The sequence below is a fragment of the Schistocerca nitens genome, chromosome 4 (genome assembly GCF_023898315.1).
Source record: "Schistocerca nitens isolate TAMUIC-IGC-003100 chromosome 4, iqSchNite1.1, whole genome shotgun sequence".
In the NCBI taxonomy this organism is placed as follows: domain Eukaryota; kingdom Metazoa; phylum Arthropoda; class Insecta; order Orthoptera; family Acrididae; genus Schistocerca; species Schistocerca nitens.
Genome location: NC_064617.1, coordinates 769,630,009 through 769,751,904, shown reverse-complemented (window position 1 = coordinate 769,751,904; position 121,896 = coordinate 769,630,009). Strand labels below are relative to the sequence as shown.

Sequence of the window (121,896 nt, the reverse complement as noted above, 5' to 3'; positions counted from 1 at the left end):
TCCGAATTAAACCATTTAGTCAATCACTATCACAACCATTAAAGTATTTTTCATATTAACATTAAGACAGTAGGAACAGTACACAAACAAGTTATACACTAACAATTAGTATCAGACATAAGATAACATGGCTCTCAGTGTAACATTTAAGTGAAACAGACAATAGATACACATTTGATCTACATAAGCACATTTGAAACATCACTACATTAGCTTACTTTGAAGTACAATTTCACGAGCTGTCATCAGAAGGGTACTGATACTATCTTAGTTGGGGTTTTTAAAATAACTTCTGTTTAACTCCAGCACACATAATACAGACATTTACAGCACTACAACATTTTTACTCAACATTTTTAAAAGGGTGAAGTTAAAGAACCTGAAGAGGTAATCAATTAATGGCCTTCCATCATTTGCCTCTTCTTTCATTTTTACAGTTAAATGAGAAGTATTCCTACTTGAAAAGTAATTTTGAAATTTGTTATTTCATTCACACCAAGCAGTGAACAAAAACTGACTGCCACTTGTGGCAAGTAAGAAAAATGTAGATTACACGATTAAAATACAAGAATAGGATGATTCCATCCGATGTAATGCCCAGATATCAAACTGCCTGTGACCAATTTACAGATACTTGTTCACACGTCCCTTAGTACTCAGTACTTTTGGACAATTACTATAGTGATTCAGCTTACATATGACTTATTTATAAAACATAATTTCAGTCAAAGAATAGTGAATCTCTTAAAACTTTATTGCACCATATCTACAACTTCTGTAATTACAAAAACGTGTTTAGAAAGAAAACAGTTTTTCTTTCTTATCAGAGAAAGGGGAAGGTTACTAAAATCAGTCAAATTCATTTCCAGTTGCTTAATAACTGTGTTATGTGCATATATCAGTGAAGGCAGATTTGTTCCCCACCAAAGATGGTGGTCCCCACATATTCCTCACAAATTTCAGTCACTTCCGTCAGAGACAGCCATTCCTTTCTAAAATTGTGCCAAACATTAGGACAAAATTTTTTGTTACAAAAATAATGGGTCTTCAAATTATGAATCACAATTTAATGTCACAATGAAATGGAAATAGCCCATAGCAGCAGACACTGATATCCATTGCTGAACTGCTGGTGTCTTCCACTGTTTCTTGTCTCTTGCAATCCTGTAACTATTTTGTCAAACTGTAACTTTTTACTGTTGCTGAACCATAATATTGACACTGCAATAATTAAAAAAGGTTGGGGATTTATTGAAGGTATGAAACTGTACGCTGCCTTCCCCTTCGATATATGCAATAAAAACAAATGAATATGAAAAACAGTCAATTTCAGTATTGTAAGGACTAGTACTTCAGGACCTGCTGAACACACTGCCATCTATGGGATCACATCCCATATCTCAGCAAGGAACGGTGGCAGCTTCTTGTTCTTCAGTTTGAGAGAGAAGCACATTTCTGAGTTCTGGTTTCCTAGAGTACGCAGTTCGGTAAGAACTGACAACAGCTTTGCAAAAATCGTTCCAGATTTGGGACGCCGCCTGTTGTCCACGTATGCTTTGAGAGCTTCCAGGTAAATTTCTTGTATCTTCTCTACTTTCCATCCTTCAACAAGTGATGGGCGCTCTGAAAACAGTTAAACTTAAGTTAACTGTGTGTCCAATAAATATGTCAGGCTACATAAAATAAAAAAAGGCTACTGCTAAAAGTAACTATCTACCTAAGTATTAAAATTTTTAACTATTACGTCAAAGTACAATGCACTATTACCCATTAGTAAACTCCTGGTTTGTCAAATTCTCCAATTATTACTATACCTGCCCTTTTTCTTCATCTCAGGAGACCTCATATGAGGAAAAGTTACAGTATACAGAATTCTGAATATTTTAGCCAAGCACCAGGTTCACTGTTGGATCAGCCATTTTTTTTATTTGTATATTTGTAAGAACTTTTGTTTCTATTATAGCAATATACCATTAAACACATAGCCAATTTAGAGGTGGATATCAGTTTTGAATGTATGAAATATTTAAGCAATTTTCTGCTATGTGTCTATTCCACAAGATGTAGGAACAGCCCCTTTCCCTGCTGGCAACACAACATGGCTGCAATGGAGTTTATCCCCTTTACATCAGCCCATTCCCCATAACACTCATAATGCTGGATGTGATACCAGTCAAAAGGTAGTAATCAAACACTGTGCAGGTACTAGAATAATGATACACATATTTTACTGAAATAATCACTTCATGACAATATAATGTGATTGGATAGACAAAAAAGTCCACTCACACCACTGCTTGGTGAGTAGATCATTTTATCTATCCAATCACATATTTTATATCTAAAAACAAAGATGATGTGACTTACCAAATGAAAGTGCTGGCAGGTCGACAGACACACAAACATACACACAGAATTCAAGCTTTCGCAACAAACTGTTTGTGTTTGTTTGTGTGTCTGTCGACCTAGAATGTTTCCCTCTATTATAACCAATCACATATTTTACTGAATATTAGACTAGCTATCAGTATTCTCAGGACACCATAATCAGTGATAAATACTGGTAAGCAAATTAATTTCATATAGCATGCTGCATAATATAATCCAACTTATTACTCATCCAGCTAGAAGAGAATAAGATGAAGCTGAATCACCTAGTACCATGAACTTGAAAGTAAAGTTGTCTTCAACTCAAAGGGTGGTATGGTTCTATTGGAGGTGGTATGTCCTTCCAAACTGACTTAACCAGACACTTAAAGAACCACCTTCAGTTTCACACGAACTCCGAACTAAAATGAACTTGGATTTTCATAGATCCACAAATAACTGGCAGAGGGGAAAAATTCTAGGACTGACAGTGGACTGAACCATGGACTCTTATGTTTGTAAATTAATACATAAGTCACTAAGCCACCGAGCTGTACCCCATTAACACAGTTCCTGCTAATGACATACCTGAAAATATAACTATTGCAGTCAGAAGGGCATATTCCGCATTATCAACCTTCATTGCATACATCTGTCTGCAGAACCGCAACATGTCTTCTATCGTTTCCCCCATACCAGCCAGGTTGTAAGAATCCTTGGTGTAAGGCTGATTGTTGGCAAAAAGTATAGAGTCTGAGTTTACATCATAGCGTCGTGCCATGCGAAACATCATTACTTCACTTGAACACGCCTACAAAGAAAAAGAAAAAGTTAATCAACAGAAGAAAAACACAAGTGTAAACAGAATCACAACTAACTGTAGATTTACACAAATCATCTTTCTTGAAAAAACCATATTCTCAGGAATGATGCAATGGCTCTTACCTTTAGTAGTGCTATCTGATCTTCCCTCAGCAGTTTATCGAATCCTGGTAACCGCTTGGCAAATTCAACAATTAGTTGAACAGTTAATATTGTGATCTCAGTGATGTGCCGAAACCTCACGTCACTCTGATCCTCTCCTTCCGTTGGCTGACTCTGCAGAACATGAAAATACAGTTTTAGAAACAGTCAGCTCTTGCAGATGATTCAATTAAAATAAGATAGAGAATGATTACAATTGTGGGTGGTTCACATCACTACTTTGAATTATCTGTAACTGAAATTGACAGAATCTGGCCTTTTTGGTAGAAACTTAGTAGATCATCCAGTTTCGGAATGTCCATTATACAACTGAACCAGACAGTCAGAAACCATTTTCTCAATAGTGAAAATACATAGTTTGGAACATTACATACAATACAACTGAAATGATCATAAAATTTGTAAAGTCACATGCAGATAGAATTCAATGGTAAAGTAAAATGCAAACATTCAGCAGTTAAAGTGATTCTCTCACAGTCAGACCTCCAATTATTTTCACAATAAATTCCATACTAAAAAATGTGACAGCTGTCTGATGGTTATGTCGCTAAGGGATCTCAACAAAGCAAGTGTCAGTTAAACTCCACCTTAGATTATCAAGGTATTTTCCAACCCAATTAATTAGCCAAATACAGAAATTATTAAAGAGTGATTACTGATGATTATCAATCAGCAACATCATGTAACTTTAGAATGACTTTGGTTGTAATATTACACGTAAAAAATTCTTGTGTGAAACACTGCTAAAGAGATCATAGTGAACGGTCAACAAATTTCAGCATAAAATACTTCCATACTATGAAGTACTACATAATATTTGCATAAATTTCTAATGTGACATTTACCGTCACTCGTCTCAAATCTTCCTCAGAAGGAGACTCATATTCATTCTGGAAGTACACAAGCCTGTGTATAAGCTCCTCCTGTTCAGGGCTCACAGGTTTTATTCCATTTGACAACGGTCTTTCTGGTTCCACCTGAAAATATAAATTGTAAAGAAAAATTATACATTTGTTCATCACCTGCATAAACAGTAAATTACAGTACAGTATTTGGTTTAAATCACAGAGGTTTCTATATAACCTTATTTTATACAGAAATGGCAGGAAACAGTACACATATCTGTGATGTAGTTTTTACTGTATCACATCCCACAATCATTGCATTAAACACTGCTACAGTGATTAATTATCAAATCTTACTTGCTTACCTTGGCATCTATGTCTTTCAACAGCATCACTTCTGGTGAACCATTCGTAGTAGAATTAGGTTTATCTTTATCTTTTTGTGCCTTTTTCTCTTTTCTTTTCACTGCACATTGGTATTCAGGTACTACACCTGTGACAAAAAAAGAAAGCAAAACTTATTAATTTGAGATCAAATGAATTTATTTTCTATTCCACTTAAACAATAATTATGTTCTTTATCTCATTAACGTTGCTTTGCATTTACTGTAATAACTTCAAAGCAAAAATCAACACGGCTTTCACTGCCATTTTACGACAAACTGCTCTGTAAGATATTCTGACTGGTTGTTTTGGATTAATCTACCCAATAAATGTAGATTCTTAAAAACAGTCTGTATCTCAATACTGCCTCAGTTATCATTTACAATTACCATCAAATAAGTGACATTATTTTTACAGGAATTGGAAATAAATACTGTCCTACAGTTATCTTCAGACTGATTGATGAACTACTGTACATTTGATTACTGGTGCAGCAACTAAGAATGGCTAACATCATTTTACATCCAACTGAAATCTCAAGCAAGTGTGTGATACATACACTCTGGCCTCATGCCCACGGTGAGGCACTTCTTCAGTCTGCACTCCTGGCACTTTCTCCTCATATACATGTCAATTTCACAGTTATTGCCATATTTACACTGGTACACGGCATTTTTTGTTATGCTCCTCCTGAAGAAGCCTGAAATCAAACATTAGAATATTACTATATCAGACATGGATAAGAGTAGGATTAAATTTTTTTGCCTTCTGATCAAGATCAGATGCTAACTAATTAGTTGAAAGTTCACAAAATACTAATGACACTTATGTCACAATGTCATTCTTAGCATAGTGATGGGAGAAGTTACCATTATCAAAGCCTCCAAAGTTATTCTTTGATTAGTTCTTATAGAAAAATGAAACAGAAACATTCACAGCAGTAAAGTGAAAATGAATCAGAGTATAAATGGAAAAATTTTATTTCATCAAAACTCCGAAACTTTTTTTTTGGGGGGGGGGGAGGGGGGGGTTACTTCTATTATATTAAAGAATACATTAACTTCAGATGAATACAACACTGATATTTTGTAGCAACCTTTAAAACTATCCTTTAAAATCTTAACCATAGACAACAACTTCATTTACCTATTTCATCCATTCAAACAACAAGCATGTACTACACTACATACAATTATTAGAGGACTATTTTGCCAAACATAATATTCCTAAGTTGCCACAGAACTATGTCATGCAACTCCCGCAACACCTGATTCTTACTACCACTTGCTATATTCAGGTGGAAATTGCTAGTGACTGCTTGGAAATAACAACAGTTATGAGAGACTAAAACAATACTAGAGACAAACATTCAGCCATAGTCAATACCCAAGACACCTGTTAGATTTAAACATTGAAATGGCAAACATATCCATGGCAAAAAAGAAGAATGAAAGCAGGAGTTGAAGCTCTTGGAACAGTTGCTAAACACAAATCAGTAAATACAGACGTACTTCAGGGAAATATATGTTGGCTCTACACTTTGAAACCATTAGACACATGAAGCAGGCTACCCAGTCATGGTAGAAAGTGAATGTCTGATGGCACAATGAGATGTTCTCAAGACAACATCATATGCACGGCCCTAGAATAGGAATACTAGATCTCTGCCAAACAGTACAAACAAACGCATACAGCATAAATAACTGTTAGGCCTAACACTATCTTTCTCAGCCAATAGATACATAGACTGAGTTATAAATTTGATATAAGAATACAATAAGTAGATAAAATTAATATCTGTCAACTGAATCAATTCGTTTGATGTCAACATTAATAATAATAAAACAGCTTCAAAGAAACTGAAGTCCAATGATCTTCACAGAGCTAAGTTGCCATTGGCAAGTGAAACTTTCATCATCCCAGTCACAGCTGGTGCCCTGGGATGAATGCAGTACAGTCCAGCAAATCTGTACCAGCCCTTCAACATGCAATGTTGTTCATAAACTGATTCTTCATGACCAGCCAATTACCCATCTAAAATATAGCCTAGGTATGGGACATCTCCTGGAAGTGGATTAGTTCAATTGTTTGCAATACCCTATACATAAAGAGACTTTCAGAAAAGTGGATGCTGAAATGTTTGTATGATGAATAAAAGAAGGCACAAACTGAGACACCTAGGGCTATTTTGAACTCATTTTAATACTATAAACGGCGATTTGGCTACATTAGTGACTTGAGATTGAAACGCCGGCCGCGGTGGTCTCGCGGTTCTAGGCGCGCAGTCCGGAGCCGTGCGACTGCTACGGTCGCAGGTTCGAATCCTGCCTCGGGCATGGATGTGTGTGATGTCCTTAGGTTAGTTAGGTTTAAGTAGTTCTAAGTTCTAGGGGACTGATAACCACAGCAGTTGAGTCCCATAGTGCTCAGAGCCATTTGAACCATTTTTGAGATTGAAACCTGGTTTCACAAATATTGTGCAGAAACGAATGTACAGTCAAAGGAATGGCAATGCTGCGACTGCCCACCACCAAAGATGTTAAACATCCAAAAATTGACCAAAAAAGTCATGGTGTCCATTTGCTGGAACAAACAGGGGTGTGGTATAACCAGAGAACATTGCACCAACTCCCTCGACTAGATGAGAGAGGTAGTTAAGATGAAACATAAATGGAAGTTCCTAAAAGGATGCTTTTGATGCAAGACAATGCACCTTCACACACAACCCATATTATAGACCACCACCTCCCTCTATCTACATCTACATCTACATTTATACTCCGCAAGCCACCCAACGGTGTTTGGCGGAGGGCACTTTACGTGCCACTGTCATTACCTCCATTTCCTGTTCCAGCCGCGTATGGTTTGCGGGAAGAACGACTGTCTGAAAGCCTCCGTGCGCGCTCTAATCTCTCTAATTTTACATTCGTGATCTCCTCGGGAGGTATAAGTAGGGGGGAGCAATATACTCGATACCTCATCCAGAAACGCACCCCCTCGAAACCTGGCGAGCAAGCTACACCGCGATGCAGAGCGCCTCTCTTCCAGAGTCTGCCACTTTAGTTTATTAAACACCTCCATAACGCTATCACGGTTACCAAATAACCCTGTGATGAAACACGCCACTCTTCTTTGGATCTTCTCTATCACCTCCGTCAACCCGATCTGGTACGGATCCCACACTGATGAGCAATACTCAAGTATAGGTCGAACGAGTGTTTTGTAAGCCACCTTCTTTGTTGATGGACTACATTTTCTAAGCACTCTCCCAATGAATCTCAACCTGGTACCCGCCTTACCAACAATTAATTTTATATGATCATTCCACTTCAAATCGTTCCGCACGCATACTCCCAGATATTTTACAGAAGTAACTGCTACCAGTGTTTGTTCCGCCATCATATAATCACACAATAAAGGATCCTTCTTTCTATGTATTCGCAATACATTACATTTGTCTATGTTAAGGGACAGTTGCCACTCCCTGCACCAAGTGCCTATCCGCTGCAGATCTTCCTGCATTTCGCTACAATTTTCTAATGCTGCAACTTCTCTGTATACTACAGCATCATCAGCGAAAAACCGCATGGAACTTCCGACACTATCTACTAGGTCATTTATATATATTGTGAAAAGCAATGGTCCCATAACACTCCCCTGTGGCACGCCAGAGGTTACCTTAACGTCTGTAGACGTCTCTCCATTGATAACAACATGCTGTGTTCTGTTTGCTAAAAACTCTTCAATCCAGCCACACAGCTGGTCTGATATTCCGTAGGCTCTTACTTTGTTTATCAGGCGACAGTGCGGAACTGTATCGAACGCCTCCCGGAAGTCAAGAAAAGCAGCATCTACCTGGGAGCCTGTATCTAATATTTTCTGGGTCTCATGAACAAATAAAGCGAGTTGGGTCTCACACGATCGCTGTTTCCGGAATCCATGTTGTTCCTACATAGTAGATTCTGGGTTTCCAAAAACGACATGATACTCGAGCAAAAAACATGTTCTAAAATTCTACAACAGATTGACGTCAGAGATATAGGTCTATAGTTTTGCGCATCTGATCGACGACCCTTCTTGAAGACTGGGACTACCTGTGCTCTTTTCCAATCATTTGGAACCCTCCGTTCCTCTAGAGACTTGCGGTACACGGCTGTTAGAAGGGGGGCAAGTTCTTTCGCGTACTCTGTGTAGAATCGAATTGGTATCCCGTCAGGTCCAGTGGACTTTCCTCTGTTGAGTGATTCCAGTTGCTTTTCTATTGCTTGGACACTTATTTCGATGTCAGCCATTTTTTCGTTTGTGCGAGGATTTAGAGAAGGAACTGCAGTGCGGTCTTCCTCTGTGAAACAGCTTTGGAAAAAGGTGTTTAGTATTTCAGCTTTACGCGTGTCATCCTCTGTTTCAATGCTATCAGCATCCCGGAGTGTCTGGATATGCTGTTTCGAGCCACTTACTGATTTAACGTAAGACCAGAACTTCCTAGGATTTTCTGTCAAGTCGGTACATAGAATTTTACTTTTGAATTCACTGAACGCTTCACGCATAGCCCTCCTTACGCTAACTTTGACATCGTTTAGCTTCTGTTTGTCGGAGAGGTTTTGGCTGCGTTTAAACTTGGAGTGAAGCTCTCTTTGCTTTCGTAGTAGTTTCCTAACTTTGTTGTTGTACCACGGTGAGTTTTTCCCGTCCCTCGCAGTTTTACTCGGCCCGTACCTGTCTAAAACGCATTTTACGATTGCCTTGAACTTTTTCCATAAACACTCAACATTATCAGTGTCGGAACAGAAATTTTCGTTTTGATCTGTTAGGTAGTCTGAAATCTGCCTTCTATTACTCTTGCTAAACAGATAAACCTTCCTCCCTTTTTTTTATATTCCTATTAACTTCCATATTCATGGATGCTGCAACGGCCTTATGATCACTGATTCCCTGTTCTGCACATACAGAGTCGAAAAGTTCGGGTCTGTTTGTTATCAGTAGGTCCAAGATGTTATCTCCACGAGTCGGTTCTCTGTTTAATTGCTCGAGGTAACTTTCGGATAGTGCACTCACTATAATGTCACTCGATGCCCTGTCCCTACCACCCGTCCTAAACATCTGAGTGTCCCAGTCTATATCTGGTAAATTGAAATCTCCACCTAAGACTATAACATGCTGAGAAAATTTATGTGAAATGTATTCCAAATTTTCTCTCAGTTGTTCTGCCACTAATGCTGCTGAGTCGGGAGGTCGGTAAAAGGAGCCAATTATTAACCTGGCTCGGTTGTTGAGTGTAACCTCCACCCATAATAATTCACAGGAACTATCCACTTCTACTTCACTACAGGATAAACTACTACTAACAGCGACGAACACTCCACCACCGGTTGCATGCAATCTATCCTTTCTAAATACCGTCTGTACCTTTGTAAAAATGTAGGCAGAATTTATCTCTGGCTTCAGCCAGCTTTCTGTACCTATAACGATTTCACCTTCGGTGCTTTCTATCAGCGCTTGAAGTTCCGGTACTTTACCAACGCAGCTTCGACAGTTTACAATTACAATAACGATTGCTGCTGCATGTCCTGACTTTGCCCCGCACCCGTTGAGGCTGTTGCCCTTTCTGTACTTGCCCAAGGCCATCTAACCTAAAAAACCGCCCAGCCCACGCCACACAACCCCTGCTACCCGTGTAGCCGCTTGTTGCGTGTAGTGGACTCCTGACCTATCCAGCGGAACCCGAAACCCCACCACCCTATGGCGCAAGTCGAGGAATCTGCAGCCCACACGGTCGCAGAACCGTCTCAGCCTCTGATTCAGACCCTCCACTCGGCTCTGTACCAAAGGTCCGCAGTCAGTCCTGTCGACGATGCTGCAGATGGTGAGCTCTGCTTTCATCCCGCTAGCGAGACTGGCAGTCTTCACCAAATCACCTGGACTGCCCTCTTTTGGACTACAATCTGTTTCCTAACACAAAGAAACACCTGAATCGTCATCACTGCAATGAAAGTGGAGATATGAAACACGCTGCTGAATGGACTAGAAAGGCTGCAACAACAACGTAAAATGTGCATTAACATGATTGAGTATGTTGAACAAATATTTACGGTCAGAACTCAATATTCTGCACAAAGTCTGGAACTTTTCAGCCCCTGTCCTGTATACAAGGTTATGAAATGTAATCATAACAATACAAATGGTTGATACTACCATACAATGAATTAGACAGACAGAAATTACTGACAGAAATGAAAGGTGCTACACTATGAACACATAACTGAACAGTAGCAAACTGACAGTCAAGTATTTCCTTGCCTGTGGGATACATTGATTAAAATTTCATCCTTATGAGAGCTTATTTTTTATTTTCAATACAGACAAACCCACTCCTGCAGATAAAAAAAGTGGGTACCTGACGGGTGTTGGGTGTATCTAACACTAGCGAAACTTTCCAGGTGAAGTTAACCTGCCTGTGCAACTTATCACCTTCTGTAGGACTTTCAGAAAGGCCGAATCTTTGGGATGTGGTACATGGGAGCATTATACTGTCAGATAATACACACAGTTGCCTGTAGTGCAATAGCTGCAAAACAAATGGTAACAAGATGGATTCAGGGTCCTTCCAAAAGGACTACATCACGAAAGGACTGTAGGTTGTTCGACTGGGTCCGATGAATACACACATGACTATAGCTGAAATCTGGACAAGGTTACAGATAGAATGTCACCACTAACCACTGGGAACAGGTTACCGGAAGCCGGATTGTGATCTCGAGTTGCCACGTGTAATTTATTGTAATCCACAAACAGGAGAGATACATTTGCTGTATGGCCAGAGTTACTTGGCATTCAGGTAGCATCCTACGGCATTCGGCGAGGTCGACGCCGTGTCCTCAGACGAGCTGGATAATGTTCACAGTAACCACAGTTCTCAAGAATCACTGCTATTATGTATGACAGCAGGGTTGATTTGACAATTATCGAAGGGAAGCTGAATGATCACCAGTAAATGCCAAGAATGGTAAATCCAGTTGTCAAACCCTTCCTGACCAGGGTAGCAAATAGCATACTCCGGCAGGATCGTGACAAATCCCACCACGGACGCCTCGGGCAGCCTGCCCCTCCCCAAGTCTGTCATACAGAGCGTGCCTGGGATGTAAGGGGAAGACATTCCAGTTTCCGGGCAGCAACCTACATTAACTGACATTCATTAACTGACGATGTGTGTGTTTTGGGTAAGGCAAGAAATTCCTTAAGGTTATATTTGGAGGCTGACTGCTTCCATGTTACAACAAATAAAGAGGTGTATTTGTGTCCACGGCGGTCACTACTCATCCTGATGTTTATGATGGATATCAGTTCCAAATGGAATGAAAATTTAATAACTTTATATCTATTAAGAGATGAACGTCTCCAACAAATTTTGACAAGTATGGGGCTGACGCTTCACGGTGTAACACTTTGCATTTCGATACGTGACTCCAGATGGTAGGTACCTTTACAGCCCTCGCAGGTGAGCGCGTTGTAGTGGTAGCCGGAGGCGCGGTCTCCGCACACGAGGCACAGCTCCTCCTGCTGGCGGGGCGCGGCGCCCTTCTTCTTCTTGGCGTCGCAGCTGTCCGCGCTGTAGCCGTTCAGACTGCTCAGAGGCGACAGGTCCTCCCGGCCTGCCAACACCAAAATCAGCCACGTTTCAATGCAAATGTCATCTGCGGTTTTTTATTGTTTTTGATAAAACACTGTCGATCTTCCAGCCACGTCACGTCGTTAAATATACAGGAGCTTTCGGAGGAGTGCTACTCCGGCGTCGACAATTGTGGCCGACAATGACCGAGATAGGAGAACTTTTCCGAAAGCTCGTAGATATTTAACCACTTCACGTGGCTGGTTATTTAGTTCATATCGGCTTGAGACCATGCGTTCGTACATATATGGTCGTTTGGATTGGGAAGCACAGTATGCCAATTAGCGCCCGTGTACAGTTCAGTACGATAGCACTGCAGAAAAAGTAATTCATTAATTCTAGAAGTAAAATCTGAGTTGCGATGGTAATAAAAATTTTGAAGGTACGATGTACATTGAAATCTTTATAAACCTGTACAAAAAATAAAGGAAATCATATCTCCTGCTATAACATCCAGCTTGCTTAATCCGTAAAACTATGGGAACGACTTCACAACGAAATTTAGCAAACTATCGTTGTCTAAAAAATACGACAAATCAACTGCGAAATTGTACATATAGACCCATGTTTTTACATACTTTATGTTGCGTAAAATTCTATTGCTTTTTTACCCTCCTTCAAATTTCCCCATAATGCTCCCTTTGAAAGATATCCGAATCTACTTTTACATACATACTCCAAAAACCACAGTATGGTGCATGACGGAGGATACCTCGTTAAATATGCGCGAGCTCTCACACGGAGAGGGAGAAAGAAACGAGTCTTTATATGCCTCTGTACGAGCCCTATCTTCTTTTATCCTATTTTCATATGTATGTCAGCAGCACTGGAACAGATTTGCAGTCAACAAACAAATGGCGGTTCTCTAAATTTTATCAATAGTGTTCAGCGAAAAGTATGCCGTCTTCCCTCCAGGGATTCCCAAGGAGTACACGAAGCATCTCTATAACACCCGTGTGATGATCAAATCTACGGTAACAAATCCAGCAGAAAGCTTCTGCTTCTGAATTGGTTCGATACCTTCATTTAATCCAACGGGGTGAGAGGAGGGGGCGGCAGGAGGGGAGTGGACCTCAAACAGTCAAGAATAAGTTGCAAAAATGTTCTCCTTTACGTATGAACCACACTTTCCCAAAATTCGCACAAAAAACCAAAGCTGAATATTCGCCTGCCCTACTACCATCCTTACTTGGTCGTTCCATTTCATGTAGCTTTGCAGTGGTGCATCTACATGTTTTATCGACATGACTGGGTCACGCAGTACACTGCTAATGCCGTATTCGAACATTACCGGACTGTTTCTCCTACTCATCTGCCAGATAATTTAAAGATGTGAAGTATCTTGATTTCTAAAAATGATGTTCTGGTGCAACAGAACGTAATTAATTGCACTTTGAGGCCGATTATGAAGGACGTGCTTCTTCTTCTTCTTCTTCTTCTTCTTCTTCTTCTTCACTTCCCAAGATTCGGGATTTCAGTTCTCGAAAGCAGTAATGATATTGTGTGACGTATTGTACTGCTATGATTATCCGTAGTGCTGTCGAGACAAAGTGGGGCAAACAGAAGACAGAGGCCCGAAGTTTTCCGACTAGTAGCGATTACGCTGATTCAGAACCACAAGTGCGTTGTTACATCAAAATCATCATCTACATTAATATCTTACGATGAATGACGCTTTCTCATCTGTCATACTAGACCGTATTTAGTCAACTGGCGAATGTTCTAGTAGCTCTACAGTGTATCTCATATTTGCAATGATTGACAGGAGTTGTTGGATGTCCTCCTGAGGGATATCGTGCCAAATTCTGTCCAATTGGCGCGTTAGCTCGTCAGAATCTCGAGCTGGGGAGAGGTACGACTAGCTTGGTGGCCGAGAGGTACCACTAGCCTGGTGGCCAAGGTGGAATTTGGCAAGCATAAAGACAAGCAGTACAAACTCTCTCTGTGTGCGGGCGGGCATTATCTCGCTGAAATGTAAGCCCAGGATGGCACAGAATATCTCCGACGTACAACTGTGTTGTAAGAGTCCCGCGGATGACAACCCAAGGGGGTCCTGCTACGAAATGAAATGGCATCATAGGCCACCACTCCTGGTTGTCGGGTGGGTGACAGTCCAGTTCGTATCCCTCTGCTGTCCGGGAGTCTCTAGACACTGTTTCGCTGGTCATCGGAGCTCAGTTCGAAGCGGAGCTCATCACTGAAGACAATTCTACTCTAGTCAATGGAATTCCAGGGCGAAGACGTGTCTGGATACGCCCCGGACAGCGGTGGAATACCAATATTATAATGTCGCTCGCCATACGGCCTCACAACCGAGAGTGAAGATCTGGGGAGCCATTTTTTGTAGCAGAACCCCCTTGGTTGTCATCTGCGTCACCCTCACAGCATAGCGGTACGTCGACGATATTCTACTCCTAGTTTTGTTGCCCTTCGTGACAAACCATCTAGGGCTTAAATTTCAGCAAAATAATGCCCGACCGCATATGGCGGGAGTTTCTACTGCTTGTCTCCGTGCTTGTCAAACCCTCCCTTGACCAACAAGGTCGTCGGATCTCTCCCCAACTGAAAACGTTTGAGCATTACGGTCAGGACCCCCATACCTGTTTGGGATGATCGAAAGTGCCTACTGGATAGAATTTGGCACTCAGGAGGGTGTCCAACAACTCTGTCAGTCAATGCATAAGGGCAGAGGTGGATCAACGAATTATTGACTTGCTCAGTTTATGAAGCTTTTTCTGTCGAATAAGCCAACCAATTTTTCTGAAATTTTAATCATTATTTTGTCTGTACCTGTACAGTACACGTACCGGTTTCTGTCCCATTCGAATAATTCCTTCGTGGTGGGTCGTCTTCTTTTTTTTTCTCGGACTGTATTCAATAACATTTTCGCGCCACTTATATTTACATAAAAGTATGGTCTCCAGCCCTAAGACAGCACACCGAAGAGCCCTCCAGCTGGAGTGGGAATCCACGCGTAAATAGGCAGTGTCGAATCAGGAGGCGCTTTACAAGCATTTCTCCTCTTCTCGCGTGCACTTGGACTAGAACTCACGCAAAACAATAAAAAGTATCCTCCGGTACACACAGTCTGTAATTTTTTAAATTCTGTACCACTTTCAAGACTCTTAGTTTGCATTCTACTTTTATAGCTAAAATTCTGAAAGCTGTAAAAATACAAGAGTGTTAACTAAAATGTGTTTTGTGGCCCATGAGTGCCCCCCTCCCCTGTCTCACTCTTCGTTATGTGCCTGGCTTTTGCCAAAGTCGACAGTGGAAACTTGGCAATCACGGCGGGAGTAGCACAGAACGGCTAAACTAAAGAGAGAGAGAGAGAGAGAGAGAGAGAGAGAGAGAGAGAGAGAGCAGTTAGGGCGACAGCAGGCAGCGCTCCTTCCGCCAGAGCAGCTTGGGTCGCGTCTCAGGCGTGGCTGGTCCGCAGCCTTGCCACAGCTGGTGGCAGATGCGGCGCCATCTGTCACTCGCAGGACAACGGCCCTATAGTTCACAGCCGCCACCGCCGGGGTTCGAACTGCGCCACGCCACGCCGCGCCGCATGCAACCCGACACTATGTAAAGCCTGTTCCTCGCACGGTGTTTGACTATAACAGGAGAAGGGGGTGCAAACTATCCGTGCGGACGCTTACTGTGCACCCTAGGCTGAATTAGCTCGTCAGTAGCAACTCCGTGACAGGAAACTGAAGACCGCTTATGCCGAAACTATCTGATTTACTTTTGTAAGACACTGATTTCCACCGCGCTTTCTTAGCTACTACGTCTTCGGCTCATGGGGTTGGCTAACTCTTGGCCAGTATTTAGTCAACTCAATGATTTAGTAGCTCTACAGTAAATTTCATATTTGCGGTGAGACAGCTGAAGGAACACCACTACAAAGATCCACTAGACTGATGGTCTGCCAAGATGGAAAAAAAGTATGCGGCACTGTATGCAGAAGTAAAGTTTTGGTGGTACTAAGAAGGAAATAGGTAGAGAAGCACACAGTATTGAGGATAAAATAGTACCACTAAAGCGTAAATTGTATGAGTGTGTGGGTGTGAGGAGGGAATCGAAAAGTCACCCAGCGTTGGCGGACAGTTGTAAATATTGAAGGAAAATATATTGCTCATGAGTAAAGTCTCTTATGTGCAAAAATACTCCATACACCCTGTTCTAGCCCCGCCCTATAAAGTATAGTATGGGCGCCCCTGCTCAGTGACATCCAAAACACTTAAAATATAATTTCAAATCTTCGCTAAACTTTTTCTCGCTTACATGCTTCACGTAAAATATTTAACACAATAACTCATTTATGAAGTAATGAGAGCACTGAAACTGTTTTCTACTTGAACGTTCGATTCTTTAAAGAATCAAATTAGTGCGGTGCTGAAAACACAGCACTCCATCATGTGAAATGCTGACGTTGAGATGCTTAGTACCTACACTAGCGCGCTTTTACTGTCGTCAATCAGGCTGGTCTTTAAGCCCCTTTTACACGACAGACTTTCTTCTCTGAATTAACTACTCACTTACTTGAAACTTCCTGGCAGATTAAAACTGTGTGCCGGACCGAGACTCGAACTCGGGACCTTTGCCTATCGCGGACAAGTGCTCTACCAACTGAGCTACCCAAGCACGACTCACGCCCCGTCCTCACAGCTTTACTTCTGCCAGTACCTCGTCTCCTACCTTCCAAACTTTACAGAAGCTCTCCTGCGAACCTTGCAGAACTAGCACTCCTGAAAGAAAGGATATTACGGAAACATGGCTTAGCCACAGCCTGGGGGATGTTTCTAAAATGAAATTTTCACTCTCCAGCGGAGTGTGCGCTGATATGAAACTTCCTGGCAGATTAAAACTGTGTGCCGGACCGAGACTCGAACTCGGGACCTTTGCAAAGTCCCCAGTTCGAGTCTCGGTCCAGCACACAGTTTTAATCTGCCAGGAAGTTTCATATCAGCGCACACTCCGCTGTAGAGTGAAAATTTCATTCTACTCACTTACTTGTCAAAGTCTGCTGCAGCGCCTCTGGCGTTTTATTCCTATACTGAGTTTCGTCTGGCTCGAGTGGTAATTTTCGTCTTCGTGTCATCACAAAAACTGAGTGTCTTGTGAAAGTTGTTTGCTGCGCAATTTGGCATCTTAACGATGAAAGTGGGGTTGCGAGGGGCTGTCTTTTTCTACGAAAAAATAGAAATATGACAGCAAAGTAACGGAACAAGCAATTAGAATAGAGTTTATCAATGTCTACAGCAGAATTCATAGTGGAAGTTCTTGTCAAAGGTCGTGTAGTAAAGTCTTTACACTCTTGAGAACTGAAAGGATAGGAAAACAGTTATCTAACCATTTCTACTGATACGCATTTATTTTCACTAGAAAATAAGTATTTGCATAGCGCAAAACACGTCAAACAATATACAGAACGCAGTACATAGCGTCCTTTTTTTTCTTCCTTCAAACCTTCTTTTCTTGCTAAGTGTCAAATAACATCGAAAATTATTTTTCTCGTCAAATAATTCTGATCTTTTCACGGTTGAAATAATTTATATTAAAAAATTGTATCTATTTTGCGTTCTTATTTCTGCTAGTGTAGCTTTTTCTCTGTAAAACGTAAACAGCTTTGCAGGTTTAAGATTTTTCGTGTATCTTGCAAGAGAATATTGGCGGGGAAAAATACCAGGAGCCTGCTTAACTTTTCAGTGTGTCACCAACACAAAGTAGACGACAGAATAAAGATTAAGGAGACACGAAACCACAAAACCCATTTCTGTAGCAGGAGTGAGCTCGACCAGAATACGCTAACTTTCCATTTTAGCAGACGCCAAGGAAGTCCCTTGTTAATGCGCACGCGCAATGTGCAGCACACTCCGAAATTTAAACTCTATACGCGGCACACACTACAGATCGTTGACGTCACAATTTAGAGGTCGCTGACGTCATTGATAGAATCGCGTTGTGGTTGGTTGCTGATTTACGCGGAGGGTGCACGCAGTCTGAGTAGTCGAATTTTGATTAGAAAGTCGCTCTTGTAAAACGGCCTTTAAAGGCGCCTGTGCTCCAGAAGCACGTGGCTGTTGTACGGCGCAGGTAGCAGGCGGCTGCGGCCGTGGCGGCGGCGGCGGCTGCGGCCAGGCCCGGCGTAGGGGGCAGTGTGCGGCCTTGACTCGTTCCGCGCTCGCCGCTCTCCTCGCTCAGGCGCGCAGCGCAGCGCCGGTTCGCACTGGCGAGTGGCGACAGCTCGGCTCGCACGCGGCTCGCCGTCGCGACAGTTCCGGCGCCCAGCCCGCAACAGCCTGGGCGCTCGTTTGCTCGGCCTCTACTGCTGACCACTGTTCGGTGGGTGCGCACTGCTGACGTGTACTTCACTTCCATTTGCAAATTCCGCATTTTCCAAAATTACCTATACGAGTTGCGGGTACTGAAAGCGCAGAGCACGATCGTGTCTACACCGGGCGCGGAGAACCTTCGGTGACCCGCGCGATTCACTTACTTTTAAGTTCGCGGGCAGCCACGTTACGTGGCGCTATAGCAGGGCTCCCGGCACATTAAGTAAAACTGTAGCGTCCGTGACAATGTTTATGGGGTAAGGCAACCATATGAATGGCATCCCATTCTCAACACACCACGCCACCAAATTGTGCCTGGAAACACGCATTTTTGAGAGTACTTTCGTTTTATGTTCATCCGATCTTCAAATGCTTACATTTACTTGAAGTTTTAAACATGGCTAGGTGTTCAGCGACCGTTTACAAAGCAAAATCAAGGCAACAGCCCTCGGTCGCAAAATTAGTCTGATGCTTAAGCCGTCGGCACACGGACCGTGCTGCCGAACGTTAACGTTGAGCGTGCCCAGTTCAACGTGCTGCTCAACGCTCAGGAACGATGCGACTTGTGCATACGGTACGTGGACCCCAACGTGGTATACGCGATCGCAACGCACTCAAGCGACAGTTGAGGGATGTTTCTAGTTCGTTAATCACACTGTTTACTCAACGTGCGCGCAAAATTCCCACGTTAGCTCTATTAAAATGCACATTTCTTCCATCGTCCACGAAAAGGAAAGCACCATGTCCAATCAATAAGGACACAGGCTTATAAAAGTTCGATTACAAGCAGTGCGTTACAAAATTGGAATACTTTCCGCATAAGATAAACATTATTTCATCATTCCCACATTTTAGTAAAATCCCAAGGTCAGTCTTACTTGATCACTGTTCGTACCCAGTAGCAGAATCTTTGCAACATGTCAATTACGAAGCGTAAAAGAAAAAGGAGAAAAAATACCTTTATACAAGTAGCGTAAGCTGTCCTTTAGATTAAGCCAATCGAACAAAGTCACCCCTCAAAAAAAGGTGAACTTGTATTTACATAAAATCAAACATTACAGTCTATACTTATATTAAACTAATAATAAAGTATCAGAACCTAATAAAAACGCGAATGTTAGGAAAAAAAATTGTCGTGTCAGGACGCGAACCACCGCCCCAACAAAAAAACCTCATTAGTATACAATGTTGCTATTCATTACGCTATACCAACATCACATCTGCTGTATCTAATGATAGTACCTTACCTCTTGCCAAAAACTTTAATCGTAGATATTTTACTAACTGAAATTTAATTATAACACATTGTACCAAGAAAAATGCGTTTTGGGTGGATCTTCAGTGTGTCGCTGCCTTCAAATAGCCTACTCTCATTATACGCAAGTTACAATAATTATTTTGCCGCGAATATGATGTTTCTCATTATTTTATTGGAACGAATCACACAGTTAACAATGAGTTTTGCAGTGATTCTCAATTTGCTGTTGCTCGGAACGGCATATATACGTATAGGCTTGAAATGAATGACAATATGGCGCGTCACAACTCTGTACTGAAGGGAGACGGCGTGCGTGTGACGTAGCTGGCGTTGTGCCATGTCATTGGTCAACGCTCAGACGCACGCTGAGAATATCTGACATGCCAGATATTGCTCTGCACGTTCGGAAAGACTCCCGAGCGTGCTATTCCATGCTGTGACGTCAGAAACTCGGCACGCTCAACGCTCAACGTTCGGATGCACGGTCCGTGTGCCGACGGCTTTACTGTGCCTTGACATGCGTGAGCAGCCCATAGTGGCTTGCCTTCCATGTATTTCTTTTTAAAATTTCGTGACTAAAGCTTTATCGCTTGATATTTATTTTGTACGTGACATGCCACTTTGAATCTTTTACTTCTGTTGAAGGCACTCATAGTAGAGCCGAAACCAGGCCAAAGGACTTCAAGTTTTGCGACCGAGGGCTGGTGTTGCTTTGATTTTGCTTACATTTACTTACGTGTCGGGAACATCGTTCCTTTACTTACAATGTTTTATAATAGCTGTCTTAAAAGCTTCCCTGCAAAATTCTGCAACGGCGTTAGTAAAGAATCAGTGTTCACGACACGTACACAAATATAAACATCTGAAGATGGGATGCCGGGTATCTTGAAATGTCATAATGGAAAAATAAACACCTATAAAAGCAACTGGCTGCAGCCAATTCATTATAAATTACCTTCAATTTCAACGGTTGCAATGACGAAGAGAAAACAAAATACAGCAAAGAGACTGGCAATTCCAGGAGACAATCAATTCGGAGTAACTTTCCGACTTTTGGTCACAAGCACGTCATTCGAATGTTAGCAGTTTAGTGTGTTAATATTCATAAATACTATTAGCAGACAGACAGATAGATATCCAGGGACCACAGGCCCTGGACCACGCACTGCTTCCACAAACTGCCTCCATTCCTTCCTGTTTTGTGCCCGGTTCCTCCAGGTGTCTTCAATCCACAGGTCTGCTAGGTCCTTCGCCAGGTCGTCCCAGCGCTGCCTTAGCCGTCCAACGTTTGGTGTTTGGTTTCCCCTCTAGTGCCATCTTCGCCTGTCTTCCATCTGGAATACGGGCTACATAGCCCACCCATTGTATTCTTTTGCTCTTTATCTTCTGTAGGATAGTTGGTTGTCGCTTCAGAAGGTATATTTCCTTGTTTTTCCTCCTCCTCCTCCATTCTCCGTATCTAAAACTGGTTACCATGTCATCCTCATTACTCTTCTTTCAAATATTAATTAAAAAATTGTTCAAATGTGTGTGAAATCTTATGGAACTTAACTGCTAAGATCATCAGTCCCTAAGCTTACATACTACTTAACCTAAATCATCCTAAGGACAAACACACACACCCATGCCCGAAGGAGGACTCGAACCTCCGCCGGGACCAGCCAAATATTAATAGTTTTTCCTTTTCTCACTTAGCCATGCTCCATGTTTCTGAACCGTACATTACTGCTGGGCATATCATTGTGTTGTAGATTTTCATGTTAGTGTTCACTGAGATCGGTTTAGAGCCGAGCGCCTCTCTGAGGAAATGCATGCATTTCATTCCCACTGCTATTCTTTCCTTGATGTCTGTTTTTATGTTGTTGTCCTTGGTAAACCAAGATCCCAAGTATTTGAGCCGGTGTACTCTCTTGAACCTCTTGCCCTCTATCTCAAGAAAATCTTCCTGCTCTTTTCTTCCTGGGGTCAGTTGCCTTGGAACTGCCACTGCCAGTCCAAAGCCCGGATAAAGGAGGAGGGTTGGGCATTGGGCTAACAACCCAATCCTGTAAAAAACTCTTTGTTACGAAACGCAAACTAGTTGCCTAGGACATAGATGCACACACTATTAGCAGCCATTTTTTAAATATCTGTAAAAAAAAAAAAAAAAGCTTCTAATCACTGATCGCGAAACATTCGAAAATGCATCGCGGTACTATTCTCTCTCTCTCTCTCTGTCTCACACACACACACACACACACACACACACACACACACACACACACGAATTTCTTATGCCCTGATCGGCATATAACCAGCACGTGCTTAATAGCGTATTACTCTACCTCTGACACGCACTACACAGGGATGTTTCAGGAACAGTTTTCCTCACAAGCAACTTGTCATTTGACGCCCACCCCCTTACCTTTTTTGCTTCGTACACTTTGACCCGTGTCAATTTTGGCTACTAACTGTAATACGAACTGAGTGGAAATCTTGCACCTGTACGACCGTCGAGCCCTTTTCAACTCGGCTCCCCAAGCGACCGCCACCTTAAAAACCAAAAGTGATATGTCCTGTATAGAAATCTTAAGACAGTTGCAGTGCCTCTAGCGTCCCCCCACTCCTACCCCACCCCCACCCCTAGCCTATCAACTTGGCGCTTAGGCCTTAAAGCGGCCGTAGCAATACAATGGCGATTCTGCTCGGCATAGTGTTGACAAGTCCTTAGCAGGTTTCCGGAGGTATGAGACACCAGACGTCTACGCAAAGGTCACGCAGTTGTAATAAATTATGGGCTAATGGTTTGTGGGAGCTGAAACCCTACGGCGTCTCGCACCTTTGTTCCACGGGGTTCAGATCAAGCGGATTTGGTGAGCAAGACATCAGCCCGAGTTCACTTTAATGCTCCTTAAACCAATGTACAACGATTCTGGCCTTTTTACAAGGACTCGTTTCCTGCTAGAAGATACAACCGCCGTCGGGGAAGACATTCAGAATGAAGACAGAGTTTCGCATGTTGTATTTTTCAGTCTGCCTACTGCTTGCCTCACAGTCTAGCCCATACAGTACACAAGCCAGACTGGATGACTCTTATTACTGTGCAGCTGAATGCAGCTCGCATAGCCAACCCAGTCAGGTTGATGCACCTTACCAGCCTGTTCCCTCTGCTGTATTATGTGCTATATCTGTCTGCAAAGCCCTGCAGATATCCCTCCTTTATCGTCATTTCAATCAACTATGCACGGGAGTTTGTCAGTGGTTAATTAATTGTGATTAATTTCATTCTTTGCAGTAGTGCCAGTTAACCTACTTTTTACCTCTAGCAAGATGCGCAATAATGCTGGAATTCAATATAGTGTTGGCCCACACTTAGACTTGATGACAGCTTCCACTTTCGCTTGAATATGTTCAATCAGGTGATGGGAAGTTTCTTGGGGAATGGCAGCCCATTTTTCATGGAGTGCTGCACTGAGGAGAGGTATCGATGTCAGTCAATGAGGCCTGGCACGAAGTTGGTGTTCCAAAACATCCCAAAGGTGTTCTACAGGATTCAGCTCAGGACTCTGTGCAGGCCAGTCCATTACAGGGCTGTGATTGTCGTGTAACCACTCCATCACTAAAAATGGTTCAAATGGCTCTGAGCACTATGGGACTTAACATCTGTGGTCATCAGTCCCCTAGAACTTAGAACTACTTAAACCTAACTAACCTAAGGACATCACTCACATCCATGCCCGAGGCAGGATTCGAACCTGCGACCGTAGCGGTCGCGCGGTTCCAGACTGAAGCGCCTAGAACCACTCGGCCACACTGGCCGGCAACACAAATTTTCTTTCATATTGAAAACATAACGCTGAACAGTTTTTTGAGATGCAAAATGATATACAACATCCCGAAGAGATCGTCAGAGGCAAGAAGTCAATGTAAGACCGCCAACGGTCGAATACGCTATGTTCACCACTGTCACATTTACGGACTCTCTCTGCAGCCTAGAATGATGCTTGACTGCTGCGATATATTGAGGTTCACCTCTCAGCGTCTCCAGGGAGTTGTAGGTTTGTGAGATTTGAAAGAAGAGTCGTCCATAGCGCCTTCGTTGTTATTGACTCGGGTCGCGTGTGGGTTCAAAATCCAGTTCCGTGATTCAGATCCGCGTTTTACGTAGCTTCCCTTGGCCACGCGAGACGACTGCTCCGACGATTCTTATGAGAAGGCCGTAGCCAAATTCACTCGACTATCCTTGCTGAACGGAGGTACTGTTCAGTCTTCAATGACCCTGGCGGGGAGTGGATGCTAACCACTCACTAAAAAGAGAAGTCTGTTCAGCCTCGTGCGGTTGGTTGCGGTACGACTTGAGTAAGGAAGCAGAGATGCCGTGATTGGTGTACCGGCTATAACTGCTCAAGGGCAACAACATACTAAGCAGAAGTTACCCTTGAACTGTCCTGGGGCAGCAGTCGTGTTGTAGGAATGCCCACGGACCAAACCCTTGAAGCGTTGGTAAAAGGCTATGGTACAGCAATAACTTCGCAGAATTTCGTACATTCAGTTGACGATTAGGTAGACGAAAACACAGCCACTAAATCATTTGAACTTGGCTGCATCCAAAACTATTCACTGACTCAGTAGTGGACTGTTCGTAAACAACCTTCCTGACAGATAAAACTTTGTACCAGGGCGTAATCCGAACACGCACATTTGCCTGCGAAGGAAAGCAGTCTGTGTTCCAACATACAGTTTTAATCCATCGACAACCGTACGGATGACAGTTCGTCCGTAATGTCGAGTTTCCAGTTCTACTAAACTCACTTTCATTTAGAACTTGCTACAAAAATGGAAGTGACTGTAACTAAAGGCAGTCTGTGCTATGACATGTCGTTTCACTTGTATCCGCCTGTAGATATACTAGTTAGTCAATAAGGGCTAAGTCAGATAAACACCTCCTTGGGACGCAGTGACGAAATGTTGCAGGCATAAAACCAAAAGAAACTAACGTACTGAAAAACTATATCTCCGAAAGTCGTTCTTTTGATGATTAGCACCACCTGTGACTCTGCACGAAACGTTACACAACAATGCGACATTGTGATAACAACCGCTAATGTGGCGCCATGCTGAACAGCTGATGGCAGTGGAGACCAGCCCAGAAGGGCAGCCATGATGACACTGTCAAGCGTCACGCTATGACTTCACATGGCCCGGCCACGTCTATGAAGCACAATAACGTTTGTCACTATCTTTTGCGACTATAACGCGACTTCCCTGCCATGTCGTTGTTTAATTTCGTTGAATCCAGTCTACGGTAGCAGTCAGGGAAGAACTGGATAGTAGTAACGGATCATAATACGTGAAAAGCGGGAAAAATTATAGAATACATGAAAGTATTCTATTTTAAATTAGAGAATGGTGTCAGGTAAGAATTCTTGTTATATCCATTTTTGTCCTGGTTAAACGGAGAACAGGATAACTCGTTGGTCATCAAAAACATGGGGTGCGATAACACAACGTTACAAGTTAGACGTAAGAAGGTTTGAGATAATTTAAAACTCGTGAGTGTGATTCAGTAAAGTCATGTACCGCTTTCCTGTGTGTTTCTACAACATAAGAGAGTGAAGATGAGGGCAGGCGCTACAAAAATTGGCAAGACAAGCTACAGATTACTGAATAGATTGTCGTGCAGAACCTAAGAATCTAAAGAGTAAAACTGTAGGAAAAATATGCCCTGATGATGACACAACGGTGGCGAAACTTTTGGGAATAAATAAAGAATAACAGCTGTTTGCAAAATAATAGGCAGACATGAATTCCCTGTCACAATCTGCAACGACGGCATCTGTTACAGCTTCAGACCCAACGATGATGAACGATGTTATTAACGAGGAAGAAATGAAAAGACAATAAGACTCTGGCGGAGGAAACATGAAAAATCTAGTGCAATGTACATTGTCCTCTACAAAATATTCATTCATCGGATGCAGCGTGCAGCATCTGTAAATGTGCAGTCATTAACGACAAATGTTACGAAAACCAAATTGTGTTCGTTATTAATAACCATTCAGTTCAATTAAATGATACGAAATAGATCTAAGAGGGTCTACATTGCAGTTGGCTCTGAGCACCATGGGACTTAACATCGGAGGTCATCAGTCCCCTAGAACTTAGAACTACTTAAACCTAACTAACCTAAGGACGTCACACACATCCATGTCCGAGGCAGGATTCGAACCTGCGACCATATCAGTCGCGCGGTTCCAGACTCAAGCGCCTAGAACCGCTCGGCCACACTGGCCGGCTACATTGCAGTTACTTGTTCTAAATGTGTTCTTTTCCACGTCGTCCTGACGATTCTGAAGCGGAACGCAAACAGTGCGGATTAACTGATGCCTTCGTACCATTGCGCCAGCTCACAACCAATCTGGCACCTTTCAACATAATCTAGACCTCAGGTACGGCTACAGATCAGTTCGTCACTACAATCTGCATTCCAAAAAATAACGCCGACGCAAATAAATGTAGTCAGTGTTCTGTTCTCTTCCTGCTGTCACATGTGTGACGTCGCACGCCACATCACCATTACGTTATGGGACTAAGTCGACACCCAGTGTCGATAGGTTCATTTGACCCAATCGTGCGATGCCGGTTGCGTCAAACACGTCAGCGAGACTGGGAGAAGAACGCCAATCCGTTCTCTTCGAAAATTCCGGCGCCACTGGCAACTTGTAGGAAACAGTGGCGTCATAACCAGAAACTGCTAAGAAATTTCTGAATGGTGCCCGTCCACGAGGTGACACAAACGTTACTGGAGCGCCTTAGAAGTTGCAGAGCACGTGACGTCATAAGATTATGTGGCGCGAACAGTGACAGTGAGCACGGAAATGAAAGCAGGGCGAGGCGCAAGCGAGAGCACTGGTACCTGACTCTGAGGAGAGCGAGCAAAGCGGCGAGCGTGCGCGAGGTTCCGTGTCGAGTATCATCTGCGCGGGCAGGCGGCGGACTGGCGGACGCGGCGAGCGGCGAAGCCTGCGTCGGCAGGGCGCGAGGTGCTAATGACGGTCCGCTGTCCCCGCGTGGGCGGGGCGCCGCCCGCCCGGGTTCAACACCCTGCGCGCGCGCCCTACCAGCACAGTTCCGCGCAATGCCGTTGCAATATTTTCGTCCTTGCCCGAGCGCAGTCAACGCCCTACCGCACGGCCGCCACTGACTGGGTCGCAGCCACCACCGTCAACAACTGGAGCACTGTGTCACTCGGTTTGTTCGGAGCACACTGCGCGTGGAGGCTACACCACAGTACGGGTACGACACCTAAATGTGTTATCGACTCCTCGGTAACATCGGAACAAAAGTAACATTACCGACGGTTTCTCGAAACATTTATTGCTTTTTGAGCATTTCTTTATCCCTTTCACTACCAATTTGTTTTTCAAAGCGAAAGACATTAATGTACAATTCTTTTGATTAATTTTGTAGTCAGAACTTAAAAAGGAAAAAATATTTTCCTTCATATTCACAATACATGGCGGAAATTCTTACGGTTCGTTCATAAGATGCTGATCTAGAACAACCTTGAGAGGTTCCAACTCTTCTTACTTGTGTACGTAAAATACGCACGCAAAATCCGGTTTGAGGCGAAAATGTAGTTTATAGAGTCATGCAGCACTGAGAAACATGCTGTAAAGCATCTCCGTCACCATTAGGAGCTTTCTCGGAACTCAATGTTGTAGTGCTGAAGCACGTGAAAATTTTTGTGCACGTAAAATCCAGTCCGAGGTTTTAGTTTTCCGTTACTTCGATTTCACATAAGTAATCAAAATTTTACGCACTTGTAAAGTTCTTTTCATATGAGTGACACGTACTGCTGTAGGGAAACGGAGGGAACGAACGGAAAAATGCGCCGATCGGAACTCAAAAAAGGCGAAAATGCTCCTCTTCACTGAAAGACTCTCACTGAAGAGTGGCATACCAGCTGCTTCATTCTATCTTCCTCAACAACATTAAAAATTTTCCCAAAAATTTTGGGATGCAACATATTTGCGCTCTTTCGAAGACGCAACTCATCTCACACTCCCACAACCTCCCATAAATCGAACTCGCTCACACCTTGTAGTCCACCGCTGTAACTCGGTCGTACCCATCCACTCTAAATTGCCCATTTTCACTCATTCATTCATTCATTCAGCCCAACTCGTTCTCATTATCTCTTTGTCTCTCTCCGTCACTGCCTCGCAGCCACAGTCTCCTTCGTTCTGTCCTACAACTACTGTCTTCTTTCACTGTCACTGTCTCCCTCTTGCTGCTACTATCTCGTTCATTCCTTTCCCCTGCTACTGTTTCTTCTCTCTCTCTCTCTCTCTCTCTCTCTCCCCCTTCCTCTCTCTTCCTCGTTATCACTGCCACAGACTCTGTCTCTCATTATCACTGACTGTCCCCTACTGTCACCTTCTTTTTCTTCTTCTCCTTATTCCTATTCCAATGACAAAGTCTCATTCCCTATTTTCCTAGCACTGTTCTCTTACTGTTAACTATGTTCCGCGGCCACTGTGTCCCCCTCTCTCACACAGCTGTCGTCTCCTTCGCTCTTCCTATACCACAACCATTGTCTTCTAGCCTCCAGTATTTATTACTCTTTCGACTCTTTCCCACTGCCACTCTCTCCTCTCTCAGCATAAAAAAAGAGTGAGTATGTTTGCATCCCAAAATGTTTGGGAACATTTTTGAAGGTGGAGAGGAAGGCAGAATGAGGCAGCTGGTACCTCACTTTTCAGTTGTAGTCTTTTATTACACAGGACATATTCGCTTTTTTTGTGCCCCGTCAGGAGGATTTTTCCGCTGCTTCTCTTTTTTTCGCTATTACAGCAGGGCATGTCCCTCATGAAAATAACTTAATCGGTCGGAATTTTTTTTATAGTTTACTGATGTGAAATCGAAATAATGCAAAACTACGTAATTTACAAGTCAGACTGGATTTTATGTTAAAAAAAAATTTGCATGCGCTTGAGTACTACACCAACATGTTGTCTCCAGAACTCTTCTGATGATAACGGAGACACTTTACAGCATATTTTTCCACGCTACGTCACTTTATAAATTACGTTTGTCTTGGAATCCGCGTCTCAATTTTGGTACCCAATGACTATGTTTCTCGGGTTTTCTCAGAAAGCGCCCACGAACTAAACGGTGCCTCCATAAGCCCCTTTGGCACACCGTAGACGAAATGTATTGTGAAAAGAACCAACCGATGTGTTCCATTTACCTAAGGGGAAGTGTGTAAATTTAAAACTGATGTACTGCAGGATAGACTAAGACGATCGTCTTGCTATCCGTGATATGAACCTCAGAAGAACCCCGGTTTTATTCGCGGCGTTTAGGAACGTACCGGGTAGCACGTGCTGTCGCATGCGTACCGATGTACAGATGTCATGGCAACCCGCGCGGAGGAGAGCGGACAATGTAAAGATGCGAGACGGCGCAGCACGTTTCCTGCAGCTGACCCTGCAGTTGCGGCTGAATGGCACCAGATGCGGACAAAGGCTGTGCACAAAGAAGCGGCGGGCACCTGGCGACCGGACCGCCGGCCGTGCGGGGCCGGGTCAGGCCGCAGCCAAATGCCAAGGCCGGACCTAGCTCGTGCGAGCCTCCCTCCGGCCCGCGCGACCTTGCGCCTCGCTCGCGGAATTCCACAAACGGCCCGCGAGAACGACAGCTACGCGTGCACGCTGCGTAAATGTTGTCGCCTCCGCTCGCGGTGCTTCACACGAGTTATCGCTCTTCCGTTAAGTACAGCTACCTACCTTCAAGAGGATAGTTTTGTAGTAGGTTGCTCATTATTCGTAAGCACACAGGGCGAAACACATTCGAAGAAAGGAAAAAAAGAATAATAAAAAAGACGCGCTATGCAAGGATTATCCGAATGGGACGTAAATCGGTAGATGTGATGCACATTATATATATATGAGAGAGATTAATTACTAAAATATGACAAACGTTGGATCATTTATTCGAGAGAGGTTCACCAACTGAGCAAGTCAATAACGCGTTGGTCCAAAAATCAAATTGCTCTGAGCACTATGGGACTTAACTTCAGAGGTCATCAGTCCCCTAGAACTTAGAACTACGTAAACCTAACTAACCTAGCGACATCACACACATCCACACCCGAGGCAGGATTCGAACCTGCGACCGTAGCGGTCGCGCGTATCCAGACTGTAGCGCCTAGAACCGCTCGGCCACTCCGGCCGGCTGCGTTGGTCCATCTCTGGCACTTACGCAAGTAGTTATTCGGCTTGGTATTGATTGATGGAGTTACTGGATGTCCTGGAAGGTATATCGTGCCAAATTATCTCCAACTGGCGCGTTAGGCTGTCAAAATCTTGAACCGGTTGGAGGGCCCTCCCCATAATCTTCCAAATGTTTTCACAACTGGGGAGAGTTCCGGCGACCGTGCTGGCCAAGGTAGGGTTTTGTAAGCACAAGGACAAGCAGCAGAAACTCTCGCTGTGTGCGTGCGGGCATTACCTCGCTGAAATGGAAGTCTTGGGTGACCTGCCTTGAAAGGCAACAACATGGGGTGCACAATATCCTTTACATATCACTGTTCTGTAAGATGCCACAGATAAAAACCAAATGGGTCCTGCTATGAAATGAAATGGCACCGCAGGCCATCACGCCTAGTTCTTGGTCGTATTGCGGGCGATAGGTTCGTACCCCACTGCTGTCCGAGGCATCTCCACACACGTCTTCGCTGGCCATCGGGCCTCAATTCGATGCGGTACTCATCACTGAATACTATTCCACTCCAATCAATGAGATTGCAGGCCGAAGTCGTGTCTGGAGATGCCCCTGGACAAGAGTGGGTTACTAAACTGACTATCGGCCGTCATACGGCCCGATAACCATGAGTGATGGTCTGAGGGTGCCATTTCTTTTCACTGAAGGACCCCTTTGTGCTTGTCAGAACACAGAACAGAAGCAGTAAAAGCAGAATAGGTCTTTCGGCAGAACTCAGTAACTGCGAGCGTGCACAAGTAGTTGAATCTTCCTTAAGTAACAAATCCATCAGGGACATTTCAAGACTTCTACAGCTACCTAGGTCAATGTAACTGAAGGGCAAACATAAAAGAACCCACAGGCAAACCAAGATCGCACCTCACGCCCCGGGGCCATCGAGATTTGCAGAGGATGATCGTAATCAGTCGCATCAAATCAGTAGAAGGAATCACTCGCGAGTTCCAAAGTGCTACCAGCAGTCCAGCTAACACAATGACAGTTTGTTTTGGGAGTTAAAAAGAAGGGAAGAATGGTCGAGGTGGTCCCCATAAGCTACACATTTCTGTAGTCACTGCTAAGCGACACTTGAGGTCGTGAAAAAAGCGCGGCCACTGGACAGCGGTTTACTGGAAACGAGTGACTTGGAGTGATGAATCACACTACACCCTATGAAAATTCGGAGGAAGGGTTAGGATTTTGCGAATGCTGCAGCGCATTGCTTGGCATCATGTGCAGCGCCAAAGTGAAATACCAAGTAGGTAGTGTTAACAGTACAGGAGAGTCTTTTTATGGTTAGTGCGTCGTCCTCTTTTTGCGCTTGAGAAAACGCTAGAGGCGGAAAGGTATGAACAAATTTGACAGCATCATTTACTGGCTACAGTAGAGGAACAGCTCTGATACGACGATTGCATCGGTATGATAATGCACCCTTCATAAAGCAGCATCTGTCAGATACTGTCTTCTGAACATTCATAACATTCCAAATGGACTGGCCCGCCCTTCTCAACTGAAACAAATGGAACATTTTCGGATGAGCTATAACGTCGACTTCGCTCCACACCCCAGCGTCCAGTGCCATTGCCTTCTCCGATTTCGGCTGCCATTGCTCCACAGCCACGCAGACACCTCACTGATAGCGCCCTCATAAGAGTTCGAGCCGTCACAAAGGTGAACGGTGGACTCACCTTATCTTAGTATCCACTAATAGGTGTTCGGATGCTTTTGATCAGGTGATGTATGCGCCAGTCGGTTCCACGGAATCAGCGCAGTGAGGTGGGGCGAGGTCAGGAAATGGCAGGAAGTAGCAATCGTGTCTGCATAGGCCTATGACCATACCGTGAATGAAGTTACCAAATTTGTTTCTCTATAAAGCCGGACCGTCCACCTTGTCTGCTAGGGGTAGTGTGCTATTCGTAACCATGTAACACGACGTTGGAACAGTGGTCGCAAACGGATACTAACCGACGGAGACCAGAGACGTGTGTTACGTCAGCAGCCAATATCAATCTGTTTCATGGCCGATCGATATTGCTGCTATCAGTGTATGCACGTCCATCTCAACCAGTTCCTGAGCGAACACTGTTGCTCGTCGTGCCACATAAAGCTGCACGTCTCCAATGGACACACAACACAGAAAGTGGACAGTAACTGACTGGAACAGATAGTGCGGCCCCACCAGTGGCGATTTTCTATCTTTCTAAATTTTTCGAAGTATCGAGTTCACCAACGGTCCACTAACGTGTTTAATTCGTAAGGCGGAGGTGGTTCTGTGGTGTTTTGGGGGTGTTTTTGGTACCATGACTTGGGCCCACTCACTCAGTTTCTGGGCACGTGAACCAGGATGTTTATTTCAAGATCATCAGAGTCTGAAAGCATCTAGGCAAACAGTGAACGGCTACGGACAAACAATTAGGTTGCGCAGTAGCAACTTTAATACTGATGTCGTTAAATTGTCCGTCGTTCCACTATTTTGTACCTGAGGTATGAACTAGCACGAAATATTCAAGCGTTCGTTGTCTCTGTAGGTCACTTTTTTCGATAGTCGCTCCAAAAGGGAACTAAACGACGATGTCTTTTAATTAGTCTGCACAGGGACGATGGTCTCGGTTACCTAGCTCCTATAGCAACACGTTCTACGGAATGAAGCTAATAACCCTCTCTGACAGGGCTGCAGAAGGCATATCGATACCCACCGAGCTAGATTCTTGGAACGCAAATACAGTAGCAAGATTATCTCAGACAGCTGCCGTGTTTTTAAATGACACCAGTAACCTCATCTCAGGTACCTTGCTACAACGTAAATCTAATGGATCTGAAGTAAACGCAAAGACAGCTAAACGGTTTGAAAAGTGTTATCCAAACATGTAAGATTCATCCCATCCCCAATAACAGGGTCGGCTTCTACTGGAACCAGTATTCTTAGCTATTCAGTGAAGATTAAATTGACAGCCGCAACAATGACAGCCGCAACAATAAGTGGGATTTTCACGACACAAACAGCATCACTTTGTTTCATTTGCGCAGAGATTTGTATTTGCAGTAAGCATACAAAATATTGGTAGTCAGACCTCTTTAAACCCCTGCCCCAACTCCCACGCACATAAATCCCTTTCATTTCACGATTAAATTCGGGAAATCTCTTAATTAAAAATTCCTGTCGCTTTTGCTGTCGTGATCTCCGTAATCGGTAGCACAGAAGAGTAACGGCTCTGAGCACTATGGGACTTAACATCTACGGTCATCAGTCCCCTAGAACCTAGAACTACTTAAACTTAACTAACCCAAGAACATCACACACATCCATGCCCGAGGCAGGATTCGAACCTGCGACCGTAGCAGTCGCGCGGCTCCGGACTGAGCGCCTAGAACCGCTAGACCACCGCGGCCGGCAGAAGAGTAACGTTTGGACCTCGTCTCAACATAAGAATTCCCCCCCCCCCCCCCCGTTTTGATTAATTCAGAGATTTTACTTTAATTAAATCTAATATAGTAACTAACTGAGGCTAATCCTTTTCACTTCTCCCGTCAGCTGAGATATCGGTCTTCTTTTGCTTTCCTGCCGTTCTGTATTTTAGAGAGTAATTCGAGATAAACAAGTGACGACTAACTACTGTTGTTTTATTTGCTTTCATCCAAGAGTATTATGAGTTATGGTTAACATCTAAAAATATATGAACGCCCGTGCCCTCAACTAGCGTGTCTTTATTTATGTCTCCGGATCAGAGCGAAACTACTTGACAAAAAAATGGTTCAAATGGCTCTGAGCACTATGGGACTCAACTGCTGAGGTCATTAGTCCCCTAGAACTTAGAACTAGTTAAACCTAACTAACCTAAGGACATCACAAACATCCATGCCCGAGGCAGGATTCGAACCTGCGACCGTAGTGGTCTCGCGGTTCCAGACTGCAGCGCCTTTAACCGCACGGCCACTTCGGCCGGCACAAACTACTTGACATTGCAATGAGAGTTTGCACTCTGTCATCCCCGATATGTTTTCGAGACTGCCTTCTTACTTTTTACCCAGTTAAAGTCGTATCCAGCTGACAAATTGGATACTTAACGAAACAATGCCACTGTCGGAACAAATCGATTGCCAATTTTCTAGCAGGAAGTACTTCTGCGGTCTCTTGAAAAGATAAGGAAGAACGGCCGAATGAGATTCTGGTAGCAGGACTCAAATTCCGGTGCGGTGTATGGCTTTAGGCTTAGCATAGCCTACATAAACCCTTTCAGACGAATGCCTCGACAGTTCATTCAACAAAGTGACAGTTCACTTCCTACTTTTTGCCAAATTTAGCTTATGCCAAATTCAGCTTATCTTCCGACTTTAGCTAACTTTATTTCTATATTCTCAGACTAACCAATGAGATATTATCTGATTATGGTTGCTGGATGAGGTAAGGAAATCGGTTCCCTTTCGCTAATATACTTGTGGCGCATTGATTGCATCGCAGGTTTATGCCAGGGTATGTTAAGACACAATCAAACGTTCAGAGCCTGTAGTAGTAAGGAAGAAAGATGGTCTTGGCATTACAGTTTGCATGTGGTTTTAAGAAATGGAATCAATAGATTACAAGCCTGCAGGAATGCTGAATTCTGTGTCAGAGACATTTTATTCGAGAAGTTCTGTACGAGATTATTACGCAGCATGGGGCAGGCCACAACTATCGAATTTTATAGTAGGGAACAGTTTTGTTTCAACCAACGTTCCACAAGCATGGCAACGTGTCAGAGCGAACAGCGCACAACGTCATGTAACCTGGACATGATTAGTGCTCTGACCGGAACCAGTCTCGAATGAATGATAAATCATGTCAAACAACCGGATTCGACTTCTTAATACCACAATAATCTACGCAAGAACAAACGTAAACGAACACACGGTAACTGGCAAAATTGTTCATATTTTTTGGGAACGAAACGGATACTGGATGCTGCAGTCACGTGGACTAACATCTGAAATGTGCTTTTCGCCTTAATCGTACTTCCAGCTCGCTGCTACAGTACGTGTAAGAGATTTGGATCAGATTACTTATTTTATGTTCTACTACAGTACATCTGTCATGACTGTTCCTAATTACACTCACTTACTTACTTACATAACCCCTTTTAATATACTGCAGTTGTTGGAAGCTTTCTCTCCTTTCTACAGAGAGTAGTTAAGTACTCTGATGGGAAGATGTTCAACAATCTCCGATCTAAAAAAAAATAAAAAATAAAAATAAAAAAAATGGTTCAAATGGCTCTGAGCACTATGCGACTTAACTTCTCAAGTCATCAGTCGCCTAGAACTTAGAACTAATTAAACCTAACTAACCTAAGGACAACACACACATCCATGCCCAAGGCAGGATTCGAACCTGCGACCGTAGCGGTCGCTCGGCTCCAGCCATAGCGCCTAGAACCGCACGGCCACTCCGGCCGGCCTAAAAAAAATCAATTACTTGGGAACCCGAACTAGTTGAAAGGATAATTTAAAAGGTACCTCTGTATCCACTACGAACTATCTGAATGTCTAGATAAAAGCATTGAAAAGTTATGTCAAATTCGTGGCAAGTAGCGATGTTTGTTGTACTCCTGGTCAACAAGTAGTAATGTACTGTAAATAGGAATCAGCATTTACTGATGAAGGTAAGTTATTTCTTTGAAGAACAGCAATGTAATCAAGTAAATACTAAGCTGCCAGTAGCCCATTTACAACCACTACTTGATTAAATTTAGCCGGTATACGCATGAATTCCTCTAACAAGGGAACCTCCCCATCGCACCCCCCTCAGATTTAGTTATAAATTGACACAGTGGATAGGCCTTGAAAAACTGAACACAGATCAATAGAGAAATCAGGAAGAAGTTGTGTGGAACTATGAAAAAATAAGCAAATTATACAAACTGAGTAGTCCAAGTGTAAGATATGCAACATCAAGGACTGTGTAAGCTGAGGAGCGCCGTGGTCCCGTGGTTAGAGTGAGTAATTGCGGAACGAGAGGTCCTTGGTTCGAGTCCTCCCTCGAGTAAAAATTTTACTTACTTTATTTTCGCAAAGTTACGATCTGACCGTTCATTCATTGACGTCTCTGTTCACTGTAATAAGTTTAGTGTCTGTGTTTTGCGACGGCACCGCAAAACCGTGCGATTAGTAGACGAAAGGACGTGCCTCTCCAATAGGAACCGAAAACATTTGATCGCAAATTCATAGGTCAACCGATTCCTCCACAGGAAAACACGTCTGAAATATTCTATACGACACTGGTGACGGCATGTGCTTCACATTACAGGAATATGTTGTCGACCCACCTAACTTGCACACTTGGCGAATGGGTAAAAAGTTTCTTCTACCTTGCCCGATTTAGGTTTTCTTGTGGATGTGATAATCACTCCCAAAAAAGTGATGAAAACATAAGAGTTTGTCACATAAACGGCAACAAATGAATGCAAGTTTCACAGTCGCACAGTTTTCCCTGTGCTCTGTCAAAACATACGTTTTTAACGTTTTCAAGTTTTTCCGTGTGTAGACCGTCAAATCCTGCATGTGTCCAAGCAAATCTGAACATGTCCTGGAATTTTGGAGAGCGAAGTTACTTTGATAATTGTCTGAAAATAAAAAATTAAAACTTTTCACTCGAGGGAAGATTGAACCAGGGACCTTCCGTTCCGTAGCTGCTCGCGGTAACCACGGGACCACGGTGCTCCTCAGTGTACACGTACCTTGATGTGGCTTATCTTGGACACGGACTACTCAGTTTGTATATTTTGCTTATTTTTTTCATAGTTCCATACAACTTCTTCCTGTTTTCTCGATTGATCTGTGTTCAGTTTTTCATGGCCTATCCCTGTGCCAACTTATAACTAAATCTGAGGGGGTTGCGATGGGGAGGTTCCCTTGTAAGCAGAATACTGATATTTTGTTATTAATACTTTAATAAAAATTAAGTTTCTGTGATTTCCTTATATTTTCTTAATGTATGTCTTGACTCGTTATACATTTATGAAGGTTCTTCTTCTTTATGGGATCTACAGGACAGCGTAGGTTCTATAAATGAGAAAGAAGTTGACAGTTTCCACATCTACGCCTCCACACCTCGAACCACCTTATGGTGGAGGCTACTGGCATCCTTCCCCAACTTCGCTGTTCCTTTCACGAATCGTACTTTGGAAGAGAGACTGCCGGCAAACATCGGTATGAGCTCTAATTTCTCTGACATTCGGGTCGAGGTCATTTCGCTAGAAGTATCGTCTTGGAATATACATGCTCGGAGTTTCAACAATGAACCTCTTCAGTGATGAACAATGTCTCTCTTGTAGCGCCTGCCACTGGAGTTTGTTCATCATCTCTGTAATCTTTGATAATCATTACCTCTTCTATAAACCATCTCTCTTCTACTAACCCAACTAGGTAATGCTCTAAGACTGATCAACAGCTCCAGAACCAGTAGAACCAGTGTTTCGAAAAACACTTCTCTCGTGAATCAATTATATTTCCTTAAGATTCTCCAAATTTCAGCCTGGAGCCTGTTTTCGCTGCTGTTTTACGTAATCCTTCCACTTTGCTTTGATCGCGCTTCAAGAAGTCCGCTTTTTGGGGGGGTGAGGGACATCCTAATAGGAAGATGCCCTGTGAGCTTGCATAACACGAGTAGCGAAGTCCGCCACTGTTGCGATTCCGGACCGGATCGGAGATTTTCTCCGTACTGGGTCTGGGTGTTGTGTGTCCATACGTTAGTATCGTCATAACTGACATTCCACGTATTGAGATGGCTGTATTGGGACGTCCCAAAAGCAAATAAATTAATAAAAAATGTTCTAGCGGCAAACATCAGCCGTTTCGTTTTTATTGTAGTGCGGCAAGTGGGCGTCGCGTCGGCTTCACCTGCTGCGACTTCACCTGGCGCTTCGGATGGTTTAACATCCAATCACGGAAAGATCCTATCCCGCAAAATATCAATCGCGTTGATGGATCCCGCGAAAACGCGAAGCATGAGTCGTTTGGCTTGCAAGTGAGAAACGGGAGGGTGGGCAAGTTGGCGAGCGGCGCAGCTGGGCCTGGGCCTGGGCAGCGTGTGGCTCGTGTCACGGTCGAGAAAACGCACATCCGCCGCCAGTGAGCCCGCGGCACCGTGTCCTTAACGCCTCGCAGGGTCGCCATTCACGCTCCGGCATACAGCGTGCAGATGTTCTTCGCAAGACGCTCACAGCCACCAGTCGTGCAATCAAGTTTGGGTCTCCTTCAAACAGGATCGATCCCACAGATCAATACGTTTTGCTCTCGAAACGGGCGACGCGCATCTCTGTGGAGAAAAGGTCTCCGACTCGCAGCATTTCGACACCGAGACATACAGGACAGTACAGCAAGTTCAAAGAAGTAGTACGAATAACTGAGTGTCAGATATAACGAAAGCTTGATTGGTCGAGTTGGAATTAGGAACAACAATGGTACCACAGTTTCAATAAAATTCGTATTTCTTTACAGCAGAAGGCAGAGAGTAACAACTTGAACTGAAATGAGAGGAAAATTAATTTTTTAACCTACTTAATTTTTTCAAATTTATTTTAACACTTCACACGAAAAGCTTATACAAACTACCGAGAATACAAAAGGAAACTTTAGTATCATTCATTTTTCCATGCTGAACAAGCTGTGTCAACACTGCTCTTATTTACTTTGCAAACCATCTCTCTTCTACTAACCCAACTTCTCGTCTCACTTTACAGGGATCTTATCTTTCTCGTATAGGTTTATACGCACTGTGGATGACGGAATCCCGGAAGTTTTGCGACATTATTTATTTCCGCTCCACATTCCACGCTCACAATAACCTGCCTCTTTTCTGCGAAAGTGAAACATTTTTACTCCTTCGGAGCAAATTTTTGTAACAGGTTTATGTACTACAGTCCGTTATGCATTATTAAGAAAACACGTGAGATTCGCGAGGAGCTGAATGACGAAATTAATTATCCGAAGAGTTGACGAAAAAATTCAAATTACTTAGTGTTACATAGCCTCTGATTTCGAATTACAGAGTGTTTGCCTCGATTTAGCGAGTGTGCTCGAACACGCAGGATTTTTTCAACGGACCAATATTTTTTTCAGGCGACTAGACATCTAGTTCGTTTTTATCGAAAAAAAAATCATCTATTGAGGTTCAGATACTCTCAGTTCCCATTGAACTCTTCAAAGCACAGACGAAATATAGAATTTACAAGGGTTAATATTACGTGCATGTCTGTTGTGTTACGATTTTGGGGTAGCTGGAAAAAGTTTCCAGATACCATCTTTGTTTATAAAACATGACAGTTTACATGTGATGTGTAACAACACAACACGTACACACGTCATATTAACGCATGTAAATCAACCTGATGGAGGTTTAAACATCCGGAACGCTTTGCGAATACGAATGAATAGTAACTAATAACAGTGGACGTTTTGTTTCATTCGATATCACTAACAGTCACGGTACAGCCTAACTTAAAACGTTCGCATTTTAACAGACAAAATAGCTATGTACCGCCTAGCTGGATATTTCCGAGAGAGAGAGAGAGAGAGAGAGAGAGAGATATTTGTAGGTTTGGAGTCGGGGGGAGGGGGGGGTGTAGAGGGAGAAAGCGGGAACAAGCAATTTTAGACTAAGCTGTACCTACTTTCGTTACAGAGATGATTAGAAACCGCATTCTATTCTCACAGACGTTCGGAAAATTGACTGCGGTAGATTTACAAGTATGCACAGCGGAGTGGAACAAAATACGAGAGATCAAGCAGGAACTGCCATAATGGTAGGAAAAAAAGAATAATAGTACACTCCTTTAATAATGAGAGACTTGTGACAATTCGTTCGAAGATATATAGAGGACATACGACGATAGTAATGACTTGTAGTCTAGAAGAAGGTAGGAAAGAAGAGATGGAGAAATTCTATGAGAAATTACAATCTGTACCCAGCGAGATTAATAAAACAGATGTCCGAGTTGGGAATATCCCTGTCATGGATGTTGTTGTTTGTTGTGGTCTTCAGTCCTGAGACTGGTTTGATGCAGCTCTCCATGCTACTCTATCCTGTGCAAGCTTCTTCATCTCCCAGTACCTACTGCAACCTACATCCTTCTGAATCTGCTTAGTGTATTGATCTCTTGGTCCCCCTCTACGATTTTTACCCTCCACGCCGCCCTCCAATGCTAAATTTGTGATCCCTTGATGCCTCAAAACATGTCCTACCAATCAATCCCTTCTTCTAGTCAAGTTGTGCCACAAACTTCTCTTCTCCCCAATCCTGTTCAATACCTCCTCATTAGTTACGTGATCTACCCACCTTATCTTCAGCATTCTTCTGTAGCACCACATTTCGAAAGCTTCTATTCTCTTCTTGTCCAAACTGGTTATCGTCCATGTTTCACTTCCATACATGGCTACACTCCATACAAATACTTTCAGAAACGACTTCCTGACACTTAAATCTATACTCGATGTTAACAAATTTCTCTTCTTCAGAAACGCTTTCCTTGCCATTGCCAGTCTACATTTTATATCCTCTCTACTTCGACCATCATCAGTTATTTTACTCCCCAAATAGCAAAACTCCTTTACTACTTTAAGTGTCTCATTTCCTAATCTAATCCCCTCAGCAGCACCCGATTTAATTTGACTACATTCCATTATCCTCGTTTTGCTTTTGTTGATGTTCATCTTATATCCTCCTTTCAAGACACTGTCCATTCCGTTCAACTGCTGTTCCAAGTCCTTTGCTGTCTCTGATAGAATTACAATGTCATCGGCGAACCTCAAAGTTTTTACTTCTTCTCCATGAATTTTAATACCTACTCCGAATTTTTCTTTTGTTTCCTTTACTGCTTGCTCAATATACAGATTGAATAACATCGGGGAGAGGCTACAACCCTGTCTCACTCCTTTCCCAACCACTGCTTCCCTTTCATGCCCCTCGACTCTTATAACTGCCATCTGGTTTCTGTACAAATGGTAAATGGCCTTTCGCTCCCTGTATTTTACCCCTGCCACCTTCAGATATTGAAAGAGAGTATTCCAGTTAACGTTGTCAAAAGCTTTCTCCAAGTCTACAAATGCTAGAAACGTAGGTTTGCCTTTTCTTAATCTTTCTTCTAAGATAAGTCGTAAGGTTAGTATTGCCTCACGTGTTCCAACATTTCTACGGAATCCAAACTGATCTTCCCCGAGGTCCGCTTCTACCAGTTTTTCCATTCGTCTGTAAAGAATTCGCGTTAGTATTTTGCAGCTGTGACTTATTAAACTGATAGTTCGGTAATTTTCACATCTGTCAACACCTGCTTTCTTTGGTATTGGAATTATTATATTCTTCTTGAAGTCTGTGGGTATTTCGCCTGTCTCATACATCTTGCTCACCAGATGGTAGAGTTTTGTCATGACTGGCTCTCCCAAGGCCATCAGTAGTTCTAATGGAAAGTTGTCTACTCCCGGGGCCTTGTTTCGACTCAGGTTCAAATGGTTCAAATGGCTCTGAGCACTATGGGACTCAACTGCTGAGGTCATTAGTCCCCTAGAACTTAGAACTAGTTAAACCTAACTAACCTAAGGACATCACAAACATCCATGCCCGAGGCAGGATTCGAACCTGCGACCGTAGCGGTCTTGCGGTTCCAGACTGCAGCGCCTTTAACCGCACGGCCACTTCGGCCGGCTCGACTCAGGTCTTTCAGTGCTCTGTCAAACTCTTCACGCAGTATCTTATCTCCCGTTTCATCTTCATCTACATCCTCTTCCATTTCCATAATATTGTCCTCAAGTACATCGCCCTTGTATAAACCCTCTATATACTCCTTCCACCTTTCTGCCTTCCCTTCTTTGCTTAGAACTGGGTTGCCATCTGAGCTCTTGATATTCATACAAGTGGTTCTCTTCTCTCCAAAGGTCTCTTTAATTTTCCTGTAGGCAGTATCTATCTTACCCCTAGTGAGACAAGCCTCTACATCCTTACATTTGTCCTCTAGCCATCCCTGCTTAGCCATTTTGCACTTTCTGTCGATCTCAGTTTTGAGACGTTTTTATTCCCTTTTGCCTGCTTCATTTACTGCATTTTTATATTTTCTCCTTTCATCAATTAAATTCAATATTTCTTCCGTTACCCAAGGATTTCTATTAGCCCTCGTCTTTTTACCTACTTGATCCTCTGCTGCCTTCACTACTTCATCCCTCAGAGCTACCCATTCTTCTTCTACTGTATTTCTTTCCCCCATTCCTGTCAATTGTTCCCTTATGCTCTCCCTGAAACTCTCTACAACCTCTGGTTCTTTCAGTTTATCCAGGTCCCATCTCCTTAAATTCCCACCTTTTTGCAGTTTCTTCAGTTTCAATCTGCAGTTCGTAACCAATAGATTGTGGTCAGAATCCACATCTGCCCCTGGAAATGTCTTACAATTTAAAACCTGGTTCCTAAATCTCTGTCTTACCATTATATAATCTATCTGATACCTATTAGTATCTCCAGGATTCTTCCAGGTATACAACCTTCTTTTATGATTCTTGAACCAAGTGTTAGCTATGATTAAGTTAAGCTCTGTGCAAAATTCTACAAGGCGGCTTCCTCTTTCATTTCTTCCCCCCAATCCATATTCACCTACTATGTTTCCTTCTCTCCCTTTTCCTACTGACGAATTCCAGTCACCCATGACTATTAAATTTTCGTCTCCCTTCACTACCTGAATAATTTCTTTTATCTCGTCATACATTTCATCAATTTCTTCATAATCTGCAGAGCTAGTTGGCATATAAACTTGTACTACTGTCGTAGGCATGGGCTTTGTGTCTATCTTGGCCACAATAATGCGTTCACTATGCTGTTTGTAGTAGCTAACCCGCACTCCTATTTTTTTATTCATTATTAAACCTACTCCTGCATTACCCCTATTTGATTTTGTATTTATAACCCTGTAATCACCTGACCAAAAGTCTTGTTCCTCCTGCCACCGAACTTCACTAATTCCCACTATATCTAACTTTAACCTATCCATTTCCCTTTTTAAATTTTCTAACCTACCTGCCCGATTAAGGGATCTGACATTCCACGCTCCGATCCGTAGAATGCCAGTTTTCTTTCTCCTGATAACGACGTCCTCTGTCATGGATATCTTGGCAAATTTCGGGGAAGCCAGAATTAACATCAATCGCGAGAGAATACGAGAATTTTGTACATTTGATCCCTTGAAGATGACTGAAACATTCTATAGGAAAAGAGATATTTATAAGTACTCCGGGAGCTATCATTCATAAACTATGTGGTATCTACAGAAAAGGAGAATCTCTAATGAATGATATAACAGTATACAGAGCACGTGATGTATATACCAAGCATTATCAGCTAATGGCCAAAATACCTCTAAGGACTAGATGGTCAAAATCCAAGAAACAAATTAGTACTAGAAAAGGAAATTACAGAATTTCACCGGTGAAAGAAAAATCAATAGCAGACCACTATCAGCAAATATCAAACAGATATTTGGAAGAAAATGAAACAAAAAAGGATATTAATGAAGAATGGCAGGGGATAAAAAAAAACTGTATGAAAAGAGCACCAGGTGAAGTATTGGGTAAACAACCGTTGGAAACGAAAGAAAGGTTTAAGAATATGGAATGACGAAATATAATAGGCCCTCAGGGATAAGCAAATAGCGTACCTACAGCTAAAACAGATCAAGCTTCCTGACATTATAGACCTGACAGAAATACTCCAAAATCTCTTACAGGAATAGCAAATGAAGACAATTAGGAAAAATTCGGAACACGATGTATACTGGCGACAAGACTTGGCATGTAAATTATTGAACAATTTAAGTCAATCAGAAAGAGACAATGCACGAATAGGCGTGATAACACGTGATGAATGGATTGAACATTATAATACGCAGACATTTCAACTAACACTGAAGATAGGAACGGAGAATCGAAAGTTTGACTTACGTCATTTAGTACAGTTAATAGGCAATAGTAAACAAAACAAAAGAATAAAAAATCACCAGGACCAGAATGTACATATACGGAACTTATAAAGAATGGAGGACTTTTACTCAAACTCTGCTTTCTTCATCTATTAAACATCTGCTGGCTTACAATAATCATCTCCGATTCATGTTTCGCGGCAACCGTCTCTTCTACGTATATTTAAGAAAGGAGAGAGAAATAAACCCAGAAACTTCAAAGGTATAAGTATATTAAATTCAACCTATAAACTTTACGCTGGTGTATTAAATAACCGATTAAAGCCAACAGCAGAGTCGCTGTTTCAAGAACAGCACATTCATTTTTGCAAAGGGAGAGTTTGTATTGACAATGTATATGTTAAGAAACGGGTAATAGAGAAAAGGAGGGAATACAATTTGCCCACGTATATGGCATTTGTATATCTAGAGAAGGTCTTCGATAAGGTATACAGGCATGAACTTTGGAATATAATGGTTAAAAAGTTTATATAATGGCATCTGGTTCAGACTCAGTTTATCGAATGACAGTGGGGAAAACATAGTTACTAAGGGTGCGTACCGTCACCCAGGCTTTTTAACATTTATATTGAGGATATTCTACGCAAATGGAAGTGTCAGGCACCACCTAGAATTAAGTAAGGAAGGACCATTTTAAATGTACCAGCAGATGCTGATGACTTAGCGATTATGCAAAATAGTGAAGATAATCTTCAAAGAGCTAGTTTTTTACTACTTAAGATTTGTAAACAATATAATTTTAACATTTCCATCTCAAAATCAGTAACCATTGCATTTCAGGACAGACACCCAATAAGAGCAAAGATTATTCTGGATGAGAAAATTGTAGTACATTTTCAACATTTAATTATTTAGGCTGTGAATCTCGTATGAATAAGACAGAGATACGAAAAATAAGTTAGGAATATATCAGGTAATGTGTGGAACTATTCGAAGAGCACTGAAGACAGCAAGGACCGAAACACAGCTGAAGCTACGCAAGATAATGATAGTGCAGGTTATTGTATATGGCAGTGAAACATGGACATTAAGACAGAAAGACCACAGCCATATACACGCCACAGAAATGAAATTCCCTAAGACACCACTGGGACACAGACACGCCTTGATAAAATAAGAAAGCATGATATACGGGATCAGTTACAAAAATTTGCAATACAGGATAAAATGGAAGCATATAGAAGCAAGTGGGAAGAGCATTAGGACAGCATGGACAGTATAAGGTTTCCGAAAATGACACTGTCATGGAGACTTATTGGCCGAAGAGACCCAGGAAAATCCCGGAACAGGCCGAAGGGCCTAATTCCTGAGAGGATGATGATTTGGAACAGGGCAAAATGTGGATGTAGATTCAGCGCATATCTCTTATGTGATGCCATCCTCGTACTATACCTTCAACAATATACCCATTGATAAAAATTCAATAGCTATACTTCGCCAAAATTTCTGTTCACCGTTCGCTGCGTGACTTTTATTATCTAGCTTGGGTACGGCAATACGATACATTTAGAAATTTATTACTTCCGCCCCCCCCCCTCCCCCCACCTCTCTCTCTTTCTAATACGTAGAAAAGAAATAAAATAAATAAAGAAAGAAATAAGCTATTTGAAGGTGTGCGGAAGTCTGAGCCGCCTATGGGCAACGTGGTTGGTTCCCCTGTTTCTACAGTACTTTCTGACCGAGAGGAGCTCCTGGTCTGACACTGGGAAGAGCAGCTTAAAAATTTTCCTGTAAGCCCCCCACTGAGGCGAACAAACAGGCTGTTTCACAACAGCTTTCTTGTCGAAAGCTGACGCAGAAGGTATCATCAGACTCCGTTTCATGCTTGTTACCTAACGAGGTATCATCCCTGTTGCAACCCTCACCTAGGACACGGAGACCTTTGCACGCAACCGAATGAGACGAGCGGTTGCACTTCGGGGCTAAGATTGGTCGCGTGAAGATTGCGGAGGTGTCTGGCGGCGCTGCGCTGCGCCGTCTGTGTCTGTTTTTTCGCGAGGGGCCCACGGGCGGAGAGAAACGCCGACTGTTTCGCAAGGCGGGGCGCGGGCCGGAGCCGGCGTTGCGCCACGCGCCCGCCATTACTCAGCAGCCGGCGGCTCCAGCAAGCCTCTCCAGCTCCAGTCTCTAATCGAATAGCTGCCGCCTGTCCTGGGGGACGCAGGCGCCCTGCTCAACGTCGCCAACACACGACGCTATCCTACAAACTCGCTGCCTTCAACCTAAAATCCTTTCAACTTGGTTAAATAGCCTTCGCCTCAAGGTTTAATTTTTCGTAGTAGTTTGGCAGAACATGACAACATTATTAAATAGGAACACTTTCCTAATTTTCTGCAAAATATTATATTTTAGTCACGAACCGGCTTTTGGCTTCTTAGGCCACACAGATAAAATTATGTGAGACTACCACAGGTATTACTTACACTGATGAGCCAAAACATTATGACCAGTTTGTCCCTCTTTGGAACGAAATACATCACTTAGTCTGCATGTCAGGGATCCGACGGTTTGTTGGTAGCTTTATGGAGGTATGTGGCATTAGATGTCTACGCACAGGTCACGTAATTGGCGTAAATAAAGGTTCACTGATTTGCGTGCGCGGCGATGGCGCCAGATAGCGACCCATATGCATTCCATGGGGTTTACATCAAGCGAATTTGGTCGCCGAGACATCAACGTGAGTTCGCTTTAATGCTCCTAAAACCACTGCAGAATGGTTCTGGCTCCGAGACATACACAATTATACTCGGGAAAGACATCAAGCATGAAGGAATGCTGGTTCTTCGCAGCTGTCAGCGTGTCTTCGATTACTACCACAGGTCCCATGCAAGCGCAGGAGAATGTCTCCCACAGCATAATACTGCTCCCTCCAGCCTGCGTTCGTGGTACGCTACGCGTTTCGAGCCGCCATTCACCTCAATGGCGGCATTTGTGGAGACGACCAGCGACCTAGTGTGACAAAAATTTGAATCACCCGAAGAACCTACGCGATTCCATTTATCAACGGTCGAAACCCGATGGTCCCGTGCCTACTGCAATAATAACTGACAATGTCCTTGTGTCAATATGTGAACACGTAGGAGAGGTCTGCTGCGAAGCTCCATGTTCAACAACTTATGATGAAAGGGGTGCTCCGAAAAAACTTGCGCTTGCACCAGCATTGTGCTCTTTCGGCAGACATGCCACAAATCACCATCTACAAGCCTCCGAACCCCACGTTCTGTGAAGAGTCTTGGACGTCCAACCATTTATCGCCTAGTGATAGCCTGGTTTCACTGTCCTCCTACCTCTTCCCGTAGAGGCTTACGACGGTAGCACAAGAACATTCGACCAGCTTCGCCGTTTTCGAGATATTCGTTCACAGGCCCAGCGTAATAGTAATTTGCCCTTTGCCGAAGTCGCTCGGTTCAATTGATATCCCCATTTGCGAGGTGATTCCTGGTCCATGTCTGCTCCGCTAACATACATTTGTTGCCGCGTCACGTGCCCGCAGCGGTCATAAAGTTTTGGCTAATCAGTGTACATAAGAGATGTAATAAACGACATATAGAGTATCTACAAAGAAACGTATTACGTTTTAGTGTCGCGTTGAAATACTTATATTTGACTAAAATGCAAAATTAAGTTTTTATGTGGATACTGTTACATTTAACATCAGATCAAAAATAAAGCTGAATTTTCAATTATAATCTAATGTTTGTACAACTGAAATATAATTTAACAGAGGGAGCAAAAGAAAACTGAGTATCGTCATTCAAAACTAAGCTGGCCTTCTGTGTCATATGTTTATTCAAGTATTTAAAGCAGACAGAAATATGACACTACTGGAAATAATTGAAATTAATAAAGTATATTACACTCTACGCTAGCTTAGTTTTAAATTACCAAACGAAATTTCCGCTGTCCTCGCTGTTAAACTAATTTCACTTATACAAACATTAGATTACAACTATAAATTCAACTTAATTTTTCATCTGTTGTTACATCTAACAATATCCACATAAAAACTTTATTTTTCATTTTTAGTTAAACTATCTCTGCACGACATAAAAACGTAAAATCGTTTGTAGATACTCTGTATGTCATTATTTTAACTAACAAAAATAGTCGCGTCACTCACTACCGCAAAAGTTATTATCGTCTGACAGTTGCAACACCATTAGCGCCCCTCGCGGCAAGAAAGCCCGCTATAAAATTAATGTTTGTTTTTAGTCATATTGCTACTTAATTAAAGAAACAATCATTATATTTTTGGTTGCAAGCCTAAGCAAATTATCAAGAGAAATGAATGAATGTGAAGTAAATGTAAATCTTATTGATTTAGTGAGGTAAGCTACAACTTATTCATGGAGAAATACTTGCAAATACGTGTATAATCGCAGCATACTCCACAGAAAGAAACAGAATACAAACACTGTACTTCATGCATATATTTCTTGAAGTTATGTGGATTAAAGGTGAAACGAAACTACGCGCCCCTCTGCGTACTACGAAGAAATCCTCATTTCGACATCTTGAACGGTTCACCAAAAAGTGTACAACTTTTAGGTGAGCGCCAAGTATTTTCGCTATTAGTCTTTTTTCCCCACTTTGGTTATGCATCTCTTCATTACTTACTCAAACTACCTATACAATCTTCAGAATTCTTCTGTTGTATATTTCAAACGCTTCGAGTCTCAACTTGTCTCGACTGTTTATCGTCCGTTTTTCGTTTCTACATATGGCTGCACTCCGAGAACATACTTTCTCAAAAGACTTCCTAGCGGATACATTATATACAGAAGATACATTAATGAAATTTCACATATCATTAGGTCTTAGGAAACTTAGTTTGCCAATAGTGACTAGGATGTCATAAATGAAACCAAACCTTTTTCAGAGAACTACTTATAATATAACAACCTTTGTTATTTCATAGTGAATTCAAGATGTAGGTCATTCGAGATAAAGGGATATCAAGTGGACGTCCATGGAATGACGACCACTGACACTGAAATCATCCAAAGAGAAGATTACAGCATCAAGACAACTACGATTTCAGCCGAAGAACTTATTAGGGAGAGATTCTAGAAGTATTGTGCGACGCTGAACAGAATGGCTGGAAAAGTTGACGCAGACACAGCTGGAAGTAACTTCGATAAGAATCACGTGGCGCTTGACTGAGACGCAACATTATCATTTATCTTCAAGTGATAATATGATAAGTCAGCTTTCTGGGTCACATCGCAAACAATAATTTATCACATTCGTATCACTTTATTTATACGAGTATTATACCTTCATTATTCCAGTTGACGTTGAGTACGTAATGTGACTAAATTAGGTATCAACGACGACCTGAATACGTGGTGCATATTCTTGGAGCCATGATAAAGAAATAAATGGCAGACATTGTCTTACCACGAGAACTAACGTGGAAGAGGTCACTGTAATACAAGCCTGGGCCAGCGCAAACGCATAATGTTAAACTGATGGTAGAACTGCTGTTCGTCGAAAGATACAGGAGGGCAGATCAGTGCCAGTGTTCTACGGTTGTTCACGAAGACGTTTTAGTGGCGTTTAGAGGTTGTTAGCAGTGCGAGAATTCGCTTCTCTTAAATTCTGCCGATAATATTTGATCAACTGCTAATAAAAGAGGGCCAGGTTTTGGAAGTTGGAGGTTCGCCGTGAACTCGTCGGGGATGATGTTCAGCAGTTCCAACTCCTTGGAACAGTGATTTAGAACTGCGGTGAGACTGCACCGTAGCTCGAAAGGTGGAGATGCTTAAGAGGCTTAGATTAGTACTTCTGATAACACGAATTGCTGCAATGCGCTAATGTCGGTTGGAAACTTCTTACGAATGAAATGTATCCATTGGTATCAAGTTGAATATCACGTCCGCAGTCACACCCTAGGTTTCACCGAAGTCTAAACAAGCGCTAGATTTTTCAAAAATACCAGTATCTACTGGGTTGCGAATAGGGCCTTTTTCTACGTCGAACATAACCTGCGACACACAACCTAATAAATGAAAAAAAAAAAACTATCCGTGCACAAACCCACTCCCGACTCATACTTTTATTGTCACTCATATTTACATCTATGACTTTCAAAGATTACTAACGGAGTGATAATTAGATTTCTGCCGTGCAGAAGCAGAACGTCCATTTCTTAAACTGGTGTTTCCGCCACACATCGCTCACCAATATTCCGACCGAAATACTTGTATCAGTTTCAGAAACAGATTTTCTGCGGCTGCACGCCTGAAATCTCACGTCTATGCCTCTCGAAAGTATGACGATTCACAACTACCCGAGTTTCTCCCACGGGATATATGGGAACAGCAACAATGGGGTAACGGAGCCAGTAGAGGATCGTGGCTTATAGAGGACGTTTCACAATTCCTATTAAAGGTTTCTAGAGATTGCACATGGGTCTTAGCAGTTAAAGTTTTGTTAAGGAACCCATGTCCAGAAATGTGCCAATTGGATATGAAGTAAGTTTGAAGATGGGGCCACATTACAAATCTGCCGCTTCACCGTATGCATGCAAACTGAGCAGAAGGCGTCGTCGTCATTTCGGCGATGTAATGTATTCTCCGTTTACGGTCACTGCTTCAGCGTCCTGCTCCGCTGTCAGTCCGTCACTGAGCAGTACAGGACGGCGGATACATGTCTGAAGAGTACGCAGTGATGTTGACAGCTTACAGTGAACTCGCACAACGCAAGTATCGAAAACGTTTTCCAGATGTAAAATTTTAGACAGGATACTTGGTTGACAACAGGTTTCAGTCTATAATTTAGACCATCTTCAGGCCTTAAGTACCACGGTGGCGGGTGGTGGCGTTGGATGGAGCAAGATCCGGACGTCTTCGTTCTTACGAATCTTGCTCCGTCCAACGCCACCACCCGCCACCGTGGTACTTAAGGCCTGAAGATGGTCTAAATTATAGACCAAAACTGGCTGCCACTAAAATAAACCTCTACTGCGATCGAAGCTGTTTCCCACGCGAGCGTAGGTGAAACGGGAGTTTTGAAGTGATCCCATCTTCGAACTTACTTTTACATCCAAACGGTATATTTCCGGACATAGGATCCTTGCCAAACCTTTATCTACTAAGTCCTAGACCTTAGAAACCTGTAATACGAACATTGGAACAACACCCCGTTTGCGAAATATACAGAGTGTTACAAAAAGGTACGGCCAAACTTTCAGGAAACATTCCTCACACACAAAGAAAGAAAATATGTTATGTGGACATGTGTCCGGAAACGCTTACTTTCCATGTCAGAGCTCATTTTATTACTTCTCTTCAAATCACATTAATCCTGGGATGGAAACACACAGCAACAGAACGTACCAGCGTGACTTCAAACATTTTGTTACAGGAAATGTTCAAAATGTCCTCCGTTAGCGAGGATACATGCATCCACCCTCCGTCGCATGGAATCCCTGATGCTCTGATGCAGCCCTGGAGAATGGCGTGTTGTATCACAGCCGTCCACAATACGAGCACGAAGGGTCTCTGCATTTGGTACCGGGGTTGCGTAGACAAGAGCTTTCAAATGCCCCCATAAATGAAAGTCAAGAGGGTTGGGGTAGGAGAGCGTGGAGGCCATTGAATTGGTCCGCCTCTACCAATCCATCGGTCACCGAATCTGTTGTTGAGAAGCGTACGAACACTTCGACTGAAATGTGCAGGAGCTCCATCATGCATAAACCACATGTGTCGTACTTGTAAAGGCACATGTTCTACCAGCACAGGTAGAGTATCCCGTATGAAATCATGATAACGTGCTCCATTGAGCGTAGGTGGAAGAACGAAACTAAAATGAGCTCTAACATGGAAATTAAGCGTTTCCGGACACATGTCCAGATAACATCTTTTCTTTATTTGTGTGTGAGGAATGTTTCCTGAAAGTTTGGCCGTACCTTTTTGTTAACACCCTGTATTTAAAGCATTTAGCATTTCCACTTCTCGAAAAATTTGTTCCTGCACGCGGAAGCGTTTGTATAGTATTATTTGTATCCGGTCTACGTTTCCCAGCTTCAATATACTACCTTAAGTTTCCAAAGCAACAACGTTGCTCAGCCATTATATGTCATGTTCCATCTCGATATGATGCAATGGCTTACTGTACGAAAATATCTAACAATTAAATTGCGTAAAATGAAAGTTTTCTCAGTGAATCGCCACGAGATTACGACTGGTACAGTAATCGAAACGTCACATTAAAACGAAGCTGGGTAAGTAGATTTCTCTTTCACTCAAGGCACATTTTCTATTCGTATATCTACCTTATAGTTGCACTCACACATCGAACACAAGTTTTGCGTGGTATCATTTCCTAAAAAACTTCAACTTGCGGCACACAGCCTCTCCCTTTCCTAGTGCAGCGCCAGTAAAACACGCTAATGACTTCCACTTTTCGTAGCCCAACGTTTATGCAGACGTAGAGACTTATCGGAGACAACTGAGAAATCCTTCCGGACGGACGGCATTACGTAAAGACATTACGCTGGGACTGTCGCGCCAGCCGTGGCCGTTACACTTTCTTCATGACTCGCGTTCACCCGGAAAGAAACACCGCGCGCCGAATGCAATTGGCGAAACCAGCGCCAGTCTTGCAGCGCAGAGACCCGATTTAGACGATTTCCTCTACGGCGGGCGGGGAACCGGCAAGACGCACGAAAGTGGAGCACGAAACGACTGTCAAGCAGCGTCGCAGGAACGACTGCCCTGCCGGCCACTGTGTGTTGTTCACTAGAGATTCTCGCCTAGTCATTGATGCACAACAGTGAACAGCAGCGAGCTGAGGTGAGGTGAGGGACGAAGCTCCAAGCTAAATGAGCAGAGGACGTCCATCAATTACGTCGGTTGGTTGATTTGGAGGAGGAAACCAAACAGTGAGGTCATCGGCCCATCGGATTAGGGAATAACACATGTCGCCCGAAAATCTCGAGACGAAATTCGCAAGCAGTACGTGGATGTGGAAAGATATAGGCTGTGTCCTTTCCTAAGCAACCATTCCGGCATTTCCCTTATTTAGGGAAATCGTGGAAAACCTACATCTGGCTGAAGGGGGATTTGATAACCGCTCCTCAAGAAAGCAAATCGTGTGTCTCCACCACTCAGAGATCTCGCTCTGTCATTTCGACTAAAATATTGCGCAGACAAGCAGTGCGGGACTCCCTCTTGGTTCCCAACATTTACTCCTGAGCACAGGATTGACATTTTGAACTGGACAAAACCTGGATGCATTTATCAGCACAGTTGCTACACAGGCATTAGATTAGAACGATCATATTGACCTCGGTAGATCTGACCTCAACTGGTATCAAAGCAACGATGGAAGGGATGAACGTCCTATCGACGGAGACGTTAGAGTCGAAACACATGCTCGGATTGCGGAAGGATGAGAATGCAAATTGGTAGCGAGGAAAATACGTAGTTTCCTCTACAAGCAGGCACATGGTGCGGTTTATGCTGCATTGTCTCAATTCCCTTAGAGAACCAGACGAATTCATGACCTGTCGAGGGGTTGTTCTATAACTGAATCGCTCTTCTATCACTTTTGGTGGACCATCGTCTTCATACAGCTTGCAAGTATTGCAGAAAGGCAACGCTGTTACGAGTTGCAAAGGGAGTGGTAACACGAATGCAACCGTCCACTGCATCATGTCTCTTTTTGCAGCGGACCTCTCGAATATACCGAACATTGTGTGGCAATTTTTGGGATACTGGTCTTGCACTCGGAAAGTGCAGCATTCATATTCGCTTCCAGTCACCTGGATTTACTTTTTTCCTCGCTTCCCAATCTCAGTGGTTCATGGTGTGGGTTCCTGTAGTCATGTCCTAGTTCATGAACCACGGGCAACGTATGAGTGGCCAAGTAAGTGGTCCCGACAGTCGGGATACCAGTTACCTTGGAATAAGGCTGGGCATCTGGGACATATTCTGAGTCGTGGTCACCTTTGTTCTCATACGGCAAAAACTACCAAATCCACCGGTTAGTCCCTCAGCCATTAGGGGTAAAACCCAATGGGACTCGGGGCAAGTAAGGCTAGCAACCTGCTTCCCTGGTACTTTAAATATGATGCTGGCAACAATCAGAGCAAAGTGCCTCGGACCTTTGGAGGTGACGGAGTCCCACCTCTAACTGACAAACCAGGGACTCCTAAGATACGACTTGGCAAACAAATGGTAATGAGATGGGGAGCTATTAATATCAATGGGGGCTACTCTGGGAAGAAGGTAGAGCTGGCAGAGGCTGCAAGTAAGATGGGGCTGGACGTTTTAGCTGTTAGTGACATTCGGGTAATGGGTGAGAAAGAAGAGGAAGTGGGAGAATACAAGGTCTACCTGTCAGGAGTCAAAGCAGGAATAGCACAATGGGGTGTAGGGCTTTACATCAGGAAAGAAATGGAACCCAGCGTAGTTGCAATAAGGTATGTAAACGAACGACTGATGTGGATAGATTTGACAGTGTCTAGCAAGAAAATTAGGATTGTGTCAGTATATTCGCATTGTGAAGGGACAGATCAAGATAAGATGGATAGTTTTTATGAGGCACTCAGTGCCGGCCGAAGTGGCCGTGCGGTTAAAGGCGCTGCAGTCTGGAACCGCAAGACCGCTACGGTCGCAGGTTCGAATCCTGCCTCGGGCATGGATGTTTGTGATGTCCTTAGGTTAGTTAGGTTTAACTAGTTCTAAGTTCTAGGGGACTCATGACCTCATCAGTTGAGTCCCATAGTGCTCAGAGCCATTTTTTTGAGGCACTTAGTGATGTAGTTGTTAGAGTAAAGGACAAGGACAGTGTTCTGCTCATGGGTGATTTTAACGCCAGGATTGGAAATCGAACAGAAGGGTATGAAAAGGTTATGGGTAAATTTGGAGAGGATGTGGAGGCCAATAGGAACGGGCAACAACTCTTGGATTTCTGTGCCAGTATGGGCTTAGTAATCACAAACTCCTTTTTTAAACATAAGAACATTCACCGGTATACTTGGGAAGGCAGGGGAACCCGATCTGTCATTGACTATATAATAACATCAGTAATTCAGGAAGGCTGTGAGGGACACATGTGGATTCAGGGGTTCTTTGATGACACTGATCATTATTTAATCTGCAGTGAAATTGGGATTGTGAGGCCGAAAGTGCAGGAGGTCAGGTCCATATGTAGGAGGATAAGAGTCGAGAAACTTCAGGATAAGGAAATCAGGCACAAGTACATAATAGCGATCTCAGAAAGGTACCAGTTAGTTGAATGTAGTCAATTACAGTCATTGGAAAAGGAATGTACAAGGTACAGGGACACAGTACTAGAAGTGGTTAAAGAATGTCTTGGAACAGTAGTGTGTAAAAGTAGGATGAAGCAAACAGCTTGGTGGAATGACACAGTCAAGGCAGCCTGTAAAAGGAAAAAGAAGGCGTATCAAAAATGGCTACATACTAGAACTCAGGTAGACAGAGAAAGTTATGTTGAAGAAAGAAACAAAGCCAAACAGATAATTGCAGCAACCAAGAAGAAATCTTGGGAAGACTTTGGAAACAGGTTGGAGACTATGGGTGAAGCTGCTGGAAAACCATTCTGGAGTGTAATTAGTAGTCTTCGAAAGGGAGGTAAGAAGGAAATGACAAGTATTTTGGACAGGTCAGGAAAACTGCTGGTGAATCCTGTGGATGCCTTGGGCAGATGGAGGGAATATTTTGAAGAGTTGCTCAATGTAGGTGAAAATGCGATCAGTAATGTTTCAGATTTCGAGGTAGAATGGGATAGGAATGATGATGGTAATAGGATCACATTTGAGGAAGTGGAGAAAATGGTCAATAGATTGCAGTGCAATAAAGCAGCTGGGGTGGATGAAATTAAGTCGGAACTCATAAAATACAGTGGAATGTCAGGCCTTAAATGGCTACACAGGATAATTGAAATGGCCTGGGAGTCGGGACAGGTTCCATCAGACAGGACAAAAGCAGTAATCACACCAATCTTTAAACATGGAAACAGAAAAGATTGTGACAACTACAGAGGTATCTCTTTAATCAGCGCTGTGGGTAAAATCTTCTCAGGTATTGTTGAAAGGAAAGTGCGAGTATTAGTTGAGGACCAATTGGATGAAAATCAGTGTGGGTTTAGGCCTCTTAGAGGTTGTCAGGACCAGATCTTTAGCTTACGGCAAATAATGGAGAAGTGCTATGAGTGGAACAGGGAATTGTATCTATGCTTTATAGATCTAGAAAAGGCATATGACCCGGTTCCTAGGAGGAAGTTATTGTCTGTTCTACGAGATTATGGAATAGGTGGCAAACTTTTGCAAGCAATTAAAGGTCTTTACATGGATAGTCAGGCAGCAGTTAGAGTTGACGGTAAATTGAGTTCATGGTTCAGAGTAGTTTCAGGGGTAAGACAAGGCTGCAACCTGTCTCCACTGTTGTTCATATTATTTATGGATCATATGTTGAAAACAATAGACTGGCTGGGTGAGATTAAGATATGTGAACACAAAATAAGCAGTCTTGCATATGCGGATGACTTAGTTGTGATGGCAGATTCGATTGAAAGTTTGCAAAGTAATATTTCAGAGCTAGATCAGAAATGTAAGGACTACGGTATGAAGATTAGCATCTCCAAAACGAAAGTAATGTCAGTGGGAAAGAAATATAAACGGATTGAGTGCCAAATAGGAGGAACAAAGTTAGAACAGGTGGACGGTTTCAAGTACTTAGGATGCATATTCTCACAGGATGGCAACATAGTGAAAGAACTGGAAGCGAGGTGTAGCAAAGCTAATGCAGTGAGCGCTCAGCTACGATCTACTCTCTTCTGCAAGAAGGAAGTCAGTACCAAGACTAAGTTATCTGTGCACCGTTCAATCTTTCGACCAACTTTGTTGTATGGGAGCGAAAGCTGGGTGGATTCAGGTTACCTTATCAACAAGGTTGAGGTTACGGATATGAAAGTGGCTAGGATGATTGCAGGTACTAGTAGATGGGAACTATGGCAGGAGGGTGTCCACAATGAGGAAATCAAAGAAAAACTGGGAATGAACTCTATAGATGTAGCAGTCAGGGCGAACAGGCTTAGATGGTGGGGTCATGTTACACGCATGGGAGAAGCAAGGTTACACAAGAGACTCATGGGTTCAGCAGTAGAGGGTAGGAGTCGGGGCAGACCAAGGAGAAGGTACCTGGATTCGGTTAAGAATGATTTTGAAGTAATAGGTTTAACATCAGAAGAGGCACCGATGTTAGCACTGAATAGGGGATCATGGAGGAATTTTATAAGGGGGCTATGCTCCAAACTGAACGCTGAAAGGCAAAATCAGTCTTAAATGATGATGATGATGATGATTCCCGATATCGATCAAGGCGAATTCCACAATGCTTCTTTTCAAAAGGACGCAGCCAATGTCTGATGACTTTGTCACCGATGGAATGGTACCCTAAGTACCTTTCCTTTCTCGAGAGATGGTCGACCAAGCTGGAAATCAGGCAGTCAGCACGTATTGCAAAAACGCTTTCGATTAAAGGACGAGCGCTTTGCCATAGCAGGAGTTATTTCTCTTTCCTACACAAATATCGTTTAGCGCGTAAGAAACCGCTTCTCTATGTTGGGCACGGTAAGTTGCAGCCCTGAACGCGGTGGAATATGCGTTGCTTTCAGAACGCGACGGAATCTATTCCGAAGAAAACTGTATTCTATGGTTTTAAAGCTGCTGTTTTAACTGCAATGTTATTTATTTCTGCGGCAGTTTTGTGTAAGAGACTTTCATCTGGCAGAAATTACTATAACAAAAACGGCAAATGTTTATCAAGGTAATGCAGTACTTTCTGTCAGAGGATGCCTCGTCGACCGAAATCAGTTCCCGAAACAATAAAATAGATGCTTTAATGGTCATTATGTCGTTTTTTCAAATATCTGGACGCTAAGAACTTTTCGTGACAAAAGGAAACTTGAGACTGTTCCATCTCAGAACGTCTGCAGGAATTCAGACTTGAAGCAAAAGCTTCCCGTTTCTCTCCTCTCGAGAAGAGACAGTAGTACGGAAAGCAGCAAATAGGTGCAGTGTGGTCTCCATCACATATTGAGGCTGACGTTACTATCTCTATTTGCACATGAGAAGGGCCTCATACCAAGATCCTTTGCGAACTGAAGGTCTGGTTCCTCTTACGCAATTCGTCTTCTCTCAAGCGAGATCCGGAGACAGCTTCCAGAGCCGGCGTGCTATTGTCTCCGCGCGACCTATTAAGTTCCTACTTCAATACTTAATGTAAACAGCGCTGGGGCCTGGTGCCTTTATACTATGAGATAGAGGAGCTTCAGGACGACAAATCCGACAGCGCTGAAGGTGTAGCCTGCGTATTTCACGCCCGCCAAAGCTACGTTACACTGGTGAAAAACAAGCAACCAAACAATACAAATAGTAAATGTTAGCACCCGTCCATACAACTACAGAATAAGTTAAAAATAGCGACCGGAAAGTTAGTTAGCTTCCTAGCGCAGTTTCGAAGGAAGCAAAAAGAAACCACGACAACACTTACACTATATTGTTATTGTGTAATATGCCTCTGCGCATAGATAACTAAATAATACAACACGGTGGGAATTGCAGAGGCACTCACAGTGGAAGGGGCGGGAGGGGGGGGGGGGAGAGCGACAGCGATTAGGTCTAACAAACCTAGCCCTTCTGAGTGGTAAATCATAGTTAAGGAATTCCCTAAGAAGTAAAAGGACTGTGTGACTTCTGTGCGTAGCCTTCTTACAGAAATGGATAAGGATCTATCGCCATCAGAAAGGCAGTAGTACTTCTATGAATTTTAAAAATGTCCTGAAAAACTAAATTATCGAAGAAGTTTACCGCCTGAAGTCGGTCGACGTTTGCTACACCAAAGTCTTCAATGACTCACTTGAAGTGAAATATCGTAGAGTGTATCACATGACGACGACTGCAAGCCACAAAGTTCTTTGTACAGAAAGCCCCCCCCCCCCCCACACACACACACACAAACACAAACGCACATCCATAGAGAGAGAGAGAGAGAAAACACTTCGCCGAAGTTTACCGACGCTGCTTCGCCTAGTGAGAGCCGAGTAGGCGCTTGTAAACGGCCACGTGGATGTCACGCACTTGCATTCAGTTACACATAGGCTGGAAATCTGCAATGTGCGAATAAGCGATACGCTTCACTTACCACCGGGTTCAGCGAAATTTATTCGAATGATGAATAACACGTACAGATAAAAATAACTATCGTTGCTCTTGCATAACAAATAGTATTCATAACATTTTGACTTACACGAACAGAAACATTTATTCGTTATCTGTTAATAAAAAGTGTTACGAATAATACATATATCTGAGATCCGGTGGCACTCAAAACTCCAATTCTTTGTCATTTATTAACCGGATGTACTTCTTGCTACTTTTGAACGCAGAGAGGATATCGTCTTTATTTCATGATAACAAGACATGACTTCCAACTCACAATCTCCTTCAGCAGAAGTTATGTAATCGTCAAAAGTTGGGTAATCGTCAATTTAGCCGTAATTTCTGCAAATAGTTCGTTATGATTTCATGTTAGCTACCCTTCCCAATTTACACTCTAAATAAAACTTCCTGTTTACCTCATAACATCGCAGGAGACTCGCGATCGGATTTCATCGACTTTTCTTTGGCTATTAAATGTCTTAGTTCGTTGTAAGCCTCCCTTGGTCGTGGACAGCAATACAGCTGGACTACTTGTTTTTAAATCGCGCGTAAGACATTGGTGGAATAATGTCACGTGGTGTAGAAATTGAAAATGTCTCCCAATCGTCTCTTAACACTTTCTCGGAAAAAAAAAGAAAGCTGGCAGAGCGCTGCAAAATTGAGAACTCTTACGTTTCAGTGTCAGTACTATTTCGGCGGCAAAGTGAATGTGAACAGTACTATTACGTGCAAATTTACAGGTCCTTTGCTATATATGATCATACTCGATCGGCGGGGTAATACTTAGTGCATCTCAGGTATACAGTATACACTTTCGCCGCAGAAAAATTGGAAAATCTGCAGCTAAAAGTAAATTATAACTCTGAACGTGTTCCAGCGCTCGCAGGGTCATTAGTGCTGCTGCGTTTTGACGCAGCTCTATCGAGTCCGCGTTTCCTTATCCCAGTGCACGGTCATTTAGTGAGTGCACGCCTCGTGGTGGCGAGAGAGAGAGCAAACTGTTGGCGTGCTCGTACCAGCTGTTGCCACCAGATGGGACCAGGATAAATGCCGGCATTTTCTATTAGGAACGGCGCGTATTGTAACTCGCGGAACGTATGCTGTGGTTTTGGTGGGTGGAGCGCTCGACGAGGTGAAGTGAAAACCACCCGCAGCAGGTTGCTCGCTGGATATCGGCAGTGGTGGTGGTGGTGGCTGCGACTGCCACCCGCGGCTCTCCCAGCAGACCCGGCAGCTTATTCACGGCGCTAAATTGCGACCCTGCTCACCTTGACGGTAACGAGCGCGCTCGCTTCTCATGTTTGCAAATTGGTGCTTGGTCACTGCGGTTAATTTAATGCCGTTCAGGTGTGCACGGCCGAAATGAATTCGCTGCCCTCGGCACGTACGTAGACGGCAATTGTAGTCACTTTCACAATACGCGCACCACCGCAGCTAAACGAATCTGGCGCCTGATGGCCTCTTTGTCCGGTGGGCCGAACACCGCGCTGCCGTGTCCTCGGCTAAATTCAGCCCATTCCCGTCCGGTAAGGTTCAGTACACACACTACAACCAGGAGCGAAACACTGTTGCCGGGCTGCCAGCGTCTCATACAACGGTGAGATGAGAGAGGTCTAAACAATATCACAATAAAGGTAAGCCGCGTCATGTCTCTCTTCAAATTCCTTATAACACAACGGACGTTTCGACCACTCCGCTGGGATCTTTTTCGTCATTTTCTGTTGCGCCCGATTAGCTACGATCCCCGCAGGGAGGCCGATAACGGAAAGAGACATATGAGCTACTGCGGTCTAGCGACTTATAAGGTTTCATTTTCAACTAGCTGTTCCCGGCCGTGCGTTGCCGTGGCTCAGACTCGTTAAAACGGATTAAAGAAATGAGGAAGCACGCATTTCTAATATGCATCGGAATTGGTTATACCTCCTCATATCTTTCTCCCCCGTCTCTGTCCACCTCCCCCCCCCCCCTCACTCTACTCCTCTCTCTGCCCATATCCTATTCCCCCGTCTCTCTGACCTTGACCCTTGTTTGTTGTTATTGCAAATTCATATTCTGCAGTAGTATTATAATCATAAGCAGATTATATAACATATAGCCTATATATATCCAAACGTTTATTAGGGTAATGTGTAAATGAAACTTCCTGGCAGATTAAAACTGTGTGCCGGACCGAGGCTCGAACTCGCCGAGTTCGAGTCTCGCTCCGGCATACAGTTTTAATCTGCCAGGAAGTTTCATATCAGCGCACACTCCGCTGCAGAGTGAAAATCTCATTCTAATGTGTAAATATTTGGAGTAAATCGGCCAAGAAATTTTCGATATTTTTGGTAATAACGTCTCCCCCTTAAATGTTATAAATATTTTTTAAAAAGAGGTGTATAAAAACACGCACTTACTCGAATGGAACGTTGTGTCAAAATAAATTTCAGGAAGAGCTCAGAAATTTGAGATGGGAATGGCACCTAAAGCCTGTAGTCTAACATAATATCAAATTACTCTGAAGGAACACCAGTATGGTATCGTTAAAAGTAGTGCATGAAAACCAAACTGATACGTATAACCGCTGAGAAATGATTTTGTTAACAATGCATTAGGCTTTTCAAATTTAAGACTTTATCTTCCCGTAATGCAGGTTTTACAAATGGTTTATAGCATCTGCGCGCTGTGTCGTACGGAGCAACGTTTTTGTGGTGTTACGACGGGACGTGTGATTCTCAATAGCTGCTTCCATTTCAACAACACTTAGGCTCCTTATGAACAGGTACTTGCATTACAGAAACTGAGCGCGCACATAAACACTCTACGGTCGCAGGTTCGAATCCTGCCTCGGGCATGGATGTGTGTGATGTCCTTAGGTTAGTTAGGTTTAAGTAGTTCTAAGTTCTAGGGGACTGATGACCACAGCAGTTGAGTCCCATAGTGCTCAGAGCCATTTGAACCATTTGAACATAAACACTTATACAAGTACGCACAAGCTAACGAGTAGAGAGAGAGAGAGAGAGTGCTACGCGGAAAGGAAACAGAGGGGAAGGACGTGGAACAGGGCAAAGATTAAGAGTAAGAGGGAGAGGAAGAGGGAAGGGGAAGGGTCAGGATTACTGGATGCCAGAGAGTGAAAACATGGGCTCAAGGTGAAAAAAGTTACACGGAAATGAAAGGGAGATCTAAAGAAGAGGTCAGAAATTTGAGATTTTGAGAAGGCCATGATAAACGAACGGAAAGCTGTCAAGGAAACTCGTTATTTATTTTAGTGTCTGTTTTGTTTTTCCTATTGCCTGAATGCTTATTTCCTTTAAATAATGGACGGAATTGGGGTTATCGAAATGAGAATACGTCCTAAATTTGTGTGGAAATTACATTTACCTACGCCCCTTAAAAGGCCCCGCCAATATCGACGCCGTACGAGGCGGAGTCAGTTTATTAGAATCAACCAGGGACAAGCACGAAATATAGTGGTTTTACACTTAAGTTACTCTACCAAATACTCTTGGGGTCAAAGTCGTAACATACAGTTCGCAGCACGATTCGGAATCAGAGCGGTAAGAAAGCGATGATGCGAGAGGCAAGGCGTCGGTTGGTTTGGAGTGGCGAGCGTGCAGCGCGGCGTACAGACGACGTACACCTGCGCCGCCGAGTCAGCTGGTGGCGAAACCCGAGGCGCGGCCGGGCCGTGCGATACCCGAGAGCCAAGGCCGGGGCGACGGCGGCCAGGCGCTGAACCCGGTTACGCAAGGTCCGGGAACGGGGTCGAGGAACGACTCGCTGCCGCCACGACCTCTCGTCTTGCACTCCGGCCTCTCCTCTCCCAACGGCCTTCTCGCACTATCCACATAACTCCAGCCGAAAACTGGGATGCTTCCCACGACAACGCCGCGTCCATTAGCCCACATTCATCGATACTGTGTTAGTGTTCCATCTGTAGAATGCACAGAGTACCCGTCAAATGCCAACAGGAACCGGTAAATGTCTTATTTCTGACAAACATTTGTATAATGTGCTACATTTTATCCACTAACATGACAACTTGGCGTCCTTAGGTTAGTTAGGTTTAAGTAGTTCTAAGTTCTAGGGGACTTATTACCTAAGATGTTGAGTCCCGTACTGCTCAGAGCCATTTGAACCATTTTTTGCCTCGGGCATGGATGTGTGTGATGTCCTTAGGTTAGTTAGGTTTAAGTAGTTCTAAGTTCTAGGGGACTGATGACCATAGATGTTAAGTCCCATATTGCTCAGAGCCATTTGAACCATTTGTAACAAAAATTTTGAAGGTACGTAAATGTCCATTTCTGTTCATTATAACGTCAAATAAAATTTTCTCTAATATTACGTCATAATTCATGATATGTGATGTATTCCATGTATGTACACTATGTTACAGATCTGAAGATGACAGCAAAGTCTGTCGAAACCAGTAGTTGAAAATAAAGATTTTTACTACGTGGTATCGAGTTATTGGCACGACACCAGATCAGCTGTTTAAAAAGAAAGTAAGACAGATAAAGGGGGGCAGCAGAACACTAGGAAGGTAAATTACAAACCAAACTAACAACTATACACGACTATACGTACTTGAACACTTAACATACGAGACACGCGCTCACAATGTACAGGGTGATTCAAAATGAAAGAACACATTTCAGTTGTTCATTACATACAAAATATAAAAGGCAGGTCAGTGGGTAGATGGAGGTTCAAAGTTTCGACAAAGCTGCGGTGGTGATTGTTCGCAGCAACATGGTGACAACACCACAAGAGAAATCATTGAGCCTGTTGGAATTTGTGTGAAGTCAAGTTCTTGTTCACTGCTTGTGACCTCCCAGGTCACCGAAACTCACACCTTACAATTTTTTTCTGTTGGCCTGCATGAAAGTCAGAGTATTTGTCTCACCAACGGCAGCTCTCTTCAGGATATAAGAAATCGAACCGTTGAAGCTGTCAATAAACAGGGACGTGTTAATTCGTTGTGGAATGAAGTGCACTACCGTTTCTTTGTTTCTCGAGTAATGCGCCGTGATAATGTTGATTGTATGATACAGTGTCTGTGAGAATATAAAACTCTGAACCTTCCTCTGTCGAGTGACATGCGCAATGTGTTTCTATCTTTCCGTAATAAACAACTGAAATCTGTTCTTTCTTTTTGAATCACCCAATTTATATGCGCTCTAATTATTCGAAATATGATTTAAAAAATTACCGTCTGTCACCATATTTCACAAACGCAGTGTGACTACTCCGCGTACCATTACTTTTCTTCATCAGTTACACAGTCGCATATAATTTGCGAAATTGCAACACGTTTCGCCTCCGACTTTATCTTCCACTAATGACCACTTCAGCTGCTACGCTATTTTCGAGAGGTAGTTGGCGTGCATGAGTACAAGCCACCAAGTTGTCCAACTACCATCATATGGAAGGCAAACAGAAACCTTACAACAAATAGGCATGCGTATAGTCGATATAGAAACACTTTAAAAACTATCGCTAACATGTCCTTATTTGTCATACTACTGGCAAAGAGGAGCAGTGAGTGCATTATTTTAACTGCAAAGTTTGTTTCAGTCAACGATCAGATAATTTAACTACTACACCAACTTCAACTGACACAGTCATTTTTAACAGTCCTACAAAAATAGGGAACACAAAGCAGGCTTTTAACGATTTTACATTTACAAATTAGATAAATACGTAACTATACGATGTGAAATTTTCAAGTGTCTCTGAGGTCCTTTGGTAGGATACTCATACAAAAGTACACCCCCAGCATCATTTGAAATGGTATCACTTAAATTTTATGTAGTGCAGTTAGATATTTATTTAATTCTTTATTCTATGTCTTTACATGCCTGCTTTACTTTTTCTGAGGGGTGGAGTGTGGAGGAAGGCTGTTGATAAAGACTAGTCAGCTGAAACCCAACCATTTAATTTTGTGCGCCTCGACTGATACGAACTTTGTAGTTGACAATGTAACTGCCGAAACTGTCCAACAGCGGAAAATAAATAATTACAGTCCAAAGCGTAAAATGCCATTCCACGTGTAAAACATGAACAGCTGTGGCAGTAGCTGCAGAGATACTCCGACACTGAACAAACAAACGAGCGAAGCAGACCCCATCGCCATGCAGTCTTTAGAATGTCTTTAGTTAGGTTTTACCGTGAGTAACATCGTATGATACACTGTTAGCAGTTGTTGTTATTTCCACAGCACATTCCGAAGGTTCAACCCTTTCCCGCCCAAATTATGAAAAACTGCATCCAAGGATTTAATATTTCGGAAAGATGTTATTGAGCAACTAAAAACACAGCAGTCCACATGTAATAATAATACATTTTTTTACACTCTTTTACAAAAGACGAGTGGGGGTTTTGAGTGCCGTCAGGGCATATTCATAACGTCTGATCGGGTTATTTACTTACTGCGTTACTAGTATCAGTTTACGTTATCTAAAACAAAGCGAAACCAAATTATAAACAACACATCAGCGGGGTCCGTAAACTATTATGACGAAATGAACAACACAGGGATACGACATTCTGTCGCGCTTTCTGCCATCTGTGGGCAGAGATACTGAACAATCGCAGCCAAAGAGTTTCCTGTGGTACATCTGTGGTACAGAGATGTCCCGACAGATGCCCGTGCATGAATTCAGCTCAATCCTGTTTTATGGCTACAACGTGAACTAGACTTTCTAGTTTCGTCAGGCAAGAAGCCTCCGTCGACCACGTGAAATTACGTGGTTTAATATGGCATGTAAGTGTTGGGTTACGACCTCCATGTACTAAGGCAGTGTTTTCTTTTTCTCTACTAGACAATGCCACCACAGTCATTAGTAACCGTGTGGTTTCATTCTAGTCTTTAGTGTGCACAAAAGCAAATTATTACCGCTATTGCAGCAGGAACGATCGATATCATATGGCAAAGGTAAGTATTCCAAGTAATGTGCATCCGTTCAACTGGGAGTTGAGTAAATGTTGCTCTCTCTCTCTCTCTCTCTCTCTCTCTCTCTCTCTCTAAATGGCTCTGAGCACTATGGGACTCAACTGCTGAGGTCATTAGTCCCCTAGAACTTAGAACTAGTTAAACCTAACTAACCTAAGGACATCACACACATCCATGCCCGAGGCAGGATTCGAACCTGCGACCGTAGCGGTCTTGCGGTTCCAGACTGCAGCGCCTCTAACCGCACGGCCACTTCGGCCGGCCTCTCTCTCTCTCTCTCTCTCTCTCTCTCTCTCTCTCTCTCATGCAGAATATGTTATCAATTTCTTGACCATACAGCTTAAGTCTCAGACCTCCTATAAAAACGACTACAACAAATCAGACTACAAACTCATTTCACTGCTTACATAGATATGGCGTCATCAAATAATTACCAATTAAAAGTAAAACTTCTAATTAAAATAAAATAAGAACGGTGTGAGGGAGACTTATAGGTAATACGAAAGAAGTGTGCTGTGACCTATATTTTTTTCCTTTACACCTTCCATTTGTCATATTTAAGTAGTACTTGTTTTAGTCTTAATGTGTTGAAGCTTTGTGAATACATGGAGTGTATTTAGTTTACAGTCTCGTTTGTGAAATTTGTTCTTATGGAACATTTGGGAATGGCGTAAATATGAACATCAGTAATAAATAAAGTTCATTGGAATATACCACAGTTATCTTGTTATTAAATGCCAAAAAAATCATTACACGATAATTGGAACCGCAAGATATTAAGCTTAGCTGAAAGTTTAACTTCAGTGTCCAAAACGGTGACGTATCTCCAGACACAGAAATTAATTCGGTCAATACAGGCACTAATAAATGCATAACGTTATTACCGTACGACGGTAGTTTAACAAGAACATGTAGATTGGATATCGGAGAAAACTGACACAGTAAACGTTTAGTATTGTTCGCATCACACGGAAGTGATTGAAACCTAAACAAGCGAAGGACTTTCGATTACTGACTAAAATCAACGACGTGATATCAAGACCTACGATAACTCAGCTGCAGCGCCTGCAAAAAATGCAACTGGTTATCTCCACTGTGCCACCTGCAGGTCTGTTTATGGAAAAACCCGATGTAGCAGAATCAATACAATACTCAAATACCTGCAGACAGATAAAAAAATTCGGATAAGTGCGAGTAGGTCTCGGCCACCGAAGGTTGCGTACAAACTTAATTATGTAAGTAGAGAGTTCACCCACCCCGGGAATCGGCAATGTCGAAGGTTTATGCCTATTATCGATATCAATACAGGCAAGATGTATGTCATGTACGTCTGCATGTTCTGAAACATGACGCGGCCTAATAACCCAGAAGATTTTAACTTCCAGATGTATGTCTACTCACTCCTCAGAAAAACGGGTCTTAACATGACAGACAGTTAGATAACAAATGACGAAAACAAAAGGGACCGTAGACCTTAATATGTGACACACATTTCAACTCGATACGTCTACTCGTTCCTGAGACAGAGTTTTTAACAGTCGGCCGGATGGATGGACGACAAAGTAATCCTATAAGGGTTCTGTTTTTACCGATTGAGGTGCGGAATCCTAAAAAGAATATAATTCAATTGTTACTTCTTGAATAATGAGACTCAACGTCTAACAGATAGTATGCAAAGCTGAATAACAAGGGTAAGCCCATATCGCCGAGCTACAGAACCAAGTATCGTATCAGAAATATTACTGATTTTAAAGCAGTCTGATAAGATTTTACTTCCGTGAGAAATTGTCAGTTGTTTCCACGCGTCCGCAGCTCGTGGTCGTGCGGTAGCGTTCTCGCTTCCCACGCCCGGGTTCCCGGGTTCGATTCCCGGCGGGGTCAGGGATTTTCTCTGCCTCGTGATGACTGGGTGTTGTGTGCTGTCCTTAGGTTAGTTAGGTTTAAGTAGTTCTAAGTTCTAGGGGCCTGATGACCATAGATGTTAAGTCCCATAGTGCTCAGAGCCATTTGAACCATTTGTTTCCACGCCAGCCATCATTCGTACATACCAACTGCACTGAAAGCTTTGGAGGAGTAATATAGTTATTACAGTCGTACAGTTTCCTCGCGCACGCTTTCGTCTTTGATCAACTTACAAAAAGATAGGTTTACATGTTAGGGTTTAATCACTAAGGAACATTTGACTAAATGAAGCCACCAATATGGTATCTCTTGCGCCAGACGGGGTACGTCATCTGACAGTAGCTGTCAAAACATCTGTATTTAATCAATTTTTGTAGTTAACTACAGAATGTCTACGACGGAAAGACTTCCTGTTTTGCTAATATGTGTCAGTGTTACGGATGGACAGTTCGTCGCGGATCTGGAAAGTTTTTTTCCCTAGAAAGTAAAAAAAGCGGGATGAAGTAGTACCGAATCGCTGAACAGAACCTGCAAACAGATGTAGACCAGTGGTCATTTCCTTGCATGTATCAGGCATACCTCATCGACGAAAAATATCCAAGTCCAGAAGGTTTAAGAAAATACTGTCCAGGAAATACACTGAAACAAGTGCTGACTACTACCTCAGGAACCGCAACGCTACGACACGCACAGTACAGTATTTCGCCCACGACACCGAAATCGCGGCATGCTCACTCAGCACAATGCGAAAAATCATGTTCTTTTGTCATGCGTATCATGTAAAGGCAACAGTTTTATGAGGTCTGCGGTTAACAACGTAATACCTACTTAAGGCCGATAGAAAAAAGAAAAGACCACAGGGGGGGGGGGGGGGATGTAGACTTTCGAAGGACGAGGATAAGAAAATATACAAAATTCAACATACTCTTTCAACAAAGTTACGTTTGCGTTTTTTCTTCTCTGTTCACTTTTGCGTGGCGTCATATTCGCGAGCATTGACGTAGACATCACAAAAGACGAAGCAATGTTGTGAGCTTTATAAAATAAATCATTTCTCTCAAGCTGATAGTGTTAACAAAAGTATTACATAAAACGATTTCACATCCGAATACTCTAAGACTTGAGGGAAATTCGTGAGCATGCTGGAAACGCGATAATTTGCAAGAGAACTCTTGCAGATGAAACTTTATGATGCCTAGAAATTACCCGTTGTTAAAATATGGATTTCACTTTTGCGTTAGTTACAGAAATGTCACGCCCGTTCACACAAACGCACGTGGAATGTACCAGAATAGACGAACAACCTTCGGTGCACTCGGGAACCTCGGGGAAGGCGTCTTCCGAGTCGAAGTCGATGCACGCGATGTCGACGGCGTCGAAGGCGAGCTGCGAGAGCAGGTCGGCGCCGCTGGCGTCCAGCTCCTGCGGGGGCAGCACCATGGCCGGCCGGGCCTCCGCTCCTGACCACACTGAAGGCGGCGGCCGGCGCACAACCTTCACACCGTTCCTTCCCCTTATCGGTCATTGTTCCGTATCTCCGATCGCGTTTACCACCGCTCGCCGGTTCGAGGATTAGATGAGCGCAACTGATAACCGACTGCAGATCGTCTCTTGTCTTATCGACACACACTCGACAAGTGACGTTACTTTTGGTCTGCTAACAATCAGCTGAAGTGTATCTGGGTCAGCTACGGTATTTTCGTTCCTAGGCTCGTGGGCCACGAGTGTCTTCCTTTCCTTTGAAATTTCTAAAAGTTTGAGTGCTTCACAAGACGGATCGAAAGTACCCAGATAACACGAAATACTGGGCCGAAATAACGCCACTGAAGAAACACGAACAACGTACTATCTGTGGTGGGTGAAAACTGGCAGCGGCTGCAACTACATTAGTGTGCAAAACATGAGGACGAAAGTAACAGTTGCGTATATGCCACTACCAAGATATATCACTCGATGAAACTTCGACCATTGACTGAAATAACTGCTACTACTGTAGCACTATACTATAGAACAGTGACGCAATGAGACGAACAGAAATGACACCCATTCGAAGTCAATAATTACACTGACGTCAACGCGATTTATAATAGTGCCCTGGACATTGCAAAAGGCGGAACACTGTTCTTATTAGGGAGTGAGATCACAACGGACGGCAATGCGTTCTCTGCAACGTCCTACCATGGCTGGTATGGCGTTCTTGTGGTAGGGCGTTCCATTCCTCCTCCAACGCGGCTGCCAACTGCTGGATGGTCGCCGGTGCGTGTGTTGTATGTAATGAGTCCCCAACGATCGCACGCGTCATCGATGTGTGATTTAAGTCGGGGGAACGGGCAGGGCAGTCCGTTCACCGAGTATCGTCTCGTTGCGAGAGATCATCCACCCGCTCTGTTCGATGCGGTGGCGCACTGTCATCCATAAAACGCAGGTCAGGGCCGAATGCAGCCCTGAAAAGACGTACATGGGGATGGAGTACAGTGTCACAATAACGTTGACCGGTTGAGTGTACTATGTTAAAACGTCTACGCCCGTGCAACGTAATTTCTCCCCACACTATAACATCTTGAGTACCACAAAAATCATGTTCGACAATGTTCGTGCATGCATTGTGTGTTCCCACTTCCCATCTTATTTATTTTACGTCAATAACTGATTCAATGCAAAAGTTCTCAACCGAGCCTCGGAACTACACGGATACAACAGGAGGCGGAAGAGGACAGCTACGTCAATTTTATTTTATGGGTGAGATTCATTCAGCACAATATAACAAAGAAATAAGCAGACGCTTTAAACTCAATATTTCTGACTCTCAGTAAAATGTTAGTGGAATTCTGTGTTAACAGAGTTTCTCCTGGGATCCACTTCCATACCTTCTTTGGATACCTATTATCATCCATTTGCTATAAATGGCCATCTCAGATTAACCTCTTCCACTCAAAAGCTTCCATTATGTTCCCTTCCACTAAAATTTCCTGATATCTTTATTTCTGATGTCGTCTGATCTTGAGCACTTCAGCCAGCCGTTGTGGCCGAGCGGTTCTAGGCGCTTCAGTCAGGATCCGCGCGACCGCTACGGTCGCAGGTTCGAATCCTGCCTCGGGTATGGGTGTGTGTGATGGCCTTAGGTTAGTTAGGTTTAAGTAGTTCTACGTTCTAGGGGACTGATGACCTCACATGTTAAGTCCCATAGTGCTCAGAGCCATTTGAACCATTTTTCAGCACTTCATCTCCAGCCATCCATTTCCATGGATAGCAGTCTGTCTATTTCTTTCTTATTTCCCAAACCTTTGATCCATTTACACATGTGGTTCCTTACTGTCCTTTTACATACAATATTTTTCGCTTTGATCTTGTGGGTCCAAAGAACTATTTAATGGTCGAATAACACGGTCTTTTTCCTTAACACCAATCAGAAAAAAATTCAATGAAAAAGTTATCGAGTGAGCGTCGGAAACAGATGAACATTACAGGAGGTGGAAAGTGACGAATAAAGTTTCTGCTCGAGAAATAAAAAGCATCTAATGACAACATAACTGCGTTAAAACATCGCAAAATAAGATATAACACTGTTTTGTAAAGGTGGTGTTAACCAATGCATTTCCATTATAACAAAGGCCACTGCGTTATTAAAGGGCAAGTTCAACAATCTTCAGCTCTGCACTTTTAGAACAAGTACCAGCTGGTAAGCGGTGCCTCCGACCGGCAATCTTGTACACGTCGTGTGAATTCCGTTGAGCGATGGTCATGTCCGAATACATTTTCTGACCGAGAACCTTCATCTCGCAACATAATGCCATTGTCCTTGCGCGTGGGCCTTCCGCTGTCAAGCGTGAGACACACACGCAATTCCGAGCCAGCGGCGTGACCTCTTTATCGAAGCGGCGACGATGCGATTAGGCAGGGTGCCGCTCGGTGCGCCAGCGTCGCTTTCAGCTGGACGAGAAAGTGTCGGATTTATTACGACACCGGCACATCCCGCCGCCGCTCGAGATAAAAATGCGGCAAATAGGTCAGTTATCGCGTGACGCACACGCGGCTTTCGGACGAGGGTCGTCAGAGCAACACGTCACCTCGGCAGCTACTTGTATTTTGCTATCCGTGTACCGAAATCGGGTCGGCATGGGTGGGGGTGTCAGCATATCGCCAATTAAGCAGCTTCGCGGAAACAAAGGAAATGCCGTGGGATAGATTTTCAAGTGAGCGTTATAATCTGTTATATCAATGCCCTCATTTATTCTCCGATAAGGAGAATTTGAAGACCCCTCTACAGCAGTGAAGTGGACGCCAACTGGGAAAACAGTGTAAATTTTACTAGAACTAATTCATTTGTAATGAGGGGCCCACGAGACATGCAACTGTGGTCGAAACCGGGAAAACATGTCTGTGAACAAAGAAAGAAATACCACCATTTGATGTTACGTCTTCCTTATCAGAAATGGATCAAGAAAAAACTAAAAGAATTTCAGCTATAGTAGCTGGGTAGTTATAACCTGTCTAACATGCGAACAGGCCAGTACCGCCCTTCTCATGACCCAGTTCGCATTTTACTGTGATACGTCAGCACCGACACGTTTGTAAGTTTTCCTCGGCGCCTCCGCCTCCACCACCCCCCCCCACCCCCTCCCCACCAAAAAAAATTGTAATTAAACTTACTGCGTATCACTATTAATCCCAATGAGCGAACGAGTATAATTTCCATGGAAAAAGCAGCATGTCTCGCGTTTCTTCACTCGCAATAGGTGGCCAATTTGCGCACAAAGCGAAGGACAGTTTGGCAAATTTATAAATCCTAGAGTATGCTGTTGATGTCAGGGTCGTTAGCTACAGAAAGCTATTTTGTTAAGGAATAAACCCCACAATCGGCTCAAGTATTTGGCGATTCCTGTAAAAAGGTAAATATCGATCACCATATCCTTATTTGAAATCCGCCCCTGTCAAATAAAAGTCAAACGGCTTAGCCCTGACCAGTGCATCCCTGTAAAACCGAAGCTGCGTTTAAGTTACGCTATCCAGTCTGGAACTTCCAAATCTTGATTCAGGTTTACGGATGATTCTGATTAAATCTATTCACAACTCTATATGTGTCACTGCCGTTCCCCAGTTGTGTCAAGTTGCAATCCCAGTATTTCAACTTTAACACCACCCATTTTGCACCCTGAAACGAAAGTGTTAACCCTCCTCCTCCTCCTCCTCTACCAGTACCAACATTGTAGAAAGTTTGACTTTCTGGACGAAGACACAACCTCACATCTGTTTGCACCGCTTCATCGCTACCAAGGTGATGTCCTCGAAGGTGTTATTTAAGTTTTGGAAACAGATGAAAATCGGATGGGGCCAAGTCATGACCCTGTGTAGGAAGATCGATGATAGTGAACGCAAGGCCTCGGATTCTTGCAGATGTGGCAGCGGTCGAGAGTGGTCTGGCATTGTCACGCTGAAGGAGTGGGTGCTCCATGTGTGGACGAACTCTTCGAAGTCGTGCTTTCAATTTCCTGAGGATCTAGCAGTATCTTGCGGAGATTATGCTGGTGTCTTTACGCATTAGTTCCACACCTTGAACATCCCAGAACACTGTGAGCATGACGTTGCCTGCTGACGACACGATCTTGAACTTTCCCTGCGTCGGTGAGTCTTTGTGGTGGGACTCCTTTGATGTTCTCTAGTTTTCGGATTCAAAACGGTGATCCCAGCTTTCGGGACTCCATTGATGCTCTCTGGTTTTCGGATTCAAAATGTTGAACCCAGCTTTCATCACCTGTCCACTGTTGTTAAGGAACCCATCTCTCTCACGCTTAAAGCGCAAAAGAAATTGATGACAGATCTCTGCTTGACGTGAGGAGTGAGCATTCGAGGCACCCATCGGAGTTTTGCAATGATGGCCTGTACACGCTCTCGTGTGTTTGTGTCTGTGGCATCTGACTACTTTCTCTGATGAGTTCCTCAATCCAATTCCGTTGAGTCTCACTGGTTGCTGTACACGGTCGTCCACTCTGAAATCTCTCACACACGTTGAGGTCAGCACCACCGTTTCCTACACTACGAGCACGAAAACAGCAACGTCGCACATTACTGATGTCGACAGAATCATCTCAGTACACAGCTTTCATTCTTCTATGGAATTCAAATGGAGTCACGTTTTCTGCGGTTAGAAACTCGACTAAAGCACGTTGTTTCTTACGCACCCACATTGTTATGCTGCACAACTCCATGTTACACGCTACAATTCGCAGGCCTCTAACGGTAGTTGGTTGCAACTTGCGTCAGCGAAGCGGGAAAGTCGACCGAGTAATGTGCATGACATGTAATACCTCAACCGATACTGAGAACAGAATAAAAAATGTGGAGGTATTATTTTCAGTATGCCCTCGAAGTAAGCCTATTAGGAGTCGTAATAAGAACGGTAGCTCAAACAAAAATGGTGAGTACTTTGATCGCTGTAAAAGTAAAACATGGCAACGTTTTCTATGAGACTGACTTTGGCAAATGGGGTTAAAACACCATCGGAGGCGGCGGCGCGACGACAGGTGGACGTGGCAACGCAGCGCGCCGCAGGGCTGCCAACCGCGGAGGAGCGCGTCCACGTGACCGCGAGAGTGGTCTCGCTCCGGTGGCCAGCGTCTGCGCCGCGACGGTTCGCACAGTCCGGGCCTCCCCGTGCACTTTCCTCTGAGAACGCCTGCCGGCAACTGTGGAGACTAATAAACTACAACTGCGGCACTGCGGTATCTTCCTGCACGCTAAAAAATTACCAAATCACGAAACGTCACGCACATTTATGGTAACTCGTGGAACGCGGACTACAAAAACATCGAATATAAATTTAGATATTTTCCGGTGTGTAGCCCTGTACAGAAATGAGACGTGGGCGAAAAGCAGTTCGAACTAGAATTGAAAATGGCACTCTTGAAATGCGGTACTACAAGAAAATGCTGCAGATTAGATGGGTGGGTCGGAGAAGTCATGAAAAGGTACTGAATTAACTTGAGAGGAAAATAAATTTATAGAAATTTGACTAGAAGATGAGCATGAACGAATCGTCAGAATGGATGGAGAAAGTGTGTGTGTGTGTGTGTGTGTGCCCGCGCATATGAGTGAGAGAGAGAGAGAGAGAGAGAGAGAGAGAGAGAGAGAGATATTGAGGGGGGGGGGGGGAGGAATTCTAGAGAGAAACCAATCTCCGGAGTGAAGATTACAGCATCTTTTGGCTAACACGATAGAAGTGCCCACCACAAATGGCAACTAACAGTACCAACGGAGTAAGTCGACATCTTCCACAGCGACGCTCTTCCCTTCTAAACGCTGCCTCGCTCAAAAAGCTGCACACGTACAGGATGTTCGGAAATTCTGGTTACAGACTTCAGCAGCGATGGGAGTGAGTATATAATATTTTGAAGTTGATTAACTCATCCACTTCTACTTAAGGAACTGAATTAGGCGTGACCCGGTACAACTATTAGGTAACAATTCGATAGGCAAACACACTAAACCCATTTATCATATATTAACACTTAAACATCACGTTCCCTACGTACAACATCTGGGTTATATTTTGTTTTGGAATATGTGGTAAACACATAATGCTGAAGCGTTAATACAAACATATATGCTTAGGTGATAAATGGACGTTTCGTTATGTTTCCTTTCGAACTGTTACCTAATAAATGTTCTGCGTCACGCCTAATTCAGTTCATCAAGCCGAAGTGGATGAGTTGAAACCGTCGTACAAAGGAAACGGTACGTTTCAGGACATGGGTTCCTGTTCAAAATAATCTGTACTCACTCCCTTCTACAGCTCCTAGAAGTCTGTAATCGGAATTTCCGAACACCCTTTATAACCGCCCATGTCATGTTTCCAATTAACAGACGATCTTCTGCTGTCCCATGCACAACTCGGCAAACGTATGACGGCGTCTGTTTATCCTCTAAGTTACACCATGCGAGGCCGAAGACCTCTAGAATATACAAGGACACATCTTGCTGGTCTCTGGAGAAGGGCACTGGTGCTGGAAGTGAAGCTATAGCAATTGCCTGGCACAGTCTACATCTTAAAATCCAAGTTCGGTTATGATGTTAATTATGCTGCGTTCCTTTCCACCGTAATCCATCAACGCCAGCCGAGGTGGCCGAGCGGTTCTAGGCGCTACAGTCTTGTTCTAAGTTCTAGGGAACTGATGACCTCAGAAGTTAAGTCCCATAGCGTTCAGAGACATTTTTATGAATTCATAAACTCTTCCCTAATAAAGACTACTTATGAACACCTTCAGATCCAAACTGAAACTCTAAAGCTCTTATAGCATAAAACTTGACAGAAAATGGTTCATCACACTCCTGACACACTCGACCAGCTTCAAGTGGAGGAAGAACTATTAAACTGGCTGTGGAATTCCTCAGTAACCGTTATGATATTAGCAGAATGTTACTCAGTTTCGCTTCTTCCCACATGTTTAGTTGCCCAAAATATGCGACGATGGTTGGACATAACCGTTTACTATTATAAGGTGGCATTTCGCGTATGTATTTCATTAATTTCCACTTTGCACTCCTGGTCGTCCTAACATTTCTTAACGAGAAGAAAGACCAAGTTTTTGCTAAAGGGTTGTATACTTCCGCTGACAAGTCTTTTAGTGGGGTTGTATTCGTGACGGGGGAGAGAAGCGGAACTGGGCAATATTGCTTTTTCTTATATCACACCAGGAAGTTCTCTTTAACGTGGCTACAGCAATGTCTTAGCATTCACTCTTACCTAGCACTCTATCTAATGGTATCGAAATCAACATCACGTGGTTCTACTTCTCTTCTTTATGTACGCTGAAGCGCCAAAGAAACTGGTATAGGCATGCATATTCAAATACAGGGATAAGTAAACAGGTACAATACGGCGTTGCGGTTGGCAACGCCTGTATAAAACGAGTGTCTGGCGCAGTTGTTAGATCGGTTACTGCTGCTACAATGGCAGGTTACCAAGATTTAAGTAAGCCTGAACTTGGTGTTATAGTCGGCGCACGAGCGATGGGACACAGCATCTCTGAGGTAGCGTTAAAGTGGGGATTTTCCCGTACGACCATTTCACGAGTGTACTGTGACTATCATGAGTCCGGTAAAATATCAGATCTCCGACATCGCTGCGGCCGGAAAAAGATCCTACAAGAACGGGACCAACGATGACAGTCATCAACGTGACACAAGTGCAACCCTTCCGCATGCTGCAGATTTCAATGCTGGGCCATCAACTAGTGTCAGCTTGCGACCATTCAACGAAACATCATCGATATGGACTTTCGGAGCCGAAGGCCCACTCGTGTATCCTTGATGACTGCACGACACAAAGCTTTACGCCTCGACTGGGCCCGTCAACATCGACATTGGACTGTCTGTGATTGGAAACATGTTGCCTGATCGAATGAGTTTCGTTTCAAGTTGTATCGTGCGGATGGACGTGTACGGGTATGGAAACCACATGAATCCATGGACCCTGCATGTCAGCAGTGGACTGTTCAAGCTGGTGGAGGCTCCAAAATGGTGTGGGGCGTGTGCAGTTGTAGCGATGTGCGATCCCTGATACATTTAGAGACGACTCTGATAGGTGACACGTCGTAAGCATCCTGTCTGATTACCTGCATCCATTTATGTCCATTGTGCATTCCGACGGACTTGGGCAATTCCATTAGGACAAGGCGACACCCCACACGTCCAGAATTTGTACAGAGTGGCTCCAGGAACACTCTTCTGAGATTAAACATTTCCGCTGGCCACCAAACCCCCCCAGACATCAACATTATTGAGCATATCTGGAATACCTTGCAACGCGCTGTTCATAAGAGACCTCCACCCCTCGTACTCTTACGGATTTATGGACAGCCCTACAGGATTCGTGGTGTCAGTTCCCTCCAGCACTACTTCAGACATTAGTCGAGTCCATGGCACGTCGTGCTGCGGCACTTCTACGTGCACGCAGGAGCCCTACACGATGTCAGGCAGGTGTACTAATTTCTTTGGTTTCCGGATCATCAGAGAACTGTCACCTTGTATTTTACACATTGTATTTCCTCTTTAGGAGAGGCTACAGTGAAGACAAACTAGATGCATTATTCTCAAGATAAGCTGTAAAAATAAAAAGTCAGTCATCTAATGCTTTGGAGCAAGAGCGGCGTTTAGAGTGCAAATACTACTCCTTAATCACTTTAATAAATGCTGGAATTATTTCTCAAGCCAGGACAGAGTTAAATCTATCCACTGACCCTGTCTAAGCTGCTGCTAATTAACTCGATGAAGTGGGGGCTGACAGCTGCGAAAAGTAAAGAGGAAAAGAGGAAAGTAAAAGGGAACCCGTGGATTATGGGCAGTTGTCAATCGTCAAACTAATAAGATGTTTCTGGGTTCGCCGTTTGTTGTTTTACTATGGCAAACAGAAATTGCTCCAAGAAACATCGAAGTAGGCGACAGTGGCTGAGATGTAATATTTCATAAATGCTGATGTACTCTACATATTCATCGTTCTTCATTAAACTCCACAAAGTCACGGTGCAGTATTCTTTGAAAAGCATACTTGCTTATTTAGCGAGTTTCAAAATCTCATAGTAAAGGGCCGAGTAATGTTAGACTTGTCGTCACGGAATCTCAAAAAAATTCAACTGGGTGTTTCAAATGACGGCATTCGCACCGACCGTCAACGGAACGTATTATCGGCAGTGAAAAGGATCTGTATTAGAGTAGAAAACCACATGTGGTCTCGAGTAAATAAATGTCGATCTTCTGACAACATTTGTCAAAAACTTTTATCATGAATTTTGCTTTGGCCATTAATACACCCTATTATCTCTTGTTCCTTAATTCTGGTACCGTATTCGGACTTTTTGCATGCCATTACCCAACTTCGGTATCCGCTGCTCGTCGGGAGCGAAGTGACGTAGTGCTGACGTTTTACCTAGTGTCAACACACAGTGACGTCGCCTTCCGTTCGACTGACGTCCAGTGTGTACAGACGGTAGCGCGGGGCTAGCGAGTCCCTTCGTGCGCCTCCTTGGCAACCCGGACGACAGAAGCCGGTCGTGGAGGAACCGGCCAGACAGGATGGTTGCTTGGTTACTGGTTTACCGCTGCCGTCGAAAGCGACGGCGACGCACGATTTCGCTTCGCCGTGAGTCACTCTCGCCATAGGGAACCGTTAGGGCCCTCCGCTCTCGTGCACCCCCACGCCTCGCCCATCGGCTGCTTAGGCTCCGTCGTGACACGTCATCGCAAAAAAGGCGAACGAGCGCCAGCCTCCCCTCCTTCGCATTTAAAGTTCCACCGTTATTGAACCCTTTCAAGACGTTTAAACTGCATTCAAAACAAGCACAGAATATAATTTCCAGTGTACTCTGTGCAAACTTTGGATTTCAATGAGGGTTTTCCATCCAACTCCATCAAACGACGTACGAGTATTCCAAACTAGAATCCATCTGAATTTGCGACCCAGTCTTTCTTTCTCCGCTGTTAAGAGTCCCACTGTTAGCGAATCCCTTGAAGATATTTGCATTGCATACGAAACAAGTCCAGGGTACTCTAAGAAAAATTTGGCTTTCGTTGAGCGCTCCGTACTAACAACGGGTATTGTTTTAGCGCAGTTGTTTCAAATGACGTATGATGTAATTCCAAATTGGAACTTCTCTGAATTTGCGAATGAGTTCATAGGTCTCCTGGATCGGCCCGCGGAAGTCCACGAAAGTTCGCGCTGTTTGGTATTCGAGTAGCGCGTTAGTTATAAAAATCTTTCACAAAAGCAAAAGCGAACAGCCTCACTTAAAACCGTGAAGTAATGTTTAATGCTGTCAAGGCGCTGTCATTGCAAAAATACATTATTATTCAAACTGGATAGCAAAATTTGGAAGCAAAATTTCGTAAAATCGCAAGAGATATCGAATTGCACCCGTTCGAATAGTCGTCTATCGTTCCAACATTACGCTACAGTCAGTAAGTCCAACGTGCTTTCGTTCACGCCGTGCAAACTACATAATCATTGCGGTTCGTTCACAAAAGTGACCCATTACACCTGGGTCTCAAGAAAATATTCTGGACGTTAAAAAAACCGTGTGTCTGAATATGTCGGTCGAATCATAGCAATATCGATATGTAATTAAATTATAGACAATTATTAATTCCAACAGGGATTTTGGAAACAGATGTGATTTTAACTTCTACATTAAAAACAAAATGCCGGAGTGGCCGTGCGGTTCTAGGCGCTACAGTCTGGAGCCGAGCGACCGCTACGGTCGCAGGTTCGAATCCTGCCTCGGGCATGGATGTGTGTGATGTCCTTAGGTTAGTTAGGTTTAATTAGTTATAAGCTCTAGGCGACTGATGACCTCAGAAGTTAAGTCGCATAGTGCTCAGAGCCATTTGAACCATTTTTTTTAAAACAAAACGACACCGTCATAATGTGTATCTGAGACTTGTTCATTTCCTACCAGTTTGCTAAATATTATCTATGGTTGTTTTCACAGTCATACAATGTTTTTTTTTTACTCCGTTCGAACAAGCATTGAAGGCCCCAACGGCACCGACCGGCCGCCGTGTCGTCCTCAGCCCAAAGGCATCACTGGATGCGGATATGGAGGGCATGTGGTCAGCACACCGTTCTCCCGGCCGAATTACATAAACTGTCAAAAGCGTCTCTTTTACTGAAGCCTGACGTTTGATGAGGTAAGATGGTGGCGTCAGGAACTTTTGTGTAAAAAATGGTTCAAATGGCTCTGAGAACTATGGGACTCAACTGCTGAGGTCATTAGTCCCCTAGAACTTAGAACTAGTTAAACCAAGGACATCACAAACAACCATGCCCGAGGCAGGATTCGAACCTGCGACCGTAGCGGTCTTGCGGTTCCAGACTGCAGCGCCTTTAACCACACGGCCACTTCGGCCGGCGAACTTTTGTGTATTGCGCTCGTATTACTATGACTTTCTGAAATGAAATGACGTTGTAAGCTTTACGATGTCTAAACTGGTGCTGCAGTTGAGCAAATATTTGCTTACTAGGTGTGTTTAACAGATACATCATGCTATGAAAGAACATCAGGTTACATATAAACACGCTTAAAGCAGACTGTAGTACTGTTAAAAACACTCAACTGAATAAAGACAGTTTGTTATCAACGGCAGATAACACTTCCTGCTTGTAGGAACACTTAGATAACGAGCTTACTATTCGAACAATAGCCGAATTTCATCAAAACTGGTTGCAACAGATCATTAAGTCACGTCTGTTAATACAGCTAGATTTATTAAACCCTTTAAAATATACATAAACTATTTAAACGCTGCTGGTATTTCAGCTAAGACAAACTGTAATGTAATTGTTTAGGCTTATATGCATTATAAAAGCAAGACTACGTAAGATGTTTCTAGATACGCTTGCATTGAGGCATGTTCCTTCCCTGCATCTTTCGTCTGCTGTACGAAAAATTACAGCCAAACACGACGCTTGTGGTAACCATTATAGCAAAACTCTAAGTAACGTAGTTATATTACTTTATCCCCATTTCTTACTGGTTCATCACTAAATAAACAGCTCTTTAAAGGTTCTCTGCGCTGGCCGCCATATTGCTATTCTAAAGCGCTGGTTGCAGTGACGCCAATGATACTGCATACTATATTGCCAGTCCAGTAACGTATTCCTGTTGTGAATGTTCCTGTATTAAAAAGTCTCAGTGAGAAGACTTTTAGCTATAGTCCTTAACTGCTTTTTTCTAAAAGACTCAACAGTGTAGTTTCCTCTGTCTTTGATAGTGAACTACTGCTACCTTCTTACGATCTCATGACTGCCGATGGAAACAGATAATTTATTATAGGAATTATGAGTGATTATATGTTTGTAAGAATCAAAAGAAACACACACACACACACACACACACACACACACACACACACACACACACACACACACACAGAGAGAGAGAGAGAGAGAGAGAGAGAGAGAGAGAGAGAGAGAGAGAGGAGGGGGAGGGGCGGGGAAGGAAGAGAGGAGACGTGAAAAAAAAATCGGGAAAGTTGACATAATTTACAGAAACAAATGAAACGGTAGATACTGAAAGTTGCAGTTGAAATGTTACGTTACGAAATTACAGCACGAAAAACATATAAATTTTCAATTGCTTTTGCACATGGGAAAAAACGGCACGGTTTTCAAACATTTGTTTCGACGTTGTAGTGTAATTACCTGTCCATTTTATTACAAACAATTCCGTGAGAAACCAATTCGTGAAAACGAAAACTCATGTACGTCTAATATTCCCGGGTACACACAGGAGATGCTTCGTAAAAAAGGCGAAACCGTGTTAGATGTATAATTAAAATTTTAAAAAAATCACGTACAGCATGCAGAAAGGCGTTTTCTTGTGAAACTTATTATTTCAACCATCACTGACGTCTACAGCACGACCAAAATCTCCTTTTTTTGTCAGAGATCCGATTTCTACTTATGAATGGCATGCAACAGGAGTTATAGCGAAGAGTTTCTGTAGAAAGCCCTCGGAAGCTGCGCGGAGTCTCCACATTCGCAAATGGTCCAGGCGCGCAACAGCGGCCGGGCTCCTTCGGCGAGCTGTCAGTGCGGAAGCTGCCGACAAAAGGACGCAGCTGAGGCACCGTTACCTCTTCAGCAGCGACCGCCCCGCCCTCTGTTCGCCGACGCCAGTAACTAAAACCTAGCCCCCCGCCCCAGACACCAGCGTTCCCACAGTCCGACACCACGCGCACATTCTGCGCCCACAGCTGGTTGTGGAATCCAGCCAAGTTGCGTCATCAAGCCTAAGCTGTCGCAAAGAAGATGGCCAGTTATGTCTATAGGCCGAGGCGACAAGTCAGCTGATCGTGAGTCTACAGTAAACAGTGGCGAGCCATCTCCCAAGTACAGCGGCAGTGTTTGCCATCGGAGCGCGCTCTGTTGCCTGTTGGACACGGCAAACAGTGACGACAGGTCTTTCAGCTCTCCTGCCTAACTTGTGAAAAGACGCAGTCGTTTCAGCTGGCAACTTACCAATTCCACAATCATCTGTAGAATAATAAAGAAATGCTGGTGGGTGTATAGCAAATACATAGGACTTACATTCAGATAAAACTGCAACGAAACTAAAATAAGAAATCATTTCGTGCCATAAAAAGATCCACAGACAGCTGTAGGTCACTCTTGCGGAAACAATGGTATAATTTTTCTGTTCGTTTTCGTCCACAGGGCTAGAAATGACAGTATGGACTGTTATTGAATGTGTTTGTTTATTCACGATTGCAATTTCTGCTACTGTGCCGTTTTCAATCAAGTAGCAGCGCTAATAACATGAATTGCTGAATAACGATTTCAGTTTTAGAAAAACATTCTGCTCTCAAAAATTTGTAAAGCCAAATTATTTTTTATTAATTCGTTCCTCTTCAAAATAACATCGTCCTCGAATCAAGGATGTTTACATATTTTGTATGCACTGACGTTCTTCGTAGTGAGGCAGGATCTGGTGTTATTAAAAAAAAAATAGTCAGCTGTACTTGACAATGGCACAGTAGCGCCAAAATGCGAACTTTAATGGCTCAAATGGCTCTGAGCACTATGGGACTTAACATCTATGGTCATCAGTCCCCTAGAACTTAGAACTACTTAAACCTAACTAACCTAAGGACAGCACACAACACCCAGCCATCACGAGGCAGAGAAAATCCCTGACCCCGCCGGGAATCGAACCCGGGAACCCGGGCGTGGGAAGCGAGAACGCTACCGCACGACCACGAGATGCGGGCTCGAACTTTAATGAATACATTTAATATAACAGAATACGATGAAAATATTGTCCTTTCTAAAGCATTGGTATCGTCCCCACAAACGCCGACACTACAGTAATCGTCTGAAATGTTAGTGAATAGCACTGAACAACATAATATTTTCGAGCACAGTACAGCATCACGAGGAAATAGATCCATTATCTTCCTAAACTGAGTCCCAGTACAAGGAGCTCTCCTTTTACTCTGTACAGGGTTTCCCGAATTCGTTGAAAGGACCTAAGACTATCTATGCGGAATTTTTTTATTTCTTTTATCTGGCAGAAATACGTGGCAAAGTTTGGTTTATTTTCTCAGGTGCTTTAGTTCACTTCCACAGCCACGAACTAAAAAGTCTGAAGCCAGTAATCACTATGCACAATGAACATTGTAGATGTGTGTTATCCAACAGCCTTTTATTTCATTTCATTTATTTATTTATTTTTTAATTCGCTGCGGTAATTACAACGTTGAAACCTTAAGAAATTATCTGTTATTGGTGAAATAGTGTCGTAAATCTGTTATCAAACCGAACGTTGATTTGAGCACCACAGTATTTTATTAGGCATGATCCTATTGGAGGTGACATGCCTTGGCCTTCCTCTGACCTAGGAGCTGACCTACGGAATTAGTTATACGGGGACCTACAGTTTAACCTTTATTCCGAACCACGGTGTAACTAGATATTTTCCACGTGCTTAAATCATGACGGCCGGCCGCGGTGGTCTAGTGGTTCCAGGCGCTCAGTCCGGGACCGCGCGACTGCTACGGTCGCAGGTTCGAATCCTGCCTCGGGCATGGATGTGTGTGATGTCATTAGGTTAGTTAGGTTTAAGTAGTTCTAAGTTCTAGGGGACTGATGACCACAGATGTTAAGTCCCATAGTGCTCAGAGCCATTTGAACCATTTTTTAAAATCATGACGAGAGGGGAAAACAGTGATCAATGACACAAGAAATAAACGGACCGATTGGTAATTTTTACCCTCGCACTAATGCACAGCGCCACGCTAGTAGAAACCTAAATCAAGTCGCTTACGTGTAATTTTTAAAGGCTGATAGGTGTAAACCAAAATTTGGAACGACGAAATAGACAAAGATAAGGAATTCTGCTATCCTGGAACCAAAATGGCGTATAACGGACGAAGCAAAGACTCTGTATGAAGCTTAATAGCAGCACAGGCAAAGACGGAATTCTTCGCAAGAATGTAAAGTCTACTTGTATCAAGAATAGGCCTTAATTTGTGGAAGAAATATCTGAGGATGTACGTTTGAAGCACACAATTGTATGAAAGCCGGAAAAGAAGAGGATCGAACAGTCTGAGATATTGTGCTTGAGATATTGTGCTGTAGAAAGATGTCGAAAATTGTGTAGACTGATGCGAAATTTGGCGGTTCTCCGGAGAAGCGGCGGAGGAGGAATACGTGCAAAACGCTGGAGAGTAGAAGGAACAGAATGTTGCAAAGTATGTTAAAGGCATTATGGATTAACTCTCGTAGTACTAGAGGGAGCTGCAGACGGCAAAAACAGTAGGATTCGGCGTTCGGTATTGGTTTGGCTGCAATATAAAGAGTTGTTCTGCCAGGTAAGTTGACTTTAGAAAGCATGGAAGAAGTGGAGGAACGGCTGATTTCGGAACAGTGCGCGAGATGTTTCGGACACCTGCCCAGTCAGAGTCTGAAAGCGAGCTGGCCGTGTAGCATTTCTGCCTGTTTCTGCTGCTCCTAATGGACGCTGCAAGCAGTTGGAGTCAAGTTTCCGCCAACGTGCGGCTGAAGGCAGCGCTAATGCAAGGCAGCCGCTTCCAACCCCTTCTGGCTTCTCCATTATCTCGGAAGACGAGATCTCAGAAAAGGGGGCAAGTGTGTATGGCACACCGGGCAGTAGTACTGGCGAGGACGGAACTCGTGGACCAAGAGCCAGTAACATATCGAGACCACGAATCTGTATTATTAAACGAAGAAGCCAGAGCAATCGCAGCTGTGGGTAGCTTCTAGGAGCAACCAAAATTTTGGTTTCAATACTTCCTATAATCATAGAACGAATTTAAAAATTTAATTGCTGTCATAATCTAATCGTTCAGAGGTATCATATTACGTTAATAGTTTAACACATTAAGACAAGTATTATAGTTAGAGACTGTGCTTATTTCTTCTTGAGGCAGCGGACTTAAAGGTGTGGAAATTATCCAGACAGCATTCATCCAATATTTGTTAAAGAGGGCATTTAGCGATTTCCAATAAACTTTACACATAATTTCAAACCTTTTCGAAATTTTTGCTTGTTGACACCACTCACAAAATAACTTCATCGCTTACTATATTTTTCTTGTTCATGCAGTAAACCTTCAGCATCAGGTATGACGTTTTAATTTATTAATTCTTTACTGCTAACTCTATTCGCGATACATTTTGCAGACGTATCCACATATACCACTGAATGTGCCTAAAATATTATAAACATTGACATGCATGAAACGAATGTTTAATACAAGGGAGTTAAAGAATCGGACGGTGGTGTTTACTGAAGTTCCTAGGAGTCAGTATGAAACAGGGACACTATTAACGCGATGAATAGTCTCAAGCGAAGAAGCTCTACCACAAAAAGCGCTGCTATACGATGAGGTAAAATCCTTTCACGGAAAGTATTTCGAACTGTTTTCTTTCCTTCTACAACGTAAAGAGACTACCACAGATAAATTTTTACACTTCCAAGTTCCAAAGGAGGTTACTGGCCGCATCACTAGGTAAGTCAAATACAACGTATTCTTTGGTGGTACTCCGGAACTGAATAGGTTACAGAAACGTTTACTTTCGCCGTAAAATAGTGAGTGCAGCTACGTGATTTATAGAGCCGGAATACGGAAGTTGGTAATGGTTGTCCTCCAGCAAACGTAGTATCTTGATGGGATCACTTACGGAGATTATCTGAAGAATGATTACCACACAGATGTTAGGACTGCATTCCACGAAATAAGAAGGAAAAGGGAAAACTACTAAAAAGGGAGAGTAGAAGAGAATAAAAGATTAGGTTAGGTCAGTCATGGGAACAAAGGCTTACAAGAATAGCAACAGCGAGCAACAATAGTATGTTATTCAGGATGCGACAAACGGCCAGCGCAGTTCTAAAATCATAACCAATTTTTTTGATAGAATAACTCAAGGAAGGTTTAAGCCTCTTTACTCTTTTGATTACCATACAGAAAGTACGTTGTGCTACTGCAAATTTGCAGGACTATATAAAGAGCACCTATTTTGATGTTATAAGTCAATTTCGAACAGCTGAACAAAACAAAATTGGCAATAGATAAGTTTCAGCTGCGTCTTGGTGTGAAACAATGGTTGAAGTGCTGCAGCACTGTAGTAATGTAAAACTTGAACCCGTGAATCTCTTTAGTGTCTGGCATGACCACAGCACCCAAGTTGCGACAGATCGTCGGATACCGTATCTTACTACACTGAACGAAAGACGACCTGCTAAAGCATTCACACCGTTACTATTATTTGCGGTTATCAAATCGGTGTAATGAGTTTAGTAGGACTGGCGCGGAAGAAATTAATTCGCTGTCTGTGACATTACATCGCCTTCCTACACCTTTTGCTATTTTATTACAGTAGTGCTGAGAAAGCGAATAATCTATCCACTGCCAGGAGAAGTTGGCAGTAAGACAAGGCAACTCGATGTGAACTTTTTATCAAAGTTCAGTATTAACGAGAATAAAAAGTACTGCAGAGGAGATCTACTTTTCAACAGGTGGAGAATGAATCAGGGGGTAAAATACAGCCTGATCACCGAGGGCTTCGAGGCAATGGAAGAAAAATGAATGGAATATATTAAGTCACAGTGAGTGAGGGCGGAAATGGCTCTTTTCGTGAGCCGAATCAAAGTTGTATTTCACATGGAGGAGGAACGACTCAGCAAGATTGCAGGTACGGCGGAAGGTGGCTAGGCCAATTACAGTTCGGACAAATTTACGAGGATCCGACATGAGCACTGGGGCGTTTAGAGCTGTCCATGGCTGCAGGAAGTTAATCTAACAACGTCGTGGAGAGAAACCCAAAGAAATAAAAGATAAAGCGATGCAGGCGAAATTAAAGACAGAGTGAATTGAAAAATGAAACATCCCCGGTCACCGAAGGATCCTCTTTCTCCCACTGTCACATCACCAAGTACCTACTTTCCAAGTCCTCTTCGTTTTGAGAATCCTATGGTGCCGATCTTTCCATTCTAGTCCGTATACTACACTCAACGTACTCAACACACTCTGATGCCTAATTCAGCATTTACCGCCCCAAAATGTTTCCCTCTTAAATGCTGCTTCTACAACCAAATCAGTTAGTCCTAAAAATCGTGGCACATTTCCCGACAGGCAGCCCGTTCTTCCACTAATGGTTTTTCTTTAACAGTCCAGTCTCATCAACTAACTGATTGTCTCTCTTCATTTCGAAACTCATCTGTACACATTTTTGCTAATATCCACTTGTAGAAACAAAAGTTACTAGTTTTACACCCAGCAGCGCCGCGCAAACACTGCAGCTAAAGTACTGGGCTCGTATTCGAATAGCGCTGGGTTCAAATCCCTATTCAGCAATGCACATTTAAATTTCGGAACAGTTCCTCAGCAAGACTATCCGCCTAAGGCAAAAGCGCTTCTGTTCTCTAACGTCCTCGACGAACTCCCTGCCTTCCTCTGTTTTTCCCGCTGACTTATCTAATTTTTGAACTTTCGCCAGTTGGTATTCTCGTTTGTATTATCCGTGATTTCTTTTGCGTTTGCGTTTTCTTTGTTTATGCTGAACAATAATTCAAACTGAAGTAGCTTTCAATTCGTAATGGCTAAAATGGCTCTGAGCACTATGCGACTTAACTTCGGAGGTCATCAGTCGTCTAGAACCTAGAACTAATTAAACCTAACTAACCGAAGGACATCACACACATGCATGCCCGAGGCAGGATTCGAACCTGCGACCGTAGCGGTCGCTCGGCTCCAGACTGTAGCGCCTAGAACCGCACGGCCACTCCGGCCGGCTTTCAATTCGTAGTTATTGCTTTCTGGAACATTAACTCGTCAGTGTTGGAGCACTTTAAAACGGGAGAGATTCGGTATTTTAAAAAGCTATGTGAGGCTGTTCTATGCATTTCTTCAGTGCTACTCATAACGTTGGCATCTAAGCTTCCATAAGTGTAAGCACATAGGGCACGTTTGAAACGTATCAATCGCCGCCTATTAATTGTCCTATTTTTTTAATTTGAAATTGGTGTAAAAGTGGACTCATATAAGCGTCTTAAGAGGGAAACGAAAGAGATTGGGAGGACATCCCAATGTAGGGTCAATCAGTTAGAAAAGAAACTACGGAAAAAGAGTGACCGTTAAATGAAATGATTTACAGTTGATATCCTAGTTTCCCTTACTGAAGGACTAACAAAACAAAGCCAGGCGTATACGTCCAACCATGTGAAACTGCCAGAAAAGACTTGTCAGAATATGACAACAACAACAACAACAACAACAACAAAAATAGATCCGAGGGAACATTCGAGTCACCAACTTTTAACTAATGGCGCATAAACTGCGTCTATATCTACATGATTAGTCTGCAAATCATACTCAAGTGTTTGACAGAGGGAGGATAGAATCGCCTGCTGTCGAATAGCAAGTGGAAAAAAAATTAGCACCTGAAGCTTTCCTCGACAGGTCTGATTTCTCTGACCACTAGGGTCATCGAAGGACGTAGCAGTCAACAAAATATTTTCGTCTTCCGAAGAAAGCTGGCGATTGAAATCTCGCGAAACTCGTTCTTCATACCCAGAATTCTTCCCCACCCTCCTACTTCGTGATAATACAAAACGAGCTGCTCTTCTTTTAACTGTCTTCCGTCAATCGGTATGGTACAGTGGCCGGTATATAGCCTACTAATCTTTACAGAATGGAAAGGAGCTGCTGCTGTAGAATCAAATTCATCAGATTCACATGCGGAAGTGGTCGGGTTTTAGCCGCGGTTCGCAAGCCTGCCGGATGGCAGCGTCCTACCATTAAGTCATTCAGGTGGAATACCGCAACGTATATAGCGTTCGGGTACCGAAGTAAATGTTTCAAGAGGGCTAGACGCCACGCACAAGGAGTAACCGGTATGAAAGGACACGGGCAAACATCTAACTACTGCTCGTTTCAGATAAACGTAACGCCCACAGGGCGCTACAAGTTGTGTGCTAGCTCTCGGTCCTGTCGATAACCGCTGCGGTGGGCGTTAAGTACCGGCGAGTGATAACCACCTCTCTTGTGTATAGAGAGCCTATTAAAAACGTTGCCTGTGATATAGTTACGGGAAGGTGTGCGCCAGGAACTGTTCATTCCCGAAGAGTACAGTCTTTCGGTAGCTCTGGCGATTTATGATCCGAGGAGCAGCTGTGGCATAAAAGGCACAAAATTAATAGCCAGCGCTCGCAACCTTTGCTTTAGGAACGAATTAAAGCTGTTTATTATTATTAGCCAGGACTCTTGGTTGGGTGTTCCGGTCACGGACGGGGAGTATCGAGGAGTTATTTACGACGACAGCCACAGGGGAACGTCGTTCGCTGAGCTTAATTGCTGGGCGTTCATTTTCACCGTCTGACCGTACAAATGGATCTCCCCCCTCCCGCACTAAACTTTCAGTCACCAACGGACACGCGGCCTTAATCACTCTGTGTGTGGTTGTCGACAGGCTCAAATGGAAGAATAATAATCGTACGGATCAATAATAATTACCTGAATGCCTATAGGTAAACAGTAACTAACGGCTCACATGGGGTTAACAATTAATCAGCGGACGATACCAACCAATGAAGAGGAATTTGTTCAGTTCTTGAAACAATATGCGGTGATACTGGAGTCACTGCTAAAATATTTTCCAACGAATACGATTTATTTCTGCCAATGTTCACAAAGTTATTTAGTGGCTCTCAGTTAACAACATGATAAATTTAAACACAGTGCCTACCATAGTCAAGCATTGGTCTTCCTCTAAAAAAAAAAAATAAAAAAATATAAAATAATAAAATTTACACTTCCCTTCATTACCAGAAACATCATTTCTTGATGCGTCAGCACGTGTCCTGTACACCGAACGCTTTTTAAGTTGTGCTATAATTTCTATTCTCCCCATCTAATCTTCAGGATTCTTCTGTACGAGTACAAAACCTCCTATTATTTTCTTGACTTCAATATTTATCGTCTACGGTTCATTTATGTGAAAAACCACACTAAAGACAAATACCTTGAGACAAGACAAATATCTTCAAAAAAGACTAACAAAGAGATTTCTATTACATTTTAAAATATCTTAGAATGTTTCAAGAATACATTCGAAGAAATACTATTGCATTAAATCACTTTTTCGTATTACAAATTGGCACATGAGTTTTATTTACATAGTCTGTTCCACTGCAGCGCTTTACTACTAATTTGCGCAAGTATATTCCCAAAAGATAAAGTGTCTACACGTTGTTAACAAAGCTCGCCCCCTCCCCACACACACATAAAAAAATAAAAATATAAAAGTCAGTATACCCATACACCAAACGACGCAGGCCGATCAGCGAAACACTCTGACAACCAGTAAATAGTTAATCGTCTGTACTTCACTACACAACCAAAGTTATCCACGCACTATTGTTGTTGTTGTTGTTGTGGTCTTCAGTCCTGAGACTGGTTTGATGCAGCTCTCCACGCTACTCTATCCTGTGCAAGCTTCTTCATCTCCCAGTACCTACTGCAACCTACATCCTTCTGAATCTGCTTAGTGTATTCATCTCTTGGTCTCCCTCTACGATTTTTACCCTCCACGCTGCCCTCCAATACTAAATTTGTGATCCCTTGATGCCTCAGAACATGTCCTACCAACCGATCCCTTCTTCTAGTCAAGTTGTGCCACAAACTCCTCTTCTCCCCAATCCTATTCAGTACCTCCTCATTCGTTATCTGCTTTCCCTTCTTTGCTTAGAACTGAGTTTCCATCTGAGCTTTTGATATTCATACAAGTCGTTCTCTTTTCTCCAAAGGTCTCTCTAATTTTCCTGTAGGCAGTATCTATTCTACCCCTAGTGAGATAAGCCTCTACATCCTTGCATTTGTCCTCTAGCCATCCCTGCTTAGCCATTTTGCACTTCCTGTCGATCTCATTTTTGAGACGTTTGTATTCCTTTTTATCTGCTTCATTTACTGCATTTTTATATTTTCTCCTTTCGTCAATTAAATTCAATATTTCTTCTGTCACACAAGGATTTCTATTAGCCCTAATCTTTTTACCTACTTGATCCTCTGCTGCCTTCACTGCTTCATCCCTCAAAGCTACCCATTCTTCTTCTGCTGTATTTCTTTCCCCCATTCTTGTCAATTGTTCCCTTATGTTTTTCCTGAAACTCTGTACAACCTCTGGTTCTTTCAGTTTATCCAGGTCCCATCTCCTTAAATTCCCACCTTTTTGCAGTTTCTTCAGTTTTAATCTACAGTTCATAACCAATAGATTGTGGTCAGAGCCCGCATCTGCCCCTGGAAATGTCTTACAATTTAAAACCTGGTTCCTAAATCTCTGTCTTACCATTATATAATCTATCTGATACCTTTTAGTATCTCCAGGGTTCTTCCATGTATACAACCTTCTTTGATGATTCTTGAACCAAGTGTTAGCTATGATTAAGTTATGCTCTGCGCAAAACTCTACCAGGCGGCTTCCTCTTTCATTTCTTACCCCCAACCCATAGTCACCTACTACGTTTCCTTCTCTCCCTTTCCCTACTACCGAATTCCAGTCACCCATGACTATTAAATTTTCGTCTCCCTTCACTATCTGAATAATTTCTTTTATTTCATCATACATTTCTTCAATTTCTTCGTCATCTGCAGAGCTAGTTGGCATATAGACTTGTACTACTGTCGTAGGCGTGGGCTTCGTGTCTATCTTGGCCACAACAATGCGTTCGCTGTGCTGTTTGTAGTAGCTTACCCGCATTCCTATTGTTTTATTCATTATTAAACCTACTCCTGCATTACCCCTATTTAATTTTGTATTTATAACCCTGTAATCACCTGACCAAAAGTCTTGTTCCTCCTGCCACCGAACTTCACTAATTCCCACTATATCTAACTTTAACCTATCCATTTCCCTTTTTAAATTTTCTAACCTACCTGCCCGATTAAGGGATCTGACATTCCACTCTCCGATCCGTAGAACGCCAGTTTTCTTTCTCCTGATAACGACGTCCTCCTGAGTAGTCCCCGCCCGGAGATCCGAATGGGGGACTATTTTACCTCCGGAATATTTTACCCAAGAGGACGACATCATCATTTATTCATACAGTAAAGCTGCATGCCCTCGGGAAAAATTACGGCCGTAGTTTCCCCTTGCTTTCAGCCGTTCGCAGTACCAGCACAGCAAGGCCGTTTTGGTTAGTGTTACAAGGCCAGATCAGTCAATCATCCAGACTGTTGCCCCTGCAGCTACTGAAAAGGCTGCTGCCCCTCTTCAGGAACCACACGTTTGTCTGGCCTCTCAACAGATACCCCTCCGTTGTGGTTGCACCTACGGTACGGCTATCTGTATCGCTGAGGCACGCAAGCCTCCCCACCAACGACAAGGTTTATGGTTCATGGGCGGACATTAATAAGGTACGTATCTACCCTTCACCTTTATGGCGTGTTGAACTCTCTGGACACACTTTCAGTTAAGTGTGTAAATGTGTGGGAGGGAATGACAGCCCATTCTTCCTCAAGAGCCGAAACCAGACAAGGTAGTGACGTTGGACGTTTTAACTCGTCCCGAATGTGTTTCCATAGGGGTTCAGGTCGGAACTTGAGCGGTCCAGTCCCTTTCAAGTATGTTATTGTCCGCAACCATTGCCTCACAAACGCTGTTTTATAATAGGGTGCATCGTCACGTCGATTTAAACCATCATCGTCTCCGACCTGTTTGTCTACTGTACGCAAAACTGTAAAAGGTGGTTCATATCTTTCCGTATTTAGCGTTTCCTAAAGCGCGACAATTCCAGCGTTTCCTAAAGCGCGACAATTCCTTCACCGCATTTCGCTGTTGGCACTACACATGATGGCAGTTAAACGTTCTGCATGCATTCGCCAGATCCAAACCCTTCCATCGCATTGCCACAAGGCAGAGCGTGATTCATCAACAGGAACTACTCGTTTGCAGTTATCCACTTCCCAGTGACGACGCTCTTTAGACCACCTCAAGGGTCGCCTGACAGAGACCACTGAAATGTGTGGCTTATGAGAAGCTGTTCGACCAATGTAACCGATTCTCCCTACACACAGTCACTGTGCTCGACGGATGGCTGGTAGCACTTTGAAACTCGTGAGTAGTTCCATACCCTGAAAAAAATGGGAAAAAATAATAAATGATCGTAAGGCATTGATGGCCGGGCATCCCCGCCTGGGGAAGTTCAGTCCCGAGCTGTCAGTTATTTCACCTGACGTCACATTGGGCGACTTGCGTGTCGATGATGACGAAATTAGGATGAGAACAACACAACGCCCGGTCCCCCGAGGGAGAACAACGCCGATCCTGCCGGGAATCGAAACTGGGCTCGCTGCAAGGCAGTCAAGACGCACTGATCGCTCGCTCAGCTAAGGAGCCGGACGTTCCGCTAATTTAATGCTAGTTTCTACAACCATCCTCGCCAACGCTCGACGGTCCCTGCCCCTCAGCACATGATGTCTACCTGGTCTTGTTAGTTCCTTCGCGTTCCCACTCAGAATCACATCATCAACAGTCACCTTGGGAGGCTTTAGAAGAGTTGGAACGTCCCTGAGGAGTTTGTTACTCAGGTGACACGTTCGCCGTTACTCAGCTCTGCTCACTCTGCTGTTACTGCTCCTCTACTGATAACACAACACTCTTCGCCTCCTCTTTACACTGGCTGGTCCGCCTATCTAATAGTCAATTCCGCATTCCATAGGATTGTCTGGATACTTTCGATTAGCTAGCGTAAAGTTAGCTACTGTTTAGGTCACTTAGTTTTGGTTTTCCTATCTTGTTTTACGTTCCTTTTACTAATTTATTCAGGCAGTGTGTGTACTGACAGTACGTTATATCTGCCTACCACGTTTCAACACAATTCTGTAAAGTTTCCATGGATCTTCTGTTGTGTAACGCATTCAGATATGCCGGTGAGATCATTTTCTCCCTCTGAATGTTACAGTATTAAGTTCCCTCGCCGGCCGGAGTGGCCGAGCGGTTCTGGGCGTTACAGTATGGAACCGCGCGATCGGTACGGTCGCAGGTTCGAATCCTGCCTTGGGCATGGATGTGTGTGATGTCCTTAGGTTAGTTAGGTTTAAGTAGTTCTAAGTTCTAGGGGACTGATGACCTCAGAAGTTAAGTCCTATAGTGCTCAGAGCCATTTGAACCATAAGTTCCCTCCTTCCGGCGCCAAGGGCGAAGGAGATTACGCTTTTCCAACGTTTCAGTGCGTGTCACAACCCCAAGTGTGTTTCGTGAAATGTTTCTTGTATCCAGAGATCTAAACTTTATAATGTGACAGAATTATTATTCGAAATATTTTCTTTTCTTGTTACATAAATGGACCGAGTAAGACGCAGCTGTGACACGTAGTTGTAGTGTTCGAACGACGATGATTACAGAAAGAGATTTTCACTCCGAAGCGGAGTGTGCGCCAATATTAAACTTCCAGGCAGATTTAACTTTGTCCCTGATCGAGACTCGAACTCGAGACCTTTGGCTTTCGCGGGCAAGTGCTCTACCGACTGAGCTGCCCAAGCACGACTCGCGACCCGTCCTCATAGCTTTACTTACGTCAGTCCCTCCTGCCTTGCAAAGTTCACAGAAGCTCTCCTAGGAGCAGAGGGGTCGTGAGCCGCGCTTGGGAATCTCAATCGGTAGGGTAAATGCCCGCGAAAGGCAAAGGTCACGAGTTCGAGAGCGGTCAGCAAGTTTCACTGTTGATTATGGAGTTGCTCAACAGTGGTTGGAAAATCTGTTTGTGATTAAATTAGTATAACTTATTTTTATTACACGCTACTTCCACGTGTCAAACGGGAGTAAAACAGTGCATTTAAAAAGATACTGTATATTTCTTAATAGTGGTCCCGCAGTTGTTAAGTGTTACCGGCCACGAGCGACCTTTAAGTGGCCCTCTTAAATGTAAATTGTACTTTTCTGACCTAGTGGTGGAGACTCGGCTGGTGCCACGTACCTGGCGTGGGGCAGCAGTGCCAAGCGTGCGGGACGCAGCAGCACCAGCAGCAGGGACAGGCCGGCCGACGCTCGCGCATGGGTCGCCGCGCTACTGGCGCACAGCGCCGCCGGCCGCGGGCGACCGCCCTGCCCCCTGGCAGCGCGCCGGCAAATTTTCCACTCGCTTATCGCTCGCGGCGCGCCTACTGCCGGCGGCGGCGGCGGCGGCGGCCGCATTTTGGCCCAGTTTTACGCTGCGCCAGCGCGACAGGCCGCTGGCGCGTGTGCAAATCAAAACAAAGAGAACGGACGGCTGCTACTGATTAGAGGGTCTCCATCGGAATCGCTTTCGCTGTAACCTCTTTTCACCAACAACTGTATCCTTTACCTCTACTTCACTCTTTAACCCTAGAATACCAACGCGTTTTCCATAACGTGTAATACTAAGAGGGGGGAGGGAGGGTACTTTGTGCACACCATCAAAAAACTGAAAAAAATTCGTTTAATGTGTTTAACTTTTAGTAAAAACATCCTTCTTAAAAAGGTTCTGATCTATAAGCAGGGTGCAAATCCGCAAAATATCTTTTAGCTCTATCTTAGCAACGCCAACGCATTTTCCGTAATGTTTACACTGAGTGAAAGGGTACTTTATGTCCAACAAAAAAAAAAAAAATTCATAATTGTTCCTTTTCACTCACAACATACCTTTTAAAGTAATATAGATGTGTAACATGGGACCTGAACCTGAAAATATGAAGATCAAATTTGTTCTGAAAAGTCACGTTCACTAATAATAATTTTTTGGATAAGTTTTATCGAAAAATTTAAAACAGTTACGGAATCTGATATAAAAAATCATCATAAACAGTAAATATAGTTTTTTCAAATTTTGAAAATATAAAGTACCAGACTTTATTTCTATATTTTCAAAAGGTGTGCAAAAAGGACCCCCACCCCGGGTATTGCGAGAGTTAAAGATCGTCCTACAAGAGACGTCACGCCCGAGGCAGGATTCGGACATGCGACCGTAGCGGTCGGGCGGTTCCAGACAAGCGCCTAGAACCGCTCGGCCACAGCGGCCGGCACATACTTACAGCGAGACACTGTTGTTTTAGGCATTTCTACGTCACCACTTCGCGCTCTAAACTGAAAAGAGCTACGTGAAGCGATCGATAGGCACACACATCTCTGCAAAGTTCCATCGGATTTTCACAGTGGTTTCCATTTCGCGCCTCATCGTACGTTACTTTCCGAATACGCGCCGTATAGACTTAAACCTACATTATTTCGAAGATTACAGCGGGATTCCAAGTACAACCTTCCCTGGCGTGGAACCAACGTCTCGACATCACATGCACTAAGTGTGTGTTGTCGCAGGCTCTATATAACATCGGCCACGGTTGCGTGTCACGAGTGGTAGTGATTGAGGCAATCCTGACGGCACGGCGGTATATCACGGACATCCTGTGTACTCATATGTTGCCTCTCGTGGAAAGTACTGCGGTGTCATTTTAGAACACGACAGCACTCACCCACACACGACATGGGCGTCTAACAACTGTCTGACTGATGGTGAGGGACTCCCGTGGCCAGTGCACGTATCCGCGATCTCAAGGACCAGTTACAAAAGCTGTGGACCAGCAAGCTTCAGGAGAGAACACAACGGTTTTATATGACACCGTTCCCGACCGAATCATTTGGATGCATACAGACCCGACGGTGCGCAACGTCGAAATGATAAGTGGGCACATATCATCACGATCTTTGTAAAATTCACTCGATTTTGTTATGACTGAAGTGACGTAACATATCCTGTCAACCCGTGAAGTTTCATTTCGTATCCTATTTCCCTTCTGGGTGATTTGCTTTTTTTGTCAAGCAGTGCGTATTACGCAGTGCATTCATACTTTTCCCTGCCCTGTGTCGAATGTCTATTTATTTTTGCACGCTTTGGTCGATAGACTCGCCCGGGTGAAACTGTCACATTCACGAAGACAAAGTCTCTTCTGGCGTCACAGGAGTGTAAGAATACAGCACACGCCCCTAGAACGGAAATAAACGGCTGCAGATTACGAATCGGTCAGCTGGGCGTATCAGTACGTGCCGTCCATTTCCAGCGCCGAGTGACGCATCTATTAAGGCAACCTCGTTGCCTGCGATAATAGGCAGCATCCTTGAATCCGCGGCCGGCGATAAAGCGGCGGTCACGAAGACGCCTCGTCTCGCGCAATCGCCCGGCCGCGACCAGCAACAGGCGGCGCAGGGTTCAACGGCCCGGCCGCTCGCGACGACAAACGGCCGCAGCTGCCGCCGCCGCCGCTGGTCTGCCGTACCTGCCGGACCCGCACCACTGCCAACCACGGTCTACTCAACTGTGCCAGTGTTACGCGCCGCCGGGGAGGGGCGCCACCCTCTGCCCTCGTCGCCAGCTGATTAGCACTGCACATACAGTGTTCCGGAACTATTCGTTCAAATTAATACAGGAGGTAGGGAACATCACAACTAATACACTACTGGCCATTAAAATTGCTACACCACGAAGATGACGTGCTACAGACGCAAAATTTAACCGACAGGAAGAAGATGCTATGATATGCAAATGATTAGCTTCTCACAGCATTCAAACAAGGTTGGCGCCGGTGGCGACACCTACAACGTGCTGACATGAGGAACGTTTCCAACCGATTTCTCATACACAAACAGCAGTTGACCGGCGTTGCCTGGTGAAACGTTGTTGTGATGCCTCGTGTAAGGAGGAGACATGCGTACCATAACGTTTCCGACTTTGATAAAGGTCGGATTGTAGCCTACCACGATTGCGATTTATCGTATCGCGACATTGCTGCTAGCGTCGGTCGAGATGCAATGACTGTTAGCGTAATATGCAACCGGTGGGTTCAGGAGGGTAATACGGAACGCCGTGCTGGATCCCAACGGCCTCGTATCACTAGCAGTCGAGATGACAAGACATCTTACTCGCATGGCTGTAACGGATCGTGCAGCCAGGTCTCGATCCCTCAGTCAACATATGGGGACGTTTGCAAGACAACAACCATCTGCACGAACAGTTCGACGACGTTTGCAGCAGCATGGACTATCAGCTCGGAGACCGCGGCTGCGGTTACCCTTGACGCTGCATCACAGACAGAGGCGCCTGCGATGGTGTACTGAATGACGAACCTGGGTGCACGAATGGCAAAACGTCATTTTTTTGGATGAATCCAGGTTCTGTTTACAGCATCATGATGGTCGTATCCGTGTTTGGCGACATCGCGGCGAACGCATATGGAAGCGTGTATTCGTTATTGCCATACTGGCGTATCACCCGGCGTGGTGGTATGGGGTGCCATTGGTTGCACGTATCGGTCACCTCTTGTTCGCATTGACGGCACTTTGAACAGTGGACGTTACATTTCGGATGTGTTACGACCCGTGGCTCTACCCTTCATTCAATCCCTGCGAAACCCTACATTTCAGCAGGATAATGCTCGACCGCATGTTGCAGGTCCTGTACAGGCCTTTCTGGATACAGAAAATGTTCGACTGCTGCCCTGGCCAGCACATTCTCCAGACCTCTCACCAATTGAAAACGTCTGGTCAACGGTGGCCGAGCAACTGCCTCATCACAATACGCCAGTCACTACTCTTGATGAACTGTGGTATCGTGTTGAAGCCGCAACGGCAGCTGTACCTGTACACGCCATCCAAGCTCTGTTTGACTCAATGCCCAGGCGTATCAAGGCCGTTATTACGGCCAGAGGTGGTTGTTCTGGGTACCGATTTCTCAGGATCTATGCTCCCATATTGCGTGAAAATGTAATCACATGTCAGTTCTAGTATAATATATTTGTCCAATGAATACCCGTTCTTCATCTGCATTTCTTCTTGGTGTAGCAATTTTAATGGCCAGTAGTGTATATTTCGATATGGAACATATGGTCTCTGAAATCAATTTGTGAAGGTAGGGAACATTTTTTTAGTGGTACTGACATAAGCTGCTGTGTCGGTATCGCTGACTGGGAATGTGTACTGACGTTGAAAACTGTTCTGTGTACGGATGGCTGGCTGTACCGGTTAGGCAAAGGGTGCACTATCAGCGCGACGGGGCACGAGCCCAGTTCAACATTGCTATTTGGAATCACCTGACAACCACCTTCGGGAATCGCTGGATCGGCCTAGGTAACCCTATGGCCTGTCCACCCTGGGCACCTGACCTCCCATGTCTGGAGGCCACACGAAGCAGCTGGTGTATGAAACCGTTGTGGGAACAGAAGAACTCGTCGCTAGAAGTGCCGTCGCTGTTGGCAGCGCTGCCGACATGGCAGCAATCTTCGAACGGACACGACAGTCAATGGTCCGACGATGTACTGCGTGCATACAGGCCAATGATCGCGCATTCGAGCAGTACCTGTGAATCCCACTGCTGTGATTGGCATGCTAAACAACATTCTGTGTAAATCGTCCCTAGCGTCAGAAATTGCTGGCAGGGACCACATGCACTATAACTAAACATATTTGCTTTTATGTTCTCTACCTTCCGTATCAACTTCGTTAAAAGATCTTACCGTAATGAAAAAAATGGCTTTGTTTTAATGATTGCCACTCCAACTCAATTATCGCATCCATGGTCTTTCTCCCCTATTTCGCGATAGTACAAAGCGAACTACTCTTCTATGGACTGTTTCCATGTCCTCCGACAGCCCTATCTGGTAATGATACCATACCGCAAAGCAATAGTCTAGCAGCGCAAGGGCACGCGTAGTGTAGGCAGCTTCTTCAGTAGATCTGTTGCATATTCTATGGGTTATGACAATAAAACGCAGTATCTGGTTCGCCTTCCCCAACATTGGCTGTATGGTGATTCCAGTTTAAGTTGTTCGTAGCTGTAATTCCTAGATATATAGCTAATTCGACAAGCTTTAAAGGTGTATAATCTACAGTGTAAGAGAAATGTAGCAGAATTAATTTTGGTACTCACGTGAATGACAGCGCACTTTTTATTATTCACAATCAATTACCAATTTTCGCTCCTTGGCGATATTTTTTCCATATTGGATATCATCACAGCTGAAAACGGCACTAACCTGTTTGCCAGATTTTGGGACTTAAAATCATTTTGCGGCGAATACAGGTGCCGCCAGCGACTGTGCAAGTCTTTTTTTTTTTCTAAGCTAGCCGCTCTGTACCCGTGTACCTGCTGCGGTCCATAATGACGTACAAAGAGTCCCTCACCCTTCCAAGCAGCGACTTATGGCCGCTCTGTCCCTGTCACCTGGTGTTGCGCAGTATAAATAGCCCCATTACTAGCAATGCGGCCAGCCGACCTGCCCTTAATTGATACAGCAGTGTGGATCGCGCGCCGAACCCTTCCCGGAATCCGTTCCTTTTTAGCTGAGAAGCGGCAATTAGTCGGAATGCAGCTTGCCGGTGCCGCAGGTACAGAGATTACGCTAGTTCCATTTAAGCGAGAAGATAACGAGGACGCCGAAGACGCGTGACGAAGACACTGTTATGCATCACGCCATCAAGGCAGCTAACAGGCTTCTCGACAATGCAATCAAAAGTTTCGAGCTTAAAACACTTTGCGACGCTTTCAATGAGTGCCTCGGTTTCAGGTAACTGAGCACCTCGCGTCAGATACGCATTTCTTTCGGGTATTCAGGTGGGGGGTGATTGAAATCGCTGTCGGTCCGACATCGTCCGTTTGAGAGGGCATGTCCAGTTCCCTTCTCCAATCAGAGATTGCGCTCTGTCGATAACGAGCTCGCCATCGACGGGACGATAAACCCTAATATCCTTCAGTTAAACCGCTTCCGCCTATCGAGTGAGGTGGTGCTTACAGAAACTCACTAAAACACACTGAGATGCAGTGGGATTTATATATGTTGGTCAAACCATTCAAACTAAAGGCGAATGTTCCTTTCAAGAGATCACTTAATACTTCCCGCCGCCCTCCTCCTCCTTCTCCTCCCCCCCTCTCACCCCCCCCCCCAATCTAAAACTGTAGATATACTACATCAAACTACCTTACGGTGTGTGGCGGAGTGCACTTTGTGTGCCACTATGACTTCCGCCTTTGTTTCAGTTGCGAATGGCTCGCGGGAATGATGATTGCTGCTAAGCCTCTGCGTGTGCTCTTTTATCTTCATGGTCTTTTTCCGAGATATACTTAGGAAGAGGTAATACATTGACTGACTCTTCTAGGTACGTACGCTCTCGGAATTTCAACAATAAACCAGACGGTGATGCAGAACGGCTCGTTTTGCAACGTCTGGCACTGGAGTTGGCTGAGCATGTCCTTGATGATTTCGCGCTTACTAAGTGGGCCCGTGACGAAACGGGCTTCTCTTCTTTGGATCTTCTCTATTTTTTCCATCAGTCCTGTGTGGAATGGAGCGCAGACTGACCAGCAACATTTAAGTATCGGTCAAACGAGGGTTTTGTACGCTACCTCTTTTGTAGATGGAGAGCGCTTCCTGAGAATTCCTCCAATGAATCTCAGTCTGCCATCCGCCTTACCTGCCATAAGTTTTCTGTGTTCGTTCGACTTTAAATCGCCCCGTACGCTTTTCCTAGATATTTTATGGACGTGAAAGCTTTCAGTGATTGTTCTGCAATCGCATAATCGTACAGTATTGGGTCTTTCCGCCTATTTGTGCGCAAAACATTACACGCGAGGGTCGGTTCTCTGCAGGCCTTCCTGCATTTCGCTAAAATTTTCCAGCCTTAGGACTTCATGTCACTGACGGGTCATTCAGCCCTAATATTCCTTCTACCATCTGTTAGCGGAGTTCAAGCCTTCCTGCGGGCAACAGTGTACTCCATTTTTGCTTATGTAATTACTTTCTCTTCGTACATTATTAAAATAACGTACAGCAAGTTTAGCACGTGTTTCAAGTTACACAGTCACTTTATAATGTCCACCCGCTCTCTGACTCTCTCTCTCTCTCTCTCTCTCTCTCTCTCTCTCTCTCTCTCTCTCTCTCTCTCTCACACACACACACACACACACACACACACACACACACACAAAGGGGGTCCGAAACTACTTCTCGACAAGCTTTTATATTCTCCCTCTGTAGTACCACGGATGTATCATCATCCTGTCCCTTCTTCTCTTTATTTTCCCCACATATTTCTCTCCTCACCGATTTTGCAAAGAATCTCATTTCTTATCAGCCCACTTCCTTTTCAGAATTATTTTCTAACGCCGCATCTCAGATGCTTTGAAACTGAAGATACTCTTCAGTATGGAGTGAGTTGCGCTGATTTACTATCTCAAGGTTACAGGTTTCAGGGACTGTTGTCCATCCGTGTCATAAGTATTTAGACAGTGTAACACTTAATCTTTCTGAAGGCCGGATTACTCTGTGTAACTACGAACACGATGTGATGTTGGGCGACTGTGTCTGTCACGGATATAATTCAGAAAATAAAATGGCCATCGAGAAATTGGAAATTCCCTTCTGCCTAGTAAAGCTAGAAGAAACTACATCTGGCGTTCATATATCTCCGTACGTACGCGAGGTATCTGCAATACTTACGAAAGATATTCACTGATGTGGGGAGGAATAAAACAAACAAACTTCGTCCGAACAGGCCTCCGAAAGCCCAACAGTACCGACTGATTCACAGCCCTTGTGAGGCCAGCTGAGGAGTTACTTGATTGAAAAATTGCGACTCCGGTCACGAAAGCTGACGATGAACTGAAGTGCGATGTGCTGACCACATCCCCGTCCACTTGCGCATACAGTGACGCGTATCGGCTGGGACTGACACGGCGGTCCGAGGCTACCGTTGAACAGGAAGGAATAATCTTACAAAAAAAAGCACGACGAGCATTAAAGAAGTCACATATTGGCTTAATTACGTTAAGTTCTCCGAAATATAAGGTGTACTGGTTACTATGAACCATCAGTCGTTCCGTAACACCATCTCCGTTAGTCTTCGGCTTCACTTAGCACTGTACTCGTCATTCACCTCTGATGGCAATCGCACAGTTACAGCATTAGTTCATCTACATCACAATGGCATTCCAGAAGTTTATAAACGTTGCCATTTCATAAATACCGGAAACAAATAAATTTTAATCTCTGTGAAACAGCTGTTTTACTCTTCTTATCCCCCCCCCCCCCACCTCTCCCATTCCTACTTTATCTTTGTACACGTCTGTTGAAATTAGTGGGAAAATTTTTGCTGAACGTAAATGGTCACACTTTGAGGGCAAGATAATGTCTGGCAAAGTACTGATTGGGCCTCCCGGTCACCTCCCACACACGTAGTTTTCATTTTCTCTCCCCCCCCCCTCCCCCGGCCCCCTTCTCCTCGCAGAGGCACACATGCATTTATTCTTGTCTGTATCTCATTAGGAAAAGGGAGAGCAATTCATGCGCTGGTGCACGACGGTCCAAATGAAGTGGCTTTTCCCTTCTGTTCATTACCGAGCCCGCGCGCCGGCTACCCACGGATCTCCTACCCTTTCGCCCATCCTCCCTCCTACTCCTTGTATGGCTCGCCGAGGTGGTGATAACAGGGCCGATCATGAAATTTAAATTAGGGATAATCGCCTCCACCTCTAGGGAGCTGCATAATTACCGACTGGCCGGCAAGGAAAAGAAAAAAAAGGAAGACTCTGACGGAGGAGACTTCTGTACGCATTCCGAAGTGAGCTTCGCCTTACGACTGAAGCGATGCGGTTGCAGCTACGTACGCGTTGCCCACTGGCGCTCTTCCCCATCTTACGAGACAGCTGCTTCGATTTCGCGCTGGCGAGTTTTGCCTAAATTTGTACTTTTGTCAATAAGTTATACGAGTTCGCGATCACTGGTACTAGTTAATGTAACTTTCAGTCTAGATCGGTCTTTTAAAACTATACAGCTTTGCGCGATTCTGCTCAAGCAATCTTCCGAACTTGGATACAAGAACGTCGCCGAATTACTAATTACTACTTAAACCGGTACCATGTTCTTGTGCCAATTGTTTAGTGAGACAACAGTATTTAGGGCTGAGCAGGAGTACTTATACAACTACATACAAACTCTGCAAAGTGCTATGAAGTGCGTGGTATAGGGTACTTCGCACTGTAACCATATGTTAAGAGTTTCTTCTTTTGTAAGCAGCAGGTACGAATCGAAAAGGGGAAAGGGCCTTCGAAGTCATAAGCACCTCCCCCCCCCCTCACCACCAGCAACATTTTAATAAAAATTGCCTATATTTTTGCACATATGGGTTTCCAACATTCGTAGACAAGTCTTGGGGAAAAATGTAGCACGGAAAGATTTTACGAGTAGCAAGGAATTCTAGAAAATTACAAGGCCCTAGCAGGGGAGGAGGGTATATGATGATACGCCAGTCATTACAAAATAGTCAAATTTTAGAAGTTGATACTATGAGCCCACTTATCAGCATCATGTTCCACTCCCTATGACCTGAACGCATGAACTGATTCGCTTGGAAAGGCTGTCACAGGGCAGGTAGAATCCTCTCCTAAGGAAGCTGGCCCACAACTGTTGCGGCTGGACCTCAATATCATCGATACCGGCACTGGGACGCAGTTGAGTATCGAGCTGGTCGCACACATGTTCTATCAGGCGAAGATCTGGGGATCTTGCTGCTCACAGGAGTCGCTCAACATCATGCAAGCAGTTCACAGAGACGTGTGCCATTTGTGGATGAGCATTGTCCAGTTACAAAGTGGCACCACGGAACTGTCGCACGAGACATAATAAACGAGGAAGCAAGACATCCGTGACGTACCATTTTACCATCACTGTTCTCTCATCTCTACCAGCCGTGATCTGAATTCATACCCGATAGCTCCCCATGCCAGGATGCTAGCGGTAAAAGCGCTGTGCCTCTCGAAAACGCTGAAAGAATTGGACCTCTCCCTAAGTCGCCGCCAGGCTCGAGGACGATGGTCATCCGTGGTAGAAAAAGACCGTGATTCTTAGGTCAACACATGGCGGCGCCATTCATGAGCAGTCCACGCTTCCCTAAATGCAAACCGTTTGTGAATTGCGCTACCGCCAGCCTACGCTTGAGACGAGTCTGGCCGCTGCTAGTATCCGACCAATACCGCTGGGTGACAGAATGCGGCAGGGAGTCCATTACTTGCTCTCTGGTGGCAGGCGCAAATATCACGGGGTTGTGATGTACTCGGTGGACACAAAAATAATGTTCAAATGTGTGTGAAATCTTACGGGACTTAACTGCTAAGGTCACCAGTCCGTAAGCTTACACACTACTTAACCTAAATTATCCTAAGGACAAACACACACACATCCATGCCCGAGGGAGGACTCGAACCTCCGCCAGGACTAGCCGCACAGTCCGTGACTGCAGCGCCCTAGACCGCTCGGCTAATGTCGCGCGGCACTTGGTGCACAATAACGGCGGTCATCCCCTGTGGTGGTCAGTTCTGCTCGACCGGAACCTTGACGACTGGACGCCTCCCCTCACGTTCCCATACAGTCAAATATTGGACCACTGCCACGTCCGAATGCACCAAAAACTTGAATACTGCACGATTCGAACAGCCGGCCACATGGAGACGCTCAATAAGACTCCTTTAGAACCTTATCAGGTGCCGATAACGCGGTCCCATACGTGTACACGGCATCTCCGAGCTCGTCACAGTGGTAATTCAACGTATGACGCTGTACCGCCCTGGTAGGGTATACAAGGGGCATGAACAACTCTAAACACGAACAACGCTAGTGCAGTCTGGAGGCCATTCTACCTGTCCCAGATGATTACAATGCCACTGGTGGTGTGTATGGTGTGTTTACGTGTACGAAGTTACACTGACACCCGACCATGTCCTCTGGGATCTTCTCTTTTCTTGTCGGGCTATGTATTAGGGGAGAGAAGCAAGTTAATTCCCCCACCATCCCAGAACCCGTCTCCTGGATCTGTGGCTGGTAAGCTGTCTCCACAGCGTTCATATGCATAGACACAAAAAGAAATTCTGTTCCACTGGTCCGAATTTAGCGAGTGCACGGATCTGCACGTGGGAGACTAACGGGCTATCCACCAGAGGCTGCTGGGCTGCTGTGAGAACGGAGCGCAGATGGCAGGTAAATTGCTCCCTCGGGACGCAGTGCCCGGGGCGAGCCGGCAGCAGCAGCAGCAGCAGCAGCAGCAGCACGGAGAGGACGTCCACTGTCCGGCAGAGGCGCCCTCTTCCTACAAAGCTGGGCGCGAGGGGAGCAGGTAGGCGTCCGGGGCGATCAGCATAAATTTAGATCTGTCGGCGGTCCCCACCCGGCGCTGGGCCCGGGCGGGGCGGCCAGGGGGGCAACATTTCAATAGCGGCCACAAAAAACCCGTCGGCCGCGCCGGGTGCATTCCTCCTACCTGCATGCAGCCCGGCCTCACTGGGTTACCGAGGCCGCGGCTCACCTGATCTCGCCGGCCGCGCCTCGCCTCGCCGCGCACAGCATTATGCACAGCCTCCTCCTGCACGCATGCTTCTGCAACGCGTTGCGTCAGCGCAATCACCACAACGGTAACACTGGCATTAAGGCCAACGGACTAATTATGAAGCTGGAACAAATACTCAGCTCACATAATGGCTGTTGGTTTCCCTCTCGAGATCGTCGACCGACGTTCGTTACATGACTTTCTGACGTGTCGCCAGTACGAGGGACAGGCTTTGGCAAAAGGTTCACACTGCATTGCCGGTGGCGCACTGGCGAAAAGCCTGCGTCGGAGATTATACAGCGTGTTTTTAAAAAAGAAAAAACCTATTGCATATTCCTGCTTAAAATTAGATACGAAGTTCATATAATAGTGTATCCGAAAAACAATACCTGAAGAGATATGGACCGTTCAAGATTCACAGCTCCCAATCTGCATTTTATTCACACAGACTAGCTCACGATTCGGCATAGTCCGGATATGCATTTATTCCAGTCTTCTATTAGTCCATCTCCTCTCCTCCCCCCCCCTACCCCCTTCCCCCCTCTCTCTCTCTCTCTCTCTCTCTCTCTCTCTCTCTCTCTCTCTCCAGGTCCTCCTCTTCCATTTCTGTACATTTCCCCCTACTCCTCTCTCTGTCCATTTGCTCCTCGCCTCGTTTGTGTCCATCTCCGTCTTCCCCTTTCTGTCCCTCTGTACACCCCGTTCTCCCGCTTTCTCTCATCACGGTATCACACCTACCCCAAGAGGAGGTTGTTGATTCTTATGCGACAGTATTTCTTTCCAGATAGTGCAGCAAATTTGGGTCAAATCGATACAGGAATTTAGGAGGAGCTTTTTTCCCACGTGCCTTTGCCCGTGTACGCACATGTCACATATATTTCACGTGCAATTTACATATTTCACACATATTTGTACACATAGTTCAAATGTAATCCTGTTGAATTTTGGCCTGCATTTTCGATTCGACGCAGTTCAACATTTATAACGTCACATCTCCTGAATTATGTGTCGTACAGTGATATAATTTTGCAGGTAAATTCAGTGGTGTATATGAATACTGTGTGCAAAATGCGTCGCGAATACAGTTAGTAGTAACGACGTTATAAATTAAAAATTAACTGCTTGATGCGGCAGTTTTACTGTATGAAGTGCGACGATATAGTAAGCCATAAACTTTTTTTTTTCCTTTCATCATTAAATGGGGAGGAGGAGGAGGAGGAGGAGGAGGAGGAGGAGGAGAGAGAGAGAGAGAGAGAGAGAGAAGCAAAATTGATCCTGTATAAGAGGAAGTGGGGAGAAATAGGTTCAAATAGCTCTGAAAGGAACTCCTCGACAGCTGAACGAAGGGAAAGTCGTCAGGGAAAGCAGACAAAGCAGTTAGCACACAACGGTGCCGCAGCCGTGCTCGGAGCTCTGAGACATAAACAAGCCGGTCAGGGTGCCGCTTTTGGCACGTGTATTTTATTGAGACCAGCTGTGTACACACACGAACCACCCCAATATCTCTCTGACTGTAAACTACAAACGTTTTTTAAGTTAATAAACCTCCTGCACATGTAAGTATTTTTCCACAACACATATTCCCTGCCAAAGTCAGTCCATCCGTGCTGCTCCCGTTATCGCATTTCAGGAAGGCGACCATAATTTTCTAAATTCGTCACCAATTCCCTAGGCGTGAGCGTGGTGTATTCTACAAAAACGGAACTTTTTTCTTATTTCGGTTGCAACTTATCACAAAATTTACTCACCCCGTTTGCATATGAAAGTCATCTAACGGTACGTTCTTAGATAACGATCTCTCATGCGCGTATATTATCCAATACCGGATAAGAAAGTAATTTTTGTCATTTCTTCAGAAACCCGTGATCTGCCTTGATGTACTAACAAACTGAACTAAAATCCAAATACTACATTGAAATTTAACGGTATAAATATCCAACGTAGGCAGTGGCATTTTATGAGCAAATATGATGCTAAACTGCTAACAGTCACTTACCTATGACGAGCAACATAATTTACACGAAGGGTGGCCAAAATAAAGCGAAATATACATCTTCTTCGTTCTGAACGGAAATTATAATTCAAACTGAGAAAAAAATCATCTTCGAGTACTCAAACTAGTTACAATACATAACACAGCCTACCAAGTGGTGTGTCTTGAACATGTATGCACTACTTGGGAAGTGTAACCTGTCGTCAGTAAGACTTTCTTGTAACTGAAGAACGCTTAACTATCGAAAGTGATAATCTTAATAACAATTTGCCGGCCGAAGTGGCCGTGCGGTTAAAGGCGCTGCAGTCTGGAACCGCAAGACCGCTACGGTCGCAGGTTCGAATCCTGCCTCGGGCATGGATGTTTGTGATGTCCTTAGGTTAGTTAGGTTTAACTAGTTCTAAGTTCTAGGGGACTAATAACCTCAGCAGTTGAGTCCCATAGTGCTCAGAGCCATTTAATAACAATTTACGATCAAGATATAAGTCGTATTTTACATTCAGATCATGGGCTCCACAGCTTACGAAGCTTACTGAAGCGCCAAAGAAACTGGTATAGGCAGAATACGGCTCTGCGGTCGGCAACTCCTGTATAAGCCAATTGTCTGGCGCAGTTGTTAGATTGGTTACTTTTGCTACAGTGGCAGGTTATCAAGATTTAAGTGAGTTTGAACTTGGTATTATAGTCGGCGAACGAGCAATGTGACACAGCATCTCCGAGGTAGCGATGAAATGGCGATTTTCCCTTACGACCATTTCACGAGTGTACAGAGAATATCAGGAATCCGGTAAAACATCAATCTCCGATCCTGCAAGAACGGGATCAACGACGACTGAAGATAATCGTTCACCGCGATAGAAGTGCAACCCTTCCGCAATTTGCTGCAGATTTCATTGCTGGGCCATCACCACGAGTCACCGTACGAATCATTCAAGGAAACATCATTGATATGGACTTTCGGAGCCGAAGGCCCACTAGTGTACCCTTGATGACTGCACGACACAAAGCTTTGCGCCTCTCCTGAGCCCGTCAACACCGACATTGGACTGTCTATGAGTGGAAACATGTTGCCCGGTCGGACGAGTCTCGTTTCAAATTGTATCGAACGGATGTACGTGTACTGGTATGAAGACCCTATGAAACCCATCTGGGTCGCTATCGGGGTCCTTCACCGTGAACGCAAATCAGCGACCCGTTATTTATGTGAATTACATAAATAATACTGTGCGTAGACGTCTAATGCCACATATCTCCTCAAACATACCGACAGACTGTCGGATCCTTGATACGCAGAATCAGTGTAGTATTTCATTCCAAAGATGGGCAAACAAGCTACTAAGCAGGTGGTCATAATGTTTTGGCTCATCATTGTACAAATGCATAAATTATGCTGAAGTGGTAATTTGAAAAATGACACTACTGCGGACAAGATGTGTTTCTTAGATAACATTACATCATTATTTATCAAAATAACGTCTTTTTAGTGTTGTCATAAGTAGGCGCTCTGTGCGAAAAATTGATCAGCAAAGGAAAATCATTCCTCGATGTTAATCTTGGATCTCCCAGCTTTATATCTTGATCTATTAAGGTACTTTCAGCTACTCACAGCTTTTTCATCTTTCAGTATGAGGCTCCAGATAGGGCGGCCAATGTAGTTAACTGAGGGTACCAGGTCTTGTAATTTGCTAACTTCTACGATGATTATGGAAAGTCTGGCACAGGTGAAACTGAAATAGTATTGGTTTAGGCATGCTACTGATAACTAAAGACAACTATTTAGTCAAGTACATATTCATATTTTTCAATTTTTTTCTGCACAGTCTTGCAATGAGAAATAATTAATTCTGCAGTCATAAAAAATGGCTCTGAGCACTATGCGACTTAACTTCTGAGGTAATCAGTCGCCTAGAACTTAGAACTAATTAAACCTAACTAACCTAAGGACATCACACACATCCATGCCCGAGGCAGGATTTGAACCTACGACCGTAGCGGTCGCCCGGTTCCAGACTGTAGCGCCCAGAACCGCACGGCCACTCCGGCCGGCTGCAGTCATAGAGGTGGTCAGTTATCATACAGTAAGAAATAAGAGGCGTACGTGAGTCATTTCAGTTATCAGCATACATTCTCGGTTTGGTTTTATTCTCATCCGCAAATTATTCTATAAAGCCTCTTACCGTCTACAGTCACTCGTCTTGACGTAACTCGATCGCCAAAAATGTGGAAACGAGTTCATACATTGCCAACTGTATTAAATATTCCCTTGTTTAGGTACGTCAGGCTTTCGGACGCCCTACTCTTGGCAGTGGCTTGTGGAAATGGTGAATACTTTCTGCTGGAGAGACGCTTATTCGCATTAAGTTGTGGAGCACAGCGTGTCTGGCTGGAAGAGCGCCGCAGAGTTGCGCGGTGGACGCCGGCCAAGCTGGCTGGCTGGGTCACTGTGTCCTCGACGCAGCGCGCATGCGCAGACCGTGGGCGCGCCGTACTCGAGGAGCGCGCTCACGTTCGCTGTTTCCGTGGCATTGAACCCTCCGCCAGCGACCGCCGCCTCTTGCAAAACTCCGCGGCAACGCAACTATCCTTCCGTGGCCACGGTGACCGCCATTGCAGGCGTAAACTTGGTGTAAGGAAAAGCAAAGTAAGTCGGGTAGTGATAACGTGACGACTTTGTTAATACGAGGGGTGTTTACTAAGCAACGCAACACTTTTTTTCTCGACCATTTCGGCTGAAAAAATGCAGAATTTGCTGTGGAAAATCGTAGAATATTTCCGCTTCAGCCCCTATCCTTTGTTTCGTGAAATTCCGATATGTGGCGACGATATACACTCCTGGAAATGGAAAAAAGAACACATTGACACCGGTGTGTCAGACCCACCATACTTGCTCCGGACACTGCGAGAGGGCTGTACAAGCAATGATCACACGCACGGCACAGCGGACACACCAGGAACCGCGGTGTTGGCCGTCGAATGGCGCTAGCTGCGCAGCATTTGTGCACCGCCGCCGTCAGTGTCAGCCAGTTTGCCGTGGCATACGGAGCTCCATCGCAGTCTTTAACACTGGTAGCACGCCGCGACAGCGTGGACGTGAACCGTATGTGCAGTTGACGGACTTTGAGCGAGGGCGTATAGTGGGCATGCGGGAGGCCGGGTGGACGTACCGCCGAATTGCTCAACACGTGGGGCGTGAGGTCTCCACAGTACATCGATGTTGTCGCCAGTGGTCGGCGGAAGGTGCACGTGCCCGTCGACCTGGGACCGGACCGCAGCGACGCACGGATGCACGCCAAGACCGTAGGATCCTACGCAGTGCCGTAGGGGACCGCACCGCCACTTCCCAGCAAATTCGGGACACTGTTGCTCCTGGGGTATCGGCGAGGACCATTCGCAACCGTCTCCATGAAGCTGGGCTACGGTCCCGCACACCGTTAGGCCGTCTTCCGCTCACGCCCCAACATCGTGCAGCCCGCCTCCAGTGGTGTCGCGACAGGCGTGAATGGAGGGACGAATGGAGACGTGTCGTCTTCAGCGATGAGAGTCGCTTCTGCCTTGGTGCCAATGATGGTCGTATGCGTGTTTGGCGCCGTGCAGGTGAGCGCCACAATCAGGACTGCATACGACCGAGGCACACAGGGCCAACACCCGGCATCATGGTGTGGGGAGCGATCTCCTACACTGGCCGTACACCACTGGTGATCGTCGAGGGGACACTGAATAGTGCACGGTACATCCAAACCGTCATCGAACCCATCGTTCTACCATTCCTACACCGGCAAGGGAACTTGCTGTTCCAACAGGACAATGCACGTCCGCATGTATCCCGTGCCACCCAACGTGCTCTAGAAGGTGTAAGTCAACTACCCTGGCCAGCAAGATCTCCGGATCTGTCCCCCATTGAGCATGTTTGGGACTGGATGAAGCGTCGTCTCACGCGGTCTGCACATCCAGCACGAACGCTGGTCCAACTGAGGCGCCAGGTGGAAATGGCATGGCAAGCCGTTCCACAGGATTACATCCAGCATCTCTACGATCGTCTCCATGGGAGAATAGCAGCCTGCATTGCTGCGAAAGGTGGATATACACTGTACTAGTGCCGACATTGTGCATGCTCTGTTGCCTGTGTCTATGTGCCTGTGGTTCTGTCAGTGTGATCATGTGATGTATCTGACCCCAGGAATGTGTCAATAAAGTTTCCCCTTCCTGGGACAATGAATTCACGGTGTTCTTATTTCAATTTCCAGGAGTGTATGTAGCCTTCAAATGTCGCTTGTAACGGAGGCGCGTTCAAGCAGAGATCTGTCATTCTGTTTCTTTTGACGGAAAACCAGAGTACCGCAGATATAGGCATTTGCAGAATGTGTACGGAGAGCTGTCTGTGAACAAAACTACGGAGAGTCGTTGGACGAGGTGCCTGTTCATCATTGCAACAAGGTCGCGCAAGCAACACTCTCATTCGAGGTCTGCGACGGATCACAGACACCTCGCTGATCTACTGGACAAAGCAAGATCTCACACAAGTCAGCGCACCACAGAGGAGCTCGCAAAACTTCATTGTGCTGTCCTTCCTCATCCACCCTACGGCCCACATCTCGCACTTCCCCGACTTCCATCTGTTTGGCCCAATGAAGGATGCACTCTGCGGGAAGCAGGACGTGGATGGTGGGGAGGCTACTGATGCAGCACGACGTCTACCAGTAGAGTGCTACCATGCGGGCAGACAGGCCCTTCCAGTAAAGTGGCGTAAGACCGTCGTACTGTACGGAGATTATGTTGATAAACAGAGTTTTGTAGTCAAAACACTGGGGAATAATATGGTGTACTGAAATCCTGTATAAAACCAACCTGCTTTCAGTAAAAAAAAAAAAAAAAAGAAGTGTTTCATTACTTACTGAACGCCCCATTCGTAGTAGAAACTGTTTCAGGTTGCATTTGACGACCCACATTAGATCCAAGCACAATAACCATATACCTTTTTTTACGACGCTGTGCAATTCAAAGAGCCCTACACGTATTTTAAACAAACTTCCGATCGATGTCCGTTTCGTGACTTTTGGTTTGTAGGCAGTTCAAAATGGCTCTGAGCACTATGGGACTCAACATCTTAGGTCATAAGTCCCCTAGAACTTAGAACTACTTAAACCTAACTAACCTAAGGACATCACACACACCCATGCCCGCGGCAGGATTCGAACCTGCGACCGTAGCAGTCCCGCGGTTCCGGACTGCAGCGCCAGAACCGCTAGACCACCGCGGCCGGCTTGTAGGCAGTTACCGAGGTACCAAGAAACAATACGCAGTGAACTTCCGTGTCAAACGTGCAGGTGAATAACAATATTTTGTCCACTGTAGTCAATGGAATACCATAACTTAACTGAAAGTGTGTTCGGTGATGCTTGCACTAATTGTTTTACACTGTCGTTTATACTCTGTACATGAGTCGAGCGATTTGTTTCTTTAGCACCAACGTGATAAATAATCGATGATCGTGCTAAATTATGAGAAGTTAATTTAACGCCATTTTCGCTTAATATCCTCAGACAGGTCCATCCTCATCACAAATTTACCTACAAACGCTTCGTATCGATAGGCTGATCGAGCGAGTGCTTTAATCGAGGTATGAAATATCCGTCACGACACTTCCTTGTCATAACTATGCCACCGGTCGATGACCAAAAAATGTTTCCGCGAAATCAAGCTCATTCAACACATGTGACTGGTTGCTGGTATTTCAATAAATCTTTATGACAGGATATGTTCGCTTAACCGTGTGGGCGGCGCCACGACGATCGAGGAGAATGGGTCTCTTTAGACGTAATTTGCGTTAACACTCTAAGAATTTGGAAACCAGAGAAATAATTTGCAGTTTCGAGCATTGTATTTCAGCTATTTTCGGATTGCTCATGTATTTGTCACTTCCGCTGGCAGGCTACCAAGTACAAGCAGGTCAAGTTCCTGGTCTTCAGACGTAGTACGTATACGAGTACACGCACAAGACAGGCAAGAAAATAAAAGAGGTTTGAGTAATTAAGAACGTGAGATGCGTGACGAACGACTTTGATGTGAGGAGCGGTTGCGGCTGGTGTTCTTATTACTGATATTTTCGTTGATACTGGTGATGTTGTGTTCACCTTCTCTCAAGAATAACGACAGGAGATGATATGCGTGTTCTGGGAGGAGAGGACGAAATCGTGTAGTAGTCACTTTTACATTTAAGTCCAAAAAGCTGCCGGCCGTTGTGGTTCTAGGTGCTTCTGTCTGGAACCGCGCGACCGCTACGGTCGCATATTCGAATCCTGCCTCGGGCATGGATGTGTGTGATGTCCTTAGGTTGGTTAGTTTTAAGTAGTTCTAACTTCTAGGGGACTGATGACCTCAGATGTTAAGTCCCATAGAGCTCAGAGCCATTTGAACCATTTTTTCCAAAAATCTGCGTCGTCTCCAAGCAGACTTTTGCCCTTAAAATGATATGTATTTCTACTTTAAGCTTTAAAGTCTGCATAACGATGACGAAATAGACCAAACCAGTTGCGGTGAAATAAAGTTATACGTTGGTTTTTTGGTGATTTATGTAAAACTGTCTTTTATTAAATTAGATGGCAGCTGATGTCTAGGACCTATAGTTTCTACGTTGTCGCAAAAAGTACTCCTGCACGCAGTCGCTCTCGGTGGCGTTAGAGAATCACTTTAGTCTCTATCTCCTAAAAAAGTCGCGTAAAAATCTGAAATCTTATACGGAATAATCCTCTGTAGTTTCTCTAAGCATGTCAAAAAATTAAGACCACAGTAACGTTGGTTTTCTCATCAGAAAAAAAGGTTTAAACTTATCACATCATATCTCTAAAACTGTTGAACTCACTGACATCGTTTTTCCTTCTTTTGGTTACCAAAATATCCCTCGGGCAATAGCCCTTCCAAATCTGCGCATCGCACTGCGTTTGATGCGTGCGGCTTTTTATTTTTCTTAAATTTCGTCAACATTTAACTCATAACAGGTACAGGATGAGCAAAATACAAGAGTGGACAGGTGAGTACTTAAGGCACCTTAGATAGGCAATCCAACTTAAATACTTTGCGCCCTAAGTTGAGTCGGCGTAAGTTGGTCCCCGGCAGTTGCAGTGAGCTTGGCGCGGCAACTTCGTCGGACTACCTAAACCAATAACATAATGCTATTTTGTAAATGTCCCTACGGTAACGTCTCAGCGCTGCAAGCTGTCGGGGATCTTCGACAGCCTCAACTCCAGCCGTGTAATGCAAATTGATTTGCCTCTCTTAAAGTGCACGAAATTCTCTCCAGACAAGTTATATTTTCCCCACCCTGCACTTTGAAATATCTATTCTCTACAACTATCGCCCCAAAATTCTGAATCTCACACATGGTATAGATCTCTACAGTGCCTCCCCTACGCCCATCTCCTGAGTACTTTCATCGTACATCATAGGTATGTGGGAATAATGGTGTCACGAGTCAAGGTACTTCAAAACATTTACGAGGTTTAGGTGGTCGGTATGAAAGGTCGGTATACGATAATGTTAGAAAAGGATTGGGGGTATGAGGGTGATACAGACAGCTTGTCAGTCGCTAGTGAGCATGCATCACATTTAGGAGCTGCTCACAACAAATGTGGCTCCAAAGTCTATTTGCCGTTAGTGTATAAGACTTGCCTCAATCTTTAGTGGATGTTCCATGTTACTGTTGCGTTTTTGCCATTTTCACTACTTTCATGTTCGCCTCCACAGTTAGGTCTCGTGCTGAGTATGCCAAGTACGAATAAATAGCAGAAGCATCTAGCTGCGTAAACGTCGCCACGTGCCCGACAGCGGAGACTTGCTAGGAAGCAGCTGTGCACCGAGCCAAGTCCTGAGTTATGCTGTAACGCAAGGCTGGGTCGTAATCCGGCTGAATAGGTGGGCGTGCGTGTAGGCGTGAAGCGACTAAGCGACACACCGAGCTACGCCAGGTGCAGCTGCGAGCCCTGACTGCGACCAAGCCGAAACTCGAGACTGGGAATCGCCTCTTAATGATTGTGGCTCACAGACCCGGAATCAGGATGAGACCATCTTCAAGCTCGTCCGTCTTCCTGTCTGAGGACAAAAGTTTTCTGCTCTGACTGCACCCTATGTCATCCAGCGGGCAGGTAACTTCATCCAGTTCTGGGAAATCATACAAGAGGCTCAATACGAAAGGTACAAGAAATTGACTCTCTTTCTTCGAGCAATAAAGTGGTCGTTTACATTATAACCTATTCCGGCACTACTTTTATTACGTCACAAAAATGAGACGTGGGCGGTTCGGGCTACGAGTATTTAACTCTAATCAAATCAACGTTTTACTGGTCTCCGTCGCATTTAGGTGGATATGAGCTCCACCTTCCTTCGTGAGAGTTAAAGTCTCCTGTTATCATAAGCGGGCATCTTCAAACGTGATCAGTTCCATAGCCGTTGGCCCACGGAACATTAACTTCCTTGCTCCTGCAATAAAACAACACATCAAAAAGCAAATAAGCATTACGACTGGAGCAAGGTTTCCTTTTATAGCTGAGCATGTCTATATATAACTGTTTTGTTGGTTAATGCCAAACCAGATATTCCACTCTAAACATGTCACTCATAAAGAGAAGTAACTCTATGATATGACAGTCTCACATTAACTCAACACCCAAAGTGCCAGTCATATTCTCACACAGAACACAACGCCTTTTTTTAATTCTGAACTTTCAAAATTACTGTAGATGCAACTAGCACACGCTAACTCGCCTTCTCTGCAAGAGCATCCACCGTAGTAATACCACATTTGCGCAACCTTAATCGACTATCTCCAGAGACTTCGATGCATGCACAGGACAGGATCCCTGAATTAATTTCTGTCTTCGAGCGCACAATCCGCTGCAGACTCACGAGTTTAATTTCTGGAACTACGACGTAGGGTATAGCTTCAGGCCCACTGGGGTTTGCATAATTACCAAGAGACACTCAATGTATTTCGGAAGGTTATGGGGCACCGCCAAGTTAAAATATTGCATCAGTCACAACAGGACATTATGCTGAATACTGAAGGTTACTAGCAAGCCGCAGTGTACTTGGTACTGTTGTCGGACAGGACTGAATAGTTTCGAAAGATTCGATATTCCAGTGTTCCTAAAAGATCATTTTTTTGGCGGTGAGTTACTAAAGAACCGATGATTCATTCAACACGAAGCAGAAGTCGGCATATCCATCGACCTTCCGCTTACACGAGTTGCAGAAAAGTAAATCGTTTTACCTGTATGGGAAATAAATTATCCATTTTCCTCTTAACGTTACCTCTTTTTGCAGGGTGCAATTCTTTTATTTGCTTCTGTAGCCAGATGCATTTCCTTATGCCTCAATATCTTACAGTAACGAATAAATATTAAACATGCCATCAACCTGTGAATCTTGAAAACTCTATTTTGTGCGCGTTCATGTTTAACTGCTTGTGGGCGATAAACCAGCATAGCATCACCTAAATGACTCTTGTGAAACACATAAAAGCCGGAGTCTGGCTGGCCGGTGTAAAATTTAGTAACGAGCGAGGTAGCGCTGTGGTTGAATGGATTCTCATACGGAAGGCTTTCAGATTCCCGACCCACCAATCATCCTGATTTAGGTTTGCAGAATTTGGTTCAAATGGTTCAAATGGCTCTGAGCACTATGGGACTTAACTACTGTGGTCATCAGTCCCCTAGAACTTAGAACTACTTAAACCTAACTAACCTAAGGACATCACACACATCCATGCCCGAGGTAGGATTCGAACCTGCGACCGTAGCAGTCCCGCAGTTCCGGACTGAGCGCCTTAACCGCGAGACCACCGCGGCCGGCACTTGCAGAATTTCTCTGAATGTCGTGTGGCAGTAAAGGTCAGAATCTATGTGCAACAGAGCAACAGTCGTTTCACTCCCCTGTCGTTGTCTGACTGAGGTTTCCTAGTTTACTTTTACTGACTTGGACGGAAATCTCTGTCTTTGAGTTCTTATATTCGCTTTTTGGCTTTCCTCCTACTCTCATGGTTCTCCTTCCTGTTGCTGTACACAATCAGCTCATATAGGTAAATTACGAGTATACTGCTCGTCAGATAAACATCTGTACAAACTGCTGTATAGTGTACGCATCACAAACTGAAAGGAAAATACAAGGTACTTGCACATATGGCCCAGAACTCATCTATTTCAGAACAACAGCTGTCTCTATGTCTGTATTATGACGCTGAAACGAATCTTTCAAGAAGCTAAGTGTGGGCGTCGGGCAGTGTATCCCTGGGAACCATGCAGGGTTAGGCGGAGTATACCAAAACTCCTTGCGCAATGTACTTGCGAAGTTGTTACAAAATCTTTCATTGCACACACTGGTTTCAATGTAATCCATACACTATGACGCCGTACCAAGCTATTCCCTTTCGTAACGTCTTACCAGATTTGCACTTTTGTAGTGTTCGTAATCACATGGAATGAATTTCGAGCAAATACTTTGAAATTTAGAGAACTGAAATAAGTATGGGAATGGCATATTTCAAACATACAAAGGGGAGAAACACAAGAGGTCTAGCGCAAATGTTGTTATAGAGACACTTCTTCCCCTCTTGCTCTCAGGAATACCCTTCTGAAATCTGTATCATTCCTTATCTAGCATCTTAATGCACTAACGGGGACTACATCTCACGAGGAATCTAGGTACAGAAAGTAATTAATGGTAGTACTTGCAACAGAGGACGAAACACTGTTGCATATTAATGAAATGGTTTTCCCTGCATCAGTCAATTTATACAAACTTTATTAGCATGATACGTTTCAGCAGCCTTCAGGCATCATCAGAGTCATTACTTTTACATGTGCATTAAATTAACGTGAAGTATGATGAGGATTATTGGCCCCGTGTGCCAGTGAAGTTATGTGCCGAAATTTAACCCTGTACAGAAACATTAATTAATTTTAGTGTATAACGTACCTTAAGCGAGTTTTATGTTTAAATCATTTGATTATTGCTTTTACTTAATTTTTTGCTGGAAAGTTACGTGTCTTGCACACAAAGAGTAGTAATAAACATCTGAATGTGAAAGTGTTAAGTGATCATGCTGTGTTTATTACTGTACTCCGTGTGCCAAACAAATATTTAATGTGTGTGTGTGTGAAATCTTATGGGACTTAACTGCTAAGGTCATCAGTCCCTAAGCTTACACACTACTTAACCTAAATTATCCTAAGGACAAACATACACACCCATGCCCGAGGGAGGACTCGAACCTCCGCCGGGGCCAGCCGCACAGTCCATGACTGCAGCGCCTTAACCGCTCGGCTAATCCCGCGCGGCAACAAATATTTCTCCAAAATGTGGGTAAAGAAGTTAATAAAATTATTTAAACATACAACTCAACCGAGGTATACAGTAAATAAATGAATCTTTCTGTACAGGGTTAAAATTGGGTACATAATCTCAACTGGCACACCCAACAAATAACCTTCATCACACTTCAGATTAATGCACATGTAACTGTAATACGCTCGATGATCGAAACATGCTGCCCAAACGCGTAGTAGTAATAATTATCAATAAAAAATGACTGAAGTAGAAAATTATCGTAAATTTATAATATAGTCGCTGACTTCCATCAATTTCATATGACATCGGTAGATTTAAATTTACAATTATTATATGCTTAGAAAACGCGGCTTCATTCGCATGAGTCAGAGCAAGCATTGTAATTGATTTACGGAACGTAGCCATAAGTCGTAAATGTTTTATTTATTTTAACTAGTTTCGTTCACCAGAATTGAACACCCTCATATATTCAATGCCAGTTAAAAGCTGTCGCGCCTGCCGAGCGAAACCCGTCAAAATAAATAAAATAATACGTGAGCTATGGCTATACACCCCGTCTACGAGCTGTAAACAGGAATTCAGTGTTCCGTGTTGAGAAAGAGAAACACAAAGAGAGAGAGAGAGAGAGAGAGAGAGTTGCACAGTGCCAGGGACGCAGTTATGTCAGTGGGGCCGCGCGTGGGTGAGCACAGTAGTATTTCTGCGGGAACAATGCCACTGCGGTGAGTCCAGCGCGGAGGCTGGTGTCGGCGTTGAATCACTGGCCCGCTGCCCTTGACTGCGCAGGCGTCAGCATTCCGCTGCAGGGTGCGCCGGCAAGCGCGCGTCCCGACAGGTATAAGTGATGCGACGCTGTTCCCGGAATAGACGCCGCGCTGCTCTCTCACCCACATCTGTGCAAAAGCGGGCCGCGCTGTTGCTTCATACGGATGGGGGCGCCGCACGTTTCGGGAAAGAAACTCGCGTGCGGATTGCGCCCGGTGGCGCAACGCCGGCGCACGGAGGCTGAGCGCCACCCCAGGCGGGTTACACTCCCAACTAGGTCAACCGCGGTGACGGTCGCTGGCGAAACGGAAAGCCGCTCTGACGGTGAGTAAC

General features: G+C 44.1%; 1 protein-coding gene across 1 annotated transcript; it reads right to left on the bottom strand.

Moving 5' to 3' along the window:
- Positions 1-736: 736 nt before the first annotated feature.
- Positions 737-96,146, bottom strand: LOC126253097 (ecdysone receptor). The gene is made up of 8 exons (XM_049954204.1): positions 96,067-96,146; positions 12,059-12,229; positions 5,140-5,280; positions 4,562-4,689; positions 4,197-4,328; positions 3,313-3,465; positions 2,956-3,178; positions 737-1,623 (listed from the first exon to the last, which is right to left on the bottom strand). Exons 1-8 carry the CDS (start codon positions 96,143-96,145, stop codon positions 1,379-1,381), a joined length of 1,272 nt encoding a protein of 423 aa, XP_049810161.1. The 5' UTR covers position 96,146; the 3' UTR covers positions 737-1,378.
- Between the last annotated feature and the right edge of the window lie 25,750 nt (positions 96,147-121,896).

Bases quoted from the DNA above. Each gene is read 5' to 3' on its own strand.
- LOC126253097 (XM_049954204.1), bottom strand. From the start codon at position 96,145: ATGCGCGAGCGTCGGCCGGCCTGTCCCTGCTGCTGGTGCTGCTGCGTC. The intron at 5,281-12,058 runs GTACCTACCATC...GTTTGATTTCAG, and splicing joins CACCTGCGAGGGCTGTAAAG to GCTTCTTCAGGAGGAGCATA. The intron at 1,624-2,955 runs GTATGTCATTAG...AACTGTTTTCAG, and splicing joins TGCAATAGTTATATTTTCAG to AGCGCCCATCACTTGTTGAA.